General features: G+C 38.5%; 1 long non-coding RNA gene across 1 annotated transcript; it reads left to right on the forward strand.

Annotated features, from left to right (window-relative positions):
- The first annotated feature begins 813 nt into the window (after window positions 1–813).
- LOC134156929 (uncharacterized) lies at window positions 814–87,064 on the forward strand. The gene is made up of 3 exons (XR_009962132.1): window positions 814–948; window positions 83,995–84,149; window positions 86,523–87,064. It is a non-coding gene; the product is annotated as an uncharacterized LOC134156929 (long non-coding RNA).
- The last annotated feature ends 57,115 nt before the right edge of the window (window positions 87,065–144,179 follow it).

Raw genomic sequence — 144,179 nt, forward strand, 5'->3', positions numbered from 1 at the left:
TCTTGGAATGTGTCATTCTCTCTAGAATAATGTGTTTTTTGGGGAAATTAAGAGATATTCAGATCTCATTTGCGTCTAGGAGATTATAGAAGAGGTGTGAAATAATACCAGAAATACTGTGATGATTACATAGCTAACAATTACACCAAAATAAATGCAGCTCAGTGATACCCTTCTCATTCACTGTGTTTTTTCTTGTATCTGCACCATGGCTTCTGTAAGACTGAGTTCAGCCTGAAGCACTGAGCTGGTTTCATTCTCAGTCAATGCATTTTTGTAGAGGGTTTCTTTGGTTTGGTTTTTTATTTTGTCTTGCAGAGTTTTTTGACTGCCTGTTTCTGACAATGAGGAAGGGAAAGCAGGTGTCTCTATGTCATGTCATTTCATTTACTAGGAAAGATAAATGTGTGCTTGGCTTTAGCTTTTCATTGTTGTATCTAAAGTTTTCATTCAGGAAAGTTGTTAGGTAGTGTTTAGAGAATGCCTGTGAAGGACTCTTTCCATGATCTTTTCATTTGTACAGAAAACTGAAAGGACGGTATTTTGCTTCCTACCTCATGATTCACTTATTTTGTTTACAAAGGGATATTCAGTATTGCAATAACAATGGATATTCCAGCCTGAAAGTCTTTTGCATTGGATTTAACACACCTGAATTGTATCAGAGGAAAGCTCAGAGGGAGAAATCAAGCAAGTGGCTCCAGTTAAGCATTAGTTCCTCCTTAGTAAGAAAGGGGAGGATGCTAGGCTTTTTAGAAAACAAACCAAAAAGAAGCTTCACTTAGTCTAGAGCACTCAGGAGGAACAGTAGAGAAAGGAACAAAACAAAAAAGATGAAGGTGATTTTGTATTAAAAAGAAAAAATGCCATAGAGGAGAAAGTCTTGCTTAACACAAGCTGTATGTAGTCAGATTTGCCTTCCTGGAAGTCACTTCATCTGCTGGAGAGGTAAGAAAGCTTAAGTGAAGGTTTTTTGAGAATATTTGGTACTGGTTATTAATTGGAGTTTTTTCTCTGGTTTCTGTTTAGAAGTATTGTTCTGATCAACTTGCTTATATCAAACTGTAGGTTGACTCCAGCTGCATGTGAACATAGAACTGAAGCTGTTAAAGCAGTAGTGTTATAGGGAAGATCTGTCTTTGGTGGTTTTTTGGTTTTGGATAGGAAAAAGAATGTAGGTTAGGTGAAATATCTGGCCTGAGATTTAACTAAAGTGGTAGATGGTTAATGGGAAAGGGCTCCTGAGTACTGTGCATTCACTACACTTCCCTGCATTGTGAGTGTATAAGAAACTGAGATTTTTGTTCACTTTTGCTGTGAGGGAAAAAATCTTGAAAGGTTAGGCTCCACAGCTGAAATTCAGTTGTACTTTTCATTAAAGCAGAAAGCCCAGAGCTTTGCTTTCATAAGTCCTTAATAACAGTTATTACAAGTCTTCAATATCTATTCCAGCAGTAGCTACCTGTGACTTGTACCAGTTTTCATACTTTTTTTATACATATGCTGCTTTTCCTGGTTGTCATGGTTTAAACTCTGCCAGCCATGCAGTCTCGCTCGCTCACTAACCCCACTTCTTCCCTCCCTCCCACTCCCGGAGGGTTGGGGAGGAGAATCGAAAGAATGTAATTCCCACGGGTTGAGATGAGAACAGTCCAGTAACTAAGGTATAACACAAATCACTACTGCTACCACCAATAATAATAATGATAAGGGAAATAACAAGGGAAGAGAATACAATACCACCCACCGACCGAGCAGTGAGTGCCCTTCAAGGTAACTCCCAGTTACAACCCGGGCATGACGTGCTGTGGTATGGAATACCTCTTTGGCTAGTTTCGATCAGGTGTCCTGTGTCTGTTTCCTCCCAGCTTCCCCTCCTCCCTGGCAGAGCATGAGACTCAAAAAGTCCTTGGTCAGACTAAACATTTGAGCAGTAACTGAAAACATGGGTGTTATCAGCGCTGTTCCCAGGCTGAAAGACAAAATCACAGCTCTGCACCAGCTACTAAGAAGGAGAAAAAAATGATTGCTACTGCTGAACCTAGGACACTGGTGTAAACAATAAGTATCTTCTTTAGGGAGAATTAGGCTTGGTTTGGTTTTCATGGTTGATTTTTATTGGGCTTGTATGAACTGACAACAAGCCTTAGTAGTAGTTCAGAGAGAACATTGTTATTGTTTTACTGCTGAAGAATATATTCTCATTTGTAGTTTATCAGTGCAATGACTGTTTATTTGCAGTTTTTAAGTAAAATTTATACTTTCTATGTTGTGCTTAAATGAGCTATAGTACAGACTTATGGAGAAAGTCTCTTTGGACTTTTATTTTCTCAGGATATTTAAAAAAAAAAAACAACAAAACAACAAACCCACACCCCCCTAAAAAAAAAAAAAAAAAAAAAAACCCCAACAAACCAACCAACCAAAACCCACCAAAAAAAAAAAAAACAAAAACAACAACAAAAAAGCATTTGTTTGCGTTGTTTTAGTGATCCAGAAGAAAACTAATTACTGGACCTCAAAACTGCTTTTGTGCCAAGCTTTAAGGACAAGCCTTTAAAAACCCCTACTGTGTCCCCATCAAGGGATTCATTCCACCATCTCCCCCATTCTCTCTAGTGTAAACTGTTGCTGTCAGCTGCAGCGGATCAGTGCTACCACAGATTTTTGAACCAGCTGTACCTGGTGTGCACCCTCTGAGCTGTATCAGTGTTCTGCAGGATGAGTACAAGCACGTAGTGTGTTGTGGTCTCTACTACATGGAGCCAGTGGTGTGTATTTTCTCCCAGTAAATTGTTGTCTACAATAGCAACTCGTTGTGCAAGCTTTCATGCATCAGAGAGAGACAGGAAGGTGAAATATCCAACAAAGCATCAATAAGATTAAAAATATTCCTTCACAGAAGTTTTGCAATTCGGCTCTCGACAGTATACTTTCTAAGAGTGCTGTCATCCTTACTATCTTATTTTGTTCAAATAACTCTCAGTTCAATAAACTTTAATTCTAATTTACTTTTAAATGATTGTACATTGCTTCTGCACATCTCCTGCTTCCACAGATAATACTTGAACTTGTCAAGCTAGCTTGCTTTGAACTCTTTGCTGAATTCTTTTCCATAACGTGTCATCTGCTCTTGAAGATGCTCTTCAGTCTTTGCTAGCAGTTACATTGATGACTTAACAGTTAGCAGAAGCTGTAAATTATCTCATGGGCAGAGTAATGGTTTGTTTCTGAGGAAGAAAACACAATTGTTTGCTGAATAGCAAGAGATCCTGCAGAGCAGAATTCTTGGTTAACTAATCTGTTATCCATGAGCATTGTGTCTTCAAGTGTCTAATCTAGTTATCTTATTTCTGTATTTTGTGTCCTGTATACTGTACAGGATCTGAAATTTTTTAGTACAGAGCATAGAATCCTACTATTGGAAAAAAACAAAAGAGTTCTGAATATGCACTGTCAAAGTTTCTATGCCTTTACTAGAGTTTAGGCTAGGTCAGTCTCTGCACTAGATGTGAAAACATTACCTCATCACTGAAAAGTGCTCTGTAGAGAATGTCTGTAAATGTGTATTGGTTGTCAAGGTTGTACAGCAGCTTTATTCCTCTCAGTTCTGTAGTTTCTAAACTATGGCTGAAGGTGGCCAGAGCATGCTGTGTATCAATAAGCTTTGCTCGTAACCTGTTAAGTGACGTCTTCCCATTTGGTAAGATTATGGGATTACGAAGATGCTAATTTCTCAGAAACAGCCTTCCCTCAGCAGGGCTGAGAAAAGCACTTTGACTCAAACGCTGCTTCTTAAAAGGGGTCACTGTGTGTAAGAATGTTTTTGCACTAAGTGTAGCTGACAGGAGATAGTAAGACTTAATTGACTTTTAAATACTTAGCTGCAAAAAATAAACGAGCTCTACATGTGAGACTTCCCCTTGCCCTTCCCCCCCCCCCTTTTAAAATAACAGTTAGGAATCAGATATTTGGGGATTGGGGAGTCAAAACATCACCCTGCAAGAAACTGTTTTTCTGCTTTATACCCTGAAACAATCACTGCTTTCTTCTGAAACTTAGTGTAACTGGAAAAAAATAGCACCTTAAAGGTTTCCATTCTCTCTGCCATTGCTTTAGATTGTTTAAAACAGTTCTTAAATTTAGAACATGCAAATATAAAGACATGTATTTGAAATATTCACAATGAATTTGCTTTGTTTGTTTGTTTTTACTTTTTCTACCAAAGGAAATCAGGGTAGTAGCAGAATGGTATTTTAATAATTCATAGACAGACTCTTTTAAGTTGTGGTGCTGGACTGGAAATTCTGAATGTCTTCCTTATTTGTGTGTAAGAGTGAGCAGAGTATCTGAGAATCCAGTGAGGTGCTCCGGTGCTGCTCTGAGGAACATGTGGAATGGTAGTGTTGTCTGTTCAGCAGCTTCTTTGCAAATAGTTCAGAATGATGTGAAGATCAGAAGCTACCGTGAAATCGTCGCTTTGTCTTTTACATCCAACATGTATCTATGTTTTATCTACTTTGTTATAAAATAAGATTTTTTTCTTTCCTCTTTTTCCCTTCTACTACCAGTGCTTCAGAAGCCACTGGGATGATGCAAGACAGTAAGCAGGAGTCTAACTTGCTGCTACAAACAAATCATCCAAAGTATCACAGAAATCTCAACTGTTTACTTCATGTGCCCATGCTAAAAGATGATCGCTTGGAGTTTTTTAGCTCTTGCCCTGCTTGAAAATCTTAGCAATTTTTTTTAAAAAACGCTGGGGGGGGGGGTGCTGAGAAAATTTCACATAGTATAAAAATTAGTAATGCCGCCTTTCATGTCAAGAACACAACACTGAAATGTTTCGCAGGCATTTTGAGTGGCTCTTTCTTCTTAAAGGGTCATAAAGTAGGTGGTGGAGGCAGAGGAATCTCTGGTTTGGGTTTTCTTTGTTGTTATGGGCTTCTAGTTTTTTTAGTATGGGGGTTTTTGTGGGTTTTCTTGGTTTGGGGGTTTTGGGGGGGTTTGTTGGTGGTGCTTTTTATGGGTGATTTTGAGGAAAGGGGTTTAAATGTTTTGGAAAAATGTTATAATCCAATATCATGGGGCTGAATCTGCAGAACTTGGAGGGAGAAACATCATAGACTCCTAGTGTTACTCTTGGAGTTAGCTGTAATTCCTACTTCTTGCTCATGACATGATTCCTTTCATGATATCCTCTGCATAAAAAATGTTTGCTGAAGTGGTGTTATTTTCTCCTTTCTGGTTGATCATCTGACTGCTGTTCTCATATTTCTGGTTTTATGGTTAAAAGTTTCTTCAACCAATGAAGTTACTTTTGCTACCTAACTTTGCAGACTTCACTGGACAAGGACCTGCACATCTCCTGTTTGTGGTCTGGTTTTGTAACACCTTTGCTCCTTGCTAGTATTGCTCAGTGCTCCTGCACATGCTTTTAAAAGCTAATCCAAGGAGGGTAAGATCAGAGGAAAAAATACAGTCTCACCCTTAGCAGTATGAAAGGAAACTGTATTACAGATGTCAGAAGCAAAACAATATAAGGGGACCTGGATAACATTTACAAGAGGGGTCTTCTCAGGTTCTGCCATGCTGTGAGCAGACTAACATTTACATCAGTTTCTTCCTAAATAAAATTGGGTGACTTTGCTTTTCTATCTTAATGCACTCCTACAACATTGCTTATAATTAATATTGCCAGATAATAGGGGTTGCTGGTTCAAAATATTGCTCTCTTTTCTTCTAGACATTGAGTCATTCGTTTATAATTATTTCCTGTTCTTCAAAGTCTTGCATGAAACACAGACTAAAATTGTTTATTCAGTCATTTGCAAGGCATTGTTTTTCACTAGGAGCTGGAGTTTTCTCTATGGCTACAGTAACTACCCAAATGTGAATTTAAGTGAACTAATATTCTTATAAAGTCAAGGTCTGGTTAGAGTATTAAATAAAGTTTGCATCAATATTATGCCTGTCATATGGTGGCATATTCTACTTATAGAATACCTAAGTAAATATTTGACAACGTTCTGTATTTATATACACTTAGCATGTCACTGTCTCTGATACACTCCTGTCTAGGCAGTAGTAGCTGGACAAAAAATGAGGGAAAGAAATTTGTGCTGTAGGTATTGCTGATCACAAAGCATAAAGTTGAACTGCAAAACTCTGGAGAAAGTAAGATATTCAAGTGCTTTAAGGCCAGGTTGGACAGGCTGTTGAAACACCTGGTCTCCTGGAAGGTGTCTCTGCCAATGGCAGAGGGGTAGAGCTAGATGATCTTTAAGGTCCTTTCCAGCCCAAACTGTTCTTTGATTCTGTTATATTCTTGTAGCAATGAAGTGCTTTAAAAAGGTGTTTGATATTTAGAAATGACTGAAATATTTCTCTTGTTGAACATCCTGAACTAAAAGGTAGAGATAAGAATTGCAGCAAGAGCCATCTTCGCATAAAATCAAGACTTTTGAAACACTTTACCTCTCCTATGGGCATATAGAATGAAGTTATGTGATGTATCTTTCTGCTTATGTAAGTGTCACTCATCCTAGGTTATTTTCTGTAAATTAATATATAAATCAGATAACTGGAAAAGAAAATGGTATTTGCTTCTAATAGACAGATCTTTTGAAACATTGCTATCAGACAAATGGTTCACTTGACAATTTCTACTCAGAACTTGAATGGCAAGCTATTATGGCTTCAGGCTTAATATGTTACCTAGGATATATGAGACACTGTGCTATATTTAGCTTTAGTTAACTTACTGATCCAGCAGGGTTTTTTGGTGGTGTTCTACCTCAGTTTGTCTTAATATTAAAATGATAAATACTTTCCCTGAAGATAAAAGATATTTACATTATATATGTACTCATGTCAACAAAATAAATGTTTTGTGGTCTACTCATATTTTTCTTCCAAACAAGAAAATACTTTTATGGATATCTGAATAACAGTTTAAATAAAATGAAACATGTTTAGTTTACTACACAGCTTTATTCACCATGACAACCAATATATTTCTATTCTATTGCACCAGACCTTTTCTAGCCTCTCTTCATAGTATTGTTCAAAAATGAATTTGTGTTTTTATATATACTTTTTTTTAAATAGCATTTATGAACAAAGCACACACTCCTTTTTGAGCAGGCATCCAGATATGTCAACCCAAAATAAGACATGTTTATTGCAAGCTTTACGGGATGCTTGTCTGATGAAGTGGAAGGTTAAAATTCAGAGATGTTAAATGTTACGTTCAAAGATGGTAAGCTTACAGTTGATCTGTAGGGATCTGAAAAGTAAACTGTCAAATTCAAAGCCCATTGTGAGTCTTGCCATTTAATTAACTTCAATAGCTCCTGTCAGGTAGTAGAGAAAAGCTAGTTCTTTAAAGGTATTTTCTCGCTCAGTACAGTAAGACTTGAAGCACAATACTGCATGCCAATGTGATATTTTTTAAGTTACAGTGACACACGTTCCAGTTACGTACCAGTAACGCACAGTAATACAAAATAATGACACCACCACCTAAGCCATTGTGTAACTTGCATCATCTACAAATAACCTCTGCTTAAAATATTGTAATGGTAATGATAAATACATTTTTTTTTTAAAAGGCCAATTTAAAAATAAAAGTGTAAAAGTATGGATGTGAACTGATATTTTGGGATATGTTTTTCTCCTGATTTTTTTCCTTAATCTAGGCTATTTCAGTTAAAGTGCCCCATGGATGGCAGCAGTGTATTAATAAGATGGCAAATGAAGGCTAAGTCTGCTTGAGGAAAGATGTGCAAACTAAAATGTCATGATCTGTATCAGAAATATGATGCTGCACCATTTGAATTGTGGAGATTTTTATCTATATATGAGGTTGTTCAAAAGCTTTGTCACTCCAGTAGTGGTTTGTTTTTACACTGTATGCATGTGCCTTCTTGCATCACATTTTTAAACCAGTAAGAAATGAATGATGTAATTCAGTAATTATTGCTCAATAAATGTTCCCAAAAGGATTACGGTCATGAAGATACCTTGAGAAACCAAGTATTCACTAAAGGCACTGAAGTACTTATTGTGCACAATACTAGTGATGTTGAATAGTCTGAGTGAGTTTTTGCAAGAAGTAATTATTATCTGTATCTCTAGTGAAGCCAGCTTCCACTCCCCTGACTGCATCTAAAACAGCAGGGTTTTGGTTCCAATTTCCTTTCCCTCATCGCCACCCCTCTCTTCCCCGCTTCCAGCAGCCAATCTCTTCTCACTGTATATAATCTAATAATCAGATAAGTGACCATAAATAACCACTTTTCTTATTGTTCCAGCCAGTTTAGTAAAGATTCACTGATGTCCCTGTGCACCACTGTGATTACTCTATGGAAAAGATATGTAGTGCTGAACATTGGCCCCTAAAGAGAATTTCAGAATTATATTTTCAGAGCAAATGTTCTCGCTGTTATTTGAAGAAAAAAAGAATCTGTATATCTTTGTCTTTGAAGGTGTCATGGAAAAAGAGTTCCAGATAGTAACTAAACTAATTTAAATAGCATGCAATTTGCTTAAGAAAAGGAAAGAAAAATACTAGGATGCTTTTTTCAAGGACCTGATTTAATGATATCTTCAAAACATATATAAAAATACCAAACAATGTTATTTTCGAAATTAAATCAATCTGTTACAGAGACTTAGGATTTCTTAATAGATACGGCTTAAATATTTTGGATGGCTTAAATATTTTGGATATCTCTTCATAGGGGAGATAATCACTCTTGATATATGTTTTCAGTGTTAGGTGATATTTGATCAGTAAGCTTTAAAAAAAAGAAAAAAATCATTCAGTAAAATTACAAATTATGCTGGTTGTCTTGGGTTGGTTTTTTTTCAGAGGTTACCATATCAGTCAGTTACCCAGGGTTCTCTGTAGGTTATCCTCATTCTTTACAGGAAAATAGGAGACCTGTTCTTCACACTTCCAAATATTGCATAACAAAATTATGCTTCCACATCTTTTGTCTGATCATCTGCTTGTCTGTTTCTGTTGTTTGACCACATCATCTATTAATAGAAAAAGAATGCATTTTTCTTCCTGAAAAAAGCAAGATGGTTCTTGTTACACATCTGAGCATATTGCAGAGGGGCAGCCACTCACCAACAATGGGTGATTTCTATGATAAATCACAAACATCCAGCTTGTCTTTGAACCAGGTGAGGCATGAAGAACCGATGCCAAGTTCATCCTGATCAAACCTAAAAGCAAAATCACTTTTGTTCAAAAGCTAATAGGAAAATAGCGGCACATCCTCTGCTCTTCCTGAAATTCCAGGTGGTTGCAAAGGAGGGAATCTGTTTATAATTCACTGAATTGTGGACAAGTGCTTCTATGTGTACGGATGAAATATGAAGTTGGTGGAAAAATGTTCCAGCAAAATGCTGTTGGATCTTGATTGCTTATGCTAGATTTAGTGGAGTCATTAATTCAGTATTATTATGAAATAAAATACATTACCATGTAGTCACCACGTTATTAGTATAAAATTACTGGAATAAATAAATACCTCCATAGGATCCCCTGTTAACCTTATCCTGTTATCCTCTGGTAGCTGTGCAATTAACTTGTCTTGACAATGCATTGAGCAGGCCAAAATATTAAATTCAATAGTAAGTTCATAATGCACCAATTTGACATCTACTACTGCCTCTTTCAATTTGCTAAATACTTGCAAAACATCTGAGTATGTAGGCCCTTAACTGGATTATTTTAATTACTGGGTTCTGTTAGAATGATTGTTTAAATAATTCTTGAATTAAAGCTTTTACTTCTCTAAGCTGAAAGTATTTTCACTTTCATAATGGTGCAGTTTTCTTCCTGTTTGCATAGAAAGGTAGAATTCTATGTCTTTTGAGGGGGGAGGAAAAGGGTACTGGGGAGCTGTCTGTATTCTGGAAGTGGATCTTCCTCATTTGATGTGCATGGACAATTGGGAGCTTGATTGCAAATAGGGGGTTAGCGTCCTTTGAAGACACATTTTGTGCAATGAGATTTTGATCTAGGGTTATCTGTCTTTGAAATAGAAAAGCTGTGGAGTTCCCATCTTCAACTATTTAAAGGGAACTTATGGAGGAGGAAAATAAGATTCTTGTTCTTTCACTCTACACTCTCAAAAAGAGGCAAGGGGGACATGTTCCAACATGTGAAATTCTGGTTAGATATTGGGGAGAAAGTAATTAATTGTGATAGCAGGCAGGAACTGGAAGTAACTGGCAAAAGAAATGGTGGAATCTCCATCCTTGAATATATTCAGAGCTTCAGTGGATGTGACAGGACATAAGATGAATTTGATATGCAGCAGCCTTGCTTTTAAGACAAGGTTGGACCAGAAAATGTCCAGGTGCCCCTTCCAAACTTGACTGCTGAATTATTACTGGCTTTAGCATCGTGTGTGTTGGGGAAACATTTGTGACTATAAAGTGGTCCTGGGAGTGCTCCCTTCCCAAGTACTTTAACAAGCAAAACAATTGGGAACAAGATACCTTTCTATTGGAGCCTGTTGTACTTTAGTCAGTTAGTATGATTTTGGTACGTATGTATCCTCAGGTGAATCTCTTATGTAATATGGTTTTTAATGCAATGGAGTTAAACAGTCTTAGAATTTCTTGATATTTAGATCCTATTGCTTCTCTTGGGAAGTAACATATTTTCCTGTCAGTAAGCTTTTCTATATATATAGTCTGCATTTTCTTTTTCATAACGTAATGCTGCTGTTTCTAGCTAGACATTGTGTACCACACTAAGTAATCCATTCCCACTTGGAAGTTAGTAGCCTAAAGATATGATACGCCTGATATATTATTCATTCTTCATCATCGCTTACCCAAACAAGTTGCTTATGTTGTTTTATTATTTATTTTTTTTTAACCTCCTTTAATCCTCTTAAAACAAAAGAAAAAACCTGGGTGCTTTTCCAGCTTTATCTGTTTTTTTCCTCTAAACTCCCTCTAGTTTTGTCATGTCTGTCTTATCACATACTGCCCAAAACTTCTACAGTTATTTAAGAGAATACTCTTCGATTTGTGATAAGCAGTTCAAAATAATCTTTTTGCCTGGTTTTGGAGGCATATTACATTGCAAACAGATGCTGAATTTGCCGTCTCCCATTACCTGTAGACTTTCATCTTGCAATATGACTACTTTTACTGAATATAAACACTGAAAATAATTTTCTTTTCAGGGATATTAACATACATTTTTCCATGGTGACTCTTATTTATATACTTTTTGAGAGCCCTCACTGATGTTTCATATTAAAGTATACAAACCAGATTTTTTTTTCTTTTTGGATGCTCAGAATGTTTTTCCTCCTTTAAAAATACTTGAAGTTTGAGGTGAAAGCCAAGTTTTTATTTTAACTTCACCTGTAGAAACCTGAAGATATGGTTGAATGATTTAAAAGTCAGTGGTTTGGTATTTTACAGGTCATTCAAAAGTGGTTTTTTTTTTCCTAAAATTAGACATTTTTTTCCTTTCAGATACTACAGATTTCCCTTCAGAAAGGTTTCAGAAGATGCTGTTGCTAGCCACATAAGTCTGTTTTGATCAGTAGAGTTTGCTTTATGATAACAAATACCAAGGATGATTAGTTCCAGAATCTTTACATGAGAGCTGCAAAGACAACACTGATAAACAACACGAGATATAAAAAGCAGAAGTACATTTGGCTTTAAACCGTTCATTTTCCTTTGCACTGCATATGAAAACAGTAATGATTCTAAAAATGTCATAAGAGACCTTAACTCTGAAAGACAGTGGCTCTAGTTGGAAATCACTGAAGCGCTTTAAAGCATGTTGTACTTTAAAGCTCTCTCCGCCTTACATGTGTTTCAGCAGTCTTATTCTTACTAATGTTAGGTAAAATTAGGTTCATCTGGCTATTCAAAAATCATTTTGTGTTAGCAGTCTACATAAAGCAATCCAGAAATACTGAAGGGATTATTTTGTATTGGATATGATCAGTTAAGTATATTACAACAACCAGTAAAAACTAATCATTAAATCTACATCTTTCTAAGCTGTGTGCTTAAAGCTAGGCACTTACCTTCGATCTTTTAAGGCTTTTTTCCAGGAGTTTCTTTGCTATTTGTTCATCATTGTATGCAGTAAATGAGAGAATTTGTATGATCTCCAGTCAATAAGCACTGTTATTTTAAGTTCACAGAAAGTCGCAGATCTTTAGGTAATGAGGTACAATTATAGGAAGTTTTTCATTTGGACAAATTGTTCTAGAACTGGACCTCTGAAGGAGATAACACTGTGGAAGGCTTCTATGTTTACATATGATAATCCAACATCTCAATTATCAGATTTCTTCTGCCTGATAATAGCAATCTTATTGGAGTCTATCTGATTGTCTTGAATGCCAAGCCTGATAACAGTAATTACTTCTGATACAAAAATCATTGGATAGCCATGCTGCATGCTAATAGGCTTTTTCTACTCTTTTTCCCTAAATATATAAATAGGCTTGTGCATTTTAGAACATGAATAAATTTTTAGCATTCTAGAGAATCCTGTGTGTTGGTTTTGATATCTTGTATTCATCATATGAGTAAAACTTTCTTTTTTCATACAGTCTCACTGCAAGCACCCTTGCTATATTTATTGAACTAAGTCAAAATCTTTGAAATATTGAGAAGGAAAAACTTGTGTGGTAGGAAAGAAAACTATTCCATTCTTTGAAATCTCTTTATACATGTGTATTCTACCCCTCAGAATTCATTAATCTTAATTCTGGGTTTGAATAACTTACTATTATACTACCTTAAAGAAATAGAAACAATAAAGTGTTTAAGTATATTGATGTGGGAAGAGTTGTAACTTACATCAGCATGGTTTTAAAAGTTTTGGTTAATTCTTATTAGTGTTAACCTGTAAATTCCTATCTCCTTATCTAGAATTTAATTTTTCATTGTGAAATTCCTTGTACAGTGTCATATTAATGCAAGAAGATGTAAACTGTTTTCACTCTTCTTCAGTATCTCCACAAAAGGAGGGGGTGGAAAATTAGACTTTCATGCCTGCAATTTCTATAAAATATTACTATTGTGGGGAAGATGAATGGGACAATGATTATTCATTATTCCTTCTATTAATTTCAGAGTGTCATTTAGCAGTCAGAATCCTAAAACCATGTGTTGTTTGGGGTTTTTTAATGCAATGCATGATTCTATTGCAGAATCCATTCCAAATTCTATTCTGTCAGACAAAATAGAAAAATTCAAGAGAGCTTAGGCAAATTCATGCAAGACGAGTTCACCTGTGGCTATAAAATCATGATCTGAATGCACCTTTCATCTTGGGAATTACTGCGGCATCAATGCACACAGAGATTATACCAAAGATGAATTATTCTTTTATTGCCTTGGCTTTTATGCTCTTTACCATCTATTATTGATTCAAGTGGACCCTATGTATCACATTTCTCTGGTACCTGTTGTGTTCCTGACAATGTAAGTACAAGTTCATCTAGCTACGCTGTTGTGTTGAAGTGGTGTTAATCCGTAACTTGAAAAAGAGATTAAGAATAGATACAGCTAAACTATTGAATGGTATCTAACCTGTTGCTGAAAATGTGTGAGAGACTGACTAACAGTGGCTAGTGTGTCATGCAGTCTGTGAGACCTCAGAGGTATCTTGGGAACTAGATTTTACGAAGTCTGGTATCTATACTAGCCAATTAAGTAGAATCAGTGGACATGGAGCTAAATACAATAGAAAGAGAGAGTCAGCAAGGAAATGGACTTGGAAGATCCAGCTGAAGTGCTGTGTTTTGAGTGTTAAAATATATTCTACAAAGTCCCTCACCAAAGAATCTCTAGCTAGGCTGTCAGGAGATCAGAGAAGTCAAGTGGACAAATGATTGAATAAATAAGGTGAAGCACAGGGTAAAAACTAATGACCAGTTATCATGGGAGAGAAAGGTCTCGGTTGAGTGCCTTCATGATTTGTGTTAAAGGGCATGACTGAGAATATGAGAAAAAGAGAAAAGAAATTACTAAGAGAGAAGGAAGAAACTTTTCCTTTCCTTGTAAGAGCAAGCGTCCTCATATAAAGTAGTAGATGGAAGATTCAGAAAAATATTGAATACTTTTTCACATAATATTTAGTTAAATATAGAAATTTCTGCTATACTGAGCTATATAGCATATACATGTAGGGAGGGGGAAAATACTGATCTATTTTTCTCACTTTAAAAGGTGGAAACATCCCTTAGAACTCCTTGCATTCAGAGGATTACATCTGCCATCATAACCTTTCAAAGCCTATACTATGGATCAGATATATCTATTTTTATTGCTGTAAGGATATTGGAATAGGTTATCTTTGAAAATGATCTTAATTACCTTTCATAGGCCAATCCTGCTTGATTCTTGATCATTTGCATTTTATTTCCATTCTTGTGAGCTCTAAATTGTGTTAAGTCATTATTTTTTGCCTTTTAGGTTCTCTGACACTCTATATCTGAGCTTGTATCTTCTAAAACTCTTATTTTATAAAAGTTTAATTTCTTTTCTATAGATGCAAAGTTAGTCTTTACATCATCACATAAAATTTCCAGTTCCCTCTCCATTAAGACGGAAGACCAGATCCCTTTCTCAGAGAGATTTGCTTCTTTGTGAGAATGCTTTCCAAGTTCACATGGTCTCAAGTTTAGCAATAATATATTTAATCTTTCTGTTGCACCCAATTCTATGGGAAAAGCCAAAGACATGTGTCATGTATACCTATGTCATATGTATTCATCGGTTTTATGTTAATCACACCTTTTGTCTGACTTCAGGACTGTGTCATCCTGGAGCTCTTTTACTTTAAGTTCACTGTGGTACATTTATGTCAGCCTTCCTATTTACTTACTGTTTCAGATATTGTTTACTGTAAGGAATACAGAAAGAAAACAGCAGAATATGCATTAAAATATTGGCAATCTTTGCTAACTAATGGGCAGCTCCTGTGTGCCTAAACTTTTAATAACTAACCCCTGGTCAAGCAGAAGTTAATTTTCAGGCTCGAGTGAGTAGATCATTATTCTAAGAAGGCTTCCTACGATTCAATTGAAAATACATTTCAGCTTGTTAGTGACCATATTTGCCTGTTTTTTTTTCATTGTAAACATATATACTTTCTGTATACAAATCTATTTTTAACTAAGGAATCTGAGGCTATCCAAAGGAAAGCTGTTGAACCTGTTACAAATAAGTAGGCTAACTCAAGCCAATTATTCAAAGCCACCTCTTTATTTCTGTGATTATACAGTAACCTAAGAAGTATAATTAAAATTTCAAATAATTGAAATTGCTCTTAACCCATCTACTTTCGTATGTTGTATTGTAATAGCCTGGCCTTTGGAAGAATCGGAGTTCTAAATGCCCTAAGAGTTTGATTTAATTTTAAAGATTCTTTATTTTATTGGAGCTGTAGTGAGAAAAAAATATATTGGTTGACATGGTTAATTATTATCATCATGTTCACATTTGGAACCTAAGTGATTATTTACTGTCTCCTAATTCTAAGTAATCAATTGCATTAACTGCTTAAAAATATTTTGGTTTACTCTGGCTAACTGCTACTATAATCATGAGGGAATACTTGGGGTTTGCTTGGCTGCTTTTTAAACCTTGCCATATTTACTGGGAGAGGAGACATGTTTCTCTCTTAGCGTAATATATTTAAAAATATATCTGAAAAGTCATGTTCTTAAGTATTAAAAAGTTGCATATCTAAACTACTTAGATGAGCTCTTTCCCAATTGTAAAATGACCAAGCAATTTAGGTAAGTTCCCATACCCTTTAGCGGATGGTGTTCTTTTACTGTGATAGGAGAGTGCAGCCATGTAAAGTTGCTGGAAGTGCACACAGTGCTTCAGAACATCATAAAATCAGTCTAATTTTCCATATTCCAACCTGTTTTACTTGATTCCTTTGCTGTGGGTGCAAAATGAGAAGACTTGGCAGATAGCATTGATACGTGTTTATTATACAATGCTTTGACATAAAATAGCCACTGAAAACTTGCAGTGGCTTCTCCCTTAAAAGTTTTGGCTGTACTGTAAAATACAAAGTTTCAGGAAAGCAGTACAGTGAAATGGAAAATATGAGATTCAAAGAAAATAAATTACACCCGGAAATTGCTGATATAACAGATAAATTGCCATTAGGGTTTTAAACTGAGAAAATTGTGCATAAGGAAGTAATTTCTTCTCTACTAAAAGTTTTTACTTTAATGTCTTTACGGAATTGCAATGAACTTGCAGAATGTGAAGCAAGAAGGTAGAACTATTTGTACTTTGTTGGTAAAATAAGCTCTTGGTATAAAAACAGTGCAAGCTGTCAAGTGGCAAGTGCTGCCATTTGTCTCCTTAGCACCTGACTAATGATCCATGACAAATATCAGAGCTGAGTGATAACTGTACAGTGATATAATCCAGTGTCATGGCACAAACTTTACACCAAGGGCTTCAGTGATGTGTTTTAACCACTTTGCTGTTGAAGACTAACACTGAAAGGGTTTTCCTGTCCAAATAAATTAGTCTGGATGACAGAAACAATTTACAAAGCTCTAAATGAGTTTCTTGGTCTATTATTTGGAGGATCTAATTGTGGAATATTCAATATAAATAACATTCTGAAAGGTATCATTGGGACTGTGTCTCATTAAACCCGCCTATAAAGCAAATGACTGCATGACTGGTAGGCTGGGGTTTTCTTCACACTATTCTGTCAGGCAACAAGAGATAATCAAATGAGTCTCATCATGATACAAAGATGGCTCAGATACCGTGTTTGCTACCCCTCCTCTCTAAGTCCTTGTCACCTTTTGGAAGCTAACAGGGATAGTATTTAAATAGTTAATTTTAGAAGAGCAGTCTCTGCTGAAGGATAGAAACTGTCTATATTTGATGGACTAACTTCTGTGAGGATTTAGTACTGCACAGGTAAGGTGTTATGATTCTAGATTACTGTTCTTCAGACTGGATGTTGAATTAATACTGTGTGGACTATTGAGCAGTTCTGAGGAGTTTATCTGATAAATATGGTAGAAGATGCAAAAACCATATCTTGTACTATCTGAAACTTAAAATTCAGCTAAAGTTCTCACTTCCATGTATAAAACCTGGCATCTTTTAACCCAATTGTAATGTCATTACATGACTGTGGATTGATTCTGGTGCCTAGATTTGACTCTGTTTATGAACTCTGAATATCTGTTTTGATAATATCTGCTTAAACTTGCAGTCACAATATAGGAGGAGTTTCTATTCTGACCAACTTTGACTTGGAATACTTCCTCTACATGTTAAGGAAATTACATAATTATTTTTTTTCCTAAAATTCTGTTACTTATTTTTCTCCATGAGACAGCTGTACTTGTAACCAGATTGATGGTTAGAGGCTGTAAATTCTCTAAAACCAGTGGAATTGTCTCATTATATTAATGTATAAAATAGAATATATATGCACCAATTTAAAAAGCAATAGAATTTTTTCTTCCTTGATACATTGACAAATCTGCCATGATGTAATAAGAAACATCTGTTGACTTTGTTTGCTCGTGGTTCTTTCCTGTAATTGTTTGGTTGAAATTATGGTAGTCATCTCTTCAAAACCTTGAGCATCCTGTTCCACCAGCTCAGGTATTCATCAGACCTTGCCATGATCTGATGAGGCTTACTAAGACAGCAAAACACACTGGAGAATTTTCTTATGGGTTAATGAGCTGAATCAGCTCAGTTGAAAAGCATCATGGCCATACAAATGTGAGGTAGAACTGCATGGCAGGGAGCACACATGGTTTAAAGTGTCAGGGAGAGTAAAGCTTAGAATCATAGAATAGTTAGGGCTGGAAAGGACCTCAAGATCGTCTAGTTCCACCCCCCCTGCTATGGGCAGGGACACCTCACACTAAACCATCTCACCCAAGGCTCTGTCCAACCTGGCCTTGAACACCGCAACAGATGGAGCATTTACAACCTGCCTGGGCAACCCATTCCAGTGCCTCACCACCCTCACAGTAAAGAATTTCCTTCTTATATCCAATCTAAACTTCTCGTTTAAGTTTGAACCTGTTACCCCTTGTCCTGTCACTACAGTCCCTAATGAACAGTCCCTCCCCAGCATCCCTATAGGCCCCCTTCAGATACTGGAAGGCTGTTCTGAGGTCTCCACGCAGCCTTCTCTTCTCCAGGCTGAACAGCCCCAACTTTCTCAGCCTGTCTTCATACAGGAGGTGCTCCAGTCCCCTGATCATCCTCGTGGTCTCCTCTGGACTTGTTCCAACAGTTCCATGTCCTTTTTATGTTGAGGACACCAGAACTGCACACAGTACTCCAGGTGAGGTCTCACAAGAGCAGAGTAGAGGGGCAGCATCACCTCCTTAAAGCTTCACCATATATATATAGCATCTAAGAATATGGTTTAGGGGAGAGGGTGAGGTTCAGGGTAGGAAGTGAGGTGTTGACAGACTCTGAGGTTTCCTGACTTTGAAACTATTTGTTAGTTTCGAAGCACAGACCAGCAGCGGCACGTACAGAAACCTTCTCTTATTCAAGGTATAGCCATTAGAAAAAGGTTTCTAAAACAGAATTTTGTGTAACTCCTGGCACATAGTTAAATTGCCAGTATCAATCTGAAAAGGACGCTTGCAGCGGCCAGGTGAAGGGGAGCAGACACCGATGCGATGTACATTTGCAAAAAGCTCCGTTTATTGCTTACAAGGCTGCTATTAATATACTGTTTTGAGCCCCCTTACACGCGATCACGCACTACTTGATTGGCTGCCCCGCTTCGTCCATGAGGTGTCCACGCGCCGCTATTCTTTTTATGATTGGGCCTAGGTGTTTGTGTTAGCTTGGCATTATATCTTGCTTTGCGGTTACTGTTATCCTGTTGTTGCATTCCTTACTCGGGGTTATAAGTTCATATTCTCACAGCTTGCTGTAGACTTGTCCGCCTGTCCATGCTCGACCCCCAACAGACGCTTAGTTATATAATTGTTGTTAAATCATCTGCTGCTTTTTTTTTAGAAGTTAAATGTTTTGCTGTTCTTAATCCTTCCTATCAACCAGCAGAACAATGTTGCAGAAATTACGGTGCACTGTCAGGATGCCATCCTGGTATTTATTCCGTGTGAATACCATATGATTTTGGTGGAATAGCCTCTAAAGAATAAAGGGTTCTCTGTGTGAACATTTCTGTTGATCAATTAGTTTATTTTTTTCTTTAGAGAAGAGGGGGGAAATCCCCACATCAAACCCGAAAAAGCCCTCAAATCCCACCTAGACATAGGTCTGTTTCTTTCTAGAACTTCAATACATAAACAGTATTTCTGAGCAGACTGTGAAACAGGCCTTTGTAATAAACCTGTGACAATCCACCATCTCACTAGATGGTGTAAAGTTGCATGTTCTTGAAGACGGTACTTACAAGGGACATGTTTAAATATGCCAAGCAGACAAACCTGACCCTTTCAGCTGCAATGATTACCTGTTCTCCTGAGATAAGGTTGACAAGTGATTGAATAACAGAGGCCAGAGCAGAAAATCAATTCTGTGCTAATGAGCACGCAAGGCTATCGGGCAAGCAAATAGCACACAATTGGTTAGGTTAAAGACAATACTAATCTACTCATGGTAAAAGGAAAAAGTGCTCCTGATCCTGTGAAATGCATTGTGAAAGTTAATTTTTTTACTTGAGTGTTCTTGTCCTATATATCTAAACCACTTTTGCTCTTGAAAGTTATGGAGTCCCAGAGTTACTCATAAATAACTTTTCTGTCATCTTACACACATCTTGATTGAGCTCCTGCAGTCCCAGCACATAATCTTTTATTGTGTGGACCAGAGTAGGTGGATCAGAGATACTGCTGTCAAGTCAGTTCATAAGTTATTATCTTGGTTGAGAAACATCACCTTTCATTAACGAGCATAGATGAAGGCCCTGTGACCAGCTTCATTTAGACTACAGCTGTTTTGGACATACACTCTTTCCTAGGCAGTGAAAAGAAGATCTAGATCCTGTAGGCTGACATTCAGAAGTTGTAGGATAATTGAGGGGTTTATTTGTTTTCACTGTAAAACACCTCAGAGTGCATTAATATTGCTTTTATTTGCAATCCCATTTGTTGTACTTAATATCTGTAGTGGCATTCTCAGAAGCTACTATATTACTATATTATGACGGCTCAGGGATAAATAGAGTATAGGACCCTCTGGGTAAACTGTAGATCAGACACAGAAAACAGGTCTCTCCACAATGGACTGTGTTTCTTGACGTTTTCTGATGTTTGCAGATCTCTGCTAGAAGATGGGAGATTAGAACAGTAAAAGGGATTTGGTGCATAATAATACTTATTGTTTCATTTGTTGTCCTAATCCCCACCCCAAACTTGGCCTGCTTAATTTTTCTTTGGCAATGATCAGTTTCCAAAAATAACCGCCACCAACTGTCTCAGCTGTTGGCAGTGCACTCATGCAATGGGTCTTGGCTCACCTGGTTGAGAGACTTATGGCTTCCTTGTAAACTAAGTAACCCTGTTCTCACTACTCATTAATTAGATCATCTTTTATCTGTGATAAGCACTTATCGCCTTGACCATGGGGGCAATGACTTAAGATCATAGCTTTCCAGTTGTGGTCTCTCCCAGATGCAGAACGTCCAATGAGTGCAGTCTGGTGCTCTGCATGTATCTAACTCAAAACTGCAGGCTGTTAATCCCAAATGAGTAGCCATTATTATCTTTCATAAACTGACACAATTTGTCTTTCAAACATATCCTGTTGCTTATTAACTGCAGCTTTTGTTAGTATGAACTTCTATTTATCACTGACTGCCTCCCTGGCTCATAGCCTCTACCACAATTCCAGGACAGCAAGATCTTGTAAAAGCATCTAATCAGTTGTGCTGAGGAAGAAGTGATCATCTTAGGTCAGGCGTAATGCTTCAGATCTTGCAAAGGGGGCTTGACCATAATTCTGGTTTCTCCATATGTTCTTTGTTTCACTGCTCTCAGTGAAACAAAGGTATTTTCAGTTGTCTGTGTTAAGCAAAAATATGCATTTAAAAGCCGTTTCATGGTTTTGATTACTTGGTTCTGTTTTTCTTCCTATATATGCAGTGATAGGTGAAAAGATCTGTTGACTTAAGATTGTTAGAGAAGACTGTGAAATAATACTTAGTAGGTCAGATGTAATTTACCCAGAAGTCAGTCTTCCAGTAACATATGGAAAATCTTGCTGCAAAGTAGTGATACAGAATGTCAAGATTCAGTCAGATGTGGTCAGTCATTTCTTCTGGTGTGTGTAAAGAACAGAAAAGAGTGCCTATCTCTTAGTTAGCAATTTTTATGCTATTAAAAAAAAGCTGTAAGTATAGAGCAACAATGAGGATAGAAATCCTCTATCAGTAAAGAACATAAATATTGTAAAGTGGAATCTTAGATGCTCTTCATCTGCAATTTGGGGTAAGTTAATATAAAACACATTCCCCTCACTCATGCTCCCTTTTCCCTGCCTTCACTTAGGTCAGTCAACAGCTGGGACACATAATTCATACAATCTTCAAGTATCACCTGCATCTCCCCAGCATTATGCACTTTATCATTAATGTTGCCCTGGAGGCTTACTTAATCCTTCACAGCTGAGTGAACCAAGACACTGTGGGCACAATTTAATTAATACAGTGTTACAGCTTTTCTCTAGTGAGTCAGAAGTCTTTCCTCTGCTGATGTAGTTGTTTCTAAATATAACCAGCATTACTACTTTAGTAGATCTGTATATAAATAGATTTGTTTCATTATTTTGAGGGAGCAGAGATTTGGGAAAATGGAGTAGGTGGGAGAGTAATGCTGGGGACAGAAACTAATGGAGGAAAAAAGCTCTAGAAATAAAATTTTTCAACTGTTACACCATAACTCTTGGCTAGTGCTATACCTTCAGCTATTTGTCCTTTAAAGGAATGTAAGAGATCTGTTTAACTTTTGAGGGATGCAGCAGTCTCTCAGTGCAGTCTAGTGTGGCCTGTCATACTGTGTGAATTAATTGCTGGACAACTTGTGATTACTGGACCAGGCCAGGAGGTTTAGAGATTGATTATGCCTCTTTATGAGATGTATGGTATATGTATAGGATCTAAGGTCATCTACTGCAATACTGGAGTCCTTAGCAGAATTTACTAGGTCAGATTTCACCCCTTCGACTGGAAAAGAAGGAAGCTAAGTTATTTCACTTCAGAAATTTATCTTTTTCATTGAAAGTTATTGATTTGCATCCATTTGTTATTACTAAAAGAATAGGAAGGATTAATGGAGAAACTGTCATTATGCTATCTATGGGAGTCTTGACCTCAACATACCTTCCCACTAATGAAATAATATGGCTAGTTACAGTAAGATGAGTTGAATTCAGATAGTCTGTGAAGTTGATTTAACAGTTTGAAAATTTCGTTTCCCTAGTGAATGTGTTGAATTGTAAATAGCATAAACCTCATCGAGTAAATGGCATTCTGTTAGCTGTTAACAGTCCAGCTCAGATACCCACATCCTCTGTTGTGCACATAACTATTTTGGATTCCATCTCACAACAGTTGTACTTATACTAGCACTCAAAAATGCATTCCATGGATTAATGCATCTTGAGCTGACCTGTAGAAGGGGTTTCTAAATAAGAAGCTGAGTACCTCTGTGTACTCACTAACTGACTGCAAACTTTGTACTGTTCTTCTGTCACAGACAAAGCTGATGTGTGAATGTTGAGTGTACTTTCATTAATGTTGTCATTGCTTTTTTGATTGGAGAAACAAAAGATTACTGAACTTAACTCTAAATAAAGAAAGTCAATATCACTGTAAGGTGATTTTTTTTTTTTTTTTTAAATGCTTCAGTGAAGAAATAACACATACAGTTACTATATGTCTAAGCATCCCAAGACGTATGTCTTGTATTGCAGAGATTTTTTTCAAGCTTAAACAAAAACGAAATGCTTCAAAACTCTCATTAAGTGAAGTCCATCTCTAACTTTCCTTCTTTTTCTTTGGCTTATACTGTAAAGTTATATTTTTAGTTACCTGACTATAACCCAGACATTTACTTTTTTACTCTTTGTCTCTCCAGTTAATCCAATGACTAGAAAAGTCCATTATTCTTCAGTTCAAGTATTATCACCAGGGAGACAACATAAAGCAGAGAACTTCAATGTGTCTGTAGGCTTAGTCTGTGGAAATCTTGTATTTCCTGACTTTTTTCCCCAAATCTCCATGTTCACACTTCCCATTTTATGTGGCAAAAGGGATGCTGTGTCTCTGCCTTAACTATTACACTCACAGTTGAGTTAACAAAGGTGCATTTTGAGTACTACTGTGACATGAAATTGGTTTGGGGTTTGTGTGTGTGTCTTTTAATACACTTTAGACAGGAGATTAAAGTTTGAACGTGTTGGAGCACAATTTAACGGTAGAGATGGCTGAAATGTGGAATTTGCCGGTAGTCAGAAAACTTTTTTTCAGAAGCTGATTTGTTCTAAGTTGAAACGTATCCTGAAAAAAAACAAAGCTTTTAATTGAATATTCTTTTTAGTAAAAGACACATGGTACTCTTCAAGTAAAATGTCCTGCCTGACAGGTGGTGGCTAGAACTGATGTGCCTTCAGTCAATTTCATCGGGCCTATACTAAGTAGCAGCATTGAGACTAACCAGCCTTTCATGTCTATTCGTTGTCTGTAGTCAAAGCCATTCATTTTGCACCTATGTTTTCAACAGTTGCTTTGTTCCATGGGAATATTAAGTGTATTAAAGCTATTCCTGTGGTGCATTTTAGGTTAATCACCATTTTGTGTCTTTACAAAAATAATGTTGCAAGCAGAATATTATATTTTTGTTAAGAGTGTGTCTGTGAGAGACATTATGCAGAAAATGGGAAAGATAATTATTCAGCACTATTTGGCAGTACTTAATCTCTAGCTGAAACACTGAGGTTTTCCATTTTATCTAACATCTTAAAAAGCAATTAGATTCACAATAAAACAACAAAAAAGAAGGATGCAGGACAAGATCTATGAAATAAGGTTTCTAGAACTGGACATCTTCTAGACAGAAATATCAAGGAGATATGGAACTTCCTACAGATATTTTGAGGGTGGGTTGTTTTGGTTTTTAAGGAAACATTAGCTCTTCAAAGCTTTTGCTTTTGAAAGGCAGGCAAAAATGGTTGCTCTTTGTCAGTAAGAGCAGAACACAAGTAATTGACTTAAAGATCTGTGAAGGAAACAAGTTACAGGGAATTCTATACCTTGCTTTACTGCTGCAGATATGTATTTTAAGAAGATATTGTAGGACCATCATCATCTGAGATTCTAAACATGGACTAGATAACCAAGTATTAGTGTAGATTTCTCTTTCTAGAGGGAAGGTGAAAAATATCTTCCTTTTCTTGTTTTTGTTATTTAGCTCATCCAAGATCTAGGGAAAGAGAACATATTGTATCATACAGCATTTGCAGTTACAAGCTAAGTTTTTATTCCGTTGTTTCTCTACCAAACCCCATATACTGAAGTGCTAAACGAGTCCATTTGTATGTAACACATTCCAGCAAGTGCTGTTGCAAGTAAGATTGAATGATTTTTCCAATAGAAAAAGATAAATCATACTTCTCTTGCTTTACTATACCTATTTTTCATCATTAGTACCTTCATGATACTACCTCCCTTGAAAGTCTCACCTTCAAAAACAGTCAGCCAATGATTTCTTGGACTCATGGAGGCATTTGCATTCCCCTCTGCTCAAGAAAGATCAAAGTCAAGGCTATTGCAAGCCCACTATCTTTTGATATCACAAGCTATCTTTAAAAAAGAGGAGAGCAATGATGTAGTGAAGTGAACAATCAGGATGCTTATTTTATTTTTGTATAGGAAGCTATTTGAGTGCTGGAATGAAGAAGATAATTGTTAGAAATATCCTGAAATAGTACGTATGATTTTTTGTTTTGTTTGTCAGCAAAAAAAAATTACAAACCCCCAAAACCCCATCATCGTCCTGCACTTGGACACCAGGCTCCAAAACAAAGAAAAGCAGCTTTGCACTTTCATTGAGAAAGAGAATGAGCTCATATCAAAAAGTTATGAGGGAAGAGAAAAAGGGGAGGTGTGAGACATGTTCATTCATTGCATGTCAGATACCTAAACCAATCTTTGAAACATTTGTTTTTATTCTCACTTCAGTTAATGGGATGAAAATAGCTTCAGAATATACCTTTTTTTTTTTTTCCAATTTCACATATTCACAAATCCTTTATTATGCAGCCCTGACCTTCAAAGCTCCAATAAATGTTTTTTACTCCTTTAATTTTCTTTTACAGCAGATACTTAGTTTGGTATCACTCACCACTACATAGATGATTAGCTCTCAATTGGTTAAGGTACAGAATGGGAGTCTTCATTTGAATCACAACACTGACCATTTTCAACTTGCCTGGAAGGGGAGTTTTAGCAGTCTGTTACTTGTCACCCAGGTACAAATCTTACCTGGAAAAGTAATAGTGGAAGGTGCCTGGAGATGATCACCTGAAGCAGGTGTCTGGTGTTTGTCCCTAGTCCTCTAGTGTGTCCCAATAAAGTGACCACATATCCCAGTCTTTTACTGCTCTGATCTGCAGTTTCTTCTCGGACTGCTGTTTTTAGGTGGGACCTGAAATTAACATCATCCAAAACAAACCTTTATTCTTTTTACTCAGGAGTAATATTCCAAGCAGTAACCTAATGAGACTGAAAACTGATTCATTCAGTGCTTGCTCTGACACAAGCAGTTGATGGCAATGAAGCCTGAGGCTGTGCAAATGAACTGGAACTGGTATTTTTGTCTGTCTGAAATTCAACAGCAGGGAGTAAAATTTCCATGGTCTTTTTCAAAGTAGAATGCTGGAGAAATACGGGTCAAAAGTGTTGAGCTTTTGGCACATGCCCATGAATTCTTCTAACAATACCAAGCAAAGAACAGAGAACAGCTTTTCACTAGGCTGTAAGGATTATCTTGGGGGAGGGGGACAGTTTCTTCAAGGTGATTATTAGAGAACAAGGGGTTTTCCTCATTCAAGCAGACTGATGTATTTCATAGAAATAATGGTGCTTTATTAATGTGTTTCTATTGTGCCATACGCACCTAAAAAAAAAAAGCAACACAAAAATCTTCTATAGGCCTGCCACATTACCCCCCTCTCTCTCAGAAAATTGCCTTATAGTTTATATCATATCTGAAGAAATCCTCAAGTCTCTCTTGTTATATTCTGGAATGACAATTTAATCTCATTGAGAGGTGTATTCTAATTAAAAGTATATCATAAACACTGAAACCTCATTTTCCAGCTAATTTGTGAGGCATCTCTAGAGGGTATAGATTTCAGGGATTGAACTGACTGAACTGCTGTAGTGAAATTTGGTTTGTAACTCCTAAAAAAGTGATGGTCATTAGAATGACCCCCAGAGGTATGAGATATGTGTTGTGACAACATGGAGTGTAAACAGACCCTTTTGGTCAATTATAAAATGCAAATGCCGTAGTTAATTTATTTTATAAGTAAACAGAATTTGCGGACCGAGGTCTTTAAAGAGTTTTCATTGATGTTGTTTGATAATTTACTCTTTTTTTTTTTTTTTTGATCAAGAGATAGAACTTTCTTTGCTACCCTAAAGGGAAATATAGGAAATCTGAAAGATTCATGCAAAATAATTTCAAAGAAAATCTGCAAATGCTTCACGCTGTTGATAAACTAGATTTTAGCACACTTTGAGATGCCAGACAAGTAGCAGGATTGTTTTAGACCCAAGTCTTAAGGGAACAGCAGAGTCCATGCTGTGTTTAGATGGCTACATTACAATAATCATGGGCTGACAGTAGCAGAGGATCCCACTGTCTATTGGGCAGAGCTGAATGTTGGGACCATGCTGAAGGGATTGCCCAGAAAAGCCTGGGAGGTGAGCACATGTGTTAGCACTAAGCATATAGATGTGTGTGTGTATGTGCAATAAAAATTGCAAAGGAAGGGAGAGATAGCAGAAATAGTTTTGAAGATGGAAAAATAAAAGGAACTTTGTATTGAGAACATTACAGTGGACTGGTTTACATGCTGTTATACAACTGGAGATCAGTAGAGGTCCAGAACCTACCTGCCAACTAATTCCTGCTGTTTTTCGCATGGTGAGGTCTATCTTGGAAATGAAACCTAGATTCTGATAATGGATGAGGGGAGTACAAGAATTATTATATTCAAAATCATACAGTTGGGGAAAAATTTGATTGGATTTTTATATTAAAAAAAATTATTAATCTACAAGTGGAAATATCTGGAAGATAGCTGGGGTGGGTTCACCAGGTGCCGACCAAGCTGCTTTTGCTCTATCACTCCCCTACCTCAACTGTACTAGGGAAGAAAAATACAACAAAAAGGTTGAGATAAGGACAGCAATGGATCACTTGCTAATTACTGTCATGAGCAAAACAGACTCAACTTGTGGAAATTAATTTGTACAAACCAAATCAGAGGAGGGTAATGAGAGATAAACACTAAATCTTAAATCACCTTCACCTCTTTTCGTCTCAATCTTTCGAGATGAGATTCTCTCCTATCCTTTTCATCTCAATTTCACTCCCAATTTTCTCTACCTCCTATGTTTCAAAACATAAATAACAGACTATGTCTGCTCTTTACCATACTTGGTTACACCCCTACGTTGTTGAGAGCAGTTTAGGATTATATTGCTAAAATACTGTCACCTACTTTTATTTTCTGCCTTCTGCCTGGTTTTCTTATGGCTCAAAACATTGCTTCCACACTGCAATAGTACCCTTCTTTTTTGTTTTATTTTTCTAGTTCTAATTTAATATTACTTTTCATGTTCTTGCATTTCATATCTTTATGTCATATTTTAGAATTAGGATCTAGCATGTAATTTCAGCCCTGTGTCATTAAAACTCTTTGTTTTCTCTCAGCAAGTTTCCTTTGCAATTACAGAATGTTCACAAAACTCTTCCTGTGGTCAAACATAGGTCTCCATTTTTCTAGTAAAGATAATGTTCAAAACTCAGTGTGGATCGCATGCCCAGTACTGTGTTGTGGACCCTAGCTGAGCTGGAAGGTCATTTGATAAGGTAATACCAATTTCTTCTGTGGTTCTTGATGGCAGGGGACTCGGAGATTCATGAACTCACTTTGTGATTCCCCCACCCACTGAGGCAGGATGTATCCTCTGCAGAAAATAAAAACTTTGTGATTCTCCTTTGCCTTGTGCAGGCCTAATATCTGCTTCTTCACAAAAGTACCATTGTTTTCAGGCAAAAGCAATCTATTAATTTTAGTCCAAAACCACCTGTAACAGAGGGCCATGAGTACTGTCTTACTTCCACTGAAGTCAAGAGAGAAGGCTCTGTTTTCACTTATACATGTGACACAAGAAGTGCAGAATTTTTCTCAGCTACTTCTCGACAAGAACTAATCTTAATGCTATCAGAGGCAGGTGGGCATTGTCACTCTGCGTATAAAAAGTTGGTAGCTTGCCTTTGATATAATAGTGAATCTAGTAGTATCAGAATTTAAATGTCATGAAAACTGCTCATCTCTGGCCACTGTGCAACAGTTTATGTTCTCTATGCAATATACTTCTCATTTTTCTTTTCCTGAGAAAGCAGGAATACCACTGCTGATTTCTGTTACTTTTTCCATCCCATAGGATGGTTAACATGTCAGGTAAAGAGCATTATCTTCTAGTGAATATATGTCATTTGACTGTTCATATGGTTAGTCCTCTCAGAGAGAATGTTGAAAAAGCAAGATTCCTTGTGATCCAAGATACAGGAGGCATTGGAAAAAATCTGAAGTTTTTGGTAGTTTTGACAATGCCCAGTAAGGCTTAATTTCCAGTTTCCTTTATCTAGTCCACTTTATCTTGTCCTATGACTAATTTGATCGAATCAGTGTCTTGTTCTATAAGTAAGATGTTTTCCTCAAAACTTATGTGCATACAGCCCATTTATGAAAAAGAAAGATGCCTCTTACTGCTATATTCTGGAAATCTTTTCTTTCTGTGTGGATTCTTTTATTTCACTCTGAATGCTACATTAGAAACAGATGGAAATCTGTGATCATTTATGGGTGTTTGTATATCTTCATTTTATTTTCCAAGAAAAGTGGCTTTATACAAATATACCAGGTATAACTGCCAGCTCGTCTGACTCAGATCTAATAACCAACTTTTTCTGTTTTCCAGCCAAATTAGAAAAGAGGGAGAAGGGAAGAAAGAAATAGGGTGGCATAATTCTTTTAAAAATTAAATGCCTAAGATTTAATGAAAATTGTCATCCAGAGAGACTGAAATCCTTTGAATATTTGGTTGTGCAAAAGGGATGGACTGGAGCAGTTACCTCAGAGCCAAGTGTACAGTGACTATTTTTTAGTTAGATTTGATGGTTGGGATTTTTTTTCCTGTGTTTTTGTGAAATGTTTGTGAGTCACTTTTTTTCCTCTTTTATTTTGTGTGAAACATGTCTTGTTTCTGGCCCTGAGAGTGTAAGCTAATGCTTTGGCATACTTTGAAATGGATGATTTCAAAGTATGCCAAAGGTTTGAGAGTCAGATGAGATAATTGATTTTGTAGGGTTTTTATATCATCTGTTCCCTCCCAAGAAAACAGTAAATGAAGGATACTGCTTTAGCAGCAGAATTTATTTCTCTCTTACACAGTCCCTCAGTTACCCTCCTCTGGAGTGGAAAACCTTGAACAATTAATGAGTCATGCCACTTAAGAAGTTTGCTGTTGTATTTTCTGTTCTGTCATGAAAACCCTTCATGCAAAATGTGCCAGCGGAAATGTCTGTTTTGATGGATTAATTACTATGTATATGTTCTAGTGTGTTAACACTATAAAAAGCATGACCAGAGGTTAAGCTTTACTTTCAGGTCTGGGTGCATAAACAGCATGGTTTTCCCCATTTGCAGCTTTCAGCATTCTATATCTGTAATGCTGATGATACACTTCAGTTAAGGAGAGGTTGAAGGTTTGTTTGGAATAGGCTCTTGTGTCAGGAAACCTAATTCTGGCAGAGCTTCCGAGCACTCTTGACATATAAGTCAATTTGACATATGGGTGAAATTGTGACCCCACTGTGTCGTTAGCTGAGCTGTTAATTTTAGCAGAATCGGAAGTTCATAATTAGTCTCACCATTTCTGATACCTGTGTGCTATGTACATCTGGCTGCAACCCTTATCTTAATTTGTTAACTCCAAAACAAAACAAATTCTTCCACTCTTGATTGTCTAGTGAAGTGAGCAAATGTGCCCCTTCTTAATGTTATCTTTTTTTTCTGCTAACAGTTACTGAGGTTTGTCTTTTTTTAATTAGTAAATGCAAGACCTTTAAGTGCCTTCAGTTCTCCTCAAAGGGAATTTTAAGGATGCAGAATGGAATGAGCTAAACAAATAGAAGGGGACAAAATAAGAAGTAGGGATCTTGGGTCCATATATTGGATCTAGAAGTTTGTCCATCCCTCTCCCTCCAAGTTATCAATGAGGACAGTACAACTAAATATTAGTACAGTAGGAGAAACAGGACGGGAATGAAAACAAGGGATAGCTTTAATTTCCCTTGTGAACCAAATTTCTCAGTTAAAAATAACTGACTTTCACATAATCTGAGAAGTATCAAGTCAAGAACTTCAGAACTAACACAGCTTCTGTCCTTGCTCATGGCAGGGGGTTGGAACTAAGTCATCTTTAAGGTCCCTTCCAACCCAAACCATTCTATGATTCTTCTAAATAAAGCTGTCTAAGGAAAAATATCTCTACCTCTCTCTTTGTGTTCTGCCAGGACAGTAATGTACTGTATTATATCCTGTTTCATTTGGAAAAAAAACAACAGTGGCTAAATACTCTGTTTGTCCCCTTAACACAGAAGCGAGTGGAAAACATTTAGGTTTTGTTACCAGTTAGAAAATGGTAGCTCCTTATTATTGATGAAATATTAAATGACAACTTAAAAAATAAAAGGGTATGCAAGCCAGTTCTCCAGGACTGTTTTTCCTTGATAAGCAAACAGAATTGTACTGTAAGTTTCTGAATGCCTAATCCTTCCTATTATGCATTATGTTCTCTCTGTTAGGGATGAAAAAGGAGAAACGCATCCTGTTTGGATTTGGAATACAGATTGCAATGCTTCATTAGTAAAGCTCAGTAATGCTAATTATCTTAAATAGCTGTCATGGAACAGAGTATGTAGTCATCTAAACCACTGATGCCAGATTTTGGGTTTGGTTTTTTGTGTTCTTCCAGGCAATGTGGCTATATGCAACCTATTCCAACTGGGGAACCTTCTCTGCAGGTACTTGGATGAGGAGTTATGCAGCATAAGGATATTATTTCAACAGTATTAGAACATAAATGCCTCTTCTGCTCTGTCTTGGGTTTGTCCAGCTCCTCAGCACCTGAATATTTTTTTTTGCAGAAAAGGGCAGGGGGGTACTCTTTTGGGACAAAGTTAATGACAGGGTTCATTTCCCTTGTTATTTGTTCAAGAAAGGAGGTGATAGCAGTGAGAAAGATGATGATAAAAAATATTACCAAAAAAAACCAGTTTATTTCATCTGTTTTTTCTTAGTGGCTTTTGGTTGGGAAAGCCTTGATTTAATAATAATTTTTTGCATTGGTTTGTCATCTTGATTTGTGTTAAGATATTTTTTGCATTCTTATGATCTTTTTGCCTGCTGTGTTTTGTTCTGTCATTTCTATTGATTCTTCTCTTCCACCTCTGTCTAGTGTGCCCAGTTTAGCATCAGGATGTACATAGATGCTGTATAAATGAGACAGAAGTAGAAAGTGGTTAGCAAAGAGTTGCTCCAGTGTTTCAGCTGATGACAGCAAAAATAACAGCTCCCTGGTAGATTGGAGACCTCACAGTGCCAAAAAAAACTTGCAGCTAATTTGGTCATGGGGGATGTTTTCCCTTCCACATTTTGAGGCTATTGTCTGACACTTCATGATGCCAGCTGGGTTACATCTTACACTCCTCTGCATCCATAGGTACACAGAGATGTCATCAGCAGATTTTTAGTTTTGAGTATTTCTGAATGTGTCAGTGTGTCTCACCAAAATCTGGCATAGAGATGCGGGATTCATATGTGATTCTATGGAGTTTTGTTTCTTCTTATGGCAGTTAAAAACTGTTCCTTTGTAATGTTATAGAGAACAGTTTCAAAAGTAATGACAGTATACAGCATGTGCTAAATTCTGTTGACTAGAATGCTTCTTCAGCCTAGAAATGTTTGCTGTAAGAATCAGGTCTATTGTTAGAAAAGCAAGGGTTTTTTTGTTTTCAACTTTATCACTGACATGTTAAACATCTTTCAGTAGTACTTCTACACATAGAAAGATTAATATAATGGGAATCATGAAAGGACGGAATATGTCCCTCAGAAGTATCATAAATCTATTTCAAGTTAAGCTCTTTCTGTGTACAAAAATGTGTTTGAAGATGGGGGAGGAAGAATTTGGTAATGAGTTGTGATTGTTATTCCTTAAAACATATGCTCAGCACTCTGTAAACAGTGTATTCAGAAGGAGAGTTATAGACATTCCGTAATGGTTGATAGCTTTTGCAAGAATTGAGCCAAATCAAACAACATCAGTTACTCATTGATAACACACTAGACAGGGGGGGGTCCTGAATTTTCATTGTGTAGATATCAAACAAAGCAAATGACTCTGCTGTTGTAAAAATAACCTGTGTTGTGAGATGTATGCATTTTGAATATTTGTGTGTTTTGTTGTTTTGTTTTCAAGAAACCTAGCGAATACTTTCAGTAATTTATGCCAATAAAAGTAACTTTTTTTTGTATTTTAAAATCATAAAGCAGTAGATAATATGGTATCTGATTTGAAATTTTAATATATCATGCTGTACTACAGTGCACTCTAATTTTGTTTATAGCATTTGATTATCATGTCAATTTAGATCCAGGGTAGAAGAAATTGGCCGGATATCAAGCAATAAATTTTAATAGGTTCACCATCTGTGTCATTTGGTATGGCATTCAGTGATTTTTGTCCTGATCTGACAAACAAGTTATCATTCTTTGGGCACTGCTGATCTTCGGTTTTGCACAACTAAGCTAACTGCACATTGCCCAGTACCTGATGTATGATCTGCACATAACAACCTCTTAGAGGTAGACATGACATGAAATACCAAAATGGCACAGGTATACTCCGCAAGCGCTACTGTTTCCAAAATATTTGCTATTTTCAGAAGCTAGTGGGAATAAAGAAATTCTGCCAAGACTGATCACCATTCATTAGTGCTGCTCAGGGATTCAGACTGACTACAAAATGTGGGTGATAGAAATTCTGTATCATGATTGATATTCCAGAGTAAATGGCTTGGGTTTTAGTACATACATCAGGTTCTTGCCTGCACAGTTTAACCATAAGAGCAACCGCAGTTTATGACAGTTGAGTGTAGGGCACTCCTCAACAGGTGATTGCAGTCTGAAATCTGTGCTGTGTTGTAGGCTGCCAGAACGTGAAGCCAGGGTTTGCAAGACAGCCACAGCAAGCAATATCAGTACTGTCTGATGATGCTGGGTCTGTACTAGAGATCTTGAGAATCTTCATATGCAGGATGCTTTGGTCTGTTATGCATCTGTCCTGATCATTTGGTCCGTGCTTGTAGACCCTCAGTGGTGTGTACAGTATGTTAATGCAGTAGTTCCCCTCTTGCTCTAGATTTTTGTATGCCTTCTCAGCTAGCTGCATGTTAAAGTCTTGGAGAGAGTATATCATGGGTAGTATTAAGCTGTTAGAAGGTGCTGAGCTGGTTTCAAACTTCTTTTGATCTTACCACTGAAATGTGCACACTTCTACTCTGTAGTCTTGTGCTACAGCTTTCACCCTGTCCTGGGTTAACAGCAAGGTAGAATATGGTGCTCTGTGCCATGTATTTGGAGAGTGTCATAGACAGAGAAGAAAAAAAGCTGTAAATCTCTAGTGCCTTTCGCCAAAGGAATACAAAGGGGCAGCACAATGTGGACTAAACTAACAATTGCATGCATTGCTCAGTATGAAGTTTCAGCTATTACTTCTCTTCTTTCTGCTATACCACCCCCAAATTTTACCCGCACGGTCATGCAACAGAGACTTCCAAGCTAGATTTTTGTACTGTAAGTGATATGTAAGCATCTTGAAATTTAATGACCCATAGCAGTGTAAGGCAGCAGGAAGAGTTGGGAAACTCCCAGGGTAGGAAATATTTTACCCCTTTCTCATCCTAAAACAAGTCGGAATTCAGTACTCCCAGATAAACAGATTTCACACAGCCTGTAAAGACTGACAGTGAATGTGCAGAAGAGCAATGGTACATTAAGAGATATTATTTACAGCATTCTCCTATGTTCAAACTAAGTTTCTTTCACTTTTGTTGCCTTCATATATGAAGAAACTTTATTCGTTTGTCTATCATGGAAAAAAAGAATAGTGAAAGCAAGAGAAAATGCCAGGTTGTGATAATATACTGAGGAAAGCTATAGGAATAATACAACCACCCCCCAACCTCAACTTGTTATGCTGAGAATTCAATGGTATGTACGCAGTATTTCAGATGAGAAAATTAGGGAAGGGAAGGCGATGAAAGGAAGACAGACCTTCATTGCCTGTAAGCAGCCAGATTTCTGTTTAAACACTACAGTGGAAGCTTAAGTGACTAGCATGGAATGGAGCAGTTCAAGTGCACTAGAATCACTGAGGTTTTTTGCCAACATCAACTGGCAGAAAAGGGAGAATCAGCATCTTTTATCACTTTTGAATTGTGGTTATCTACTGCCCATGACCAGCTGTCATCTTTCAGTTTCCTTTGCTTGCTCTCGGAGGTTGAATGGATGGACTTTTGGAAAAAGATTTCAATCATTAAATATCTCAACTGTAAATCTATGCTTATCCAGATTTAAGCAACTCATTTCTTTCAGATAACCCAACACTGCAAGCACAGATAATGTATGTTTACAAGTCACCTATAGTGTCTTTGTTTGTTCTTAAATAGACACCTCTAAATTCCAGCTGAGATGCATTGAAAGGGCTGGGGTTTGATCTTGTAGCTTTGAAGGGAGCCAAGTGCAAAGAATTTCACATGATTAATGCTGATGAATAATTTATTCATGTTAATAGGGAATAACAAAAATATGACTCATCTTCCTACCAAAGATTTTTCTTTTTTAGAGTGGCATAGATGTATGCTGACATCAAAGGAATCTGCCACAAGTTGATTTTGCTCACCAGGATCGGTGTTGTTTGTTCCATGTGTAGGCACAAAGGAGGTGAGATCTTTTTCTTTTTTTTTTCCCAGTAAGAAGAAAAATCAAACCTCATTTAAACATTTTTTTTCATGCACAATCTAATATCATCAACTAGAGAGCCAAATTCTGCCAGGAGGTTACACCTATGAGCTTTTCATGAGGTGTAGACCTATTGCAGATTCCTCATAGAATGAATATATTCTACTGTCATTGCAACACCTTGCTTTCAAGGGCTTGATAATAAAACCAGTTGAATGAGCCTGGTCTTATTAATACCAAAAGTCTAGCAAAGGGATTGAATGGTTTGCTGGATTTAAGCTTCTAATCTTTCCTTTTTTCCCTGCTTTTTTATCCTGTGCCCAAAAGCTATATTATGCAGTAATTACTGTCATTTGCTGTGAGAGACCAGGAAGGGGAGCAGATAAAATCTAGCATGGACATGGCAACAATTTCTTCTCATTATGCTGATGACTGTCATTCAGTTTCTCAGTTACATATTCTCCTTGCTTTCACCTTTACTCTTTTGATTCAATTTTGAAATAAGAATATGAGGGATGTATATTTTAAAACTGAGGGTTTTTTTCTTTAGCATTATGTTTTGGAGTAAGTCATCTTAGTTTAGCTACTAAAGATGATTCGGGGAATCTTATGTGAGCTGCTAAACTGTAAAGAATTATTGTCTTTAAACACATTCTGCATTGTGGTAATCCATATGAGAGTCAGCCATACACTTACTTCCCACTGTGGTATGTGTAAAACAAAAGCAGGTCTAATGAGCTTACAAAGGCTAAACAAAAATTCCTCGCAAGGTGGATATAAACTGATTTCCAAGACCATAGGAGCAGGACTGGAATCGCTTAGTTGTACAATTAAGGAGAGAATCATAGTATTTTGTATATTTAATGTGTATGAGAGGAAGATCTTGCATCACAGCTGCTTATGAAATACCGTCTATCTGTGATGCTAGTAGAAAGAGGGAAATTGTACTCTACAAGTGGCTTATGTTTGTCAGGCTGAGACACATTTTTTCAAAGATTGTTACTTACTTGCATTAACTGAACAAACAATATTAATCAGTTTGGGCTTCTGAATTCTGCATAATATATTCTAGGCATAGGCACCTCACCAGTGCTGACTCTAAGTACTTTTTTTTTTCCACTTTTGCAAGGTAATTGCTACTCCTGGCACTACTCTCCTGGGGCTAGGCTCCTGCATTTAAATTACTGACTTGTCTAACTCCTCATGGTAAAGATACTGGCAGGCAGGCAGCATTAGCACTTCAGTTGCTGGCAGTACCCTTCTGATAGCACTGTTTTTATAGAGATTGCAAAATTCATCAGTGTTTCCCATGTAAATAAGGTCTTATTGGCATGTTCTCCCAAATTAAAGAAATGTTTTCTGATTTTCAGGATGGGATTATTGCTTAGATCTTTGAAATCCACCCCATAGTGTGACAAGGAATAGTGTAAGAGAAAGGCAATCTTCTTGATATTGTGCTTCATCTGAGAACATTTTTACATGATTATTTCACATTTGCATGCAGCTTTCCATGGAATAAGCAAAACAATATGAAAATTAATACAGTGACTATTGTGTAACCTACACCTTATTGTGCTTTTCTGTCTGCTTTGTCACAAATGTGTGTGTCTCCTCAGACTGAGAGACTCTACAAAAATAAAACTGCTCAGAGGTTTCTACTTAGCAGAGTAAGCAATGACATCTATTTGCCAGTCAGCTGCTGCATACTGTGATTAAGAGAAAATTCTCACTTCTCATAAGGATGTTGATTATCCCCCAGCATAAGCTCGAATGACTAGTTGCTGATTATATTCTAATGTGTTAAAATGTTTGGGGTTTTTTACCAGGATGTCTGTATTTAGAGATAGTGACTGGGGGTGGGGGGAAGCATATATGTTGTTTATAAAACAATTTCTTGTGGTTCTGTACAAATACTTCAGTGGAAGCTCTTCATCACTGAGTGGTGATTCTAATCAACATAACCTGATCCTGTCATAATTTGCTGCACTACTCTTTGTTTGCACTGATGGCTCTTGAAGATATGTAGAAGAAAACTGTAATTGTATATGTGGGGACTACCATCAGTTTGAAATGCTGATGAATGGTGCACGTAAGCATGCACTTATAAAAGGTAAAGGACTAGTGAAATAGCAACTAACACCTAATAATAAATTCAGACAGATTGCAAAGTTTCTTGTTGAAAGCAAACAATGTCTGGTGGAACACAAGACATTAGACTTATAGTCCTGTGGTCAAAGTGAACTTGGTGGCTTTCCATTAATCTCTCTTCTCCATTCAACAATACCCAATGCTTGAAAACTTTCTGAAGAAAGATTCTGATTTGCAGAGACCCCTCCTCAAACCTGAAAGCTAATATTAAGGGCCTCACTGAAGTAAACGTATCATTTGCCTTAACAAGCATACATAGGATTGTACATCCTCGTTGAGACAAATAAGTATTTAACAGATCTCCACAAAATTGATTTGGGTGACCTGCATCAGAAATGCTGGTTAACACTGGTACTTCTCGTTTGGTTTAGTCGAATGAAATGTTCTTAATCTGTTCTAGCTCTGCAAATAATTTTTAGAATCAGCCTATTATATAAGTAAATGCAAGTTGATTGCAGTGGTGTGGCAGATGTTCATATATTTTTGGGTAAAAGAATCCAAGTGAACCATGTTAGTGGCTCAAAACTTTATAAAAAACCAAAACTAAAGTAGCTGTTTCCTACATACTACAGTAGGAGAAGAGGGGGAGGAAGATAAGGCAGGATCAAAATTCACAGTGCATCTTCTGCTAGAGAGCTGAACTGCAGGTGTAATGCTGACCTTTCTGAGGTGGGTAGATAGATCTACTTCTCTTGGACTCGTTGGATCGAGGAATCCTATCCTACAGCACAGTCCAGACAGATCTTCGTTTAAAATTATCAGAATAAGTAGGTCCATTCAAAACATTGTTTTTTTTTTATTATTTGTTAGGTTTTGTGTGGTTTTGTTGTTGCTGTTGTTCAGGGAATTTTGTGTGTGGGTTTTTGGTTGGGTTTTGTTTGTGGGATTTTTTTACTGAGATGGCAGCTGAGGAGGAGCTGTTTTGTTACTTCTGTTTGAGAAGTGTCTCAGTGAAAAAGATTCATGAAGAACAGAATCAGGTCAAGACTATAATATATTCTCATAAAGTATTTTCTTCATCTGAGAGATGCTGAAGTGGAACTAATGAACTCCTATTGCTGTAGTTGGGGGAGGTTCAGGAATACGGAGAGTTTTATTTTATTTTATTTCATTTTATTTTATTTTACTTTACTTTATTTTATTCTCCTTTTGGTAGGCTGGAAATGAGCAATATCTACCTGTCAAATGAAAATAGACGAGATAAAGTCTGATATTGCCAGCTTGAAAGCACCTCTGAATTTCAGAAACAATGGCTGGTTTGTATACCTTGAAATAAAAGGGGGGAAAAATGTAACTTGAGACAAATGGTACTTGAAACTTTCAGCCTACCTGTTCCAAAAACTCCCAAGCCTAGCACAGTGTTCTTGTTGAATTTATTGCTATGCTTTGAAACCTGTACTGTGTTTCAGGATGAGTGATTCACTACATATTATCTCTTAATCAGAGTTTGGGTATGATAGGGAGACGGTAGTGGTTTTGGTCAGCTTGGTTTGACACCAGATACTGAGTCAGGTCATAAAATGGCAGGACGCTTAAGGCAGCTCTGTAATGTTTAGTGTGTTTGCAAACTTTTGGAAAAAGATCTAAACCTAATAAAAAGCCACAGAAAATAAAACCCTCAAGTGTTGGAAGCGGTGAAGACACTGTTTTGGAAATGCCTCTTTAAATTTCCTTGTACTGTGTATTTCCAGAAAATTATTACAATTAGCTTTCAATGGTTGGGGAAAATTTCCTCTGCTTTTATTGCAATAACTTTGTACATGTTACAAAATGTCAGGCAATAAGTCCGAGTACTCTGAAGGTGAGGGATCATGATTTCTCTAGCTATAGTATTAGCTATAGAGCTTTATAGAATCAAGCTGTTAAGAGCTCATGCTTTAGTTCTATTGGTTCTGGTTTGAGAGTTCAGAATCACCGTATGATTTTGGGATTTTGTCAGGAATATCACAGATATTGTGTCAGTGCAGTGTGTCCCCACAGTAGCCTTAAACATGTCATGGAAGCCTTCAACAATTCTACCACAGTGATAAATTAAAGCATTGGTAAACAATGTTTCCATGCGTTTGTTTCCAAATGTGCATTTATCTTAGGAAATTTTGTATGGCTGAATGATGCTTAATTCCACCAAAATATTTATCTGGGCAACAACTGGAACATTATACTTAAACTTGCTGCAGGTGACTAAAATAATGGTAAGGCACGAATTTTGAGACATTATCTTTTATTTTTTAATCAATCATAAACATTTATAATCAATAAAAATGGCAGTGAAGGCTACACATCAGTGAGCCAGAAAAATCAGTGGTAAACTGTGGATGGGATGCAATGCTGTCTGCTTTCTTCAGTGGAATGAATGTTCTATGTGCCTTAACAATGTACCTGCCAGTGCTTAAGTGTTCTGCTTGGCTTCCTCATTGTGTGATTAGGATTAGTGTTGGGATTAGGGTTGCTTCGAAGGAGATGTAGAATATTATGAGCTCTGTGGTTGAGAAGGCTAGGATGATGAGGGGTTGTACTGCAATTAGGGTTATTGTGAAGATTTGTTTTCGTGTGGGTGGTTTGTGTTGTAGGTGGTTTTGGCTTGCTGGGATTATAAGTGGTATGAGTCAGCAGGGTAGGACTAGTAGGGGGGAGCATGTTTGGTCGGTACCAGCTCACTGGGTGAGGTTTTTGTATGGGTAATATGAAGGGATTATGTAGGCTCAGGGTGGCAATTAGTAGGCTGTATATTGTGATGTTGGCTCATAGTAGTTTTAGGGGTGAGAGGAGGGCTGTTGGGAGTAGTATTATTGTTGGTAGGATAAATTTTATGATTGTAGAAGGTTTAGGTTTTTGTAAATGGTTGGAGCCATGTGTTTGTGTGGAGGTTACTAGTACAGCTAGTCCTGTGCCTGCTTCGCAGGCAGGGAATGTTAGTATGAGGATTGGTATGAGGGTAAAGGATGATGTTTGGTTTTTGTTTGGTCAGGTTGATAGGGTGATGTATATCAATAGTATTATGCTTTCTAGGCATAGTAGGGTGGAGATGAGGTGTGCTTGATGGAAGGCTAGTCCTAGGCTGCTTAAGGTGAAGGATGAGTAAAAACTTAAGTGGAGAAGGGGCATGGAGAAAGTCATAGGATTTTTCCATGATCCATTTAAAATCCTGTACAAGATGTAATGGATAAAAGGAAAACAAAAATGATTTAGAGCAAGTAGCACTTAAGGAAATCTGGCTGGATATTCTCTCTCTTTTTCTCCAACTAAAATGTTGGTTGGTTGGGTTTTTTTTTTTGAAAAAGGTATAGCCAACTGTCTGATTAATAAATTGCAATCAATTGAAATGCCTAATTATCTCCTTAGGAGGGTTGTAGAGAAAGTAATGGATGAAACATGCTTTTCTCTCAGCATGAGGAGCTGGCTAGAGCAGCTTCATAGTTTAAAATGAACTTTCACTGTAAGTGAGGAAAGAAGCAAAGTCTTAAATAATGTGTGCATCTGATTTTCTTGTTCAAACCGGGTAAATCCAAGAGTGTGATGTTTGTGTGCAGATAATTAAAACAGCGGATTAGCAATAAATGTCTTTAACTTTCTTTCAAAGTCCCAGTAGAGATTATATTTCTGTACAATAAACGAGGGGGGAAAAGATTGTGAAGTATTAGGGGGTCTTGTAAGAAGTTTCGCATATGGAGTAAGTGGTTTATAACAGAGATGGAACTGTTAAAGGAGTTTAAACCCATAGTCCAAGGGAAAATGTCATCAGGTTTTTAAGGTCACTGTATGCTCACTCTATAAGAAAAAAATCTCAACAGTTATCCCCTTTTGTTAAATAAAACCAGCTTTATGAAGGCTTTCTCTCATTTTTCTTCCTTCCCAAGACACCAGAAAGGGAATTTCTGAGCTTAAAAAAAAAACCAGCACCTTAGCTTTTCCTGTGTGGTTAAAGTTGTTTCATTCTGTTGCTTTCAGTAGCTTAGGAATAGACAAGTGGCCAGTTGTGATTCTGACTTCCATTTGCAAACAGACAAAATGGGATTATCTGAGTTACTTCACACACTAGTCCATGTAACAGTTGCTGAAGGCTGCTGTTGAATGGAATTTGTCTTGTCAGGCTTCTGTATTAGAGGAGTCCAGTAATATACAGTGCTTCAGTCTGGAAAAGAAAGGACTATGAGGTTTACAAACATTCAAGAGAAATCAGGGATACTAGGTGAAGAGATGGGAAGAGAAGGTGCTGAAAATAGCTAAAAGTTATAGGAGAAGAATCTCATGATTGTCCTGCCTCACTGTTCTGCTGCTGCTACTGTTTGAGGCAACATGCTGCACTAAAGGTACATTTTATGTTAGTGTGCCTGTTCTTATTTACTCCTTAGCTTTTGATGCATAGATTGACATAAACCATAAATGGTACCAGAACGTGCTAATACCATTGGCTGGTAAATGTAATAGCTGCTTGAGGAGTACATATGAGGATACAAGGTGTTCCTTCTCTATCAGAGCCCACCAAAGAGAAGTTTGATAGACACATGTAAATATTATTACACTACAAGGCTAATTCCACTGTCCAGTGTAAGTCTCAGACCTCAGCTGAAAAACACCCGATTCTGTTGCTGTGACCAGTCAGGGGAGCAGTTTCCATTATATCATGTCTGGAAACATCAAAAAGCTGGGACAGAGGTCTTCTGAGAAAAATCTAGCTGGATTTTCTCTTTAATGCCTCCCATCTGCTAAGTGAATTAGCGATTGCTCGTTAAATGGAACTAACAGTGATGTACGCTCTAAAACTGCTAATGCAGCAGGTGTGGATGCAAGGGAACAAGGCCAGTGGACTGTACAAAAGGGCAAAGCTTATTTGTTCTCTCAGCAGTGTCTTGTATGCCACCACCCAGAGCAGAAAACGAGGCTTGACTGAGTTATGTCTTACTCAAGAGGGTTCTTACAGAAAAAACTGTGTTTTAATTTCTCACAAAAAAGGTTACTGTGAACCATGAAAGCTTTCTTGCTTAGTTAACTTTGCATAAGAACACCTATTTTGACACTTTCTCCTTTAGCAGAGCCTAGATATTGGATTTATTTCAGATTGTATCTTTTCAATTGAAGTAACTTATCAGTCAGCTGATCGGAGCTAGCCTAGCTAGAGCCACAGCCGGCACGCTTCAGCGACCGCGAGGGTCAACGGAGATTAGGAAAATCAGAGAGGAGAGCGCAGAGACATCGCGATTCCCGACATCTCCCGATCCCCGAAGCCCCAGCAGCCCTTGCGAGAGAGAGGCTCACGTGGCGGGGGGCGTTCCCACGGTGACGGCGACCACTCCCTGCTGCTTGCCTTGAAAAAGCCTTTGAGAGGGGTCGCTGCCCACCGGGTGCAGGGAGGAACAAGCCGGTCGTGTTGCTGGTGTCCCAGACTGCAGACCAATATGGTTGTCTCCAGAAAGAGAGCTTGCAGTAAGACGACTACAGCAACTCAGACGGAGACCCCGTCCCAAACCGTGGCTGTTCAGGTCTCTGGGTGCAGGGAGTGCCAGAGCCTGATGCTGCCGGGGGAGGGAGGACAGCATTCCACCTGCGTGAGGTGTGAGCAGGTAGAAGATCTGCTTAGCCTGGTGGCAAGACTTAAGGAGGAGGTCGAGACGCTGAGGACCATCAGGGAGTGTGAAAGGGAGATCGACTGGTGGAGTAACTCCCTGGAGTGCCGGTCGGAACGGTTCCAGGGAGATACCCCCCAAAAGGGGAAGGACCCCCTGCCCTCTCAGGCAGAGGGGGATGGCCCGAGACAGCCCCTGCCCTGTAGCTGTAGCGCAGAGGTAGGGGACCAAAAAGACGACGAGGGTTGGAAGCGAGTTCCGGTTCGACGTCGGGGGAAACCCTCCCCCCTTCCTGCCCTGCTTCCCCAGGTGTCCGTCCGTAATAGGTTCGAGACCCTGGATCTTGAAGGAGAGGTAAGTGAGAATGTGGGGCAAGGCCAGCCCACAAGGCCACATAGGAAAAGGGGGTCGACTTTGCACCTCAGGACTGCCTCTGTTAAGAAAGAAAGAAGGGTCATTGTAGTAGGGGATTCCCTTCTGAGAGGAACAGAGGGCCCGATATGCAGAGTTGACCCTCATCATAGGGAAGTGTGTAGTCTGCCTGGAGCCCGGATCAGGGATATCACCAGGGCGCTCCCCAGCCTGGTGCACCCGACAGACTACTACCCGCTGCTGGTCTTCCAGACAGGTGGGGAGGAAGCTGCTTCCCGCAGTCTGAGGGGGATGAAGAAAGACTACAGGGCCTTGGGGAGGATGGTGAAAGAGTCTGGGGCTCAAGTGATCTTCTCCGCACTCCTTCCATCTTCCACTGATGATGTGGGAAGGAATGGGAAGATTCAGTTCATGAACGATTGGCTACGAGACTGGTGCTACAGGCAGGGCTTTGGATTCTTTGATAATGGCTGGTTTTATAGGGCACCAGTCTGGACAATGTCAAGTGAGAAAGGTTTGTCTCACAGAGGCAAAAGGATACTGGGGCACGAATTAGCAGGGCTCATTTGGAGAGCTTTAAACTAGATTCGAAGGGGGATGGGGTTGTTGCTGGGCTTGCCCCAGTGGGGCAGCGCTCCAGAATTAATGAAGACTGGGAGGCCTCCTATAATCCTAGGGTGAAATCGGTGTGCTCAGCTCGCTCCCTGAAATGTCTGTACACCAATGCGCGCAGCATGGGAAATAAACAGGAGGAGTTGGAAACCTGTGTTAAGTCAGGAGACTATGATCTGGTGGCAATTACAGAGACTTGGTGGGACAGCTCACATGACTGGAATATAGTCATGGAGGGCTATGTCCTTTTTAGGAAAGACAGGCCAGCCAGGAAGGGTGGTGGGGTTGCTCTTTATGTGCGGGAGGAACTACAATGCACCGAGTTCTGTCTGGGGGCAGATGATGAGCGAGTTGAGAGTCTGTGGGTGAGAATTAAGGGGCAGGCTGGCAGGGGCGATACTGTTGTAGGTGTCTGTTACAGACCCCCAGATCAGGGTGAGGAAGTTGACGAGGCCTTCTACAGGCAGCTGAGAGAGGCCTCACAGTCACAGGCCGTGGTCGTCATGGGGGATTTTAACTTCCCTGATGTTTGCTGGAAGGACCACTCGGCAACCCAGCCGCAGTCCAGGAGGTTCCTCCAGTGTGTGGATGATAACTTCCTCCTGCAAATGGTGGATGAGCCGACCAGGAGAGGAGCGCTGCTGGATCTCATCCTCACTAACAAGGAGGGTCTGGTTGAAGCAGTAAGGGTAGAGGGCTGCCTTGGTTGCAGCGACCACGAGATGGTGAAGTTCAGGATCTTGTGTGGTAGGACTAGTAGAATACCAAGTAGAATTGCAACCCTGGACTTTAGCAGGGCAAACTTTGGCCTTTTCAAGCAATTGCTAGGGGAAATCCCATGGGCAAGGCTGCTTGAAGGAAAAGGGGCCCAAGATAGTTGGTTGACATTCAAGGACTGCTTTTTCCGTGCTCAAGATCGGAGCATCCCGACACGTAGGAAGTCAAGGAAGAGGGCCAAGAGACCTGTGTGGCTAAATAGGGAATTGCTGGGTATGCTCAAGTGGAAGAGGAGAGTTTACAGGTCATGGAAGGAGGGGCTGGCCACTTGGGAGGAATATAAGGCTGCTGCTAGGGGATGTAGGAAGGCAGCTAGGAGGACTAAGGCTTCCTTAGAATTAAACCTGGCAAGAAGGGTCAAGGACAGCAAAAAGAGCTTTTTCAAGTACATGGCAGACAAAACTAACACCAGAGGCAATGTAGGCCCACTGATGAACGGGATGGGTGCCCTGGTGACAGAAGATGCAGAGATGGCAGAGTTACTGAATGCCTTCTTTGTCTCTGTCTACTCTGCTGCAGGCAGTCCTGAAGAGCCCTATACCCCTGAGACCTTAGATGAAGTCAGGTCGACGGAGCGACTTGCCTTAGTCGATGAGGAATGGGTTAGAGATCAGTTGAGCAATCTGGACGTCCATAAATCCATGGGTCCAGATGGGATGCACCCGCGGGTGCTGAGGGAACTGGCGGAAGTCATTGCTAGACCACTCTCCATCATCTTTACCAAGTCCTGGGAAACGGGAGAGGTGCCTGAGGACTGGAGGAAGGCAAATGTCACTCCGGTCTTCAAAAAGGGCAAGAAGGAGGACCCGGGTAACTATAGACTGGTCAGCCTCACCTCCATCCCTGGGAAAGTGATGGAACACCTTGTCCTTGGTGCCATCTTAAAGCATATCAAGGATAAGAGGGTTATGAGGGGCAGTCAACATGGCTTCACCAGGGGGAAATCATGTTTGACCAATCTCTTAGCCTTTTATGAGGAAATAACACGGTGGATGGATGATGGCAGAGCGGTGGATGTGGTCTACCTTGACTTCAGCAAAGCCTTTGACACAGTCTCCCACAGCATCCTCACGGCTAAATTGAGGAAGTGTGGACTGGATGACCAGGTAGTGAGGTGGACTGCGAACTGGCTGAAGGAGAGAAGCCAGAGAGTTGTAGTCTATGGGGCTGAGTCTAGTTGGAGGCCTGTAACTAGTGGAGTGCCTCAAGGGTCAGTACTGGGACCAGTATTATTTAATATATTCATCAATGATTTAGATGAGGGAATTGAGTGTACTATCAGCAAGTTTGCTGATGACACTAAGCTGGGAGGAGTGGCTGACACGCCAGAAGGCTGTGCTGCCATCCAGCGAGACCTGGACAGGCTGGAGAGTTGGGCAGGGAATAACTGGATGAAATATAACAAGGGAAAGTGTAGAGTCCTGCATCTGGGCAGGAACAACCCCAGGTTCCAGTATAGGTTGGGGAACGACCTGCTAGAGAGCAGTGTAGGGGAGAGGGACCTGGGGGTCCTAGTGGACGACAGGATGACCATGAGCCAACACTGTGCCCTTGTGGCTAAGAAGGCCAATGGCATCCTGGGATGTATTAGAAGGGCGGTGGTTAGTAGGTCGAGAGAGATCCTCCTTCCCCTCTACTCTGCCCTGGTGAGACCCCATCTGGAATATTGTGTCCAGTTCTGGGCCCCTCAGTTCAAGAAGGACAGGGAGCTGCTGGAGAGAGTCCAGCGCAGGGCAACCAAGATGATTAAGGGAGTGGAGCATCTCCCTTATGAGGAAAGACTGAGGGAGCTGGGTCTTTATAGTTTAGAGAAGAGGAGACTGAGGGGTGACCTTATAAGCGTCTATAAATATATAAAGGGGGAGTGTCACGAGGATGGAGCCAGGCTCTACTCAGTGGCAAACAATGATAGGACAAGGGGTAATGGGTGCAAACTGGAACACAAGAGGTTCCACTTAAACTTGAGAAGGAACTTCTTCTCAGTGAGGGTGACGGAACACTGGAACAGGCTGCCCAGGGAGGTTGTGGAGTCTCCTTCCCTGGAGACATTCAAAGCCCGCCTGGACACATTCCTGTGTAACGTTATCTAGGTGTTCCTGCTCTGGCAGGGGGATTGGACTAGATGATCTTTTGAGGTCCCTTCCAATCTCCAGCATACTGTGATACTGTGATCTCCTTACTCCAAAATTCTCATAAGTGCACCCTGAAATTTTTGGTTCTGTAACATTGTTTAAAAAGTCCACAAGAGTCCCTGGTGATTTTGCAATTATTTTACAGCAAGCTGAATAGTTCTGGTACTTTTTAGTCCATAGGTATCTCTACAGAACAAAATTTAGATTTCAAATGTAACAGATCATGCTTTTTCACCCTAATTGGGGTTCTCAGACAAGACCTCCATGCCCCAAATTCAGTGCTAGCAGAAGGTGCTGAAGTGCCATCATATGAGGCAAAACAAGCAGATAAAAGCCCAAGACAACAGGAAGCCAATCTAGATTTCAAAAAAAACTCCTATTTCAAGGGAGTAAAGATGCTAATCATTATTTACTCTGAGCAAATGGAGTGCACAAATTGCTTTATTGCTTTTGCTGTTTCCCAGGCACAAACAGAAGTCAAAAAATACTAAAAACCCCAGCATCACAGATAGAAAGTGAATAATGCCAAGAGATAAAAGTTTTCCTCGCAAGTTCCTGAGCGCTCCATTGATACCTCTGACAGACGGTGAATTGCCTGTCAGTATCTCACCATCTGAAAGAATTTTGCTCTTAGTAAACTGCTCCTCCTTGAGAATTTTTCATATGCTCAGGGACCAACCATTTAAACTTCCAGCCATTCATCAGGAGGTGTGCCATGTGTCACTTTATGAAAGCCAGGTACACCTATTATGTCATGAAAAAAGTGCCTCCTGTAAGGTTCTGGTAAGAGATTAGGGTTTATTCCTATACCACTCACCATGTTATCTCGTCAGACCAGCTTTATGCTCTTTTTGATAAGCTTCCCATTCAGGATTCACAAAGGATCCCAGAAATCTATATGTATTGCTTACATTGCTGCTTTTCCTGACCCATTCTCTATCTCTTCCCAGGGGCTCACTTTAAACCCTCTCCCTTACCCCTTCTCCCGCTTTTTAATCCAAAACCTTGAGAGGCAAAACATTCCAGCTAAAGAATTGATGGCTCTGCACACAGTTGTCATCTCATTCTTCTCTTCTAGCAGTGCTGTCATCTGCCACAAGGTCAAACTTCTCCCAAATCCTCTGCTGGCTTGAAGTGGGAGGGAAGGGAGACAGTAATTGTGAAGAAGGCTTCCTGGATATAACTGCTCAATAACTTTAGCCAAGTGCTAAATTTATAGGGAAGGGAGGAGGAAGAGGTGGCAGTGTTGGTTTTTATTGTTTTGTCTTAATAAAGACAACAGACGCCTTGAGCTTTGATTGGGTTTTGGTTTGGATTTTGTTGTTTGGTTGGTTTTGTACATAGCTTTTCATTTAGTTTGGGCCAAAACCACCTTTTCAGTATATACCGGTATTGTTGCCTTTAAAGGGAAGAGAAAGATGCTTCTCCACTGAGATAAATTTTTGTGCATAAATCTGGGGAGGCATAGTCTGACTCGGGAATTCAACTGTGTCTCTGTATTCAGGAGCTGTGCTTAGTGTTTGACTTTAATTTTTCTCTTGCAAAAGAAGATGGTACAGGATTTCCCAGTGATTCTAAGTCTAAATTTCTTTTTGTCTACTCCCTTTGGACAGTTTTTCTCCTAGTATTCCTCTCCCACTGATACAATTTGTTCCAAGTCCCAGTTCCGTTGCCCTTGGATGCTTCCTTGCCTTTTCCCTGATGCAGGGAGTGAGGAAGGAACACCAAAAACAAAACTTGCAGTAGGAATTTTATTTTTCTTTTTAATTTTATTTCCTTAAAACTTTAAAAACAAAACACTGAAAAATTCAGTGGCTGCAGTTTTAGGAATATTTGTGTGAGCACTGGTCTGCACACAAAAAGGGGAGGGAACAGTTTCTGCTCCCATAAGCTGGATTCGTGAGGCAATGCAAGGCAGAAAGCTCAGTGTATCTGCTCTGTCCTCCTGGGTTGTGAGTCTGCACCAGACTCAGCAAGTGAGGATGTTTACATATACCTGCATTATTAACATTCTGGGGGAAAAAGTAGCACTGACCTGTTCGAAAAACAAATGTTTTCAACATTATTTTATCAGTTTCAGGTACTTTGGGGTTTTGTTTATTTTTTATTTATTTATAAGGGAGAGGAAGGCAGAATTGTCATATTTCAAAACCAGAAGTACTGTACAAAGTACACAAACTCCCATTACAATAAAATGTTTATTGAGCAGTAAGATTTCTCTATCTTAATGAAGTGTGTCTTGCTGTCACTGTAAATGAAAGGTCGCTAATGTATTTAACTTTGAGCATGTCTCCACATGGTGTTTTCTTTTCTCTCAACTTCAAATACAAAAAACTTATTTGAAAAGGAAAGGTTAACTAGAAAAACAAGCAGAACAGTGCATGCTTCTGTTTAATCTCAGCAATCTGTGACTGTGTAGTGTACTGTTGCATGTCAGGCACACAAACAATGCATCTGAAAGAAAACTCGGAGCAGTGTTTTAATATCGTAATTTTCAGATTATCAACACTGGGGATCTAAGCTCAGGACAAGTATGTGTATGCACTTAGAGAATTATGTGTTCTGACTGCTACTGAAATAAGTGTCACCTCTTAATGACTCATTCACATAGTTCACTTTGTAATTCACCTTTGCAGGATCTTTGTATTGCCTCCTTTTCTGATGGTAGTGTATGCTTTCCGTGTTTTAGAGGATATACAGTCTGAAAGGAAGTGTGAGTTTTAATGAGCTGGTTTTTACTTTGCCTGAATTTGAGGAACATATTTATAAACATCTAAGTAGACATTAGGAATTCTTGTAAGAAAACAAACTATTGATAGCTTTCCAGAGTGCTTGTCATACAATGTCACAAGTAAAAGCAGAAAAAGAGGGCATGTGAATAGATCTTAATTTCAAATAAATTTATAAGAGATATAGGTTAATGTGAAGCTACATTCAGGGTGCTTCTAGCCAAATTAAATAGCAATAAATTAGATGTTAATGAAGAGAGACATTTGAAAGTGGGAATGGATTCATTTAATGAAGATATAAAATATTTTAAAGTGAATGGTGGAGAAAATGGCAAAATTCTAGTGAGAGCCTGAGAAACAAGTGAGAGAGGAAGTGTACTGAGGAGATGGTACACATTTTGACAGAAAATGTAAATAAAAATAAATTTTATTTTTTCAATTCCAACAAAGAAAATTGGAAATTACCAGACATTAAAACTCTTTTCTTTTTTATTAAAAAAAAAAAAAAATAGATGTTTGTAATGAAGAGCCAAAATGAGAAGTAGTGGCTTTTCACAGGCATTGATGTGACTGAGCTGGAGTGTGCAGCGTTTGGTGTTCCAAGTATGACATAATGGCTTGAAAGTAGATGGAATGGGGCACATTCACACTAAGCAGAGGAAAAACAGACCTCATAGACTTGTAAGTAATGAACAGCATTGTGGATGTTTAGGATCAGCACCGTGAATTGTCACTGAATCTACAGTGATGGATATAACTATTATCCTAGCCAGTTTAGACAGTAGAAGCTTGCTGATGCCTTGCAATGCTAGAAAGCCAAGAGCCGTGAAAACAGACAGTAACGCTTAGGATTGTGTGGGTCTGAAAAATGATGACAGAAGATATTAAATGATCGTTTAAGATACTGAAGAGATCATTAAAAAGCAGTAGAGATGCTAAATAGAAGTTGGATTTCTGCCTCTCCCTTTTCTCCCATACTCTGAAATGACAGCAGGTTTTTAAGGCCAGAAATTATGATGAACAGACATTTTTATACTTTTAAAAAGATGTTTAAAGAAATAGATTTTCCCTAGCGCAGTGCTAACTGCTTCACATATACCCACTGCTCAAAACTGTTATTTAACCCTGCACCATCCCAAGCATCTTCCTTGGTCCAATTGCCCATGCTTACCGCAGAGTGTAGGGTGATGGTTGGTTGGGTTTTGTTTGGGTTAGGTTGTTTTGTTTTCTTTATTTTTTCAAGGAGCAGAAAAAAGCATGAAGAAGGATAGTGGCATAACAGTCATAACCTGTTGAAAAGATTGACTCTGAACTGAAAACACAGACAGCTCCTCTGCCATCTGTTATACCTGGAGATATCTGGCATACAGCTATATCAGCGTCAGGTGGGAAAACTACAGGAGACATTCTAAGGTCATAGATATGATAAAAACAGAAGGAAAGGATGCTGTGTAGGTGTTAGATGCCAAAAAAAACAGTTTCCTGGTGAATACCAGTTTGATGGGGTAGAAGTAAAGGAACTCCCACAAGGCTAAAAGGAAATACAAATTGTTCTGAGTAACCACAGAGAGGATAAGAAGGAAAAGCAAACTTAAACCTCTGATGTTGTCCAGGGACAGCTGCCAACTGCATGTGTGTTTGCAAGTGAGGCGGCTGATTCTTGCAGCGTAGACTGATAGCTCTAAACACGTTTCGGGAGACATTTGTGGAAATTTTAAGCTCAAAGAATCTCAGGGGATTTGGGCTTGGAATCTACTCATGAATGACACAGCTTTGGCTGTGGAAGAGATTTGTCATCCTACCAATCAATTTAACCACAAGAATACCTTGAGTGAGCATCCTTAAAAATATAGCTATTCCCTTTCTTTTAGTCTATTGCTACTCTAAGGAAATTTTGTACTTCTTTAGAGAGTCCTCTGTCAGACACTTGTTGGCTTGCTTTACTTATGTGCTTGGCTTTGTGATAATGTTTGTACAAACTTGTAAGGTTGGATCTCTGCTTAAGAGCAAAGGATAAGCTTACAGCTGAATGCCTGATACTTTAGGGGATTTAGCTACCTGCAAGACAATCAAAAGGAAAACTTAGTTTTGTTTTTATTGCAAGTTAATCTAATGTTAAAATCAGCTGTTTAAATGCCATTGTAGTAACAGAGTAAAATGAATTTTGAAACAGAAAGTAGGGGAAAAGTAAAGCAGTTGTAGGAAAGAGAGAAGATAGCAAGAGGGGCTGATTTGTTTGAGTATTTTTCTGACTAATAATTAAATTTGAAAGGTCAAAGAACATGCACTCATGGTCTCTGTCATTGGAAAGGATATAAAAGTATTTGGAATTGGACTTGAAGAGTTTAATTTCTGAATGCAAATCTGTACTGGTAGAAGCTATCAAATTAAAATAAGGGCAGCTGGGTTCCACTAATTCATACTGACTATGAACCCCATTCAAATTAGTTTCCATCAGTTGTGAACCTGGATCAAAGCTCATTTTACTGACAGAAATCTGTCAATGGAAAGGACATGCAAGTCAGGAATAGCAAAGTAGCAGGAAAACTTATTTTTTTAGTTTGTTCATTTTGATCTAGCAACGGCATAATTTGAGGAATCTGGGCTTATTCCTGCAACCATGTATGTTACGAAAGAAACCAAGATTTAATGCATGATTCTGCAAAGTTCTTACCAGCTGAGGGAAACTGAAAAACTTTTGCATCACCAGAAAATGTAAAAGCAGTATCTACCATTGCACTAATGACAAATGGTACTTTATGTACTTGTTCATGACAGTAAGAAAATCCATGGGCAGTAGTATGAGGGACTCAAATACCTTTAGAATGGTTTTTGATTCTATTTCCACATTGTGTTTTGGAAGGCAAATGTTATCTAACTAGGATTTTATGAAAATACTTCCTTAAGGGTTAAGTAGGAATATAAAACTGTAGCACTCCATATTTATCAATATTACTGCCCTAATATCCTTTTGCTATTCTAAAAGATACATCAGAGAAAACTCCAGTATTCCACCATCCTCCCTAAATAACCGTTAAGGAGTTCAGTGCAGAAGGAATAGATAATCAGTACAGGAGATTCCTAAAGTGCTGATGGATCAAGCTGGACAAATGTTATCAACTTGATCTTCTCAGGGTTTTTTCGTTATGTTATTGATACTTTCAAAATATTTTTTTCTGGAACTGATCTGTTCTTAACTCTTTCACTTCACTGTTTCAATGTTGTACTTTGTAAGTTTATAAATTCCAGAAAATACACTGTTCTGCTCTAATCTTGAGCACTTAACTACTTAAGAAGTTGCTATGTTAACATTATTTTCTTTCCATAAAATACACATTGCTTGACTATTGTTCTGCTTGAACTCTGTTGACTATTTTGTATGAATACTGGCATGAGTATAGAACATACATTTGGATACCCTCACTGGAAATAAAAACTGGTAGGGCTGGTGTGGAGGGAAATATCTGTAAGTCCTAAAAACTGATTTTATGTCTCTGCAAAATATTTGTAGCTCAAGAAATAGATGGGAGAGAATTCCTCCCATTTGTAGCTGTTCATATTCTGATTTGTTTAGATTGCATCTGTTGCTCCCTTTTGTTCTGTGTAATAAAACTTGTGTCTTTTTATATAAATCCAAAATACTGTGTGGTATAATCTGGACTATCTCTTATCCTATTTAGGCACTGATTTCACTTAGAGAAGCATGTATTTTTCCTTCTAAACTCTTCTGATAACAGTTGTCAAACACAGAGTTTGGGAGGGATTGTGTAATGTTTTGGGTGGACTTGCTAGTACTGAAGTTGCAGTGATTTGTAATCCAGCAATGACCTTATCAGATTTCTGCAGACGTGTTCAGCTGTGGCTGAATGGTCATAATGTGTACTAGCAACAGGGGGACATGTGTTAATTTTACATTTATTTGACATTGCTGAAAATGGTTTATTATGTAATTGTGAATAAATATGCTTCACTGAAATAAATGTCTTAGCATTGACATCAGTGAGTCATCTGACACTCTACCCTTGATACTCTGCTAAATACTCTGTTTACAAAAGCTTGTTCAGTTAGGTGTTCATCTTATCTCAGGCATCATCAGAGTGTTGTGTGAGCCAGAAATTACCTACCCTCTTCTTCTGGAACTCCAGAAAGGCTGCTATCTCTTGCTCTTATTGATTAGAACTAGGAGGAAGTCTTGGTATTACTGACCTGAATGGAAACAGTAAGAGAAGGAAATAGAAGCAGTTGTTTCAGCTTGCAGACTGAAAGGATTTAGACAAGATTCACGGTAAAGTCCAAACAGCAATAATCAAGAAGGAACCTTTAAACTTTTCACTCATAGATGCTAAATGTGGTTGCATACTTGGAGGCTCAAGACAGCTGCTCTGAATGTAACAGAGGCTGTCTGGTAGTTTTGCTTCATTACCTTCTTCTATAGGCAATGTTTTTACCACATGCAGAAAAGAAAATCTCTGAAGTGCTTTTCATAAAAGAGGGCCAGTCAAAACAGATCACAATTGTACTTGAAATAGTGTTTATTTAATTTGATTTCCATGTAGCCTTCATTGTCTACTTTCTTTTACATTCTCATTTCCATCTGGAAGGCTGGGAAGGCAGCTGGCTTCCCAGCAGACACCGACTCCACAATTAGGTAGCTGGCAGGCAGCTATTGCTTTCCTGTTTGTGGAGACTGTCTGCCTTGCTGGACCTCATGGCACGCTTGCCCACTATAGTCCATTTGCACCGGGAACCTGGCTGCACCTATTGGCCCTTGATCAGGAATATAAAGGGTTCAATTGGTTCTTGAATAGCAACAACTTTGTATAAGACCAGGCATTAGAAACATATGGACTAGGAAGATTTGAAGCCAATTTGCTGTGTTATGTGTACCCTTCAGTTACCTTGTAAGGAAATATGTTGGGTACTACTTTGAGGTATACTCAGACTGTCTCATCAGGATGGCACAATAAAATTATTCTTGTCCTGATGGCTGTAAATCAGAAAGATGCTCCTGAAGCTGTTCCTTACATATATTTGTGGTGGAGTGTTCCACACTGTCTGCAACGTCTGAGCAGCATTAATCTTTGCTCCTGTTTTAAAGTCTGTTCAGTTCTCATCTTCTCCACTGCTGTAGGCTCCCATAACTTAGGAATACTGTGAACTTTAATAATTCCCAAAGATTTCTCTGATATTCAAAGCCCCTTCAAAGCTTTACTGCGTTTTCCTTGCTTCTCTGAGAGCTGGTAGACCATGACCCATAGCTGCTTGCTTACAGATTAGAGAAATAAAGTTATTCCTCAAAATTATTTGAAAGTTGAATGCAGGAAACCAGAAAACAAGCAATTAAGCTTATGTAACATATACACACCTGGAGTGCGTATGCATTGTATATACAAGGTCTTTCAATCCAAAAAATATTCACAGAAACTATTTTAAATGAGGGTTTTTTTTTTTAAATTATAACTGTGGTTCTTGTCTTGAACAATCCTTAGTTCAGCAGTTGTAGTTTTCTTTTCTAGCAGCCTAAAAACATTTTCCTTTTCTCTGTCCACTTTCCTGTGGTATTGCAGAGATGTCCAGCACTCTGCCAAAGATGCCAGATTCAGATTTTGGGACCTCTCTTACAAGCTGTGTGTCTCCTCTCCTTCAGCAGCATCCATCCCTGTGAAATACTGCACATTACTTGGGGACTCTAAGCTGCCACCAGCCCTTCTGCCTTTATTATTAAACAATCTTGTATTTAACCAGTGCTAATAACTCCAACAAAATGATGTGCTGGTACAGTCAGAGGCAGATCATAGAGCTCCATGCTACATCACAGAGTGAGCATTTCCTTAGCCGTAATGATGAATCATGATGGAATCTGCTGGGTAATATTATTAAAATCTCTCATTTTATTGTATTTTTTATTGTGTGTTGCTTTTTTTTTTTTTTAATTGCAGAAGTCTAAGATAAAGAATTAAGGCAAAAATCAGTAGCAGTTAGGAGCCTCACACTTTTTTTTTCTCCTAGAATATCCAACCCCAGGTTTAGATTTTATTTTTCCACCCTTGTTTTCTGGATTCATACAACAGTTATCTAAAGAGAACATAACATTTTGTACACATCAGTTACTGACACCAGTTATTTTTATCTTTTGCATTCTCTAGGAGGCAAACAAGCCTCATTATCTTCATCGTACAGAAAGGAGCTTCAGGCAGCGGAAGAGCCGCCTTGGAAAATTCAGTAAAATCTAATATGCATCTTAAAGCTATCCTATAACCGGATAGCATCTGAAGCAGGGATGGACAACAGTTTGTGTTTCCATCCTTCAGTGTCATGCCTTTATTCACTAACTATCCTTACCGTTTTGCAATAACAGAAACATCTTTTGTTTGGTGGTTGTTCTTGTTGTTTTGCAATGAAGGAGAGGTAGAAAAAGGAGAGAGTAGCCTGAATCTAGAATAAAATTATGTTTAATTTTAACATGATTACAGACTGTTATACCATCAAGCTTCCCATCTCCTTATGTAACATAGGTACAGGTGTTTTCTTCATGTTATGAGGTCCTCGTATGAAGTGTTTAGTTTTTGCACCTGTTTTCTTAGGCTTTGGTTAGCTGAGCTAATCCACAGGCTACATCTTCAGAAAATAAATATTACTTCAGTAAGTTACAGTGGATGAAGCCAGGAGCAGTTTCTGTGGCTATTTTGTCTCTTATGGAAAGTGTCATGGAACCTCATACTTCAAGAAAAACTTACTCAAATTATCGCACACTTGGTAACAATTTTTTGCCAACCTCTTCTTTTCCCACACTTCCTGAAGCAGTGGTCACTGGCCACGTTCCAATGTGGTCTAATAATTTTGTCCAGAAGCTCTCCTCTCCTTCACACTTGAAGAACACCTCTGAGTGGTTTGCCACATCCTTCAGGCATATATGCTGAGTGTATCCTTACAAGTGGCATCCAGCTGGTGTTAGAATCAGTCTTGTTTAACTTTCTGGCTGCTGTTACTATCCTCCAGCTATTGATATTGCATCTGCCCAGCAAAAAGAGCATTCCAGGTGTTACTTGGCTTCAGATTTTGTTACAAGATTTTTTTCTCCTCGTCCTGTTGCTAATTTGAATGTCTTGGCCAGACTCCAATGCAAGTAATTATATTCTGTCTAATTTTCCCTGCCATTTCCATTGCAGATGTTATTTGTCACTACTTGTAAGAGTGCTGAGTGACAGTGCTGTTAAATTTCCAATGCATATGTGGGTACTGAGAACAAAACTGCATGGAGTCCAAAAGGAGCTTACCTTTCTCCATTTGATTATAAATATCACATTAATAATCCATTTTTGAGAGAGGAAGGGGGAATACATTTTGGTCTGGCAAGTTTGTTGCCAAAAGAGGCACACAAATACACTTGCTATTAATGTATTCTTTATATCAAGTGTTTAATTACCAGAAACAAGCTGGATGTAAAGTTGTTACATTTGAACACCATGATCCAGAAGTCCAAGATTTCAGATTCTCCCTAGTTTAAATTGATAGGTCCCATTTCATTGGCATTAGACTCCATTTTTAACAGATAAGGCCCCAACTATCAAAGACTCCACTTTCTATTTTCATGGTGTCTATAGCCTCTGCTCTTGAAGGCCATGATGTTTACAAATTAACTGTTATTGCACAAGCTGCATAGTAGAAATGGATTGTCTCTGCTCCAGAAAACACCAAGGTTCTCTCACACTGCCTACAAGTATATATTTAGTTTCTGATATGTGAAGTAATTCAGGAAAAATTACCTTAAAGATGAACTGGAAAATCAAATGGCACAGAATTTATCTTTAAGCCTTTATGAATCAGGAAGGTTACCTTACTCATGACTTTCTATCATTTATTATGATAACATTTATTATGGTAGTCATTTATTATGACCTCTCTGGATTAGTTGGGTTTAAAAGAATTAGATTTGTTCTCTAAATTAGTTTAATCTATACGAATTCGAGAAGTGGTTAAATCAGAATAAACAGATATCAGCAAGGTGTAGTACTGCTTCGAGTCATTTAATTAATTGTGTTCTCTAGAAGCTTCAGAACTGAGAATTTGCTTTATGCTGCAAAGCTTTAGCCTCTTGCATTCAACATGGTTTTATTTCTATGGCTTCTTAAATAATACTAGTTCCCTACATAAAGGAATAAGCAGGTAACTTGGTTCTGTGTTTTTATGAGAAGACTGAGCAATCTTTTCAAACTTCTCCCTGGGAATATTTGTGCACTTTTACCATAAAAGCTGTTTCCAGCTCAACACCACAAGAACAGGTCAGCTGGTTAACTGACCCTATGGTACATAAGGTCTGTGAGAGGAACAGGCATGTAGAAATTGCTTTGGCATAACATGAGTTTTTCCATTAGAGTAGAGTTTCTGATACAGCCAGAACCACAAGCAGCACACGGATGAATGAATCCCAAGTTTTATGTGCACAGAATAATGAGTATTATCTCCTCATTACAGAGAAGTGGAGGAAAAAAGATTTGTACTGCACTGAATAGTTCTATATTGCAGATTCCAGTGTCTCATGGACTAGAAGCTCAACTATTAGCAACAGTCTAGCTAAGGCACTGGGGAGTTCAATGCAGAATAAATTATCCTGCTCAAAATCTGTGCCATATCTGTATAGACCAGGGCCCCACAAAGGGTATTTTGCAGTGAAAGCCTTTGATTGTGCTTATCCTGAGAAAGGTACTGCACTGCAGGTGAACTGTGTTATACAACCTGATGTGGAGGAGGACACCGAGTCCTGACCTAAGAGATGCTTGGGGTGAGTTTCTTAGTAGTTGAGTACATACAGGTCTTTTGGGAGTTAATCTTTATTTGTTAAACAAAGGCAGGAGTGCTTCACATCTTCATATGTTTTATTTAATAACTACTTTGGAACACTTTAGGTTACATTTCTAACTGCCTTCAGTGCATTAAAGTGCAGCATAAATACTGTAAAATACTTTTTATTAATATTAGCTTGATTTTTTTTTTTTTTTTGAAGTGACATCACTTAACCGTCACTTACCCCCTTCATGTTTTCATAAGTATTCAAACCAATAAGGAATATTCCCTTCCTGCAACACACACACATAGACAAAATGTCATAGAAAGTATACTCTTATGTCTGTGTTTTCACTGAGAATACATTTCTACCTATTAAATTAAGGGAAATGGCAAGATTTCAAAATTTAGCCTCTCTGAGATCATAGAAACTCAGGTAGTAAATGTTGTATACATGTCACAAGGCTTTGGCCTTTCAATTTCTTAAAATAATTATAGAACCTTTACAGAAAATGTATTTGAGCAGCTGAATTTCCTCCTAGGCCATTCAGAAGTAGAAAAGAGTACAGTCCAGACAAAACCATTCTGGGGTACATTGCCTGCTACACTAACTGTGACTATGCCCATTTGACAAACTGAGGCACATAATAACTTAAAAAAAATTCTTTACATCAATGCCACTGGATTAGCTGGCACAGAAGTCTTTGTCTGACCCAATACCAATAACATACATAGGAATTTTTCCATTCTCTCCAGTGATTATGGATATAAGACCTTAAAAATGGCACTGCACCAATAGTTATAATGCATACCTGTTGTTCAGATAGCCCTTGGGGAAAAAAAAAGAAGCAAAAAGAAACAAACCTGATAAAACCAACAGAGTTAATGGAAGTGTTATGGAATTTTATGACCAAAAAATGTAAAAGTTGATTATTAGTTGGAATTATTTTCTTGTAACCTGGCAGGAAATTTTCTAAGAAATCTTTTTCCCCATTGTACATAGTTTGCTTCCTTTTTTAAAAGATGTTATTTAGCAATACAGTGCCAACATCTAGTTCTAACTGCAGGGTAAATGTGCCCAGTACATGAACTGTGATGGTCTTTTGCTGTAGCTTCTGCCAGAGCAAATATCTCAGAAGGAAATACAGGCTCATTGACTTAAAGGCTTACAGAACCGGTCTTGTAGTTCTTGCTTATGTAAGTACTTGGTAAGATGGTTGTGATATAACTGCTCTGCTTCCCAGCGCATTAGCTGTTCTTCTGAAATGATATTGCATTACATTGCGTCATGGAATATTTCTAAATAATAAAAGCAATAAAATTTTGATAGTCTTTTCTTGGATATCAGACTAATCTATGGGGTATTCATTAAAGTGTAAGAGTGGAGCCTTATGGGTTGCTCAAGCTCCCCTCCTTCACTGATTTAAACCAGATTGCATATATCTGCAGCTCAATGAAGATCTTGCATAAAATTAAATCCATGTGACTTATTATTTTTCTCTTGCATCTAGAAGCCCTTGTGAGATATGATTTAATTAAACAAGTGGCACCATGGATTTAGTTTCAGATACATTGGTTAAAACGAGAATTTTTATGATACTCTTCCCTAATCCATAAGGAGAAAGGAAAAAAGTGTTGAGAGAGAGGAAGACAAGAAGAAAACATTCTTTCCCTTATGTCAGAAATGATACATCAGATCTTGCAATAAGTATTGCTTTGTACTTTTGCTCCTAAACATCCATTTACATAAAGAATAGCTCATGTTATAGAAAACAGTTGTTCTGAGAGTGATCATATGTGGATGGATGTTTTCCTACATTTGTTGGGTTAAGAGCTCTCACACCTTTCTCTGCTATTTGCATTGGAACTGGAATGGTGCCATAAAGCCACCTTGTTCCTTGTAGCCTAAGAAAAAATCATGGTTTCTTTGATGCAATTTAACTTCTTTTAAACAGGATTAGCAGGATTACCAGTTGCCAATTAAGCACAGTACTTCTGCATTAAATATTTTCCTCTATGTAAAACAGAACTCAGCTGAATTCTACACTGGAATAGCATCACCATTCTGACTCAACCCTACAGAACCCCAGGAAAATCAGAAGTAGGACTAAAATTATCATCAGATGCTTCAATCTTTAGCTCATTCCAGAATACAAAGTAAATGCTCTGAAGTCAGCCTGATGACTTTCAGCTGAGACAGGTCAGAGGGTTAACAAAGATTTCTTCATGCTTAGGCCCTGTTCCAGCAAAGCACTTAAGCATATGCTGAAGTCCTGCAGCAGTGTAATGTCCAACACTGGTTTGATTGCCTGTAGATAGCTAGCTATAGTTTCACTGTTTTATCTCACTCAATGCTGATCACATAAATACACAGATTAAAGATGAATATACAAATAGGATACTACTCAAGCTGATTCGTTTATTAACTGTGGTAGATTCCTAATTTGAAAAAAAGCTACAGAAATACCCTCTCTTCCTCAAAACTTACAACATACGTTTTTGGCATTGTATAAATGCTGTGAGGCGGTATTGTATGTGTGTTGTTTTCAGATCACAAACCTTCCTGATTGACATTCTTCCCTATATTGCTTATAATGAATGCACTGTGGCATCCCACTAGGGAGCTGTGGTGGAATTGCAGCTTAATAGATCAATATTTGCATAACAGGCTTCCAAAGTATATCGGGTAGGGTCTAGCAGAATTGATAAACTTCAAATTTGTAGTCATTGTTCACCTTAAAGCACCTTCTTTAAGTGACAATTGAAGATAACGTACTTTCTAATTATGCTCGAAGAAGATTAGAGCATAAAAATGCAAAAGAAGGGAGAAAATCAACACCCAAAGGAAACTCAACCAAATCCCCTTTTTCTAAATGTTTGGTTTGTTGGGATTTTTTTCTAGTTACTCATTATATCCTAGTGAAAGCTCTAATTGTAAAGTTTCCTCTGTCACAGCATACTTGGACTTTCATTCGCAATTTCTTCTTTAAAAATCATGGATTTGCTGTTTTATTCTGGGGCAAAGATCACTGTGTTTTCCTATATAATTGAATAGGCAGTTTTCTTTCTTGGCAGAATTGCTATGAAACTTTATCAATTACTGTTTGTAGATAACTGAAGTTGTAAAGCAGAAGCTGGCAGGGAACAGCAAAGAACTGTCATTTTTTTAACTCTATAGGAAATGCTATTTTAACATCCTGGAAATGTTTTTCTTTGCTTCTCAGATTTGTTGGGTTTTGTGTCCTGAATACTACTTGAGCTAGCAAATCAAGCATATTAATTAAGGCTGTGGTAAATGGCAGCAGTTATGAGTAATTATCTTTAAATCTTTCTCATATGCCATAGCTTTCAAAAAGATATCATATAGCATTTCTTCAAAACTAATAGCCTCAGTAATTTTTTTGTCCTTATTTTGCCAGGTTCATTAAATGGTCCAACAGCCTGATTCTGGCAGAACAAATGAAATGCAATAGAAATGTAATTCTATATTTGTTCTACAGGTTTGGCCATGCTTCTGTATTTGTAGATAATTTAATGCCCATTAAAAGCATCCATCCTGATGCATATGCAAACAGCTGCAGTTCTGGTATGATTCTGAACGGTCCTATTTGCCATGGTACTGTGAAAATATGTCCAAAAAAACACCCAGATAGAGAGTTCTGCTCTCCAGTCCTCTGCTTGTGTTCCGTTGATTCTCAAACTGCCTGGCTGTTATAGACCAACGGTTGTGATAACCATACTCTGTGTTAAAGGTGTTAATAGTCAGTAAATTACTTCTGACAGAAAGCTATGGAAACTAAAACTATGCAATATTCTGTCTCTGCTACAAAGGATTTCCTTCCTTGTACACAGTACAAACAGCACAGCATCCAGCATGCACATCTGATTAATGGCATTGACTGATCCAAGCAGGCAGCCCTATTCACATGTAAGTCATGCATACAGGACTTTTCAGAGCTCAGTCAAAGCTTATGTGAACACATTTATCGATCTTTAATGGACATCACAGTTACAAATATGTGTTTGATTAATAAAAGAAAATAATTGTTTCTGCCTTTTGAAAATCAAGCTGACTAGTATCCAGTAAGGGTAATTTTACAAACCACCAAGCTAAAATGGTGCAAATTTAAGTAGTTTTATAGAAACCCACTAATTAGAAGGTGTTTATATGACAGGAGGCTTTAGGATAGGCTGTCAGTTTTTGAAAAGCTGCCATTCTTCCTACATGTCTTAGATTTTCTCCGTTTTCCGGAGCCAAATCTCCTCCAGAGTTCTTTCTTTTCCCTTTTCCTGAAGCAACCTTGTACTAGAATACAAAGCCTCCAGTATTTTGGGGCAGGGGCAAATTCTTCCCTGCCCATGGCAGAGGGGTTGGAACTAGATGATCTTAAGGTCCTTTTCAACCCAAACCATTCTAGGATTCTATGGTTCTATTCTGGTTTTCTTCCCCCCCCCCCCCCTTTTCTTCTCTGTACTGTTTATCTGCTGTAACTCTGCTTTCTTATTTAGGAAAAACAAGCAAACAAAACAAATAGGTGTTTTTTTCAGCTTATCACAACATTAAAGGGTATCTGCTTTATGTGTTGTTATCTTTAGGGATGTCAAAACAGAATTTCTGAGGGAAAGCTTTTTTTCTTTTTTCTTTTAATTACAATATTGTTAAGATAGTTCTCTGTAGATAATATCAGAGAGCAGGAGCTTGTTTGGGTATTACAGCATTAAGTGGGTGTTATTGTTAACAGCTACATTCCTCTAGGCTCTGAGAAAACAGTAACAAGTTAATGTGAGGGGGCTAGCAGTCACCAAGGTATTTGTTTCCTCCCACAAGCTTTGGAATGAAAACTTCAGTGTAATAGCATAAAAAAAAAACCAACCCAGCCAACCAACCAACCCTTTAGCACAACATTCCTGCTGAAGCCCACACGTTAACTGATCCTTCTCTGACATTCTGACATCTGGGAGAGCACAGCCAGTCTTTTTGGTGGGGCTTTAAGTAGCTACTGAGGTCATCACCTCCCTCTTCATGTCATTACTCTGGGCCAAGAACCCAGAGGCAAGAAACAGTAATGAGAATCCTTTGAGCCTGTCTGTGAAGGCACAGGGAATTACAGGAGATGCCTTGGTTACAGTCACAAACAAGGACTTCGTTCCACCTAGCAGCTTTGATCTATTAACTATCAAGCAAAGCAAGAAAAGAGGTTAAACATATCAACTTCCCATCTCCCTCCTCCTTCCCTCCTAGACCATACACTACTTCATAAACAAGGGGAACATTTGCGTAGTATCCTGAGCTTCATACTCAGCCCAACAGTTACTTCTGAGCCTCTCAAGGGAGCAGATCTCTCTCTCCTACCTCTGAGCACTTAAGGAAGCCCTCTCCAGTCCCACTCTCATTCCACATTCTAATAAATTCAGTAAGGCAGGAATACCTTGTGTCTTTTGAATCTGGCTCACCTGACCTTGCCAAGTGTGGATCAAAGTTTCCCCTTGAAACAGGAAAATTTCTTTCCACGTGTATGTTCCAAGGAGGTAAGAAACTTCTTTTGTCCCAGTCTTGTCTCTGTTTGTCCTAGTATTTAGCTATTAAAATGCCAGGGGGATAGAACTCTGAAATACGTGGATCTAGGAAAGGGCTTCTTTTCTGTTCAGGCTGCTCTATTTCCTTGAGTTAGAAGCAGGAATTGAGTGTGGAGCTTTATTTTGCATTTTGCAAAATGTTCTGGGTTTTCTTTTACTGAAACTCAGTTAGTGCAGCTGCTTAATTAAGTGTTTCCAAAATCTGAGAAACTATAAATCTTTATCCCAGCAGGAACTGCATTGAGATCAATATTCCCAGTGATGAAAAGCAAACAAGATAGTGTCACAGCAGGATGCCCCTTTCTATGGGGAGAGATATTCCATCTTGTTATTAATAGAAATGTTTTGTTGGAACTAGTCTAAATAGATTTGTTTAGAAAAGGGAAATGATGCTTTTGTTAAAATTTTAAAAGTAATTCTTACATATTATTTAAAACTGAAGATTTTTACAGATCAAAGTAAATGATGGTGTCCTTCATTCAAGGAAATTATCATCTGAGAACATGACCCAGCCAACAGTATCTGGATTTGACAGTTCACAAAAGTAGTTTATAAACTGGTTTAACACCTGTGCTGTTCCTAGCTGAATTGTTGTCAGAAGGGAGAGATCATGTCTGTAACTGCTAAAAGTAGGTGTAAATATGAAAAGGAATTTCAGGGAGAAATACTGATATTCCATATCATTTCAGAAGTCAAGCCAGACTTTCCTATGGTGGCTGATTTTGCAGGATAATTCTCTTAATTCCTTTGAAAGCACCTTTAAATAGGAAGAAATAATAAACAACAAAGGGAAAAAAACATGCTGGTGATAGCATAATATGGTAACGGTCCCAAACCTAAAGTCAAGTCAGTTTTTTTAAATCTTGATTGAATCTTTTGAAGTGGAACATACTGAGGTAAATCTGGCGCTGATTTTTATGTAAATTTAATATATTTTATGTAATAAATATGCATATTTAAAATATTTTATTTTTATAGATATTATAAGCAAATAAATAAATAATGAAATTAACAGCTGGTATTAGTGTTCCTCTCTTCAAAATAAGGCCAGGAGATGAGATATTTCTCTTCTGCTTGCCCACTGGGTGATTTGCACCAATACTTAACTGTACCTTGTTATGCTTCAGGTGATTGCTTGTGGAAATATAGCAGGAAAAGTTTTTTCCTGGTAGGTAAAAATTGGAACCCACTAATGCTGATGCAATAGACCATATGGTCCCCATGGTAGGTGTGCTAAAAAGCGCCTACTGTAGAAAAGTTACAATACAGAGCGCCGTAAGTCTGCTTGGCATAAGGTACAGGGGGACTGTGCCAATGAAATACACAGTATCTGTTGCCTAGGTGCATGGAGAAATATAACAAATAAGTCTCTATTCACTCAACATATGTCAAAACATGCTGCTTGGCTTGAGGTCCTCCTGGTTCACATGGTTGTCCAACAATATTCAAGAAAATTTTAAAAAGTATTAAGGGAAAGTAAGGAAAAAACCTCAATGTATTCTCTTTTATGGTGACAATTATTTCTCTTAAGTTTACTTTTTCTATTTTTTTACATCTCAGCATCATGTTTTTGTAAACCTGATCCTCGATGCCTCTTGCAACTGATGAGAACGGTACATGGATCGCACTCTTTAATTGCAGATCTGAATGCTTGCTATTCTCATGATTAGATAAAGACAGACCGTGGCTCTTTCTGTCTTCTTAATTTCAGGCAATTCTGGATATCATGAAAATTCCTCTTTGCCTCTTTAGTGCATGCATAAAGACTTGAAGTGCATTGTACTCATATATTTCTGAATGAAGCAGATAAATAAACTGTCAGGTTTATGATGGAGGAAACAGGCATTTGACATAAGAAGCTGCCCACCTTGCTACCTTCGTAGTAGACCTAAAACTGGAGCATATACATACCTAGTTGCTGAAGCCCTGTTCAAGCCACCAGAGCTTACCATCTTTACAAGACCTTTTACCTCTTCATGCCAGCAAGATATCTTCTGTTTGATCACTCATTTCAGTTATGTTAGTGGTTATCTCCAAGATGTGTCTTTAATAATGTCATTTAGTAATGTCTAGCTGATTAACACTTTGAATCAATTTTGGAGGTTTCCTTCTATTTCTTCATGTAGTAACTGTCAGATAGATAGGAATCAAATATTTTGGTTTTATTTTTGTTTTTTTTTTCTTTCTTGGGGGGCTTAGTTCATGAAATCCAGTTTTATCACAAGGAGTACATTTGTATGGATGTCAAGATATACCTGTCTTTCAGCTTATGGGTATTAACTCTGCCCTTTTGAATTCATTTGGAATTGAATAAATGAATTAAGAAGTAAAAATCCTTACCTTTAAAGCTTGCTTAAGGCTGAGAAATGAAGATCCCTGATTCTGCTGGTTACATCCAGCATGCATGCTTGCCTTTAGCATTTTAACTATTCAAGATAAAAATCTCACAGGTAAGAAGCAGAAGCAGGTTGCTCACTATCATAGAGCTGAAGCTTGATTTTTTAAATATGGATATATGAGTTGCAACTTGAAGAATGTTTAAGAAAAGCATGCCATATAGATGGGCTTCCAAGCCTCTAAGCAGTTACAAATGTACTGAACCAATTCTGATTTTAAAGAAAAGGCATTTCCTGTAACTAGTGAGGAACACTGACCACATTTCAGCTTGGCTTCTTATCACAGTCTATAGTAACTGAGCAACTTCTTAATAAATTGAAATTAAGCAATGGCAAACAGAAATATAATATAGTCTTTTCTGACAATGTCTCTTTATTCATGCATCACACATACTATGACACAACAAGCCACATGTTAATGATTTTTTTTCCAATATTACCTTAGAGCAATAATAAAATATATTCATAGAAACTTGGTGGGGCAAAGTCAGTGGGTTGAGAGTAACAGGAAACGACCATAGCTATTTTTTGGTTTACTGTTGTAGCAAGAAATTGCTTTTCTAACTAAAAGCCTCTGAGTTTATGCACAAAGGCATAGCATAGGAAAGGTTTTTCTATGCTGTGGAAGCAACATGAAGAAGGAAGAAAGATAATACAGCTTGTAGATTTTAAAAGTACCATAACCTAGCATTTAAGACATTGTTTTTTTTTTTCAGTCCCTGTTTATTGCTCCATTTAATGCTGAAAAGAGAATACAACATTGCCTAGTTTTCATAGGTAAGCTTGCTTTTTCAGAACTAATCTAGTTTAACAACTAGAAATAGTTGTTAATATTCGGCTGGGTATGCAAATTTTCATGAACAATGAAACAGCATAATGCACATACACATAAATAATTGGCTAAATTCTCAAGGAGTTTTTGATGTCATATGTAATAAGAACAGCAATTCAGGAATAATAAAGAAAACCTCCAACATTTTGGTGTTTACTAAGCAATGAAGGTATGTACTTTTGCATTACAATGTCTAAGCAAGAGCGCATGCATATATTTATCTGAGCCATCTCAGCAGCCTGTACGCTCTCTTCAAGTAGCAGTCAGTGTCTTTGAAACACCATGTGTTATATTATTTTCTTTCAATGGTTCCAAGAATATATACCCTTTATCAGCATTTCACCAGGAATTTCACTGTTCCTGAAAACTGATTCCAGGATATTTAAATCCAGACTTCCTGATGGGGTAGTAAGAGGTCTTTCAGTCAGAGATCCCAGAAATTCTACATTATAATGAATGCAGGCGATCAACACCTTTTGTTGGAGAAAAAGAGAGGAAACTTCTGAGCGCCATCAGAGATCCTGAATAAGAGTTATCATCTGTAAAAAAACAAAATTCCTATTTCTGTTCAGTTGTTTATGCACATTTCTATAGCTACTGAGGCTTGGACTTCAGTGCAATTTAGTTTACCGAGAACTTACCTTAAATGAGTGGATAATTAAGACTTTTTTGTGCATGTTCCAGTTCCCATATCTGTGTGCTGTTCATGATGCAAAATAAAGAATCCTCTAGAAATTATATTCCTGTTGCATTCTAAGGTCAGGGCAACAGGATGTGATGGACTTTTTCAGTGGGTACAGAAAGCAGGTGACTAAAACTTATTCAAGAAAAAACACAGAAACACATTTTCAAGACATCAAAACAAGACTGTGGTTACACAGTAGAAAAATATGATGTAGGGACTTTCCATCCTGAATTAAAAATGATATGGCCATGTGATGCAAAGCCTAGTATGGTATGAGATTGTTCTGCTCGTTCAGACTTACTCAGAAATTGTCATGGGTTTATTTTATATTAGCTAGCTATGTCAGACTTTGTTGTCTGCCACTAGCATAAACTCTTCATTGAGTATTCTTTCAATTTTATAGAAGTTATACTCAATTTCTGTCAATTTTATCAAACATTGCAGATTGAGTTTATAAGTTACATAACATTCTGGTAGTGTTCTGTTAAATTCCTTAAAGTCAAGGAATTTCTTAAAGGCTCAGTGGAATGATTTGTGACTTAAGGTTCTATGAAAACCAATAGGATATGGCCTAGCAGTTTTAGAAGAATAAACTTCCCCAGGTTTGTTTCATATGAGAGTTTTGTGCTTTATTTTTCCAAGGCTGTAATTGACTTTTTGAGGACTTTGGAAAAAAAGGAATGAACAAAAACCCAAACAAAACCAAAACAACACATAAAACCTGATATAACAATAAATTAGCTCTATGTAATTGATATGTTCTCCACTCTGTATATAAATAGTCTACAGCTTTCCATAATGCCCTCTAAAGTCAGGCTGAAATACTGCTATTGTTTCATTGGACCCTAGAGGACATATCCAATTCTGGTACACTTTCAGTGAAATGAACAGTTATTCTTGGGACTAATTTGGCCAGAATAATTTGACCTTAGAACGGTTTCTAAAGAACAGCATTTTATCTTCACCAATTCCCCTGAAACAGATCAAAATGCTTGAGTTTTAAATGACACTGAGATTGGTCCATTTTCTCACTCTCTTACTCTCTACGTAATCACTAAATATGATAAAATGATTAGTGGTCACTGTTTTCAAGCTCCATGAGACTTAATGAGACTTTTAAGAACTTGTATGTTACTAAATACAGAAAGTTTCTTTCTGTATTTCTGTTTCTGTAAGGTAGTTGTTTAGTGTATGTCTGGAGCATTATTTCATGGATGAATGATTTTTTCTCATTTACTTTGGTGCCTACATTTAGATCAATATATTTGTTTCAGAAAGAGTCCTGTCTCTGACTGAAGGCTTTGTTGTCAGCAGCTTGCTAGTGTGAGTGAAATCCAATTTGTTTCCATTATAGATGAAGCCACAACCAAACGGCAGTTTGTTTTTGTGTATGGGTACACTGCATAGGCACAGAAGTGACAAAAGCAGAAGGAAAATAGAGGGACTAAGTTGCAAGCAGTAACGGCTTGTAAAAACTTCTTACAATGCGTTTGCAGCCTCTGTTTTCCGTACTTGCACTCAAGGATCATCAGTACAGTTTTCATGACTTTTTAACACTCTCAATACCCAAGATCTGTAAGACTGAGAAATTTAAGACTTGCAACAATCATCTTTTGTCTGACCTAAATTAAATCACTGATGCATGCATCACCTTATCTCAAGAACTGATTATTATGCCTGATTTTAAGCAGTTATTAAGACAGGAAAACGAAGTGACTGACAAGCGTTGAACAGTCAAACATTTTCTAATGATTTATCTTTTTAACTTTATCTTGTAAAAGAACTTCTGCATAAACTTTAAATGTGTGGTGCTACTGCAACAAAGCAAAAATTATTTTTCTTCTTTGTCTTTACTAATTAGTGAGTAACAGGGAAAAAATACTGAAGCAATCTGGGTCTGCTGAAATACCAATTTCAGGCACTCAGTGTGAATTCCAGTCTTTGGGAGTTGGTTTCTGAGTCACACTTTCAAAGCATTTAAACAAAAATATTTTTGGTAATGATTTTTCCCTCCCTTACTTTTAGGGGATTTCAAAATCTGTGCGGCTCACCCTTTCAGATTTCCAGGCTAACAGATTTATTCCCATGCAATTTAGCTGATGCATAATGGAAAAATAAAAAACGCCAAGTTGGCTTTTTTGAGAGATATCCTCCCAGAAGTTGTCATTCTTAGAAGCACATCTTGTTGCTGAAAACCCAGTTAGAATCCAGGTCTTCCAAATCTTGAGTCTTCCATATACAGTGTTGTTTTTCAGGACAAATCATGAAGCATGGCTATGGCTTTTTTGAAATGGCACTCATATGCCCTGTTTCAGCAGCCCTGTGCACAGCATACATGTTATCATATATGCACATATGATACAGCATATTTACCAGAACTCTTGCCTCTAATCTATTCTTGCTGACTTTCAGTGTGTCCCCAGCTCTGATTCCCTCCCACACCTCTTTTCACTCAGTCTTTGATAAGGTCCATGTTTCACAGATGTGAGGATTTTATTACATCTGACAAGTCTCTAAAGAGGTCAAGACCATAAGGACCTGGACTGCTGGACTCTTTCCAAAACTGTGCTTTACTTGAATAAGTCATTTGTTCACTCTTCATCTGTCTTTAAAATGGGCATAACTTTTTTTTAACATTGCAGAGAATGACAGAAGGATTCTATACATTCTATATGAATTCTTTGTACAAAGAAGCTCTATCTGAATGCTAGAAACTTTTCTGTCCAGATTTTAGCACAATATGACTCTTTGGTCTACATTAATACTTTTTTTTTTTTTGGTGGAATGGAGGTAGTTAAATGGAATTGGGTTTAGAAAGATGAGAGTTAAATTTCCTGCCAATAATTACACGTTTCAAAGAGGAACAAAAGGGGACCTGGAAGGCAGTGGATCTGACCAGTTCTGATCTTTGTTCTGATCAGTTTGTGGGCAATGTTGTTGTTTCGGGTTTGGGGCTTTGAGGGTTTTATTTTAGGTGGAGGGGTTTTTTGTTTAGTTGGAGGTTGGGTTGGTGTTGTTTTTTGTTTTTTTTTTTTCATTTCATTTGTTTTGGATTTTTTTTTGTGGGTTTTTTTTATGTTTTTCACTGTTTGGGGTTTGTTGTTTTTTTTTCATAGAGAGCATCAGTGTGAAGTAGCACTCTACTTTCTTCAAGTGCTGTTTTAAAAATATGGGATGGAAATTTGTTTGCCCTCTGGTCCTTCAGGCACAAATTACGTTTGGTCAAACCAGACATTCTCAGAACAACCTACAGAATTGTTTCTCAGACCAAGTTATTCATTCTGCTTCAGTGTTTGCAGAATAAAAAGATGGTGTTTTACTCTGAGAGCATTGGCGAGTCTGTTATGGGAATGATGAAGTCTCCTCAGCAGCCTTCAGTGTAAATTGCCTCCTTGAAGGAGGCTGGGCAGTTAACTTCAATGGAAAGGAAAAGTTAAATGAAATGCAACAATTAGTCTGCATTTATGCAATGATTTAAAGCAGCTTATTGTCAAAAAACATATTTGTCGATATTGCAGTTGCTGTTATATAAAAAACATATGCTTGCTTTTAAGCCCATCAAAGCTTGTGAAAATTGAAAAGATAAATTAAGCAGGAAGCTATAATGTGCCTTTAGAGAGTTTACAAATTGCAGGAGGGTTCAGAGCTGAGCTTTAGCAGAGACGACTTGATAATACTTTTTTCAGTTTTTTAGACCTTTTTTACAGTTACTAATTACATTGGTAGCTGGACTTGACCTAAAGTGGATCTGAAAATAAACTGTCATTAATAAAGCAGTGGTCTGAAAGTGCAGGTCCTTGGCTTCCAGATTCCATTTCCATTTTTCCACCTGTGATTTGGCTGTTGTTTTTTTTTTGTGAGGTTTGGGTTTATCTTGCTATAAAATTCCTCATAGTTGTCCAGAGTTTTTATGCTGTTTGTTGTATGTGCTGACTTACAGGTCGCTGTTATGCACAGTAGTGTCCCAGTTTTGGTTCTGAGTGGTAAGCATCAAAGCTACAGTCTGAGTTGGATCCCTGAATGATCCAAAATATATGGTCTATTTTCATGTATACAGTGGTGTTGAGGTTTACCTCCTGTATTATTCTGTGAAAGCCCATATTTCTCAGATTCTGCTTTGAGCTAAATTTGGAGACCGTGCTTAAAGTTATGTGATCAGTTTTATTGCAAGAATGTTACAGTTCTTTATGCATATGTGAGACATGAAGCTGTAAACTACATGGGTTTAGACTTCTGAGATGGGATTGACTTTTTGATCCCCAGTTTCCATTATCATTTTAGACACTGTATTTCATTACGTTTGTCTTAGATTGCTTCCTGCATTATTTTTAAATCTGACACTGATGTTGGATTTTTTAAATTATAAGTCCAACAACTTTCAGCAAGACTTAAGAATAAGTATCTTTTTAAAGTCTGGGTAATACAGAGAGCTGGTTGTTACATTTAACATGTTAAAGCTCTTTTTAGAGGAGTTATTTTGGGGAGAAGTTATTTTCTCTTGCAAAAGTTATGCTTTAAGTATATGTATTAACAAGCAATTGAAATGATTAATAATTCACCAGTAAACTGACTCCAGCCTACTTGGCATTTCTAGTACTGATTTGTTCAAGTCTATATTTTGAGAATATCCAACTCAAACCTTTGCTCCATCTCCTCTTTCCCCACATCCATGCCTATTAATGTAATGATGTTTCTTATCTTGCTTGTTTGAGTTCTGTATATTTAATTTGAAAAACACTGCCAAGGGAAGCTAAGCAGTGCTTAGAAAACTGGGGTAGGTTTGTTTGTTTCCATTTATTAATTTGTTCTATCCTGTTAGCTCTCTTAATATTTCTTGTGTATTTGGCAGGGAACAGACATGAATATGACTGTGTTCTGTAGAGCAGCCACCACTGCCTCTAGCTGTTTCAGCAACTCACCTTGCCAACACATCTTTTCTTCCCAGTTTTGTCTCCTTGAACAAGGGAAGAGGTTTGAGGCAGTGCTTGTCATCTAAGAGTTATTTTGGGATTAGCTGGGGTTAGTATTCCAAGGTGAAATATTTTCATCATCCTGAAGTGGGGCAGAAAATGTTCACAGATTAATAAACAAAAAGCCCTGCAAACATACATAGGCTTAACCAAAATGGTTTGGTTTTGCATTTCTGCTGTGTTGTCAGAGTATATTTGAAGTTAAATTGCAAAATGTTGCTTCAAATTGAAATTTAAATTAGGTCTGTATCACCATCTTCCGTCTTTAGTTTTAATTTAGTAGCTGTACCGAGCTTGGAAATATCTCACTATTGACTTTCCCTTTCTGTTTCTATCTGAATATTTCTCAGAAGTTTAAAGATTTTTTTATCAGAAAATAGTCAAGCACCCCTGTAGCTGGAATCCTTCCATTTATTGATAACTTCATAAATAAATACACAAATAACTAGTTATTACCTGTGACTGTCTTGCACTTGTTTTAAAGCCTTCTGTTTAAATAGTATCATCTTGCTCCACAGACTCAAAACTCTGTTTTATAGTGAGAGATAAATTTTTCGTACAGCTTAAGCTATAAGAGGTTTACACGTGCAAGTTTTCCATTTACAATAGAAAATCTAGTTATTTGAAACCATAATATGATCTACTTTATATTGCAGAGCTTCTCATGCTCACTTCCCCCACCCTGTGCTGCAGAGAGAGAGGGTTGCCCAGAGCATGTCTGCTAGGATGCAGTGATGGTCTCATTCCTCCTGCTGTGTAATTTTTAATGTGATATCTGACGTGGCAGGCAGTTTAATGAGAATTCTGATAATGAATTCAAACTTAACTGTTGAAAATGAACAATCCGTAATTAAGTGAATGTGATGTGATGACTAATTAGTTGATGTAGCAAATAAGGCAAAGTGCAGTTCATTTTTAAAAAGAAATATTTTAATTGTTTGACAAAAAGTTCTGTAATGCAAGCAATGACACATTGCTCTTTTTTGTTCTGTTTTTTTTCATTTCAACCACAGGTTACTAAAAAATTACTTGCAGTATTCCTAAGAAGTTGGGTTTCAAGGTCAGGATTAATCAAAAGGTTGATTATATTTATCACTAGGTGTTTAGCTATAGAGATAAAACCAGCTTTTTTTCTTCTCAGTTACTATATAGTTATTTGTAAATTTACAATTTATTCCCTATCCCCAACATAGACTTTCAAGTCATTAATAGATGTCAGTCTTTCCTTGCAGTGAACCACTATAGATTTATTTAAAAGTTTAATCATGTCCTATCTCTAATTCCAGTTCTCATAATTTTAACTTATATAGGAAAAAAAATGCCTTAATGAAGACATGATTAACACTCCATTGTTAGCAAGCGGTATTTTAATGGTAGTCATCCTGCATAATAGAGGGTGTTGTTTGGAAACCTTTTGCCTGCTGATTGTGAAGAGTATTTAATTAGAAATGTAGCCCTGGAGCAGAGGGGAGCCTTTGCTCCTAATTGCCTCTGTTGGGAGCTCCTCCCTTAGGCAGTCTGGGGCAGGTGGGACACAATGAGAACAGGGCGGGTGAGAGGTGCTGCTGCTTTGGGCAGAGCTGATCCTCCAGCTGAACCCTCCTGAGCCAAGGGACCCAGCAATGCTCACTTGTTTGGTGTGACCTCCACAGTCTGCCTCCCTTCAGCTTCCAATAGTGGTTTGAATACTGCTACACTTCTCCGGTAAGCAAGGCCTCTAATGGAAGTGGAATTTACTTTTTTCTTTTTTTTACCTTTTTTTTTTCACTGAAACAACTGTGCTGCTCTAGGGAGGAAAACAAAACTGTCAGTGGTAGGTTCAATTTTGCCTTCATTGAAATAAAATTCCTTTTGTTTCAATGTAAAAACGAGGCTATACTAAGCTCTCATGTAATACCCGTCCTCCAAAACTAGCGTTTTGCTGAAAGAAAAGAATTGGAAATTGTTTTCCTAGGGACTCTTAAGGATAGACTAAAAGAAATCTCAACTTCTTTTATAAAATAGTCCTTTGGGGAATTCATCTTTCTTTGCCTTTCCCAAGTACTTTTAGAGCACAGACTTAAAAAGCAAGCCTGGTATAAACTTCACGTCTGTTAATAGTGCTCATCTGAATTGCCAGGAACATGAGGAATGTGCTTGTCTTACAACCGGAGAATTTGGTGCAACTGTAAAAGACAAACCCTAGTCTGTAATGTGATTGGGTTCCTTCACAGTTAAAGGGAAGAAACTTTTCAGGTGAATGCATAATAGGGTCAACAGCGTAGAGAGTAAGTATCCCGGGACTTAGAGACAGAGTATTGTCTTTCTGATAGCATAGAGCTGCTTTTTAACCTAAATGCTCAAGCAAAAACTGTGTGTGTTGACAGCAACTTCAGTTAATAATGTAGGCGGAGAGGTTTTGGGTTGTGTATCTTGAAGGAAAAGAAATAATTCAGAAGTGAAACGGACAAATGCTGAAGAAAAATGCCTTAATTAACAGACTTGGTTGTTAGGTTGTTTCATGGAGTGTGAACTATCGATTTCAGTGTTCTCTACTTTCATTGCTGCTCTTGCACAGGAAACCACCACATGATGTTCTTCTTTGTCTTGTTACTTGATTAGACAGCAGCAACAAAAAAAAAGTTTAGTGGAGCTAATTGTGCTGATTAAAAGGGTGATTCTGTCAAAAACTGCCCCTGCTTAGAAACTGATAACAACTGAGAACCAGAGTGGGCTAATGAACCCTGGCAGTCTGCTTCTTACTTTGCCAGTGCTGCCTGCTATAGCAGCAGGAAAGGCTCCATAAAGCCCTGTGCTGTGTGGTATTTCACCCTGCCTAACACCTGGAGTCCTAGAAGGTGTTCTGATTGAAACTGCAAGAAATGCCAAAAGTGTCTATTACAGCCATAAGGGATGAGCTAATTATTTTAAACAGAAGTCAGTCAGACAAATTCTAGCTGGGGAAGGGTCAATCTAATTAATTTCAAGGCCAGTAGTTTGGAGGATGCTCGCTCAGTAGAAATTGGAGCAGTTAGTTCTGATTCTGCTGGCTGGCTCACCTGGCCAAGCCAGTTTACAGAGATTGTCTTTTTTTAATGTGCTTCTTTCAATTTCTCTCTCAGGTGATACTAATCCCCCTCGGTCAGCTTTGAATATTAAAAATATGGAAAGAGGAGCTTTAAGGAACCAGGGAAAGAGCCCCTCCCTCTTAGTTTGACTTTACTTGTTCCTTCCATGTTGCTTCTGCTTCTGTGGTAGGGCTGTAGTGTGGAGTCTGAGGGGGTGAATGGACCAGTCCCCCTGGGAAGGGTTACTCTGCCCCTCCAGCACAGCACAGCACAGCTGGCATGTGTCCTGGGCTCCCCTGAGCCTTGCAGTGAGGGGTGCTGATTTCCTCATAGAGCAATGAGCAGCAATTGGGCCAAGTGGATTCCCTCTCTTGCAGGCACTTGCTCTGGACACCAGTAGATATTCCTCTAATCAGGCAGTTGCCAAATGTAACTTCAGAAATGAGGAGCATTAGTTATCTGAAGAAGAGGCAAGAGCCTGGTATGAAAAGGCAGCATTCACAGATTAATCTTTGGCTACAAAAGATAAAAATTCTATTCAGAAGAAATCCTACAGCTGGAAAGAGAAAGGCTGAAGAAATGCCTTGGAACAGAAGTTTGAACTTAAAATCAGAAGAGATTTCTCCCACTATTATATTTCTCTGTAACAAACAGACTTTCTGCAAGGTGATTTATAACTCATACAGAGTAGATCACTCAAATTGAAATCTTCGCAGAGGCACAAATGTCGAAGATCTTGGGGAAGGGAGGGTTTTGTATGAAGCTTGTGTTAAATGTGAGCCAATGGAATGAATATTTGTATGCCATTGTCCAAAAGCTGATTTGGAATTTGTTTCGAGTTCTCTTCCATAATGAAACCGTCAGCAGCTTTTTGCCATCAGAATTTAATTTTTTTAATTTCCTTTAAATTAAAAATATATTTCCCTTTTGATGTTTCAAGCCAGGCTGAAAGAAACTTTTAAACAGTGTAAATCAGCTTTTCATTTGAATTTATCCTAGATTATTCCAATGCTTTTCAGTTTTGTAGACTGTATGTATGTCTGGTTCCAATTCAATAGTCTTGTGTGAATGTGGGGTCATCTGTATTCAGTGCACCCTCAGTCTCAGGTCGGGGCTTTCTGAACCTGAGGCTGGATCCCAGCTTCTCCCACTGCCAGTGCTTATGATCACTGTCCCTTTCAAGAAGGGAAAAGGACTCATAAATTCCACTTCCTCTGTGGAATGTTCCTCTGGGCATTTCTGGCTTAACCAACACGTCTTGACCACCTTTAAGGGGAGAGTTCCATTACTTATACATATATCTATATATGAAGTAAAGCAACCTCTCAGAATATCAGTTAATCAAAAACTTGCTTTTATAAAAGGGACAATGAATCAATGTTAATGGTTAAAAAGGAGCATTTTGATGATATCTGTAACAGGAAAATCCTTTCCTCCTCTTTTTTCTTGCTCTACTGGAGGAAAAAAAAAGGCAAATTAAGTTTAAATGTTCATTATATGTGGCATGCACATTGAACTTTGTTTGTACTGTGAAATGTAGCTGGTTTCCAGCAATGGGGGGGTGGGGGAATAGAGAATTTACCTTAGTCAATTCCGGTCTTTTTCCATTTGTGAAATTTTGACATCTCCCTCTGGTGGCAAAAATCTGAAATATCCATCATACAGCTGCCGTAGGGGCCGGGGGGAGAAACCTGTAAGTGTATTCCAAGGTACGCGCTTGAAATCAGCATACTTACAGTTACAAATATGCAAAGCATAACAGACCTACTCGCTGGAGCATAGCTTTGACGTGAGAGAGAATGAAACGTAGGTTGGCCAGAGAAATGGGATTAGCAGTATCCAGTGTGAAACAATATCAGAAAAAGATAGCAAGAGCAGAGGCTTTTGCAGCAGGATCTAAGGATGGGGTTCCAAACTTTCATGTGGTACAAACCACTAGGCTGCAAATTCAACAGTCTCTGGTAAAGTTAAATATTAAACACAAATTGTCAGGGAGGAGAGATTTTGAGATTCGGAAAACGAAGGATACTAAAGGGTAATTTTTAACATTCTATTTTTTAATTTATTTTTAAGGTATAACATTGTACAGTTGTCGTGGTTTAAACCCAGTCAGGTAACTCGTTCGCTCACTTCCCCCCCTTTCTTGCCCTCCCCCTGCTCCCGGAGGGACAGAGAGGAGAATCGAAAAGAATTCCCACGGGTTGAGATAAGAACAGTTTAGTAACTAAGGTATAACACAGATCACTACTGCTACCACCAGTAATAACAATGATAAAGGAAATAACAAGGGAAGAGAATACATTTCACCACCAGCCGACCGATAACTCGCCCCCCCAGCCCGACCAAGACGATACCTCCGCCAACCCTCGTCTCCCAGCCCTTCCGGCTAACTCCCAGTTACATCCTGGGCATGACGTGCTGTGGTATGGAATACCTCTTTGGTCAGTTTGGGTCAGGTGTCCTGTCTCTGCTTCCTCCTGGCTTCCCTTCCTCCCTGGCAGAGCATGAGGCTCACAAAGTTTGGCCAAACCAAAACATCGCTTGTTATCAGCTCTGTTTGAAAGTCAAAACACGGCACTACACCAGCTACCAAGAAGGAGAAAAAATGACTGCTACTGCTGAACCCAGGACAACAGTCTGTATAGTCTATTGTGTATCAAGGAATACGCTACTGTACCAGAACCTACCTATTTTTCAAGACATAGTAATGAGGAACAGAAAATATTGCTTCCTACCTGGTGGGGTTTGTACTTGAGTGTTATTGGTGTTCTCTGTTAATAAAAGTGGCTTTGTGAAACTCTGATCTTCCAGTGAGAATCAGAAATAATAGCACAGCTTTGCTTTTTCCAGTCAGCTCACTCACTGCCCCTTTTCAAGTATGCGTTAATAGCTATTTCAACCATTTATCCATTAAAACTATTTAATAAACAAGATAGAAATGTAGAAAGCCACCTTAAAACCTCCAACTGATTTAAGGGAAGAGTGATTTATCTTCGCTATGATTGTCCTGGATAATTTAAAAACTTCTGGCTCCCAGAAATCATAACCTGAAACCCTTGAGTAATCCTTTCAACCTAGCTCTTATCTTTTTTCTCCTCATCCTAGTTGAATCTGTTCTTCTGTACCCACGTTAATGCTTCATTTAGTCGTCGATCCTTTGTGTCTTTACAGTTGATCTCCCTGTATGTAGAATATAAGTAGGTGTTCCGTATAAATAAACTACCCAGTGGGAACCAGATGCTGAACTTTATAGCTGACTAGACAGAACCACTGAAAGGTGATATAATATGCTTGGCATCTGTGAGTCAGCATCAAGATGTGCTCTAAATACTATTGCAAACAAACAATTACAGTTTCTGGACATAAAGAACTCCATGTGCTCCATTAGTGCTGTTGGAAATTGCTCCCAAGGGCTGTAGTTCTCACTCAATTCAGATCATTTATGTAATTTCGGAGCATGAACTGTTCCAGGGAGCTGCAGTGTTCACTGATTTCTACACTGTTTGGTGAACTTTCTATTTAAAGGTTTCTTGTGTTGAGGCTGGAACTAATGCATTAAATTCAGCAGTATATAAGAGCTCCTGAAAAGTTCAGATTAGAAAATGCTACTTGTAGGATGCTCCATGCCCTGCTCAGTGATCTGAGTGAAAAAGCCGAGCCATAAGCAGAGGCAGCTTGTAGGGTCAGGGCCTGGATTCACCTGTAGCACTTACCTTCATTAATCTTGTGTTTATATTGTTGGGAAAGTACATGCTGCCTGTAAAGTGAGATAGCTTCACAGTCAAGCTTGATATCTGATTCCTGGCCTGATTCTCAGTGGAATTTAAATGGGCTTCCTATGTGCTAATGTGTGAAGCCTCAGTGATTAGAAAGCTGCTGGAGTGCTGGAGTTGGATCAGTGAATGCTTGCAGGTGCTGATGCTGTGCTTGGCTTAGCTAGTAAGCTTTGCAAAGCTTTCCTTACATGGAATGTTTGTTTTCTCTACAAATGGTGTTTATGGAGAGTTCATCCTGGGCTGAATTTTTCATTTTAAGGAAACTTTCACAGATGTCCTGTTCCGTGTTTCCACTGTTACAAGCCACCACTGAGTCATGCAGCCAGTGACCTGCTGACAAGCCAGTCCTTGCTGCTTACTAAATATAAAAGACACTGAATGGATAGCCATAGAACTGAAGATTAATTCAGCAGCAAAGTCAGCCACAGATGAGTTGTGAAAACTTCTTCTTCAAGCTAACACATAAGGTCTGCCTGCTGTGACTGGTTGGTTTTTCCCTAGAGATTAGAAAATAAGAATTCTGGGTGCACCCAGAGCTGCAAGGGTGATATTATTAGGCAGTGTTTGGAGGCACCTGGCTGACTGTCCTTGAACTGTGACTTGAGATCTCCCTAACATACAGAAACACCAAGTGCCAGACTTGCATGCTGCCCTTAATCTTTCAGTCTCCCAGTGCTTTAAAAACCTGCTTTCTAGAGAAGATTTCCAAGAGACTGCACCATGCAATGGGTGGTTACAAACCCACCAGACATTTATCTGAACACACCCTGAGAACAACATGAATAAAACATTTGCAGGCTTAAGTGCTTATGAAATTCTAAGCAAATATTGGGTTTATGCTGCTACTCTGTGTATATTGAGTGGTGCCATACTGCATAACGGACCCCGCTGACACATGGGTGACTGTAAAATAAATATTTCCAAGCATAGTAAGGGTGTTTTGTTGTAGTTGCTGTGTTTGTGGATTACTTGCCAAACTTTTTAATGCAACTGATCCTAAAATATGAAAATCCATGGCTTAGATTTGGGGGCAGAAGGTTGGAGGGTGCTGGGGTTTGGGATTTTTTTGTTGGTTAGTTTCTTGGGGGTTTCTTTGCTAGTTTTGTTTTGAGTTTTTTGTTCATTTGGTTGGTTTTGTCGGGTTTTTGATTGGTTGGTTTGGATTTTTTTTTTTTTTTGTGGGGTTTGTTTTTCTTTTTTTTTTTTTTTTTCTTTTGTGTTTGTGGCTTCTTTTTTTTATAATCCAGCTGAAGTGGATAAAGTCATGGTTTTAGTTTGAAATTGGTTAATCCATTTCTAAACTCTATTGTTCCATTATTTTTACTAGTCAGAGCAATCCCAGGCACAGCTACAGGTTGGGCAGAGAAGAGATTCAGAGCAGCCCTGCGGAGAAGGACTTGGGGGTGGTCGATGAGGAAATGAACATGAGCCAGCTTCAGTGTGAGCTTGCAGCCCAGAAAGCCAAACGTATCCTGGGCTGCATCAAAAGGAGTGTGACCAGCAGGTCGAAGGAGGTGATCCTGCCCCTCTACTCTGCTCTTGTGAGACCTCACTTGGAGTATTGTGTGCAGTTCTGGTGTCCTTAACATACAAACGACATGGAACTGTTGGAACAAGTCCAGAGGAGGCCACAAGGATGATCAGGAGACTGGAGCACCTCCCGTATGAAGACAGGCTGAGGAAGTTGGGGCTGTTCAGCCTGGAGAAGAGAAGGCTGCGTGGAGACCTCATAGCAGCCTTCCAGTATCTGAAGGGGGCCTATAGGGATGCTGGGGAGGGACTCTTCATTAGGGACTGCAGTGACAGGACAAGGGGTAACGGGTTAAAACTTAAACAGGGGAAGTTTAGATTGGATATGAGGAAGAAGTTCTTTCCTGTTAGGGTGGTGAGGCACTGGTGAGGCCCAAGGAAGCTGTGAATGCTCCATCCCTGGTGGTGTTCAAGGCCAGGTTGGACAGAGCCTTGGGTGAGATGGTTTAGTGTGAGGTGTTCCTGCCCATGGCAGGGGGGTTGGAACTGGATGATCTTAAGGTCCTTTCCAACCCTAACTATTCTGTGATTCTATCCTGACCTTTTGCAATTAAGGATCCTTTTGGACAGTGTCTCATTATATGATGCATTTTTAAAAGTACTATCAGTTAAATATCAATGCCTGTTCTGTAACATTGTGCAAAGCAAAATGCAGGAAGTGCAGAGATGAAAACAAGGGGGGTTTATGATTCCCTTATTTCTGCATAGTATATATGGAGGATGAGTAGGGGTCTAAGATTTAAGTCTCCTTCTAAATGGAAAAGCTGAAATATTAGTGAGGATTTCAGAACCCTGTTTCAACCACAGCCTTTCAGTGCTGGGAGGGCTTTGGGCAGAGCAGACTGCTCTGTCTAGCTGGGATGCTGGCTTGCACAGGAGGGCAGACAGGTGCTTTGGAAAAGCTGGTGGGTGATTGCGTGGGTGTGATAATGAGGTGCTGTTTTGGTTCTCAGTGTTCTTTTTCTGACAGCAAACTGTCGAGATTCACATTATGTCAGTGAACAAATATTGTGTAGCCAAAAACCACAGGCATGTCCAAATCTGCAGTAGCTTGATTATGGTATGCTGTGAGGTTTTGATTAGCAATTTTTGATTTTTATTTAACTTTGACCAGTATAATAGCCACAGCACCTTCATAGCAAACATCCAAGATTTATTTTTCTCTTTTTCTAACCAAAGTCATTGGTCTGTGTAATTTATATCATGGCTTTGCATTTCCTGTCTATGATTACAGCCAAGTACATAGGGCTTTACATTAATCTCTTTACAGGGATTTATAAACAGTCTTCTGTTTTTTCCTTCTTGAAGGTTCCCAAGCCACATATTTGGCTTTAATTTCAAGGTTTGAATTGACCCAAAAGATCAAAGCAAAAGACATCCAATTCACCATGATGATTGACTTATAGCCAAACTTTTATAAGTTGGCAATTTCTCATGTGTACAGAAGGGATATAGCTTACCAAATCTCATTGACATTCAGAGGGTTTTGGACCCACTTTAGTCTTCTCTCACAATCCTGTGTTTAAATGGCCTAGGTCTGCTTTCTTTTCAAAGTAAATATGCATTTCCTAGGGTTTTATTATTATTATCTTTCTTATTGATGAATTCTCTGTATTTAAGACTTGTACCTCCCTGAGAGACATTCATCCTGCTTCTTGACGACTCTGAGTGGTGTTGACAGCTGAGTATGATTATACATGATAACAAAGTACTTATGTCAACAAGAGTTAAGAAGTAGGGAATTTTCAGATGATTCCCACTCCTTCCAAAAATACAGGCACAAAGGTGGGCTTAGGAAACACAACTGGAAAATCTTAGATTTCTGAGAATGATACCAATATTATTTTTTTGTCATGATGTAGTAGGCATGTAGCTAATTAATGCCTTACACCAAAGACAGAAGTTTCCAGCTTCTGAAGAAACTTGATCTTGAAGAATACACTGAAACTTTTTACAAAAGATTATGGAATTGCCAGCGTTTTCAACTGAAGAATAAACACAAAAATACTTTAAAGCATAGCGACTTATTTAACTGTCAGCGCTGTTAGATCCAGCCTTTTTTCCACCTTCTTATGAATAGAAGAGCAATGAATAATATGTGTAATAATTACCAATGTTTATTAATTAATCAGTAGTTATTAACTCCCCTGACACTACAACGTTTCCTTTGCTTTGTGGATTGCTGAGCAGCAACCTGTGCAGAGTAACACTTAGGTAGTAAACAGCAAAACAAGCATCTTTGTGAAAAGAATTCAAGAGAATGTCTGTTTTCAGAGTAGAGATTTCATTTTGAATAGGGGCAGCCAGGGCTGTAATTTCATTGCTAGCAAAGTATGAACAGAAAGAATTAAAGTGCACATATCAAGAATAATAAAAGAGCTTGAACTTCTTAGAAGCCTTTTGGTTTTAATTTTAAGTAAAGGAACTTCAAAAATGCTTTTAAAATCTTCATCTTAAATACAGTTAAGACTGGAAATTGCAGTTGCCCCTCCTTTAACCTTTGGTATTCTCCCCAATATTCTTCTTTGTCAAATGTACTCAATTTTATGAGCTCATTATTTTTCCTGTACTAATACATTTTTCTTATCTCCTAATTAACCACTGCTGCTAGCTTACTCATGATGGCATGCTTACATCTGCTCTGGCTTTTCTCTCTTATTTCAATGCAGGTCTCCTGATGCAATTGACTCAGCTGATGCTTTGATGCTATTCAAACTGTCTTCTGGTGTCAAGTCTACGTGGTTCCAGTTCAGCGGAGGTGGGAATGCAAATGGACAGCTGCTAACAAATCTTCCTAATTAAAATTTGAGAGGGACTTGAACAGGTAAATCATACCAAAATTCCTTACATTCCTTCAGCTTTCAAAACTTGATTAGAACCTTTCCTTAAAATTTCAGTTCTGCATAAAACACAAGAACTTTTTTTTAGATTTCATGTTCAACATTTTGTGTGTCTTCTCTTGAAATCTCCTAACTTACATTTCATGTGTGATCTCTGCCATGCTGAACTAATCTCTTAAGGTATCAGCCAACAGTTACAAAAGCAGTACAAAAAAAAATGCAAAATATTTTTAGTCAGTGTCAAAATCTTTGGTCTTCAATTAGTTTAGCCAGCACTGATAAATGAGGTTATTGTTTTGTTTTGCATCTCTACCTGATATTTTATACATCCTAACAAGTGTATTTAACTTGATACTTTTCCGCAGTTTTCCATTATTTTATAAAGCTATTTGCTGACATAAAAAAAAAAAAAACAAAACCAAAACTATTAAATCTGTTACCAGTTGTGCAGAGTTTTGTTCCTTGTGAAGCTATACTGAAGTTGGTGCTACAGATAAGGTATTGAAAAATTAAATGACACTAGTGTGTGGTGAGAGCGCAGGCAGTGGTTAAAGTCTTAGGTGTCTTTCTACACAAGTCATCAGTTTTATCCAAAATCAAGGCATTTCTTGGGTTTGCATCTTTCCATTTTTGTTTGAAGCTTTTTCAGCTGAAAAGCTGTAGGCAGAGGCTTACAGAATTTCCCAGAGATAGACTGGTTGGGTAGAAGTGCTTTACCCTGGAATGAGTTCTTTGCTGACCAAGAAGGTCGCATCTATGGCTTTTGGAATCTGATGGTTTGTGGGCTATTATGATTCTATGGTCATTGCAGATGCCACTTCATAACAGCACATTGCCAAGTATTGCAGACTTCCCAATGCAAGATACATGCACTGCAGAAGACATGGAAATATGCTAGCAATGCAGTCTTTATGTCAAAAAGTCCTATAGCTGTTTTCCTACTAGAAAGCTGGAAGTGTAAGGTAAAGAAAACACTAATGAAAATGATAGTCTTGAGTGACTTTCACTGCACAGTGCTTGAGATGCTGTATTCTTTCAGACATCTAGGCCTTCCAGAAAGTGGAAAACTGATTTTTAGTGTAATTTATATTAAAAATCACTTAAATATAAGAATACACTAAAATATTCTTTTAATATCATATTGTTTAGTATTTATTAAATATTAGGATAATGAACACCACTTTAGAAATTGTTTGTTTAATAATTATACAACCTCCATGCTGATATTCTCATCTCCCATCACTGATTTATTAACACCAAAGGTTATGTGCAGATTTTCACTCATTTCTAGAAAATTTGCTAGTGAGGGGTTATTAATTTCTCAGATTGCTGACTGGAAAGTAGATGTAACTTGAGGCTAAATGTGCTGACAATGTTTTCCCATTTTTAAAGGTAGTCTAGCTCTCCTGGCTTATCATACAAGAAACCAGTTTGCCAAGCTTAATGAAAGTTTCAAGAGTGGGAAAAGAAATTAAAGTCCTTTGACAAGGTCATTAATTAGAAACTGGTTTAAAAAGAATAGGAAAACTATTATCTGGTCAAACGATATTGTGCCCATATGGTGGGTATTGTTAGGCTGGTAGAACTGGATGATTTATTTCCATGTCACAGAGAACTTTATCAGAGGAGGAGGATGTTTAAAGTTTCAGTGTGTTACATTCCATAGATTTCCCTCACTCCCCACTGTATCCTACCATTAAATTACCTCAGGCAAATATTCTGTACAGTACCTTTGTTTTGTCTGGCTGCTGGTTAATTTTCCCTTCCTCCTCTCCACTGGTTTGCTCAACAATTATCAGGCAAGTGGTCCAAGGTGACAAGTATAAACTTCTCCTTGAAAGAACAGCAGAGGTGGAGCAGTTGCTGTGGTTAGCAACAGCTGGTCTTGAAAGAGAACCATCCTGAAAGATCTGCCAATACTTTTGACAGTTCCTCCCCTTGTTTTCCCTGTGAAATGACAAACCCTTTCACAGACATCACATACCATATGTAATATTTCATTCCTTCAAGCTATGCTAACCTCCTGCTGTCTGACTGATTCTTGTGCTGGGAAGGGGGAAAAGATATTTTCCTGCCTGTACCAATCCTGTGTTGTCTCTTAGGTAACTTACGGCAATAAGAAAGAGTCGACCAGCTTATCTTAATGTCAGTGTTTGCACCAATGTTTTTGTTGGAAGCAAATGGCTTCTCAAAAGTCATTTGAAGAGCCTGACTTGAACACACTGTCCTTCCTCTTAAAACTGCAGACTGCTAATGTAAAAGCTCATTTCTTTCAAATGCTCTATTCTCATAAAGAAACCCTTTAGAAATAGAAAGAGGAATGGCTTCCTTAGGATTTTCCTTTTTTTTTTTTCCAGAAGGCTGCAGGCATGGCAGAGTGCTTTCAGCAGTGACCTGTTACATTGCCAGAGATGATAGCGTGATGTTTGTTAATTCGCTGTTGTGATGCTTTAGGCAAATGTAATGGGTGGAGAGGCAAGAAATCTATTCAGTAATGTCATCCCCTCTAAAAAAGATTATAGGAAAATGGTTTATTATCATTGCTTACAATCACTGCTTGCTGGTTTTCAAAATACCAACAATATGTCAAACGCTTTCAGGAGACCTGTGAGAAACAGCTCTTTCCTCAGATAATTTACAGTCATGGCAGGCTGTCATCTGCTGGTGTGTATGTGTATTTTCCAGTTTTTATTGCCCTTTTTCACAGAAAGGCAGAAAAGAAAAGCATCAGAACATTCTCTGTTGTCGAATGAAGGGAAAATAAACAGGAGAGGAGGACTGCAACATGAGTGCGGAGTCATGCTTTATTTGGTTTGTTGAGGGGCAAGTTCAGATGATTATCTAGAATGTTGCAAAGCTTTTCCTGTCAGCTTTGATACATAATGAGAATTTATTGGTAGACATCCAGAGGGAAAATTGCTTTGAATTCTTGCATTGCATTTTACAGTGTGCTGTTTCCGTTGGAATGAATGAATAGTGGTTCAATGTGTGCATATATGTTGAGCTGTAACCAAAACTTGGAGTGCTTGGGCAACAAGATGGTGCCTTTCCTCTGCATCTGTGCCTAAACTGGGAGCTGGCCATTGCAGCCTTCATAAGGCACCAGCCTGTTTTTTTAGTGATCACTCTGGAAACAAATGTGTTCCTTCCAGCATACCATGTCTGGTTCTTCTGTCAGGCTCAAATATTGCAGTACCATCTTCCTGTTGCAGCTCAAACCTCTTAAATAATCTAATTTCATCCATTTGGTTACTTCTGCCAGATTTTCATTTCTTTGTCACAGCTGTCCATGTTCCAAAGCTTTACAGTTTTTTGCTGCAAACTATAGTATATGGCCACATTTCTTTCTGAAGGTTGGTAGTATACTAGTACTCTGTTTTCAAAACAAGTTGGAGAACTTCAGCTTGACTCTTAATCGAAACTTTACTGATCATGCATCAGGATTCATTTTGCTAAAAATATAAATTAGCTACCATTGGGTAAATTTCAGCAGTTTCTAATCTTTCCTTCTAATTTCTGTATTAGTTTGAATTAACTGTTATTCCAGGGATTGCAGGCCCTTCCCTATGACCATGCAATGACTTTTACCAATACATTATCACACTTGCTTTGAATTCTAATGATTCAAGAGATGGGGAGTTTCAACAGCCATTACCATCTAGAAAGGAAACTTTTTTATTGGTTAAACGTTATTCAACATGCTGTTCTTTCTAAATATCAAAGATCTGTGTTTGCCGGTGGTGTTTTTTATTTACATTTTCCATGCCTTAACAAATTCACATTTTGACCTGAGCAGTATTCAAAAGGGTCTAAAAGGCCCTGGTTAGAACAAGAACTAGCATGGTTTAGCTTACAGTTTACCTGATTTTCTGAGTAAATATAAACATGCTATACATGTATCCTTCTGCCACAGGATCCAGTTTTAACTGGCAATGGAGGACTACAGAGGGTGGATGGCAATTTTTTCTCTTTTCCTACCTTGTAGAATGCCCTTCCCACTTGTGCTCTGCTGCCCATATAACTTCAGATCTCCCAGACAGAGAATAGCTTTGGTGTTCTGTGAGGACATGATTTACCATAATAAGGTCATTGTTTTCTGAAGTATGTAAAGTAATAGAAATACAACCTTGTGCAGCCAGCTCTCCTTGGGACAAGATTTTGTTCCACTGGTAGGTGAAATAGTGAATTGTCATTCAGGAGTAAATGGTGTGTGGCTGGAAGTAGAGAATTCAGCCATTCAGCTGCTTTGGTGGGTTGTGCCTCCACTTCTGTCAACTGAGAGAAGCATTCATCTGACATACCCAATATTATGAGAACTAAAACCAAAATGTTGCAAGGGCCTTTGATCAGTAGTGATGAGCTCAAAAAGCCATATTCCCTTAACCACACTAGCACTTTTAGGGAGCTCGTAACTGAGGTTTTAGATATTTCATTTATTTATTTGATTTTGTTTTTCCTGAGCAATATGTTGGATTTTTTTATGGGAACTAGAGTTAAGTTCTGTTTGCTCCCAGAAAAGCACAGGCTAGCTAAAGCCCCATATTTCTTTCTTTTAATGAAACAGATGAACAAAAGAGGAAGCAGGGGCAGGAAGAATGGAGAGACAAATACTGTTAGATTTGTTGCTAATGGATGGGGAGGCCAGTTTGGGAAGACTGGAGTGAGTAGCACTGCATTTCTTCTGAGGCAGATTTAGGACTGCTGTGTTAAGTAGTGCTGTGTTACATTTCAGCAAAATTCAGAATTTCAGCTAATCACTTTAGAATGCTTATTGCAAATGGAATTTATCCTGTAGCTCTGAGAGTAATGGGAATAGAGCTTAGGAAGTAGGAGAAACTTTTGTATCTCTTCTGTTTCTCAGCTTTGTACAATCTGTTATTCACAGCAGAATGACAAGTGCCTAAATGGTAATGTTTGTGGGGAAAAAATCCAGGCTCTTTTGACATAATTTTCAAAACCGGGGAATCCAGTGATGAGCTATTCTTCATAGCAAGTTACAGATATCTCCTGAGTGACTCAGATAATCTAGGTAAATTGTGAAGTCATAGCAATTTAAGACTTTAAGTCCTAAGAGTATCAGAGAACAGCTGTTGTATGTGCAATTAAAATAGGCATGGGTAATATTCCAGGTATATCTACTTCCATTTAGTGGATTTCATTGGTGTTTTCATGCAGCCTTTTGATTAAGTTAATGTAATACTCTGCTTTTAGGACCACTGATAAGATGATTTATGTGCCAGTATTTCGCAGTGCTGCACTGCTAGTGTGTTTGCTCTTGAGACAGATGACTGATGGTTTAAAATGCCTGAAAATGTTTCTTCCATTTCTTTGTGACAGTTCATTAAGAGACTATACACAGAAACGTCCTTGGTTACATACAAATCAGATTCATCAGCAAACATGTGAAACATGCATTTGATCCCATTTACTTGATGTACGCAAATAATCCATAAAGGTGATTTATTATTCCCACTTGCTTTATCTTGCATGTTCAAATTATAATCAATAAGAGCTATTATTCTTTCAAGTAAGAGATTTATAGCCCTTGGTCATGGTGTAATAGCCAATATACACATAAAAATCAGTTTGAGAAGCTTTTACATTTACATTCAAGTTTCCTTGATGCATAGCAACTTAATTGGATTCCATATTATGAAACAAACTAGATCATAATAATATTAAATCAAATAATTGGAGGGAAAAAATGTGTATACCAATGCAACAACTGATTTCTTTTTTCACTCATATCATGCTGGAAACATGGCTAGTCTGCATTTTTGTAACTATGTGAGCAAAATATGACTTCCAGCATTTCTTCATTTAGGATGTCTTGTCCCGTAGTGGTTTAGCTCTTGCTTTGTAATGGGTCAAGAGCAAAAAAAAAAGGGGCTTGAAGACATCTGCTCAGAGCAAACTTATTCCATAACTCTGCATGTTGTATTCCTCCTTTGTTGCAGTGATTTGCATGTTACAATACCACCTTGCAGTTTGACATGCCTGGAGTAACTTATAAATTGTGTAGTTTCTGTGACTTTAAAATTTGTCTCCCCTCAGTTTAAATAATAGTGAAAAAGTTAAACTTCTTAATTTAGCATTGCCTGACTTCATAGTCAAACACATAATGAAAAGATCCATTTTTCTTGGGGCTATTTTTTCAGCCTGTCTGCAGACTCAAGTTGATACTGTCATATCCACTTACCCTATCTTTATTTGCTAGCTATTCTTATTATCTTAGAGGAATCTCCCTTCTGGAATCCCAACTGATCTCTAATTCTTAATATGTACAGTTGAGGAGATACTCTGAAATAGTAACAGTTAAAAACAGACTCTCACTTCCTCAACCTCATCTGCAAAAATATTAGCTGCGGTTTAGGTTTGGATTAAAGGCTTGCAATGTAGGTAAGGGAGGGGGACAAATCTGTACATTCTCGAAGACAGGAGATGCATGATCCATCTGGGAAAAGAGCAATTCCTATGCCTTTAAATATATTCTTAGCCCAGCTTTGTGCGTTTTAATAAACCAAAGTACATTAGGGTTCATACAATGTGCCTGGAGTCTCTACTTTTCCCAGAATTATGTTTGACAGGTATGATGATATTATGACATATTCTGTTGAAGTTTCATTTTGACTCCTCAGGTGGGAGGCAAGTACACTGTGGGAGAGTAGTTCTAGTGTTTCCTTCCTGTTTGATACTCTGAAGTAGATTGTTGGCAAATTGCTGTTATGTTAATCCTTCCATTGGAGGTAGTTTACTAACTGAAGTTTAAGAATGGGTTTAGTTTAAAATTGCATCTATACAGCAGCAAATGAATTGCAATCTGTCTCTATCTGATATTAGAGGCATTTCATTAAGAGTGCATTTGTAGCCAAGGCCTTCAGAAAGTACTAATATTTGTGAACATATTTATACATTATTTGCTACCACTATATACTTGGATCTATTTAAACCTATTTTGACTCATTGTTATAATCTTAAAATGAAGATTTTCCTCTGAAGTTATAAATACGAACTGTTTTGAGGTAAGGAAGTTGAAGTTTTCTGCAGATGATGCTAAAAGTGTTGCTCTGTGTCTAAGCTGCCACTGTTTTCAAGTATTAAAACTATAAATCCGTGATTAACAGGTTATTCTAAGTTATTAACAAATGAATTGTTATATTAAGTTACTAATCATGCAAATCATATATTTTGTTTCTTTTCAGAATGTTATTATAATTACCCATAATAGCATCTAGTGAACGCTTCATCTCATTTGAATTGATGGTCTTTTTTTTTCTCTTTATGTATGTGAATTACTTTAAATTCTGCTTTTATTCTAATTTGTAAATATTTCTTCTTACTTTGCTATCTGTTGCCTCATCAAAACATTGTTACTGTATCTTTTATTTCTCCAGTGATTTTTATATCCTTTGGGATAGTGAGTGTATATTGCACTACTAGGGACCCACTGAACTGAATTTTAACACACAGGGGGAAAACAAATGTTTTCCCTCCCCTCTTCTTCTTTCTCCTCTCCTGCTTCCATGTAAGTACCATAGGGAGTTGCTGTGGATTGTTCAGACTTCTCTATAGATATACCTCCGCTTGCAAAACACCAACTGGAGTAAAGCATGATAACTAAGATGCCAGTCCTAAATTTCACTGTCTGAATAAATTTTCCTCTTCCAGGATTAGAACACAAGGAATTAATGGTTTGATTGTAGTGTCTTTCCAGACTGGCTTAATGTTGAGGCAACATAGCTCTCAAATTGGTGAGCAGCCAGTTTATGTACACAAGAGTTGTAGTGTGCTTTTGCAGTTACTGATAGCGCTTGTTTGAAGTCTCACTGCTCTGTCACCTCTTCTCATCTGAAGAGTGATAACATTTAATTTCCAAGGTTCCAGAGGATTTGCTAAAATTCCACCACAGCAGACAGCTCAGCCAGCATTTTCTGGGGCACAGGTTAGTACCTATTTTAGTTAAACAACTGAAGGTAACTGTAAAGATTTATAATCTCTGGTAGTTTCTAGGTGGGGGAAAAAAAAAAGTTATATCAAATAAAGTACTGGTATGTGTTGGATGTGATGATAATTTGAGTATCTGTAGCAATTGCTTCCCACCAGATGGGCTCTAAGTAGGTTGGAGTTCTGGCAGCTGACATTTAGGATGTAATCTGAGGAAAACAGGAAGGTAGAAAGCAAGGGGCAAACCGTGAAGTAGAGTGGAAATGGAAAGAAATAGAGCAGTGAAAATAGAAACCTTGCTACTGTTTTCCTGCAATCTAACAGCAATTCCTAAATCACTTTCCTGTAGGAGGAGGATGCTTGTTTCAGAACAGATAAGTGAGATACAAAGGGAAATGTTTTCACTGGAGAGCCAGAGCTGTCCCACCACAAAGGGCATCATAGTTTAAGTGTGATAGATTCTCAGGTAAAGCACAATGATGCTGCAGAAGCCAGCCAAAGTCCATGTCTGGAGCAACAGCTGTGTTAAACAAACAGCTTTCTGCAAGGGTAATACAAATTTCACCTTATTAGTGTTTCATATCCCAGTGACATGATGTGTGTGTCTTAAGGGACTTGCTGTCTAGTGTGCAGCTCTAGTTCTTTCTTTGATTTTATTAATTCATTTGACAATATATGTTTTAAGAGATTGTCATCTACTGTACTAAATCCTTTTGTACCTGGTTAAAAAGGGAATGTGCTTTTCACCATGTTTCATGAATACAACTGGTTTCTTCAGATTCTCCAGGGGTTAAAGGGAAGAAAGATTTCACTTTCAGCATCTGTGTTTTATTGCTGGCACCTGGCAGTCCACGTGCTCATTGCTGCTAATAAACAAGATGCAAACAAACTGTTCAATTTGTAGACTACTCTCCCTAGTTAGCTTCAAGCTTACTCTTTTACCAGCTGTCGCTGAATTTAATAGTAATGATTTGGCCTAAAAGGACTGGTGATTGCTACCAGCTACAGGGAGGCAGCTGGAAGAATACAAATATTTCCTTTTCATTTTAATACACATTCATTTTTCACAAACATCTTTTCTGGGGTCAAGCATGTGACTGACTCATTACAGGGCTGCATGGTCACAACTGGGGACTTTGTCAACCCTCAGCTGTTACTGTAGCTATACCATATTACGAATATTGGATAGCACTTGTTCCAATGGTTGCTACACTCTTCAGGTATAAATGCTCATTAGAAGTTCCATGACTATTTCTCTAGCTTCAAAACAGTTATTTAAAAGTAAATTAATTTTATTTTTCATGCTATTTGTTTCTATTTCATTTCCCCAGGAAGATATCTATACTTCTCTATACTTGAGATAGTCAGTAGTTTAGTATGGTGTACATGGACATGATTAGCAGTTTCACTTAAAGATTTCTGACTAGCTAGCAAAGCAGGTAAATCCAGCCAGGCTCCTTAGATCCTGCCTTCTTACTAAATCCAAACGAGTCTTGCACCCATTGTACAATGAGTTTTGCAAGCACCCCATGTTTCAAGAACCTGAAGAATTTTTAATGTGTGTGGGACTTCTTTTGTTTATAAAAACAGATACAAACCACAAAAGAATAGGTATAACCACTCCAAAAGCACTTACGTACAGGATAGAAAAGTCTTACATGTAACCCGACATAAGCTGTGCAATTTGTTCCCAGCAAAGCATGATGTTCAGTGGGTTAAATCCTGGCCCCAGGTGCTCCCAGAGCAGTCTTCCCTGTGTCTGCTTTTGTGGAAGTCTGGAATGATGACACAGGTGGTGCTGTCTGCCTTCCTAAAACTTGCAACCCATAGAAGTACTGTGTTAAAAAGTCAGCGTGAGATTGGAAAATGATGTATGCTTTGGTGCTTCTTCATGACATTACACTTTGATCAGAGGTAAATTCATCTGTGTTTTAGTCCTATCCTTCAAGTTTAAGGCTCTAGCACTGCTATTGAACGATATGTCACTAGACATTTTTAGGACAGTGGTTTCTTATGTCTGATATAAATAAGTTCAGCAGACCAAGTCTTTGTTACATCTTGTTTTCTTCTTGAATTGTTAGTGCCTTGCTTTACGACATGAAGTATTTTGTCTTCAACTACCAAGCAAGTGTCACGTTATAACTGAGCATTCTGGAAAATTCAATCAAACATGGCTACATAGCTAAGGAATATATAGTTTATAACTCTGCAGGAGGTATATGTATAGCTGGGAGAGAAGGAGGGAGAGCAGGGAGGACAGAAGGCAGAGAGATCATGCTTTTACATCATGTGAAAACTGACCTTTATTCCCCCCCCCCATGAAGCCGTGTGCAAGATCTCTCTTGTTGTGTATTATTTTCCATAAAGAGCTAGTAAACCTCTGCACAGTCATTTTGCCAAACAGCTAAGTAGCTGTTTAAGTCTCTCCTTCCAGCAATTGACATTTTTATCATATTTGAATGGGGTTTTTTTATGATGTATGGGAGATACGTTTTTGTATGATGCTTGTGGATGCCATCTCAGTATAGGAGGACTTCTTTGGTCATGTTGGGTGCAAAAGCATAGATGTGGCAATTCTCCCCTGTGGTACTGGTGAAATGTCTTTGTTTCATTTGTTTTATGGAGACTATTGACTGGTGAGATCAGATATGTCAAAAGGAAATATTTTTTTTAATAAAGAAATAGGATTGTAACCTTTTTCATTTTCTGTTACAGTTGCAGGTAGAGAGGTATGTTTAAAGCACACTTCTGTATGCACAGTATGTTCTTGTAAGTGGCATATTTATAAAAGCAAATGTACAACCCAGAGAAACTTTAGAAAATGGGAGAAAAAAGTGTGATGGACATAATGGTGCATATCCAATATGTTCGGCTAGTCCTGAACATAAGCTAAAAAGCTTACTGTAAAGCATGAGTGTTCTGAGCTAGCTATTTTCTGTATTAACAGGGAAAAATCCTTTAAATATTTCAGTTTTCCTTGTGCTGTCTTACAAAATTTCAGTAGTTGCCCCTCCTTATGCTTGTGGTCCAGCAAAGTTTCTGTAGGATACCCAGATGCTGCATCAGCGCTGATCTCTGTGACAATAAATCATAGAGCTGAGAAAGAAAAGAGTGTGATTGTAGGAAATTGGCTTTAAGGCCAAGGGATGAGCTGTGTAACACCTGGTCTTAACAGTATGTACACAAGTGATAGACTTGAAACATAGCAAGTAAGCGACTCACTAAATATATGTACTCTTTACTGAGTCATATTATTTCCATGTGCAGTTTGTCATGGTTTAAACCCAGCCAGACAGCTTGTTCATTCACTCCCAGTGAGTGGTGCCGGGCTGGAAGCAGTCGAGGCCAGTGTCCCAACACCCACCTCGGGGGCTCTCCCCTTCCCCCTCCCGGAGGGATGGGGAGGAGGATCGAAAGAGTGCAACTCCCATGGGTTGAGACAAGAACAGTCCAGCAACCAATGTACAACACAAATCACCACCGCTACCACCAACGGCAACAATGATAAGAGAAAATAACAAGGGAAGAGAATACGATACCACCCGCTGAAAAACGAGTCTGATCCAGAAGCCCCCGTGTCCTTCCGGGTAACTCCCACTTCCCCCCCACCCTGGGCATGACGTGCTGTGGTATGGAATACCTCTTTGGCTACCTTGGGTCAGGTGTCCTGTCTCTGCTTCCTCCAAGCTTCCCCTCCTCCCTGGCAGAGCATGAGCCTCACAAAGTCCTTGGTCAGGATAAACATTACTTAGCGACAACTGAAAACATCGGTGTTATCAGCTCTGCTCCCAGGCTGAGTCAAAACACAGCGCTGCACCAGCTACCAAGAAGGAGAAAAATTGACTGCTACTGCTAAACCCAGGACAAGTTATAGAAAGATTATTATTGGTGCTAATATAAATATGATCTGTTGAATGCATTGCATGAAGGAAATATATTTTCTCAATTCAAAAATAGTTTTACAGAAAAAAAATGAAATGGTAGTTATTGGAATAGCCCACTGAATATCTGATCGCTTGTAGCCATTAAACCAACACAGAAAGCTTCCTTTCACATAGAATTATATCGTGATGAAGAAATTACATTTTGTATTTCATTCAGGATTTTAGACTAAAAATTCTTCAGGCTCCCTATGTAGTAATGTGTGAAAGAACTAAGCTCATTTTCTGTTGGAGATGCATGAAAGAGAGTGGTAGAACTAGGGCAGAAAAAGGCCTTGTGAAGGAAAGCACAAGAACAGTCTTTAGACAAAGGAGATTTGATTTCTGTCAGTGGTCCAAAAGTTGTGGGATTTGGGCAAATTCCTACCTCAGTTTCTATAACAAAGTTAACAGCTACCAATAGGTAGCTGTGATTTCTTTGTAAAAACTATCTGCTTTATGATGCATAGCACAGTAGGAGTTTCCCATTAGTTAGGGCCTTTAAGTAGGATTTTTAGAAATGGTCCATATGCTCATGTGTTACGGAAGTAAAGTAACGATGTTGCTTAAAAATTTGAATTGAAAGCTGTATAGGAAGTTGTTATTACATTTACACTGAAACTTCATTGGAGAATTTGGAACAGGACTCTGGCTTCAGAAGAGCTTGTGACATTTTATTTCATCCTGGAACTTTCTTTATTTTTTTCTGATGGCTTTGCACAACGTCTGGAAAGCTACAATTTCCTATTATGTTCGTAATCTGCCAGGGAGTCCTGGCATGGGTATAACCCTTAATCTAGGTCAGTCCACCTTGAAAGTATAGCGGCTGCTTGGCAGCCCACGCTTCCCATGTCCTTGTTTGTCGCAGTAATGCATATTCACTATTTGGTATTTACTGTAACAGAAGGTGTAGTTTCAACTTTTATTTTTAAACATACTATAATGAGGGGATGTTTCAGCCATAGGCTGGAAATCTGTGCCTAGGCATTCATCTCAGCCCGAGGATGGACATCTGCGCATTGTTCCTTCATCTTCACCAAAGGCACTTACTTTATCCTTATGGAGGTGGGATTTGGAACTGAATGCAGATAGAGGATCTCTTCCATCTTTTCCAGTGAGGAGCTGTCTTCTTATTTTATTGGCCTTATTCCCCATCTGTCCACTTATAACAGCTAACATGCACCTTCTGCTGGCAGTCTTGATTTGAGTCACTTTTTGTTTTAATATAAAAGTTGCAACAGACCTGTTAATGTCACAGAGACCTCTATTGATTTGCATTTTCTCTCTTGTTCAGTTGTTGAATGCAAAGTGAAGGGGATTAATTCCTTGGATTTGAGGGGATTCTACATGCAAGTTTACTGGAGGAAAAGAGAAAGAATTCTTATGCAACAGTTAAATTAAGGACACCTTAGCGTAATAAGCTTAGTAAGATCCATGCCTGTTTTATTTTGTTTATTTTTTCATTTTCCTCTGACAAGATTTTCCTTGGTCAGATTATACGACCTGATACATCCTCCCTGTATCAAATTCCATTCTTCAGCCTAAAGCAACATGATTGTGACTGCATCACGAAATCCAAAGCAAGAGGCAAGGAAGAATTGGCCTTATGCTTCCAATTCAGTTTTGTTCCTATTTTTTCCTTCTGTTATTTCACTCTCAGATGTATTCATGTTGTTTTTCTAAGCGTACTCCTATGGTTTCACAGATGGGGAAGGAGTTTATCCCGGCTCCCACTGTAGCGAAACAGTGCGCTGAAAACACTTTCACAAATGTTGGTGCATTGGCTGTGCTAGGTTATTACTTCCATGTCACTTAACTTCCACGGAAAATAGTAGCAAACACATGTCTAGTTTCTTGTAACACCATTAAGGTGTCCAGGGAGTGGAGTGAGTTAAGTGTGGGGTAGTTCAGGGAACAATTTTAAGCATCTTTATATATGCACTTAGGCTCAGTATTTGAAGAGTATCAAGATGCTCTCTGAGACTGTAGAGAAGATGTACAACTGAACAAGAGATGGCAGATGTTCTTATTACAAATCGTAAGGGAATCCTTACGGAGACTTTAAATAGCCATGAAGGTTGGCTGGATGTAGCCTTATTAGAAATCTAACTGCTTTATTACGTAGTGTTGCTGGTGGAAACTGAAAGCACAGATTAAGGGAAGTAGCTGGCCCTTAGGGCAAAATTCTCAACTTGAACTCTTCTCTACAAAGCAAATCCCAAGCATGTCATTCCTTTCCATGCACAGGGCTTGTATTAATCTCAGAGTGGTTTGGGTTGTGTTTTTTTTTTGGTTAGGATTTTTTTGTTTGTTTGCTTTTTGTTTGGTTGAGGTTTTTTGGGTTTTGTTTGGGTTTGTTTGTGGATATTTTTTAAGAAAAGCCTGACTCCTTGAGCCAGTTAGGAGGAATATGGGTTTGTAACTGTACTAAGTGTTAGAACCTGCCATACCAGTGTCCTGGCTTCAGCAGTAGCAGGCATATTTCTCCTTAGTAGCTGGTGCAGTACTGTGGGTTTGACTTTCAGCCTGAGAACAGTGCTGATAACACTGATGTTTTTAGTTGTTGCTCAGTAATGTTTACTCTGACCAAGGACTTTCTGAGTCTCATGCTCTGCCAGGGAGAAGGGGAAGCCGGGAGGAAGCAGAGGCAGGACACCTGACCCAAATTAGCCAAAGAGGTATTCCATACCACAGCACGTCATGCCCAGGATGTAGAACTGGGGGCAGTTACCTGGAAGGGCTAGGTCACTGCTCGGGTTGGGCTGGGTATTGGTCGGAGGGTGGTGAGCGGTTGTATTATCTTCTCTTGTTATTTCCCTTACCGTTATTATTATTGGTTGTAGCAGTACTGGTTTGTGTTATACCTTAGTTATTGGATTGTTCTTACCTCAGCCCATGGGAGTTATACTCTTTTGATTCTCCCTCCCATCCCTCCAGGACTGTTGGGAGAAAGGGAGGGTGGGGGTGTGAGTGAGCGGCTGTGTGGTTCTGGGTTGTGGGCTGGGCTTAAACCACGACAGCCAGATGTTCAGTTTTGCTAGGGGAAAGGTGCAGGAGACACTGAATCTCTGAAATCCATGAAGTTACTCCACAGATAATTTGATGTCACCCAGAGCAGAATCTCTCTCTACATGCTAGAAAGAAACACTCATCTTTTACCTTAACAGCAGAACAAGCCAGCATGAGTGCAGAAGCAACATTGCAGGAACAGTGTGGCTTCTGCTAAGCCAAGTTTTCTTGCTGTTTCTTTTGAAGACACAGCAATAGCCTTCATAGTGGACTGTACACAGCTTAATTTATGGATTTGGAGAAAAGTCTTTTTCAAAAGTTCCGCTTCACAGACTTCTGCTTAAGCTGAAAGCTGCAGCTAGCCAAGAGAGGACATAAGAGTGGACACAGAGGATAAAGACTAGCAAAAAAAAAAAAAAATGGGAACAAGCAATTGCTTGTCAGAAAAACTCTTCTAAATTGGAGAGAAGTATTAAGCAGGGTTCCCAAAGGGGTAGTCCTTGAACATAGACGGTGTCTAATTTATATATGTGACTGACGGGAAGAGTGAACTAGTTAGTTGCTGATGAAACTAAATTTGGAGCAGCAGAGGCTGTGGAACAAACAAGGAAGACTTGAAAGGATTCCAGACTGAAGTATGAGCCTTGGTATATTAAATGAGCTTTAATATAGACAGACATATACCACAATGCAGCAAACAGGAAAAGTTTTTGAAAGATAAAAACTTTATTTAAACTGTAAAAGAATAAAGCTCAAGGGCTATTGCTTCTACGGCCTAAGTAGAAAGATACAAAAAGCAAACAGAAAACATGTTTCCCATTGAACTAATTGGTTCACTTCAGTACTTGACTTTTTCTGTATTTACATACCTGACTTTTTGCCCCATGGAGGCTTATTCCCAGTCTTTTTCCTGAAACTATTTCAAAGTATTGAAGAATTGGCTTGCAAGGCAATTCTAATCACAGATTTTCAAAGCAGTAAGAACAGTTTGAGTAAAAACTGTCTTGCTAGCCATTTCTCCATCTATAGGATTGAGATATGTTATATAAGAAGAAAAGTGAAATGTTGGACTATTGGATTAAAAGTAGGAGAACAATTTTATTTATTTACTTGGTTTTTATGACTACATGTGTTTTTCAGCAAAGTTAATGTTAAGTTTGTCCTTTCTGGCATTGTGCTTATATAAACCCACAGTCCTCTAGAAAAAGCATGTGTTGTGCTATTTGTGGCATGGGTCCCCCTTTTTCTAACCTCACTGTCTTCAGATGGCATCTACAGAGGTAGTAAAGTGTCCCTCTATTACACTAATGCACTGCATCTCTATTTCTCCCATCTATGGATATAATGTAAATGCATTATCAAATGCTGCCATCCAGTTGTAGACCGTGTGTCCAAAAAACTTTAAGGTCGACTCCATAAACAGGCTTATATGTACCAGAGTTGCTGGAAGTCTGGGAGGTATGAATCAAGTTGGTGTATCTTCTGCTGTCACACCAGAGGAAGGTGGACCCTCTTCTTGGGCTGTGGCAACATTTCCCAGCTCTGTCCTCAGCCATGCATAGGTACGTTATTTGTATGCAGCCTCATCCCTTCTCATGCATGGACAGTGTTCAGACCATTCTCAGGGACAACAGAACACAGTCGGGTGTTGGGGCAGTGTGTGTTGCCTGAAAAGCTCTTCTCCGTCTCCTGTGATGAAAAGACAACAGAGTAAATATAAGCTTACTGCTACCTGAATCTGACCAACAGAGCAGAATTGAGCCTTGCTTTGTTGCTGAGATGAAAGAATGTATAAATCCAAGGTCTTTGTCCCTTTTGTTGCAGGTCATTTCTGTGAGTTACATGCCTCATTTTGCAGTATTTCATTTTTGCACAACAGCACATAGGAGCATTGTAGAGTCATGTACAAATGCACAAACACATCATCTCGCACAGAACTGTAGCACTACAGTGCTGCCAGCCAGGTGAGACTCCAAAGAAATCAGTGCAGTGAAGCAAAGCATTTTATTGCTGTTGGTAGGGTAGTTATATTTTATTTTCCTGTCTGTCTTGGCTGCCACCTTGGACAGCTTTTCTGGCTCTGGCTAATGTGGGTTAATCATGGTTACTGGGGCAGACACAGCCTTGTGTGGAAACTAATGTGGTCAGCTTGGAGGAGGGAAAAAGAATCAGTAGCAACTTTGGGTAATATTTTTTTTGTTCTGAAATGGACTCGCAAGAGGTTTTGGTAATGATTAAAATTGCATCTTGGAATTGCTTTTAATTATGATTAAGACAACTGCTAAATTTAACAAGATACAATTAAATATCAGTTTATTAAGCCTGGATTTGTTGCTGATTAGCAGTTATGCATGATGTGCTTTTCTAATATTCCTTAATCCTAAATTAATGGTTTGGATAATCAATTGGTATTTAATGTATTAAAAAATTTTATCTCAAAATGCAAATAAAAGCATGCAGTTCTGAGCTGCATTATATCAGCCCCATCTATTGCTGACCCGATCCCTTGCACTCTGCCATTTGAAGCAGCTTTGCCACTATTGTAAATCAAAACTTCAGACCAAATTGAAGCGGAGTTTAAAGGCTGCTGTATGTTTTGGACAAGACTGTTTCAAAGAGAGCAGTTGTCACTCAGAGAAAAGGTGACTTTAACCTCTGTCCTACCTTGGGCTCTAGGCTGAACATAATTCAGCTTAGCCTGAGATCTGGTACCTTCACTGCAGCCATTTAATGCCACATTTAAAAACCTTTGTCATCAAAACTGCTGTCATTAAGAATGCATGTAATGTCTTCAAGAAAGCCTATTTTAATTCAGTAGACAGAAGACTTACCAAAGGTCTGTTTTGTTTTCAGTATTCTTGGAATTTTATTGTTTTTTAATAGAATGTTTTGGAACGCTATTGCTTGGAGCAAACAAGCTTATGTTTTCAATAATCGGTGTTTAACATACCGATTCTTCTCAAGCTGTTGTTATTTGTGCTGCTTTCATGGTGGTTCAGAGCTTTTTGGAAATGTACTTTGTCTATGCACAGGGTTTTCAGGGAGCATTTGCTGTGATAAAGCACTGATATCTTAAATTATGAATACTGATGCAATTTAACTTTTCAGTACATTTTACAGAAAAATACCTTAATGTGAAGTCCCGGTACCTATAAAGCTCTTGTTGGGATTAACTGGGTGTTTCAGCTGAACAAATAATGTGCCTCATGTCTGTACCATAGTGTGGGCAGCAGTATGTGTTACTGTAGAGACAGGCATTTGCAGATCTGTATTTGCAGAGTAACTCGGATCTTGCTATGCAACACAAATAATGGTTCTCACATTCACTGAAACATCCTGCATACTTGGCTTATCTTCCTCTGCTCTTTTACTTACCATGATAAACATCCTGTCCCCGTAGTCCCCTTAACCAAGTTATTTCATTAATGAGAGTAGAATCCACTTGAGCTCTTCTTACATGAGTCTGTTAAATTGCTAGACCTTGAACTTAAAGGGCCCCACAAAACTGCTGTGTTACTTATATGCCCTTTGGGAAATCTAACCTACCAGATGCCTTGAACACATATAATTCAGGTATTAGCTTTTGGGTGCAGTGCAGAGCAGGAGCAGAGGGAGCTTTTAAAGCCCTCTCCAAGATCTGCCACAGCCATGATCCAAAGTGTCTGTGCCCCATGGCTCTGATTGCCTTCTGAGGACTTTTTCCTTGTTACTTTTAAGTTCTCATTATTAAAGTCTCCTGGAAACTCATTTGTATCTGACAAATAAAACAAAACCAGGAGAGTGTTCAAGCATCCCGATTTAACCCTCTGAATAATAAAATGGTAAAACCCAGGAATGCACATGAAAAAAGCAAATAAATATGCTATCTTATACTATTTTGATCATCAGAAATAAATGATCATATTTCATTTCTGATTAGTTCTGCTCTAAGTAACAAAAGGGTCTGACTCACTTCAGTTTACAAGTGCCTTAAAGCTTATCTACTTTTTTCCCCAGCTCCATCACTCGATTTAATAAAAGGCATGTAACTCCCTACAAGCATGGCCTCATTTACATTCTTAAGTCAGTAAACTTACATGAACACTGAAACTATAGATTTATTGTAAGTATATTGTAAGTACAGGATCTTTTAGGAAAGATTATGTCTTAGGAGTGATGTAGCCTGTATCAGTGGAATACCACAATATGTTGGTTGTGGTTTGGGTTTGTGGTTTGTTTTAGTTGCTTTAGGTTTTTAAACCTTTCTTTCATTTAATAAAAAAAACAAACCCAACCCAGAGAAACAAATAAAAACAAACCCCCACAAACAAAAACCAAACACCACCACCAAAAAAGAAACATGTTAAGAATTATGCCTTGATTTCAAACAGAAAGGATAGGTTAAATCTTTGGCCCTTGCTCTGTTTTGTTTTTTCCACTGAACTTTTTTTAAATCTGTGGCATGTAATATTATTGATGCTTGCTTTGGAGAGAAGCTTAACATCGACTGTTTTGGCATGTCATAGTCAGAATGAAAAATCCGAGATGAATTATTGTGTTAGAAACTGAGGTACTTGACTCCTACAGATGAAGCCAGAATGCCCACTGTGCATGGTGTGGTGCTATCTTTAACTGCAGCAAAAAGGAGCCAAGACGAAGGCTTGGAGGCAAAACTCAAACACTTGTATAGGCAGGAAGGCTGTGTAGTTGTTTTGTAATGCAGTCTTTATTTGGACAAAATCTTTTGCTATTTCTTGGGCAAACTGCTCAGAGCAGAGATGTCTCTACAAAAGTACACAGCCAGTATTTTGGGGTATTTCCTTATTGATCGATAGAAAATGTGTTGTTCTGGAGGAGCAATATAGTCATCTCTTATATCCTAATACACTTTTTTTTGAATCTTTATAAGGTCAATTTGTTTATATTTCAAATATGAAAAGTATTTTACTATTTCTTTTAAGTTAATCCAGTAACTTAGTATTTTGGAGACCATCAGCTCATAGAAGTAAGTTCTGCAGTCTTCATTGTAGAAAGATGATCTAAACTAGTTCAGGTTTTGGGGCTTCATAGATTTCACTTCCATTTCAGGAAATCTTGGAAGCGAGAGAATTATTGTAACTTTTAATAGAGTTATGGAACACATTAGGAAAACTTGCATTATGCTTAGATATGTTTCTGCCACTGTGATATGTTCAACCTTTAAATGTAGAAAAAGTAACTTTCATGCAGGGTGTAGATTTTCTTGATGCATTTTGCTGTTACATTTCAACATCATAGCAAAACATCATTCTATTTATGCAGAAGTAAGAGTTTGAACTTGCTGCCCTGATAGAACTAAAGCTCATACTTCTCTCAGAAGCTGTGTTTAGCCAAAAGGGCATCATCAAATCCCTAGAAAAGCTGTCTTATATCTGAGGTTCCTTTGCAACAGGCAAAAAAGTTACTCCTCCTTGAATGCTTTGACCCCTCTTTGTGCCCTTTTCCACTACTCTACATGAAACATGTATCTTGGAAAAAGATAATGGCAACCAGCATCAGAAGTCCTCTCCGTACAGTGAAACCAGGTGCTGCTTCTTGCCAAGCAAGCTTTAGTTTATACACCTGAATTATTTTCAGGCTCATTTAGCTCAAGTGAGCCATGTCTCAGTGTTGTATTCTGGTTGCTCAGGGTGGTTACATTAGTTGTTCATGCAGAGCTGTCATCTGGACTGATGCAAACGATGAAATGCATTACTGCCTGTGTTTCTAGTTGTAGTTTTGCCCACAATTTTTGATCTATGTCCATTGCCAGCCCAGCTAGCTGAACTGTAAAGCACCAGTTAATGAAACATTGAGATTTTAATGGAGAACCAAGAACCTGGGGATGGCAGGGTTTAGTACGTCCTAAGTAAACAAAACAACAGGAACAAGTGTTGGGACTAGGCCATCTGAGGTCAGTGCACAAAACCAGGGTTCCAGAAACCCTAACCTGTTTTTCTTTCTGCACTGATATACCATATTATTTAGTACTATCCTTTAACTTTGACAGCCCTTTGGTTCTTCATTCCTTCACCTTGGGTTCTCTCTTCTAGGACAAGATTATCCATTCTTGCTCTAGGGAGTCAGGAATTTACTGAGACCTCAAGGCACTGCTGAACCATGAATAAATAACAAATTATCAGATGGGAGACAGTTGTGCCACATAACCACAGAAATGTACTTCTCAACTTTATTTGTCTCCTTTAAACAGTACATAGGGACTGTTTTACAAATATACAAGTACAAAATACAAATTCTGTGACTTATTTGCATTTCAAAGGCCAAGTTGCTCTGAACATCTGTTTATCTGCCATGTTTTTAATCTCAAATATAATTTAAAAATGAAATTTAAGCTATCTTTCCTCTTTCCTTGTCTTCCTGCTATGTGTCCTTTATGGTTGTAGTTAGGGAAATGAGTCAAAATCTGAACCATCACTGAGCTGGTGGAAGGAGAGACAACAGATGAATTTGGCCAACACGGGTAAAAAACATCAGTGATTGATTTCAGTTGTGCAATTGCATTGCATCTCCTGCTGTGCTTTCTTCCTTTTAACCGCACTGCCTAAAGTGTTTCCACCAGATAATTAGATTAACATAGAAGCATTTTTGGCCCTGTGGCTTTGAAAAAGAAGCAGCATAGCATCCTACCAGACAGATTGGACTTGATCACTATTCTTAGGTTAGCAAAGCATGAGACAAGAAAGCTGTAAATTTTGTTGTAAAAATTAAATTGGTACCCCTGTCCTCTTTCTGAAATTATTTGACCTTGAGCTTATTTTTCTCTGAGAAAATGATCTCTGATGTCAGAGTCATTAAAATTATCATTACTGTCACTTAGTCACAAGTTGTTGGCACATTAAATCTTTCTTGTAAAGGTGGTTTTATCAAAGCCTATGAAAAGAAGAATGACTGCGGCTGAAGGAAGATATTTTTTGGGTGGTTTGCTTTTGGATATCCTTTAAATAATGGGATTCTTCCTGAGTATAATGATAAGCAAAAGCAACTACTGTACTACTAGGAACATTTCTGAAAGCTGTTTGCATATGAAATTGGAGTATGTTTCCCAAAGAGAGCATAAGGGGTCGCGTGTTTAACACTCCCTGTGCAGCACAGAATAAAGAGTGTTTGACTGTGAGGCAACATAACTAGACCAGTTGATTTAATTTAGAAAATATTATTAATTTGCCCGTTCATCACTGGTTGTAAGGATTGCTAAAATAGATAGACAGGCATAATTTTAAGAATCTTTTGAACATCCAACTGAAAATAAGTTTGAATAGAAGGGTGCTTTGCAGCAGGGGCAGATGAAACAGCTGGGGAAGCAGAAATGAGACTCATCTCTGTGCTTTTGCTTGGCACTTACTCTCATTTGAAAAAAAAAAAACAAACCAGACTGTCAGACTGCTGAAATAAAAGAAATTACCCTTTATTTCACACATTTTCTGTTGTGTAGGGAGACAGGCTCAAGCCTAAAGTCTCTGTTAAATAGGTTTAAAAAGACAGTCTTGGTAAAAACCTAGGCTTTGTGCATATTATAAAACTGCATTATCATCTCTCCTTTAACTTTTTCCTGTCACCATTTCTCCCAGGAATAGCCCTAAAAACATTTCTTCTTTGCAGTTGTATAAGTTAGGTGCAAATATTGCTTTTCCTTACTAAAATAGAGCTGACTGCTCAAGACTGTAGTGAAATTTAAGCTTATATTTGTCATGGCTGGAGGAAGCTTGGTGTCCTCAAATGTCTCAACACCTATAAAACAGAGAAGGGAAGAATTTAGCAAAGGACTGATAAATTTGTATTTCTGTTGTTTCTTGCTTTGAGGCACTGAAACTGTATCCTTATGGTTTTACTCTGTGCCATGCTTTTACCACAGTATGTATTTTCTTTTTCTTAATGTTCTGCTTGATCGTATCTAGGTTGTCTGTATTCTGTATCTCATGGAAAACTGTTTTGTTCATTTTCGATGATTTTTAAATGAATTTTTCTCTATGATTCAGATCTTTATTCTAACTTAGCCAAATTAAATAATCCTTTCTTTATTTTTTTTGTAACCCAAAAAAGGATTTTCATCTCTTACAAGATTGCATTTGATCATTGTTTCAATCACATGACTAAATAAAATCTAACATTGCCATCTAGTGTTCAAATACTGGCTTAAATACACTTTTTCAGTTCAGCGGTATCAGATAGCCTTTCTGACTATCATTTGTAGCTGTGTGGTGCTCAGCTGATATAAATGCTTTTTGTTTGAAATACTTCCATTTTAGTAATCTTTCTTTTTTTTCTCAGAGGAATAACGTTATGCCTAACATCATAATAATGTGTTTTATAATGACACAAAAAAATCTCAGACTTGTACAGTTTCAGGACTGTGATCAGTATTGTGAGGAGTCAACTGGGAGAGGAAGACAGAGAATAAATTCTATTTCTGCTCTTCCTTTCACTGTTCTGGTAAAAGCTCTTTGAAGAGTTGACACAAATGAGCATCTTACCGCAGAGCGTGATTCAACTTGGGGGGTGGAAAATTCACTTGGAGAGAGTGTGCTGGAAGTTGTAGGTCAAAACAACCTTAATGAAAGAGGAAAATGACGTAAGTGCATTCAAATACAAGCCACAGCTTTGCAAAGGAAAACTTGAAAATTATCTCGTGGTTCCAGCTACCCGCAGGCTGTGTTATGAAGCCTTTTCTGAATAAAAATAGGTGTTATTGGTTACTGGGGAAAGGCCATTTCTTAACAGTGACCTCAGACAGCTTGCAGAACTTTTCTGTGGCTCTGAACATCCTGGGCAGTAGCATAAGAAGGCTAAGTGTATGACTGCTCCTAGTTTAGGTACTTGTAACAGGACTTAACCGTATATAATGAATGGTAGATGTACCTTTTTGAGAGATGCATTGATTTTTGGGTCTATTCACTTCTTAAGTAAAATGAACTGCTGCAGTGAAAACTTCTTTCAGCATTGTAGGCTGATAGCCCCAAGCAGACTGTCAGACTGCCTGTTTGTCTACTGCTCTGTTGCACCCCTGTGATTTATTCTCTTTTACACATTCCCATTATTGATTTTTCTTTTCTGTCTGTCTTCAAGCACAAATACGAAGAACTTCCTTGAGAGCCAAGGTTCCTTAACCACCTTTTGAAGAGCACCTTCTCAAGGGTCTGTCTTCCCAGCCTGTGACAGGAGCATTAAGCTCAGCTTTCTTCCAGCTGCAAACACCTGCAGCATGGATTTAGCAGAGCTCAGTGCAATGTTAAGCTTGGAGATCAGACCCCAGCTACTCTGCAGTGCTTCAGAGGAACTGCAGAAAATTTCACAGTCAAAATTTGTGATGTGATCATAGGTGATTGTCGTAACTTTATTTTGCCTGGAGCTGAGCTACAGGGAAATATGCTTTGCCTGTATTTCTAGAAGATTTCTTATAGCTGCTGTTTTCCCTTCACAAACATAGAAGATCCACAGATGTAAAAAGCCCCAACTTTGGGGATCCCCTTCATGAACAGGTTGGCAGGTGGCTCTTGTTTGTGTTTATACAGTCTCAATCTGAAGTTTTATGTAAAGATTTGAAACTATTTGGCTGGGAGATGAAGAAATATGTCAGGCAGGGTTGGTAATGTGCCTTTAGACCTGTGCATTTCTTCAGTTCATTTTGTGAGCACTTACAAATTGCTCCACTGATTACTTTATGCTTACTGTCCTTTTTGTATAGTGCCCGTGTGTTTTTTGTTTCTAGTTTATACTCTTGCCTAATGAGATAATACAAGACCTAAAAAGATGCTGAAAATTACTAAATTGTATTGCAAGCTTTGCTTGCGTGCGTGATGAAAGCAATTCTGTTGTGGTTTTGTTGGTTGGTTGGCTTTGTGGGGTTTTCCCCCCTGTGTGTCTGGATTTTTTCCTGTTCAGTGGAAACTAATGGAACTATTTTTAAGCAAGTATCATTTTGTAGGTTCATACTGCTACAGTTTTTAATACCTGGTTGACATATAAATGTTATTTAATTGTCGTGTAGGAATGTAGACAAATCAGTCTTGCAAATCTTCTATCTAAGGAAAATTATGTTTCTTTAACATAAAAATTAAATGCTGCATCTAAGTGAATTGGAAGCAATTTCTTTCTGTTGATAAGCAATATTTTATCATTGGCTTCCTTGTATACATTAAAAGTATGCTTGCATTTCTCTGGACTTGAACTTGCTTCAAAGCGCCATGCCCTATGGTATGGAAGGTGATTTTATTTTTCTCATTTCAACAGAAGGCATTGGCACTAGGGAAGTGATTCTGTTCCTCCAGAAGTAAAAATCTTTCAAGCCCATTCTTAATGTTAGGCAAGTTGATAAACCACTGTAAGCTATTGTGCTGTGAGCTCAGATAAAGTTGATCATCAAAACTAGATGTGACTGAGTTAGGCTCTCACAGGAGAGAAAGGCCCCTGGGATGCATTGGTTCAGATTATAGGTGGAAAAAAAGGCATGTGTAAGACAGGTGAAATCAGACAGCAAGAAGCTTTGTATCAGAGGTCAGAGAAACATGACAACAAGGGAGTTCGCCTGTTGGAACTGGAGAGCTTCCATGGTTTCTCTTGTCTACCCTACATGGAGCTGCCTGGCTCAGACCTTGCCTCATCTTACCACAGCTGAAAGGAAGCTTTTCTTCAGGCAAGTATTGCCCACTTTGAGAGTAACTAATTTCCATGGAGACCAAGGAAAAGCTCACCAGCTATGCATGGGTTCTATTGTGCTCTTATTAATGCAGAATTATGAAATAGTCCTCTAAAGCAAGTCAGATGACTCCTGTGGTGAGGATCCCTAAAATATGCATAACCCAGGTGCTACCACAAGACTTGTCAATAAACCAAAAACACTGCTTTCTGTAGCTTTGTTGGGTAATCTGTATGTAATTAACCGGAGTAAGATTAGTCCTTCTTATTTTGGTGCCCTCAAAGTCATAATAAATAGCATGTGAATTAGCCCTTCACCCCTTGAAATAGCTACAGATCTCATCCCAAGCAAAATGATATTAGAATTGCAAATCATTATGAATACCATCAAGCACTCGAAACCTAATGTACAAATGTATGCAGAGATAAAGCAGATATTGTGCTCTCCAGGTTTAATGAAAAATGTCTGATACTTTTATAGTTGTACTTTCATTTGATCTGTTTCTCAGGCTTTTTTGTGATGAAAAATCTGAGCACAGTGTTTCATAAAAGACAATTCTCGGGCCATTTTCTTTTATAAATATCTGTTACAAGTTAGAGCCCATCTCTATTTAAAATCTGTTTTCAGAAAAAAAGTATATGCTGGAGTTACCATTTGTCTTACAGAACTTATTACCTATAAACAACTCAGAATGTTTTATTTTCCTTTTGCTTGTAATATTTTCTATGTTTCTCAAAAAAGCTTTCTACATGGCAGTGAAATTAAAAGAATATTTTCTTCTGAAGTGGAAAAAAAAACACTCTAAAGCTATTTTAACATAGGTACAGGCTTTTAAAATTCATAAGTCTCTAGGAAGCAAATGTTAGTGATGTTTGCGGAATGAGCAGTTGTTGTTCACCTGGCTATGTGTTAAAAAGTAGTCAGTTAAATGTTATCTATTGAGGCTCATTATTGTATACAATCATGTAAAAATTATTACAGCTTTTTTAGCTGTTTTACCCTTTCACACACACATAAAAAATAAGATAAATATAGGTTGACACTGTTTTACACTGAATAACACTCCAGCAAAGTAAAATGTTAGGATACCTGTTTCTGGAGGTGAGAGAAAGGACTGCAAATGTACAAGATCTCAACATTCTAATTAAACTCTCAAGCACACAGTTTTCAGCAGTTAATCTGCCTCAGAAACAATATTCATTGATTAGGTTCTTAACAATAACTTCCAAGCAGGTTTTTCAGATAGTTACACTTCCATCACTCAAAGTCACAATATTTATTTGATAACTGTCTGTTTTCTTTTAACTAACTATAAAAACATTTGCAGCTATGATAGCTTAATTGCAAACATTTCAAAATAGGACATTTACATGCATTATCAGGTTAGCTCTCACTACTTAGAAAAATCATGCTCTCCTTACCCATAAACCACCCTATTTCTATTTCCAGTGTGGTACAAGTCTTGCCTCCTTTTTTGAATACTTTTGTTTCTCTATTTAGTAAAAAGGAGAACACCCAGCTAGGCCTTTCACAAACCTGACTGATTTAAATTTGAGACTTGTGATAGAACAGCCTTTTGATAAACATATTCATCCTTATAGCTGTGACACGCAACTGTGTAAGTATAGATACCACAGCATGATGGTGTTGTGAGAGTCTGCAAATTCTCAACAGTAGTAATTGATCCCTTCAGGAGTTTATTTTCTGCTTTGAAATATTGAGGTTGCATTTTGCTTAAACAGATTTAAAGCTAAACTTTCATTTTCATCTCTTTTCCATTTGACTATCCCTTTTTGAGGTCCTTGATATGCTCTCTGTGTGGGTGCCTGCTAAGCATTTATTTTCCTTGGGAAGCTTCAACTCTTCCCTTTGGTTTTGCTAAGTCAGACTGGTTTAGGTGTTCATTTCTTCAGGATTCTTTTTTAATATGAGACACATGAGTCAGAAATTAATAGACAACATGAGCCTTGTCAGGGAGATGTGACCAAGCAGATGTAAGAGGTAAGACTTGGACTGTGGAATAAAACTTTGATGGGGGAAGAGACGGGAAATAGATATAAAGCATTAACTTTAGCAACATCAAACTGTAAGATAAGAAAATAAATAAAAAACATAAGGGAAATAACTTGCCTTAAAATTAATGCATTTCAATTATGGTTCTTTTCAATCTGCTTCAGTTCATAACTTTTTCTTCTTCCTACATCCATCATTTGGCTTCATCTTTTCAGCCTTTAAGAGATCTTTTTTGATTATTTTCCCTCAGGCCAGATCTCAGTACATGACATTGTAATTTACTCTTTTCCAGCTGTCCTGCTGCCTAGACCCACTGATATGACTTGTTAAGCACTGTTTACTTGGCAGTTGACTGGGCAACAATAATCTGAATGCCATTTTAAGGGGTATGACTGATTTGAGCAGTTCTCTAGAACAGGAAGTAATGACTGAGAGATACTTAATGCACAAATAGCAATGGGAATTAAATATTTGGTTTAGTTACTGTGATCAGTGAAGTTCAAGGTACAACACTAATAAATTTTCCACTGGCTGTACCTCCCTGTAGTACGTGGCATATAGCTGGGAAATAGTTGGAAGAAAATGAGCGTATTTTAGAAAGACAAATAAAGGTGATCTGTTAACTGAGGATCTGGACTTGTACTCTAGATTTTTCAATCTGTCTAGTAATGTTATCTAATGTATCTAATAATCTAATCTTATAATGTTGGACAAATAATTTTCTCACTGTAGCTCTATATTCTTCTTTTCTCATTCAGTGAAATTGTGTGTTCCTTCAAGCAGGAACTTCTGCATGCTTTGATAAGTTACATGTCTTGGCACAAGAAAGAGCTGATTGTTGTAAAGTAGCTTCTTGATGTCTTACAAAGAAACAGCAGCAGGCATTGTAGTGACATCACATGTCTCTTTGTCACTGAATCTTTCACATCCATGTTCAGTATTAGACTTTCCAAATCTATAGCAAAGTGTCATCTAATCTGGCAGGTGAACAAACACAAAGTCTTCCGAAAGGAAGGAGATGTAGAAGGTGCACATTCTAACAAATGCAAATTCTGTTCAATTTACTAAACATAAACCCGGTAGGTAAATTAAGATTAACCTTAACTGAAACCTGAAAGGAGGGAGGGGGGAATAAATATAGAAAAGGAAGACATAACTAGCATTGACAGGATGATATTTTTCACCACATCTTGTGTCCGCTCCACTCCACTCCAGTCAGAACACAGTGACAGTGATGTTGTTCGAGGCCAGTGAGTCAGGCTGGTCAAATATCTTTTGTCCCATAATAGCTGGAAGCCACAAGAAATTTTGTAGTGGCTAATTAAGAAATTATCAGTCTCTAAGGAAAATTCCTTCTTAACTGCATGAGTTTGCTTATTCCCTGAAGGGAGAATATTTTATATGCCTTATCTACTTATACAAGAGAACTTAGAAAGTGCTGAAAGAAATTCCTTTTTAAAAGTAAGTGGATATAAGAAAATTAAGAAAATTATAAAATCCATTTTCAGCTGAACTGTAAGCACAAAATAACTAATGTGGGAAGCAAACACAAGATAGAAAAAATAATCTCTTCCCAGTTTTTTTCCTTTTATTTCAAAGGGTAGATGTGGATTGAATTTTATCTCTTTCAGAAACAGTTAATAAGACTGGATTTTATACTGACTCCTAGGGAGAACAGGGAAAAACAAGACAGGCATTGCACAGCCTCTCCCATGCCTAGACCTAAGCATGTTGGATCTAACCCACTGTAGGCTTGTACCAGCAGGACAAAAGCTGTTTTCAGCTAAACTTAGACATGAGAGCTTAAAAAAAAAGTCACAAATTTCTTCTAGCTATAAAAACTCTATTAAGTTTGTAGGCAGTAATATAAGTTAATTGAGCATCACTGTCCCACGGAGACCATATAAAAGCATAACCGGAGCTGAGTCAAGACCTTTTGTGGTTTTGAGCCTATCCGTTTGCATTGCATGGTCCACACCCTGAGGATGGGCTGAAGTTAATAACTGACCTAATTAATCACCTACTAAAATAGTGTTGTTATGGCATGGGTGGGATGTATGCAGAATGGGCACAAGCCAGTGTTAACTGTGATCCGGAGAGGCTACTGTTTACATTTGAATAGGAAACCCCACTTTGCTGGTCAGCACTGGTGGATCCCGTGAGACAGTGAGCTCTGTGTTGCCACAGCAGTGAGCAGCAAGTATTGAAGAGAGTAAAACCTTCCGTCTGTTTTGATGCTTGACTCGATGCTTCTCCCCAATCCCTTGCTGTGAGATAACTCTGAATACAGTGAGTGTAACAGAGCTGATCATAGCTGGGAACACCAGAAAAGCTTGATCACTGCCTGCACTTGTCTGTAGGGGTATTTAATCGCTTCTGTTTGCCTTTCAGGGGCCTGGTGGTGGCCTAGATGATACTTTAAGAAGGAGATTGAATGGATGAACCTTTTACACAGGGTGATGGAGACTTGGGGAATAGTTTGGCCCTGACAGCCCACCTCCAAATATTCTGTTACCATTCTGGTAGCATGTACTATGACCAGACACCATGAACAGCATAGACCGTCCATTCAGAACTGCCTTGCATATGAAATTGATGTATGTATTTGGAAACAGGATCAGGAAAGTCTAGTAGTGGCTACAGCCAGGATATTTATGATAAGAAGGAAGTCTGCAGTGTTTAAAGCAATGGAGTACAAGAAATTTAATTTGAAACAAAAGAAACAAAACCCAACACCCACTTAAACGTCATCTATGCAGTTAGAACAGCTTTCACAGTGTTTAAGTTATAAGATGGCAATAATTGAGCTTATAATGAAAAGGGTGAAAGTCTCTTCACTAGTTTCAGCAGCTATAGGGCTATCAAAATGTTGCTTTACTTTGCAAAATGTTAAGTTGGCACACATAAATTATTTAAGTAATTTCTGAAAGTCAAATGTCTGCAAAGGTACTGGGATTGCATATAAATTCTGAAACACAAGGGATACTGCTGGAGACAGGTACAGCGCAGTGGAGCGTAAGAAATGCAAACTGAATTGCATAGCGTACAAGCAGCATTAAAGAAATGTATCTTGGCTTCTAGTCAGTGAACCCAAACATGTTGTACATTATGCAGACTGCTTAGCAATTTGCATAATTATAAGCTCCCCTTGAAACAGTAAACATTACTGCAGAATTTGGTAATACAAAAAGCAACATTAATATGCATTGCTCATTTGACTTTTTAATTTTTCCAGGGTCTTTAAAACCACTCACGTTTTAGAATAGGCAAAATAAAGACTTTTTCTGTAACAAGTAATCCATATTGGAAAGAAATAAAATGTCAAAATGAAAACTTTCAGGTTTAATATTCAGTTGTCTTGTTGACTTTTGAAGCTGTTTCTGGCAAAGTTTTATTGCACATTTTAGATATAGTCTTGAACTCTTCCAAAGAATAATCCATTAACCACTGACTGCCCATATGTGAGGGGGTTCAGAAAAGATTATCTTTATTGCCGTGGATTGCAGATAATACGATTATGTTAGGGTACTCTGCTGTGTGGCTGTGGAGCAGAGGAGCTGAATTAGCAGCAGAATACTAATATTGATAATACTTCACGGAAGGCTGCAGAAGAGCTCTTTCCAGGGAGATTCAGGGAAGAAATATAGAACTTTAAATTAAGTGAAAGGATTCTCAAGGAGACAGGAATAATGAAAGAATCCTTTTGTTAACAAAACGAGAATACTGCATTGGGAACTTTTGTGAGCATTATTACTGGTTCATGCTTTAAAGCCTGGTTTGGAGACCAGTTAGGGAGGGAATCTTACACACTCGTGAAAGCTGTTGTCCCCTTTATCCTGATGTAACTTTTGTAATAGCTTCAGCTTCTACATATAGTCAGAAAGTTTGATATGTTTTGTGGAAACAAAGTGGAAAGTGAGTGTGACCCCACTAATGCAAAGGCTGCAGAGTAAATTCAGTCCCAATGTTAGGTGCTAAGTCTAACTGGGAGGCAGCCACAGGAAACACAGTTTTAAGCTGGTGCTGCACAGAGCAGTGTTTCTCAGAGATTGCCTGCTGAGCCTGGTTCAAATACTGAAAGATAAATTAAGGAAAAAAAAAAGTAGCAAAGATGGACTGCTTAGAGAGTCTAAAAAAAGAGTTCAAAAGCTGCGTGGTATGTTAGCAATGCTGGTGCGTCAGTGCTCTGCATGCTCCTTCGCCCTCAGCTATTTCATTGCAGGGCTATTGTTTGAACTTTGAGAGAAGCAGTGGTGTGTTTGCATTTACTTCTGTGAGCATTTTGACTCACCCTTCACCATTTGCCATTCCAGAGCAATAATCTCCTTAATTCCAATCCTTTAAATAAGCTTTTAGAAATCAAATAAATAAAGTGAGCACCAAGCAAACAAACAAGTATCAAGCAAAGAAAAAACCCAGAAAGCATAAATGTCTATGTAAAAAAATATAATTACCCCAACAGAGTAAACTACCTCTAATTTCTTTTCTAGCAAGAAATTGACAGAACAATAACTAATATGTAATCTTGCTTGTTTTCTGTTCCTAGCAAACAGAAAAGCTGCTAGCTCAGGCAGAGCAGGATGCAGTTAATTTCCTGTATCCTCAGGCCAATTAGACAAGTAGAAAAATCAATCTCTATCAGTCTCCTCCATGTGTATGGGTAGCATACGTGGGAGTGGTTGTGATAGCTAATAGTAATTTGTTTCAGAAAGATAAGAGCAATAATGCTATATTTTGTCTACCTGTGCAGTAATATTTGCACTAAGATTTCAGAAAGGTACCTTTTAAATACTCTTTTTACAAAATTGTGGGAGATACAAAATCTCCTTGTCTTCATATTTCTTATCTGTTTCCAATCTTCTTATCAGTCTAACCAGTAGTGGGGTTTACCTGCAAGTGATCACTAAGTGGCTAAATCCGCAACGACGCTTTGTATGGTAATTTCAGGAGGATTAGGAAGGTGCAAACTAGGAACGCATGCCAATGTTGGAACTCTGTTGTATTTCTGAGGCTTAATTTGGACTACTGGTTCATCTGCTCGTTCTTCCCACCTTTTGTGGATAAAGTTCTATGCAAAACTTGTATGGCTTTAAGCTTCCCAGCTCTTGAGTGTTAGTTAATGCAGTTAGTGAAGCTGCAGGGCAGGGGCTACCAAACTTCCTGACCCTAAGAGCCATTTTCTAAATTATTTTATGTTGCTAATAGCCGTATCCTTTTGTAAGTCTCTCTGTGTCCCCTATATTTTACAGACCAAGACCTTGTACCTATTGTCCCTATACCCATTACCATTCTGAAACAAAGTTCATTTTGGCAAATTACTGCTATTATACTTTATAATAGAGACCTCTGGGTTCTACTGAAGAGTAAGGTTTTATTTACTTGTTAATAGGCATGCATATTTATGGTTTTGTGCTATTTTCTGATGAACAAATTTTTCTTCCCATTTCAGAGAGGCGTCATGTTTAGATAATGTCGTTCTGGGATTTGCCTGTTCCCATCTCTTCAGCTTGTGCCAACATCAGGTTCAGCAGCCAGTGCTCACTCTCCTGCCCTCACACACCTCTGATTACAAACACCCTTGAATTGTTCTGCACTTGAACAGATTTTTCTCCCATGTGATATTGCAGGCAGACCCCTCCTGATTTGAGGTTATCTAATTGTAAATGCTCTCAGTCACTCTGGGAACATGCTTGTAGTAGTTTCTTCGCCAATCACCAAATTGAAAATAACCCAGCATTCATTTTTATTCTCAGTTTACAAGGGGTAACCAAAGTGGGTGAAACTTTGCTGATACTATACCCATGTAAGCAAAGAGTACAACCCTTAAGTTTGCAGAATGGTGAATGTTTGTTCTTGGGCTGAGCCACTTTTATTCCTGCCTTCAGTTCTGTGCAGCATCAGTCTGAACAAACCAGTCAACACCATGTTTTCTCCCCTCTTCTTGCTTTTAGTAAGCTTTTTTGATTACTGATGGAGTGGGCCCGGTTGTTCGGAGGGGCACACCTGGGCCTGCCTCTCTGTGTGCTGGCTGTGTTCACGCGTGTCTATGCAGTTCCCAGAAAAATTCTTTGGAAAAGCTGGGAGTCCTTGCTGGGCACACAGAATCTCGTTTTGAAATGCACTTTCCGTAATGAGTAAACCCATGGTGCTTGTTTTCAGTGGTTTAATAGAGCATAAGTGCCTGGATCAAAAAAATGTAAGTAAGAAACAATTAAACAAAACTGGGTGTTTTCTTTAGCATTCTCCAGGGTGCAGTCAACAAGCATATTTTGCTGCCTGCAGCCTGTCTGTTACCAGTTGTTACCTTTTACCACAGATACTCTTTTATTTCCCTGCCCATTGTTTTAGTTACTTCATGAATAACGAGAATTTAATTTGCCTCAATCTTAGAGCTACTGCATTTTTAAGTAATTGCAAGTGATATGGGACTATCAGAGCTTAGCATATTATAATATGTATTAGCTGCTCCAGCTGGCTCTTGTAAACAACCTCTTTCAGTAATATTTCATTTCTATGTAGCTGGAGGTTTGCCTGAGCATGCAGCATACATATTTTAGCCTTGAACCGTTAAAAGTACACTTGAAAAGCAGAAATTCAGAAAGTTAGTATTGCATACGCTGGGCAGTGTTAATGTTCCTGTCACACTGAAACAATTTTACAGCCTCTTATTTAAAACTAATTAATGGATTTGAGACTTGCAGCAAACATGTGAATAGTCTGTTCTGGATTGGACAGCAAACTGACAGTGCTTACTTAAGAGGTATTTGGGGAGCAGGCAAGGATGGAAGCTCTTCTCCCTGTGCTCCATCTCTGTATTTCTCTTGCTGTTGCTGTGTGCAGGGAAAGTCTTTTCATTAGCATCCTTTGGGAGATGGTACACTGCTACCCTCAGAACCGGCCTTTCCACATGGTGTGCAGCTTGTTGTTTGTGAAATAAGAAATGGGTGGGTTGGGGTGGGTGCGCTCTTTTTTATTACTTTTTACCACTCATTATGTTGTTTATGCTAAAAGGCTGCTCAGGTAGTTCTATCACGAATTGCTTCTAAAACCAGCCAGCACAGAGAGAGCAAATACAATGATTTTCCACCTTGTGTGGAATTTAATTAGCCAGAGAGGTTTGGGAAGCTCTGAGGCTTTCTGAGCCGTGTGGCCAGTAGAGTGTGGGCCTCTGTGTGTGTTTATGCTTGCAGGACAAACTCCCCTCTGATTTCAATCTAGTCAGATTTATTAGGTATTTTGCCCCTCCTTCTGATTAGAAAGAAGGGAGTTGGCAGGTTTTGCAAATATTAAGGCCAAATATGCTATTAGGTACATGCACCTCTCTGCTCTTAATTAGCTTATTGGCACATTGAGTAAGCTCTATCAAAGCAATTGAGTACATGAATCACTGCTTTCAAACACCTTTGGGGGGCAGCCATATTACTCACAGCTGGAAATTTGACCTTAAGTAGTTCTTAAAGTACATAAATCATATCGATACAGACGCTGTATCTGTTCTTACAGTAGTGTTGCAGGATCAGAGATTTTATTTGATTAGCCATTGCTCATTTGTTCTTCATTCTTACATGGTGTCTTGACAGAAGCTCTCATTTATTTATAAGCATTAATTAAACTGCTCACCTCTTGCAAGGTAGGTGCAGGTTCTGTACTTGCTTGAAAATTGCTCCTCCTTGGTGTCTTTTTGAGTTGTATCCTTTTTATGTGGCAGACCTGCCCAGGACAGAAGCTGGCATGTTTTGGTCTTACCTGCAGTGGTCTCTTCTCCTTTATTCTCCTTCTGCATCACATCTGAAATTGACTGGCAACTGGCATTGCCACCATTTTACCCAGACCTCAGAAAAAATGTAGGTGATGTGACAGCTGTGTTACTCCCACCAGTTGTGTCAGAGTGTCAGGAAATCAAAAGAGTTGATGTAGACACAAAAAGTGAGAATACAAGAAAAGCAGTGATATCCACTAAGTAGAAAATGCTGTCAAAGTAAAACCGCTTGGGAAACAAGGAATGTTTTCCCTCTCTTGTCTCTTTGTATTATGATAATCTCAAGAGACACAGGATCTGTAAGAAAAAAATTGCATGTTTTGACTATATTTATGAGGAAAGCAATGTTGCAGCAGCAGCCTAGTCCTGATCTTTTGTCAGTGCTTATTGTCTGCATGTTTTTGAGACCAAAGCAATATCAGGCAAATGGCCAGCTCAATAAAGTATTAAAGAGGCCTTTGGTAGTGTAATCTGACACAGAGGATTATTGGAAAGATTGATTTTACTCTAAGTTTACATCTTGATTTTTTTTTTTTTGGATTCATATTGCAGTGCTGAGAGAGGGAATACGACTGACTCCTAAGCAAAGACTGATCGGTTACTCCTGCTCCAAAATGGATTTGTAGCTTTTTATCTTAAAATCCATGACAGTCTCAAAATACACATTTTGAAATACAATAAAGAGTAAGGATTGCCTTCTTTGGTAGTAGATGGAGCTAAAATGTTCTTTAAATCAATTCAACTCTTATTAAAGCCTCTACTTTAACACAGAAGATGCATTGCTCTCTCATCCTGCACTGCAGAATCCAAATCAAGCTAATGAACAAAACCAAGAGAAGCGGGGCAGGGGAGTGAAGCACAAAAAGCTGCCCCAGACTCCTGCAGTATCACTAGTCTGATGAAGACTAAATCTACCACCAGCTCCCATTTTAACAAGGACCTATGTGCCAAGCTTTCTGCCTGTCTGTAACTGAAGCTCTTAGCAGCTGGAGGTATTCATATTTGACATGAAAAGCAGGGGGCTTTGTCCAATCTGTACATCCCTATCATCTGCCTTTGCTGCCTGTGGTGCTTTTCAAAATGCAGGCAGGTTTCTGCAGGTCCAGTTCCTAAAAAATTTGGATTCACAGTGCTGTCCACAGCAACCAGGTAATTCGGACATAATTTAAAAACACAGCCTACTTATCCCACTGCTGCTCACAGTTTTGCAGTTATTCTTGATAGGTGAGCACTAGTGAGTCTCGTTACAGCAGTTTTAGAAGTTGCTAACCTCAGCTCTGGGTCACTGCCATGTAGAGGAATCAGCAGTAAGGTTCATGGTTGCAGCCCCAGAGCAGTGTCCTGGTCAGAACCAAGCTGGGAACAGGAGCCCTGAGGAGCTGGAGATGTGTGCATGGGCATGTGTCCAGTGATGAGGAGTGGTGACCCTTGGAGCAGAGGAGCTGGGCAGAGAGCTCAGGGACATGACCTGCTGAATTGTTACTGCCAGATTTGCCAGCTGTTTTCAACCAGTCCTGAGATAAGAAATGGAAGCAGAATTATCAAAAGTACCTGTGTGATTTAGGAGTTTGTCTCTCAATGAAACCAATGGCACAGGCTCATATGGGGATGCTGATATGTCTTCACTGACAGACTTCCATCTCTTCAACACAAGTGCTCTTTGAGGCAGGGGCTGCACCGTAGCCATGTTAGCAGGCCATTATATCTTGTGTCTCGAAGGGGCTCGTTAGGCTGGGCTCAACACTTTTAACCATGGATGCACATCTTTCTGCTCTGGAGTTTATTGACCTCTTGTGAGCTCAAAATATGGGTGAGTGAACTTATGTCTGCACACAAAATAATAAGTAGACAAGCCACAGCATCACGTTGGCATATGTATTCATCTTTGAGACTGTGATGCTCTGCTGACTTCAGGAAGAAAAAGTGGAAGCGTTCATTTGAGATTCTACTTTTGTACATGGAATATTTTGAACTGAAAATAAGTAACCAAATGAATAGGGCAAGTTGTTGTAATTGTCATTATCTGATAAGTCCCTGCTGCTAGCTATGCAACCAAAAGTTAATTCTAAAAGCAAGAGACTACTTCAATACTTATTTGTATCTGCCAGCGCTAAGAATACTTGTATCTCAGTGGAGAGCTAAAAGAACAGGCTGGTGCTTCTTGGCTTTTTAACCAGAAAACTGTTCCCAAAATATTGATTGTCGGAGACCATAGTAATAAGATTCCAAATAGGAAAGCTTAAAGATTCAAACTTTTCTAGTGTCTTTTTAGAACTTTCTAAATCCTTTCTCCAATGACACTGAAGGGGGCTGGAATGCTGTTTAGAAGCTTAACAGTGACATTTATTTTCTTAGAAAACCTTATTTTTTTCACTCCGAGTTCATTATCCTGTTTATTTCTGTAGACTTAACCATGAGCAATACACCCCAAAATATTTATTTTTTAAGGAAAAAGAAAGTTAATAATTTCAGTGCTTGGCAGTGGGATTCATCAGGAGAAAATCAGCTATGGATTTTGTTGGTTTTGGACTGATGACTACTGTAAATTCTGAGAAAATATAGTTTGCATTTGGTTTCAGTAAATAAAACCAGATGCTTTAAATACCTCTATTACAATCTGCTAATTTTCACTTAAAATTTATTCATTAAAAAAAAAGGATGTTGTGAAAGAAACGTTTCTCCACCAATGATCTAATATTTTAAGTAAAAATTTATTGCAACCAGTTTCCAACAAGCTGCTGCTTTTTTTTTTATTTGTTTTCAAATTTACTTATTTGCTCTTCCTTGGTTTAATAACAAAAGGGTACATATTTTATCTGAATGATAAACCATTGATTGCAAGGGGGAACACTTTGCAACAAAAGGTATCAGTGATGGTATTTTCATTACTGGTTTTTTATGACAAATACAAAGAAGTGAGACACGTACACACATTTAGATTATTAATTACTCTCTGTAAAATAACCTTCCCAGTTGATGGCTTGCTTCAGCTCCACCTGCAAAACACCGCAGGATTTAGTCCCTCTTTCGACCACTTGGATCAGAACAGAAAGGAAAGTCCCCCTCCTGTGAGAAGTTTTCCATTCTTATTGTATTGTATGTCTTTTATTAAAAGCAAAAAAAGGTTTTTAAATGCTGAAAGTCCAAGCTGAGACAGCAATTTCTTCTTCTTTACAAAAATGAACTTTAATGAATGGGGTTTTATCTGTTTTATAACTTTTTCTTATTAGACATGATTACTTTTTTATTTTAGCATATTTTTTCTATAGCACAGCATTGATTTGGGACTGGTTATCTGAAAATGGACAGAGTTAATTTTTGGAATTTCTAAACCTATTGCCGTATGATATCCATTTTATTAATGATTCTTCAACTTCATTTCCATGGCATAAAGACAGTGTGGAGTTGGCTGCGAAGACAGACCTCCCTCTGAAAGGTGGGCTTGGCCGATGCCTTGGTCCAGCCGTGGAGGCTTTGTGTGGAAAGATTTAGGGGCTGGGAGTGAAGAGGGTGTCTCATTGATGAACAGAAGGTAATTCCTGCTGTCTTTTCCATGTCTACCACTGTATGACCATCAAAATGGATTAATCTTGAGAATAGCTGATTTTTGACATGGGGAGATCTCTGGGATTGGTTATTCAAACAAAGACAGAGTCTTTTGGTTTGGAACTACAACGTATGGTCACATCTCGAATGTGTAGATACATGCTCTCCTTTTCATGTTTCAAGGCCTAGATGAGAAAAATCATAGAAGCACAATTAAAAATAGTGTGAGAGATTGTGTATGTACGTACCAACAAGTATCAACATACTTAATTTATTTTTTTTTCCTTATGGAAAGTTTCAGCAGGATCTGAATTCTAAGGGAGTTCAGTTTTCATTGGCAATATGCATACTATTACTATTTTTTTTATATGGAGTCAAGAGCAGGCTATCTTTAGGTTAGCCACAGACTTCCATTTACTGTTAAATGGAAGTAATGAATGCACTTCTCAGTGGCCAGGATGGAGTCAGCAGTTTCCCTGTGGTCTCCCATGACAGGCTGAGACTGATGAACACCTTGGCACCACTTCAAGGCTAATGTTATAATCCTAATGGTATTTATTCAGGGTCTGATGGTTCAATTGAATATGGCATATCAGTCAACATAATGAGGCAATCGGGCAAACATTAAATCTAAAAGTTCATCTTCTCTTTTATCCTGACGTTTGGATGATCCTTCATCCATCACACCCTGTTGTAGTCCTTTGGTAATGCTATCCACTATTTTTCCTTGTTTTCCATTTCCAGCTCTGCAGCTAGTTTCCCATGCCTAATTTTAAAAACATTCTGGAGTCTTTGAGCGTATGATGTATCTTTCAGTTCACTGTGTCTGCTCTGCCAGGCTGCTTTAAAACTTGGTGCTTCGTAAATCACTTTGTACCGGAAAACATTATCTGAAAGAAAACTATTCACCGTCTTGCTCAAGTGAATTACCACAGCAAGCAATTTCTGCCACAACCCTCTGCCACAGTTTTTGTGCTAACTTTTTAAGAATTTCTGTTGTCTTTTTCAGCCTAAGTTGTTGAAGGATGAAGAGAATTAAAAGGCCTATAAACTGTATACTTTCTCAAGGTGTCCTCCTTTAAAATATCCAGCTGGGTAGAACTTTGAACACTATTACTGAATGTATTCAGAGTGGTGGTCTTGAAATAAAATCAATAATGTAAAAAAAATTAAATTATCATAGCTTAAATGTAGATTAATATATTGCTGTCAGAAAAGAGAAAAATAATGATGCTGACCACTAAACCCAGAAAAAGTTTGAACCGTGGGGAGTATTAAAATAACAAGAAAAAAATATTTAAAAAACAAACCAAACCAATCCAAACAAAAACCCACCAATTCACAGTGCTCTTGTTACTCTGCTTTAATATATAATTCTGTTTACAGAAAGTAGTGGTAGATACAGTATTTTTGAAAAATAGAAAATGTGTTTTAACCATCGCTTGACAGATGGACCATACAAAGGATTAAAACAAAGATGTTGGTACAGGTAGAAAAGACACATTTATGTAAGGCATGTGTTCCCTGCTTTGAACACATTGTGTGAGTCTCAGACTGTAACAGAAGTGAGCTCTAAAATGAAGGTAATTATATTATTCTAACTCTAAAATAAGCTATTATACATTTCGGTGTTCAGCACTTTTTCAGAGACCTTTATTTTTCTAAATTCTATTTTTATAAAGTGCAACTGAATGTCAATTGTTTCCATAGAGTGAAATGTGACAAGATTTCTTGCATTAAAGATGGAGAAGAGAGCTTCTCCTAGGTTAGTGTATTTCTTGAATTTGCCAAACTATTTGCTCATTACTTGTCTAAAAAATAATTAACAATGATTGTTCTGTTCTCAGCTAAGTGATGCTTTATTAAAGCAGCCCTCTGCCCCAAGAAACATTTATGTTGGGGGTGTCTCTCTTTTAAACATTGCAATTTTCATAAATTGCCGTTGTTAGGCAATTCTGTAGGCCCAGCCCATCAGAAGTGGAAGATGCAGACTGATGCAGCTTCCTCTTATCCCACTATACATGATAGTGGTCATCCTTTTAGTTGGGTGAATAAGCTAGGTACTAATTGGTCCTTCATTTTTCATAGTGAGAGAGGATAGGAAAAGAAGTTTTAGCTCCTTTTGGTACTTGAGAAAGTAGTGGAAGTCTCTGGATCTAATTTAATGTTTTCATTATACTTCTAAGTAGAATTTGATTTATTAATAATTGAATTGTGTGTTTCACCAGTTTCTGTCAATATGTCTCTTTGTTCCATACTGGTAGTGAAAAGCAACAATGTGCTGAACAGAAAATCACAGATTGTAGATAGTATCAGAAACATAGTCTTTAAAATTATGTATTTCAAGTAGACATTAACATCTGGCATGGACTATGAATGCTTATTTCCATACCTGCAGGCTATTTGATATGACGAAAACCAAAGTGTGTGGAGAATTCATCTGCAGATGGAGTTTAGTGATTTAATTTAACATAGCAATTGTGCAGAATGCATTGAATTTAGAAGTAGTGTAAAATTTGCATGCCATGCAGGTTCTATGTATTTAAAAGCTGTTCATTGCATAAATAATGCTTTCCCCTTCTGTTGGTTTTCATAATTGATTGAAAGGTGAAGGAATAATCTTGACAATATTAAAATCTTTGGGAAAGGTTTTGTTGAAACCCACCGTACTTTGCAATAACATTCAAGACTGACAAATGACCAAAATGGTTATCCATGAAGAAAATACACTGGACAGCAGGCTCATTTTGGTTAAGATGTACATGAGGAATCTCACATCAAACAGTCAGAGGACAGCAAAGTTCACTCAACATTCATAATTGTTACTGTAATGACCTAGTTTGTTCTGGAGTTTAGTTTTTAGTTAAGTTTTTATTCACACACTTTAAACTAGGAAGTGTTCCTGTGCCTTTGCAAAATAACTGTTTCATCTTACCTCTAAGTACTGAAAGAGACGACTGAAGAATCTTGAAGTTAAGGGCCACATTAACAGTTTTCCATAGCACTGTTGAAATTTTATGTTCCAGAGTGCATGTTTCACTTAATTCTGTACTGCTGTCCCTTATAGGGAAAGGTCTTTCTTGGGAAATGAGGATTGGGAACAAGACCTGCGTTTTGTGTCAGTGGCTTCTCCTGTCTTAAATTACATGTATGTGTTCTCATTTGATTATAGATCTGTTGTTTTCAGGTAGAGGAATAGACTGAAACTAAAAATGTTGAGAGAATTTAATGACAAGAATGAAAAGTGATTATATTCCCAGAAATGCTACATGCTCTGCTTCTTAAGCTATTTGTTCCTTTTGAGATAATGCTTGTCCTTGCAAAGGATAGCTTCCTATTTGCATCCACTAATCTCAAGGATGCAGCATGAATTCACTAGTGCTTCCCCTTCAGCTATTCCAGCAACACATGAGGAAGGGATTTATCCATGTAAGCTGCAGCCATGCTGATGTGTCACTCATACTTGCAAGACCTTTTCCTTTCTGGTATGAAAAATTGTCACATATTGCTTCTGGGAAGGAGGGAGCTGAAGCCATCCTACTTTACGTCTTAATATCTGACCTAGAGAGTGAAAGTTTATTTATCAGACTATAGGCATCTGATATAAGGACTTTCAGGGCACCAAAGCGTATGTCTGGAGATCAGATGTATAGCCCATTTTATAGCGTTGTACCACCTAGAAGAAATTATACCTTGGAATTTATGCCTGGTTCCCCCTATTCTTGCTTTCTGAGTTTCTATCAGGAAAAAAATCCATTCCACTCACAGACTCTTATAGTTTGCTTGAAAAAAAAACAATATAGAGCACACTTTAGTAGGGTTGTGAGTTTGTCAGTCTTGAAATAATTTGGCTAGGCAGATGAGGTGAATCAAAAAATGAAGTTACCATGACCATATGGAAATTTCTATGGGTTAGAGAAATTCCTATGGGACTAGAATAGAAGAAAATGCTTTATTTGCACAGCATCACCTCCATGCAAAACACAGAGGAACGGTTCGGGGGGACCAGAGCATATTCTTTCCTGAAGATTACCATCCTACCATCTATGATCTACTTTTACTTCTGGTCAAAAACAGTGACTTTAAATCTTGCTTCTTAATTGCTCATTTGGCAACACTATGGCTGTGATATATTATGCAACCTTTCACTATAATGATAGTTAATTACACAAATAAATGTTACATCATTAGTGCCTGGTAATAAGGAAATCTTGCCACACTGTTGGGTGACAAGACATGACTGAGTGGCATTGCACTCACTGCTAATTTTCTTTGACTGCAGAAGAATCTAATATCAGAAAAGAGGGGTTACACCAGATGGTATTTTTAAAGGTGGGTTTGGGGCTTTTTGGTCCTTGTGCAATCTCTGACATTTGATTCAGTTTCTGAGTACTAATTATTTCTTTTCCATTTTTGGCCTTTCTGTCAAGAGAATGAGACGCTCTGATTACACTGAATGTATCACTGTGTCATGATCAGGCTTTTTCACAGTGGCCTGCAAATCCTGAAGACCACCGTTCTTGTGGTAACAGAATAGAGAGGCTTACTTGGCTGGCATGATAGGAGAGGCTTTGCTTTAACGTGTTCTGTAAGTCAAGTCCACCGTGTTCTGCTGCCTTTGTGGAGCTGCTGTCAAAGGAAATCAGCATAATTAGATTTGGTCCATTCTCCTGGCCTAAAGCCTGTTGCTGTTATTTCTGTATTTTCACTATTTTTTTTCCTCTGTTAGCTTAAGGTGAGACCTCTGTGTCTTTAAGAATAATAATGGGAAATAAAAGGTACATGTGTCTGTTTTCCTAGTAACATAGAATCTGCTACCATTTGGCAAATAAGACTTTTAAGCATATCGCTGAGAAATTTAGCATTTTGTTACTGAAAAATATGAAAAAACAATTTGAGCTTTTTTTTGGTTTTACTATTTTATTTCCCAGTTAGTATACTTTATAATAGTGTTGGAAAGAAGTGTTGACCTTTCTTTGAGGATGAGTACAAACTGCCTCATGCATAGGAAAAGAAAACATCTTTTGACCTACCTTGTTAAGTTTCCTATAACTGCAAGAAGTAGGAGTAACAGAATTAAAAACTTAAGTCTGGACTTATCATAAGTAGGATGATCCTCCACACTCACAGCAGTCTCTGACAGCTCCCTCCCTAGAGTATTGCTCTCTTCACTTCCCTCAATACTGTGTCATTTATTCAGCTAATTGGGCAGCTCTAACTAGGTCAGTCAACTCATTCTCTGGATCTGTCTGGAAAGAGCAGAGGTAGATGTAAGAGTGCAAAGTGAAATATGTCTCATTCTATTAGCTTTATCCCTTGATTTCTCATCTGTTAACACAGAACGGGGCGTCAGTTTCTGTCAAACCGAGCACTGTAAGCGAGAGCCACACAAGCACAAAGAAGTGTTTCAGAACCATCTTTCTGTTGTAACTCCTTCTTGACATATCACATTTATTGATTAAACTATTGATTAATGAAGAGAAACAGCTTTTCTTTAACCTAGAAATGCAGTATAGTGTTGCCAAAGCAAGTGAAGTGCTACTAAGCAAAACCACTCCATGATCTCTGGATATTGCAATGTAATACTGTCTACAATAACAGGATATTAATTAAAGATAAATGATGGTGGAATCATGGACAGCTACTACTTGGAAAAATTGCCTTTTTATGTTCCAGTTAGCACTGAAGATATTCAGAGCTATTTGCTGTGCCATCAGTGAAATGGCAAACCTGCATCTTGGACATCTGAGAAGCGCAGGAGCAGAAAGTTTTATCCCAGCAACGTGGACACAGCTAGATTTTCATCTTGTATACACAGACCGCTTCTTACACAAAGCAAGAAGCAACACTGGTAGTAAAACATAGTAATGCATTCGTTTGCCTTGACTTGCAGCCTCTAGGGATCCTAAATTGATAATTTAACAGCTTAATGATGCAAGTAAAGTTAAACTAGCTTAAAAGTATCAGAGTTAGGGGGTTGGTCTGGTTCCTGACAAAGACTTTTTGGAAAGATTTGCTCAGCTCAGCAGGATATGTTTGTGTAGGTGAGGTCTTCCAAAACAGTGCGGACAAACGTAAAGTGTGATTTAACCAGGTTCAAAAATCTATCAGCTTGAGAAACAACTCGCTTAACTTTGGAACAACGTGCTAGGTAAATGTTCAACACAGTAGTGAATGAGAACTGTAGTTCAGAAATAAATGTTTGATTTACTAGGGGAGTTGTCATAAACAAAAAAGTCTCATTGTCAGTGGCAAGAGAAAGAAAAGCAAAAAGAAGAATCCTGCTATAGGTCATGATAAATTCAGAACCGATGCTGAGCAGTCAATGATTAGAATGATTAATTAAATTATTTCTGTTTTGTTTTTTTTTCCTAAGTTTTTAGGAGAAATGCTGCAATAAATATCTGTTATTAGTCCCCAGTGTTATATTTCAGTCTTGCTCCAGATACCTTCCAATCCAAACACGTAGTTTAAAAAGTATCACAAAGGGATGCAGGTCACACAACAAGCCTGTGGCAGAACGCAAATGAAAAAAGGTTTCCCAAATACAACCAGGTGCAGACATCACAGTTTTACACTGACTTCCCACTATTGGCACCAACCATCCGTGAGAACAAGATGCTGTTAACAAACAAGGGCACATGGCTTCATGATTAGATTACCACTTTGGGAACAAAAAAAGATGTAGGAAACATATATTCATCTCCAGATCTTATAAACTTACTTCTTTTATTTTCATATTATGTTAATAAAAGTCTTCAAATTGGGCATGAATTGCCTTTCCCTTCCATTGAACCAGAACTATTCCAGAAAAAGAAATTAGTTGGACACAGGTGATGTTAAATCAGTGGCTGTGTGATGAGTACAAAAGTCAATTCTTGCTAATGTTTCATGTCTTGATGTTTTAGATTTCTCTCATTTTGTTGTTCTTGGGGGTTTGAAGTTTGTTTGAGGTTGTTTTGGTTTTTTTTGTTAGTTTGGTTTTTTTTTTGTAGGGGTTTGGGTGTTTTATGTTTCCTATTCTACCAGTTCTGCTCAGAAACTTCATTAGCGTGTTTAGCATTTCATTTTAAAGACTATACTTCTAGCATCTGTGATACTGTGCCTCCCTGAGGGAGTCTGCTTTTCCCAGACTAAATGCAGACTTGTAGCTAGTGTCAGCCTCAGCGTCACTAGCAGCTTTGATGGCCTCTGGTTTCCTTCAGCTCCTGTAAAGCTGCACTTTTGTCACCCTCAGGGTTAGTGGTGGCTGTGAAGGGTCATGGTTGCTGTAAAACAACTGGCCAGACAGCTGAGCGCCTGCGGGACAGTGATTTCTCCACAGGATCATTGATCTATGCTGTATGTTAATGTGAGAATGTGCTAAACCTCTGGCTACCAGTAATGAAAAGTTCATTTATGGAATTAGCCAACTTAACATGCATTTTGCAGCTATAAACCTGGATTTGACTTGGGACTTGTGGTCCTTTTGATACTGAAATCCAGCTTGTCTTTTTCACTACATCTGAGTGTTATTAAGGGTGTATCTGCAAGCTTCTGCTTTGGAGAGAAGACACTTAGCAATTAAAATGTTAAACTCTTTTTCCTATGAAGATTTGTTTTAAAACCCTGGCTAGATGACAAATGAAAACTAGCTTGACTGACCCCAGAAATTTGCCATCTCATCTCCTGTGTCCCTGACCACACAGTTAAAGGTCTGCATATGTTTGACAGTCATATGACCCACACAATTGATTGTTTTAATAGGTCTTGTGCAAAGCTGGGTGCAGTAGTGTGGCAGGAAGAAAGTAGGAGGCGGCAGAGCCTCCGCTGTTGTTACAGTGCTGTCAATCCCATGAGTAAATCCACTCCAGCTTTCTAGCTGGTTCACCCTTGCATGAGTTGTTATTCTGTGTCACTGTGATATTTCAGGAACAAAGTCAAACATCTTAAAAATAACTATCTCCTATCATTTATTTTTATGAATTTGTATTATTTTGGGTAGCAATTACTGGCTGACTCAGTTGCTGGCAATGGAAAAGTGTCATTTCAAGTAACTCAGGCCAAGATTTGAACAAGAATGGGACTATTTGATAAGATGTCAACAAGTGAAGGTTGTAGCCTTGTCAGTGATGAAGTTACAAGTTCTATCATGTCCTGTGCAAACTGTCATAAGCTTTAAACAGGGGCTTCAACAAGATGAATTGCTTATGTTAAATAAAGCTATGGGTCAGAGCTAGACTTGAATAAATGAAAAGTTCAGTAGGCTTTTATTTTCTGGGATATTAAATCAATTCAGAGATTTAATAAATAAATAAAGATTCCAGTCCAGCTTTACTTAAAGAACCTGACTTTGGGATTTGAAGGGATATAATGACAGATTTCTAGAGGTTCTGCGTACTATGCAGCTTGTCCTTACAAGAGTGAAAATCCTAGATGAAAGTTGAAAATACTTGGTTGTATTTTTCTGGACTGGTTAAAAGTAAGTAAAAAGTTTGTTTTAAAATGGGCAATGCTGTATACAGTTCTAAAGGTAGAGACCCCTGTGCATCAGTTCTTGAACTGGACTAAACATCTTTATGCTATAGAAATTTTCTGCTGTTGAAATATTTTCTTTGACGCTGCCAGTGAATTTTTAAATTTTGTTTTTTATTTGAGTGAAAGTTTACATTCAATTTAAAGTAAAAAGAACATTCATTGTGTTCAAGGATTTCTTCTTCTTTTGAATGAGCAGAAATGCCTGCAGTACAGGCAGAAGTTAAATACATAAATGCTTGATTCACATGTCTGATCTAAACACAAAAACAGTGCACAAGGTGGTAAAAGCCTTCTGCTTTACTGAAGAGTAGCTGCAATTCACCCTTCATGTTCTTGAAGATATTGGGTTCATAGCTAAAGCCACCTCAAAAGTGAGTGGAACTGGCCTGAAAGAGTGCAGCCAGCATACTGAAAGGAATATGAAACATGTTTTCCTAGAAATGGAAGTTGTCTTCTCTGAATCTTCCCTGAACCGTGAAAGCTGCAATCTCAGTACCAAGTATTTACCCAGGGGTGTTCTGTGCAACTTTAGTCCATGGGGTTAACATCAACTGAAAAAAGGTCAAGAAGCTGATGGAAAAGAGGTGATGAGCATAACAAGGTGAGCAGTTTTTAGCCAACACACAGTAGCAATTACAGCCATTCATTTGTGACTGTTCATATCCATACAGATAAAAGCTACTTATTATTTGTCTTTGTTAACAGCTAGTGGGCTTTCATCTTCTTCCTGCAGAGTGAACCATTCTTTTCTGTCTCTAGATGTATGGTTTGTAACTTCTACTTTGCTCGGGTACTGGAATGGAATGGAATCTGATGTGCTCTCTAAAGCGTCCTCTTTGCAAAGATTTTAAAACCTATTTTTATATTTGTTCTTTGATGTAAGAAACTCTTTTTCCCACCTAGTTCATATTACATGAAAGGTAAAAAAAAAGGATAAAATGTAAGTACATAATAATTGCCAACTAAGCCAATTTCACAGGAAATGACAGGTTCTTACTATTAAAATAGTGCAAAGGTTTTCCTATGGATTTATAATAAACTCTTTTTACAAATTGATCTTATATTAAAGATTTTACAACTAATCCATGTGTTATATCAGAAAGCAGTCAGACACTTTGAAAGATCTTCATCAAATTACCATCTCTTTATAAAACATTGATAAAAAAAGAGCATTTTGTTTCTAAAGGCATTTCATAAAAATGTCCATCTTGGTAAATCTCCCATAGAGAAAGTGTCTAATGTTGAGATAATAGTGACCAACTTCTGTGACAGTCACTCTGGATGACAGACAAAAAGTGGAGAATCAGTTGGCAGTGCCCTGGCTAATACTCACCGTAGCTGCTATTAACATTTTCTGTCTGCTGTGTCTATTCTTGGTTTTCTGCTTTATATACATTGACTTATCATCACTATATCTCTTGAGGTGTCTTTTTTTTTTCCTTCAAATGTTAAAAATCCACATTTGCCCTCATTTTTGGGCCATCCAAAAGTGGTCTTGATGGCTTTCAATGTTACTGTCTTTCAGGCCTAATCTAAAGAATGAATTAATGTTTATAGACCTCCTTGTGCCTTAATGTTTATTGTTGCTTTTTATGATAGAGGAACTGAAATGGGTTACCAACACCTGCCTTTAAAAATAATCTTGTCTAATTATTGATATCCATTCTTTTCATAAGTGTCCTTAAAGTTGTTGTAGTCCTCAGCAGTGCATCACTACCATAATATGGTGCAATAGTGGAGGATCATTGTTGTTTTCTTCAGTTGCTGACATTTTGCATGTGAGGTTATCCAGCCAAGGCATTAACCTGTCAATTCATATGCGCTTTTTCAGAATGCTGTATTTTTACTGAAATTTACCTACAGCATTTAAGCAGCATGTATGATACGCCTTCCTTTCTGCGCCTGTCATTAGCAGAGAGAGAAAAAACAAAAATCAAATTTTCTTGTTAAAGCTAAGTAGTACTGGAATTTAACAGGGAATTTATGCTACCAAGACATAGGGGCTAAGTGCCTCCCACAGCCCATGGAAAGAGAGAGGATCATTGCTTTGCTGAACAGTCTGTAACCTCGCCTAAGTTAGGTGCTGTCCTGGATGTTTCTTCACAACTACACTGTAAGTCTTTATGAATTTAGCATCCTTAGCCTCTAGTGTTCAAAGCAATTAATTTTCAAATGTTACAAGCTGCAGTGGAACTGTTACACTAAATTGAAGTATAATTTTTGCCTTTACGTTTGCGGCTGCTCCTAGCCAGCTCCAGCAGGTCTGTTACTCTCCTAGCTGCATATTGCAAAAAGCAAGAAAAATCTTCTTTTAACTGGTTTTCTTCTGAAGTGCCTAAGCAGATCCCCAGAGGCTGAGGGAAAAGCAGGAATGCTTGTGGTTCAGTTGAGGTGGGCAGGTGAGGACGCTGAAGGTAGGGCCCTTGGGGAAGAGAAGTTGTAAGGGAAAGCAAAGAGGGCAACTTGCTGAGAGTAGCAAACTAGCTTTTCAGCTATGATGCCAGTGTTTGAAGCCTGACTGCTACTGCTGGGGTGAGTGCCATTGTCTACATTGTAGAGAATTCCTCCTTACAATGCAATTCAGGTGAGGCTGTCCAGATCATTTAACTAGCTGTTTAAGCTCTGAAGACATTTGATCCCAGCTCCTGGTGTGGGGCTGATTATCCTTCCCAATTGCAATACCAGTAATTTTCTGAGCTTTTGCTGAAGATTTACAGCAGTGTGTTTGCAGAAATGAGGCTCAAAGACGAGCCCATTCCATCATAACTTTTCCTGCCTCCCTGCCCTGCCTAGTGTAAGCTCCAAGCTGTCTTACTCTTTCTAAAATGCCTCAGGCAAGTGAAATCCCTGGAGATGGAGCTGCCCAGGTTGAGGTAATACTGACTGCCCAGACTGCCAAATTAGGCTATCATAATTGCATCCTTAAACTGGTCTGTTTTCATGGTTAATTTGGCTGGCAGAAAATGAAGCTATTTTTGCAGCATATATGCACCGTATGAATATAATTACTTGGAAGCACTGCAGACTCCAGGATTGAATGCTTTTGAAAAAAAGATGTCTAATGAGCATGAGCAGGCCATGCTGTTTGCAGTTGCCTGGGTAACTGAGATCAGACCTTTACCTGCCTCATTCTGTTGCAAGTGGAGGAATATACACTAATTCTGCTATTTGGGCTGCACCCTAAAGTATTTTCTGGAGATAGGAAAGGTCAGAAAACATCTTCAAGCCTGCCCCTGCTGCATGCATCAGAGAAAACGATCAAGCAATTGATCTCTTGCACCGGAGAGCTGTGTATGACTGGAATAGAAAGGAGCTAGTCCTCTTTGCTGCTGCATCTAATTGCAAACACTATCCTGCCATGACAAGCACGAGTACAGCACCATTGGTGTCTGCACTGAGTCTGATTGGACTTTCAGAAACGGCTCTGAGCCCCGGGCGTGGGGATTGCAAAGGTTTTTCCATCCGCACAGTCAAGAGGTCTGCAGGACCCTGCTGTGGGAGCCCCGGCGTTCGGACCCCCAGCCTGTGCTGCTGGACTGGGCTGACTCTGCAGAGCGCTCAGAAATTTCGGTTAATGCAGACAATGCCTATCTGCTTTCGCAGTGTTGCTTCCTGCAGGGAACATATCTTCCCTGTGCAATTCAATGAGCTGCTTGAAATGTCGAAATTACTTGTGTCCCTGTAACCTTGGAGACTACATTCCTCCTACTGCTATGACAAAATTGTTGGAACCAAAGTTTAGTGGCTTTTGGAGCATGCTACAAGGCTGATTTCTCTGGGTGCTTGAAAAAGAGAGGAGATTTGAAAGTGAAAATGGCACAGTACATTGGTACCTCCTAGACTTGGTAAATAGGAAAGGCAATCCAGTCCCTAATGTTGACATCCATTATACTGCATATCGCTTGTACAAATGCAGAAGAGGGGTATTAGATCATGCAGAGGAGGGATTATTAAAAAATCCCATTTTCACTAAGAGGTAGAAAGGATGGATAACTGTTTTAGGAAATGTTAACATGAATTTTACTTTAGCTTGTTCTTAGTTTGGTAGTTTTGACTGAAACAAAGGCTAGAATTTTGTTAACTACAAGCATGCTGGTTTTTCATATGGAATAGTCAAAGTCATTATGCAACAGTCATGCCAGAAGAGGTTACGCTGCTGGAACTGTAATGGTAAATCTCCCTGTGTTGAAAAGTTCACTGCCAGCCAAATAGCCACAAAGACCCCAAAGCTGTTGTTGCCTCTTTCTGTTGTAGGGTGTCTTGCAGAGAGTTTTCATAGATGAGGACTGAGAACATGAAGTGGATTTTGAAATACTTAATTTCCTAAATGGTGAACAGGAAGGATGAACAGAGAGACTGAGATTTTTCTTCTAATTCCATCCACAAGTTTTCAGTTTGCTACTTAAAAATTACTGAATTTCTCTTAAAAATCAACAGAAATGTAGTGCTGAAACATCCTTGTCTGCAGCCTCTCCAAGCTACTCAATGTGTCATTTAACCTGGCATTTTTGTTCAGTGCCATTTTCCAGCTGTATCTGTAAAAATGTGAATGTGTTTTTCAAGTGATTTCAGACAGCTTGAGTTCAGTCCTACTGGATAACATGGAAAAAGATTATTTTATTTTTTTTTACCCCCAGAAAGATGAACAGCGTCCACGTATGGCATAAATCCACTGAGACACAAACCTTCATGTCAGAAAATCAAATAGGTGTCACTGCTGTCATCTTCCTTTTTACCCAGGCATGTGCAATGGCATTTTGCTTAAAACGGCCATTACTGAGCCTTATCTTAACACTCCTCAGAGGACAAAAAGTTCTGTGCAATAGAGTAGCATGGATGAATACACTGACAGATGCCCAGGAAAATGAAGTGGCAGCAGTTCCTAAGATTAGCCTGCTTGCAAGTTTGCTTTCATTGTTCAGAAGCATCTTCTTCCTCTGGTCTTCTCCATCTGGAGAGCTTGAGAACTAAAAGGACTGTTAGGGAGTATTGATTTCATACAGAAAGCAGCAAAAGATCAGGAAAGCTGCTGTTGCTGTCCTGTATCTTAGTTTCTCATATCTGTTCAGTTTTCCGGTCTCTTTGGAGAAAGCAGAAGGGAGTGTATTCTGAAGCAGTTTTCTCAACATGTTACCTAGAAATGCTGCTGAAAACTCAATCTCTTTTCTTTAACTTCCATCTAACTGTATTTTGGGATGCTGTCAGGTGAATGACGGTCAGTGATTAAGGTATGACAGAATTATCCAGAGAATCTTTCTTCTTTGGGAAGGTAGCAGATTGTCAGGAACTTGCTTGAGATGCCGCTCCAGGCTCTGCTGCAAATCTTCCTAGGGGTTTCTCAGCAAGAGACACACACTGCCAAGAACACTTGAAAATATAGCTTCAGTTATAGTTTCCTAATCTCCTGAAATGCCTGGCAGTAAACTCTGCTGAAACCTGATTCACCACAGCCTGTACAGCAGCCAGACAGGCTTACAGATGCCCTGTGAGCTTCCCATGCAGCTCTGAGGCTGACCTGTAGCATCTGGAGCTCATCCACAGCACAGATTGCCAACCATGCTGAATGCTGCTGCCACTGTATGACAGAAACTCAGATTCCCTGGGTACGTAGACAGGAGCACCTATCAAGCCATGCTCTCTGAGAGACCTAAGCAGGATTTGACCTTTAGGACACTAGGTGGCAAGTGCAAATGTAGAGCTTTGTCTGGGAGTTTTCTTTTAGCAGTGCCACTAGCAATCTTTCGTTCAAATGTGTTGCTTGGCTACAAGCCATCCTTCCTATTTGAAAGCCCACGTAAAAATAGAAGATGTTTAAACTGACTTCCCTGCAGTGTTGGCTGCTGAAAGAACAACGATCAGGCACCTGGAAGTGCAAATATCCTATAATGCCTTGCTTCCTTGCCATTTAGCTTATTCAAAGACTTGTGCCATCCTTTAAATAAATCTAATAATAAACAGAAGCTGAAATAATTGATGCAGAAAAATCACACAGTGTAACATTCTGTATTTATTGTTTGTCTTTTAGTGGGACAGACACCATTCGTTTTAGTGGACTTGACAGCAGGTCTTCCAAGTAAACGATGCAGCATAACTGCATTACAACTTCTTGATCTCTGTAACATAACTCTGCCATCACAGGCCTTAAATATGGTGTCTTTCAAAAAAAAGGTTTATTTTCATACTCTGGGCAGTGAGGAGGCAAAGTACAGAATACACTGAGATGGCCATGTCTGGTTTCTGCTTGATTAGCTTGGACTGTTCAAGGAGGAGGGGGAAAGAGTTCTACCAGGAAATGATGAGTGTTGTGCTGCTGTAGTTTGAATAGTTCACCACTGTGCCTGAGTGGAGCTTTGATTCTTGTTTGCTGACAATAACAGCTTAAAAAGCCTCAAACTATTTATTTGGCACTTATTAGGGTGGGGTGGGGGGTTTAACTTTGCTTCTAATCCTTATCCTTACTACCAATCATGTAGGAACAAGTCACCCCCTGTAATGCAGCTTAGAAACTTAAATTCTAAACTCCCTTCAGAGCTTTGGCGTCTATGTTGTAACGTGTACTCTGCTTCTGCCAAAGGGGGACAGAGCTGGGCTGACTGGATCTCTCAGTCTTCTTCCAGCAGGCCTGAGGTCACCAATCCTTCATAGAGCTTCACAGATGTATTATAATAGAATGATTAAACCTCAAAGCTTTCATATATAATTTTTAAATATTTGTTGTTTTTAATGAAAAATTCATAGTCTTGATTTTTCTGACCATTTTTTATCAGTTTTATCAGACCTGAAGTCTGCTTCAAGCTGATTCGGATTACCTCCTGACCCCAGTATACAATTTTATATTTCATACTGGTTGTGTCCAGTAGCTCAGCTTTCAATTAAACTCAAAAATTTGTCAGTCTGCTTCAAGAAGGCTGGTTTTGGATAAACGTGATGAAAACTTCGTTGTCAAAGGAGTTGCCTTAAAGATGTAGCTAATTGCTGAATCAGAACAACTATCATACTTTTCTGAATGTTAAATTTTGATTGAGTAAATCCTTGAATCCAACAAAACTGTGCTGAATCATTCTACTATAGCTTAAGTACTTTGTGTTGGAAATAATTTAAGTGTCCTACTTCTGATGCAGTAGCTAATTAGAGACATTCTGTTAAGGTTAACAGCCCTAAAAATACGTATTGCATTGGTAATTAAAAATAAGGGCACCCTACCCATAACAAACCACAGTCATATTGTAACCTGGCTGCAGAAAAGTTTGCCCTTTAATCTGTACCTTTCTGGAGCATGGATGGATTCTATAGCACAGAGAGAAGAGTTCCTGATTTCTTTTCCTATCCTTTTTCTACTACCTTGTCCAATTTCAAGTGGCTCTATTAAAGAGTTACTTTAAAAGTTTACTGAATGGAATAAAAGACTGTAGTTTTTAGGTCATGTCCACCTCTCCCAAAGCACCTTTATTTTGCAGTTTGTATTATGTGTTGACTGGCTTGGTTGTTTAAAGCAAGGGGGGCAATATGAAATTGGGGAAATTTCTAAATACATTCATCAGTGTCATCTCTGGACAACCATAATGTTATAGTAACAGTGGATGGTGATGGTTTTCCTAGGTTTTCCTGATATTTAGGAAATTGTTAGTTATCCTTTGCTGGATATTTACCCTTCCTAAATATAGATATTTAATTTCAAGCACTGAACTGGTAGGCATGTTTTACTAGACAGTGCACATAATTAGAAAAGACAGGCTCCTTGCATTATCTCATATTCTCTCAAATCAGTCTTTGTAGGACTCTCACCTGTTCTTCTACCTAAAGGAAGGTTAGAATCTGAATATAGTTATTTTGGCTGTGAGTATCTCGCTAGAGCTATTGCAGTCACAAACAAGAATTTCTCACCAAGTGTGTCAAGGTCCCTCTGGATGGCATTCCTTCCCTCCAGCGCATCAACCGAACCACACAGCTTGGTGTCATCGGCAAACTTGCTGAGGGTGCACTCAATCCCACTGTCCATGTCAGTGACGAAGATGTTGAACAAGATCAGTCCCAACACCGATCCCTGAGGGACCTCACTCGTTACTGGTCTCCAGCCAGACATTGAGCCATTGACCACAACTCTTTGTGTGCGGCCATCCAGCCAGTTCTTTATCCACCGAGTGGTCCATCCATCAAATTGATGTCTCTCCAATTTAGAGACAAGGATGTCGTGTGGGACAGTGTCAAATGCTTTGCACAAGTCCAGGTAGATGACATCAACTGCTCTACCCCTGTCCATCAGCTCTGTAGCCCCATCATAGAAGGCCACCCAATTGGTGAGGCAGGATTTCCCCTTAGTGAAGCCATGCTGGCTGTCACCAAGCACCTTGTTGATTTTCATGTGCCTTAGCATGCCTTCCAGGAGAATCTGCTCCAAGATTTTGCCAGGCACAGAGGTGAGACTGACTGGTCTGTAATATCCCGGGTCATCTATTTTCCCCTTCTTGAAAATGGGAGTTGTATTTCCCTTTTTCCAGTCATCAGGAACTTCACCTGACTGCCATGATTGTTCAGATACAATGGCCAGTGGCTTTGCAACTTCATTTGCCAGCTCCTTAAGGACCCGCAGATGGATCTCATCAGGACCCATGGAGTTGTGCATGTTCAGGTTTTTAAGATGGTCTTGAACCAGTGGGCGCAAGGTCTTCATTCTCACAGTCCCTGTGTCTGCCTTCCAAGACTTGGGTGGTGTGGTCAGAGCCTTTGCCAGTGAAGACTGAGGCAACGAAGTCATTAAGAACCTCAGCCCTCTCCAAACCCAGGATAGTCAGTTCTTCTGATAGCTTCCAGAGAGGGCCCACGTTGTCCCTAATCTGTCTTTAACTTGCAGTGTACCTATAGAATCCTTCTCTGTTATCTTTCACATCCCTAGCCAAGTTTAATTTTAACTGGGCCTTAGCTTTCCTAACCTGGTCCCTAGCTTCCAGGACAGCATCCCTGTATTCTTCCCAGGCTGCCTGTCATTGCCTCCCCCTTTTATAAGCCTCTTTTTTTTTCCCCTCAAAGTTTCCCCAGCAGCTCCTTATCCATCCAAGGAGGTCTCCTGGCCCGCCTGCTGCGCTTTCTTCTGGTTGGGATGCAACACTCCTGAGCCTGTAGTAGGTGATCCTTGAATATCAACCAACGCTCTTGGGCACCCCCGCCCTCTAAGGCTATATCCCATGGAACCTTACTAAGCATGTTCCTGTAGAGGCCAAAGTCTGCTCTCTAATGCTGAAAAATGCTGAGAATGCTGAGAAACTAGCAAAAATCTCTTGTTCTTTATCTAATAAGTCAGTAGGGAAAAGAATTCGGGATCTGAGGAACGTTTTATTTGCTCTACTGTCTACTATGCTGCTCTCTTAAAAGGTGCTTGAACAGACTGGATGAAAACAGCATCGTAGGCTACAGCACAAACTAGGTGAAGTGATCTGAATGGACTCTGAGGGCCTCTTTCCAATGAGTGTTGCTAACATGGGTTATATGCTTGTCTCCTCAAATGAATAGCACAGTGTGGAAAACCCAGTAGTAGCAGGAAAACAGAATGAGAGTGTGTGCCCAGAGGACTGTAGATGGCCTGCTAAGTGCAGAGAACATAGCTTCAAGTGTGTCTTGTTGAAAAGATCTGATTCAGTTGGCACTTGTTTCCAGCTTCAGCAGCATGTCTGGAAACAGAAAGCTACTGTGAGCCAAAGCACAGATAGAGGCAGATAGGAACAGAAAGGGTAAAGTACCCGTCTGCTGGAGCTGTCAGAAATGTGTGAGGTTCCCCAGGGGCTATATAAATAAAGGAGCTGTCTGGGCAGGAGGTTTGAAAGAAAGCCAGATGGCTGCAGTTGCTTGCAAGAAGGTTGATATGCCAAGTAACTTTTTACATCTCTAATGTGTGATAAAGGTTTTGCCCTTGACTTCAAAATAACAGAGAATTTGTCACACTGCCTGATACTTTTCTGGCTTTTTTCTTCCCATACAGAAGGGTTTGCTATAACCATCCTACAAATAGCTCATGAGGTACCTCATGCTTAATTTGTGATCTACCTAGCAGTCCTGCTGCTGCAAATTGTGGGGATTTGGTGTTACTTAGATAGGCAGCAAAGGCAGAGTTCAGAGAGTTGTGTGTATCTGGCTGAATTCCAAATGGATAATTACATTCTGGCTACCTAAAATTACCCTTATGGCTTTTCGATATCTGTTGCTCAAAGCTGTTATTATAATGTCGTTATTTGCTCCTAATTGGTAACTACCTTCCACTCTACAGGTGACTTCATTTCAGTGACGAGGTGACCTGATATGCATTGTTGGTGTCCCCATTATAAGCTGCAAATCCATGTAAAAAATGTAGGTTTTCATGCACTCTTCATCCCAGCTGCTCTGATCCCAGTGATATACTTCTGTAAAGAGTACTTGTAAAGTAGTCCTCTCTGGTTTACCTAGAAATATCCATTCTTCTATCGTACAGTTACGTTTTGCTGCTTTGGCAGTAAGTCTGTTACGTTTCTCTTGTAATTTATCATTTTATCGCTATATGCAAGGCATCACTGGCCTGTGTCCCCTGTGGTCAAAATGACCTGAAACTCAGTGGTAAGAAGAGATTATTCTCTCTGTAGAAGCTTCTTCTCTTCCTGAATCTGGCCATAATTTTGAGTCATAACATCTAATCAGACATAATGAAGTAGTACAGGAGTAGGTAGATCATGGTCAGACCCTTCAGTACCATAGGGGATTTTGTCAGCGTAGTGGCTGGGACATCAACATTATGTTTGAATTCCATTTCCAGGATCATTTGAAAGCTGATGCTCAAAGTGCTTATCGTACAAAGCTCTGAAATGTCTGGTGCCAGGTGCAGGTATTGAAGGCTGAAATTGTACTTGTTCTCCTATATTTAACTGTAATTAAGCAGACACTTGAGTATCTGTTCATCTATTTGTGCTTTTTTAGGCTTGCCACCATTCAGTAAACAAATCATTTTATCTTTATTCCTCACATAAGGTATATGCATGTAAGAGATTAAAAATGTTAAGCTGTGCAAGGTAGACTTCACATTGTTCTTGTGGAAAATGTGTTTTGATGCCATTTCCATCCTGTCTCCCACAGCTTCCTCTAAAAAAGAAAGAAAAAAAAAATCTCAGTTTAGGAGAATATGTTGCTCACTGGCAAAGAAAAGAAAATGGAACAAAGCCTGTGGAGCACATTGGAGAGTTGCAAACTTGTCCTCAGCTTTTGAAAACAATACCATAATGAGCCTCCCACTTAAAAATCTGTAGTAAAAAAAAAGGAATCTATAATGTTCCTGCTAATAACACCACATTTCAGTAACCTGGATAATACCCTCGCAGTGTTCATGCTCTGCAGGCTTCATAAAAACAAACCAGGAGCTGTTTGAGCAGTGCAACTTCTAAAGCCTGGTTTAGGGGAGGAGTAACTCTCCTGGCTGTATCAGCCACTGCAGAGTATCACAACTGCATTTGAACCACAGCCTTTCATCTGGGGGAGGCTCCCTGGGGTGTCTCTCTGTAGTCTGGCTCCCTGTTTTCACCAAAGTTGTGGGGTATTGGTGTCTTTAAAATTGAACTTGGCTGATTCAGAATTTCTTGCTGGGGAGGGAAAAAGGGGAATGACCAATGGACTGATACCACAACTGCACATGCTTCCTTTTGCATCAAGGCTAGAAAGAAACATATTGCCCACAGCATAACCTTGAAAAGCTGAGCAGTAAAGCTGATTCTGTCCACTCTTACGACTGTTATGAGGAGCCCCTCCACCCCTGGCCCCTTTACAATGCAAGTTAGTTCAAAAGCACAGCTGATTTTGCTTTAACAGTGTCCTAGTTTAAATTCAGCCAGGCAGCTCGTTTACTCACTTCCCCCCCTTCTTGCTCTCCCCCTACTCCCGGAGGGATGGAGAGGAGAATCAAAAGAATACAACTCCCACAGGCTGAGATAAGAACAGTTTAGTAACTAAGGTATGACACAGATCACTACTGCTACCACCAATGATAACAATGATAAAGGAAATAACAAGGGAAGAGAATACAACACCTCAGTACTAGCCAACCATAACTCGCCCCGCCCCAGCCTGAACAAGCACCGACCGACACCTCCAACCCTCCAGTCCCAGCCCTTCTGAGTAACTCCCAGTTACATCCTGGGCATGACGTGCTGTGGTATGGAATACCTCCTTGGTCAGTTTGGGTCAGGTGTCCTGTCTCTGCTTCCTCCCAGTTTCCCCTCCTCCCTGGCAGAGCATGAGGCTCACAAAGACCTTGGCCAAACCAAAACATCATTGTTGTCAGCTCTGTTCCTGAGCCGAAAATCAAAACACTGCACTGCACCAGCTACCAAGGAGGAGAAAAATGACTGCTACTGCTGAACCTAGGACAACCAGTGACACTGGAAGTCCAGGAAAAGGCAGTGCCAGAAAAGATGTGAAATCTCTGCTGCATCTACGCTCATTTTTGGAAAGCAACTCTGTTATATTTAATATATCTTGAAATACATTTGGGACACCTAAGTCATGCACTTGGCTCATGAATTGGTTCACCTTCAGTTTGAACGTGGTATGTTCTTTTTTTATTTTGATAACCTGCAGAAGACAGTGGCAGTGCTCTCCCTGGCTCCTGACACAGAAGTTTGTGTCGGTCATTTCCTACCTGCAA

Source organism: Pezoporus occidentalis, unplaced genomic scaffold, assembly GCF_034315485.1.
Source record: "Pezoporus occidentalis ecotype Australia unplaced genomic scaffold, CSIRO_AGI_Poc_V1 ctg91, whole genome shotgun sequence".
In the NCBI taxonomy this organism is placed as follows: Eukaryota; Metazoa; Chordata; class Aves; order Psittaciformes; family Psittacidae; genus Pezoporus; species Pezoporus occidentalis.